This window comes from Vigna unguiculata, chromosome 5 (genome assembly GCF_037176805.1).
Source record: "Vigna unguiculata cultivar grain cowpea cultivar isolate G323 ecotype 2 chromosome 5, ASM3717680v1, whole genome shotgun sequence".
NCBI lineage: Eukaryota > Viridiplantae > Streptophyta > Magnoliopsida > Fabales > Fabaceae > Vigna > Vigna unguiculata.
The window spans coordinates 9903705-10047883 of record NC_140796.1 but is presented as its reverse complement, the minus strand read 5'-3'; the positions used below and the strand labels follow the sequence as shown (position 1 = coordinate 10047883).

General features: G+C 30.0%; 6 protein-coding genes, 1 non-coding gene and 2 pseudogenes across 11 annotated transcripts; 3 read left to right on the top strand and 6 right to left on the bottom strand.

Annotated features, from left to right (window-relative positions):
* Window positions 1–8394: 8394 nt before the first annotated feature.
* CPK13 (calcium-dependent protein kinase 13) lies at window positions 8395–17464 on the bottom strand. The gene is made up of 7 exons (XM_028072661.2): window positions 16556–17464; window positions 12372–12515; window positions 11910–12062; window positions 9720–9835; window positions 9470–9637; window positions 8964–9194; window positions 8395–8884 (listed from the first exon to the last, which is right to left on the bottom strand). Exons 1-7 carry the CDS (start codon window positions 17187–17189, stop codon window positions 8735–8737), a joined length of 1596 nt encoding a protein of 531 aa, XP_027928462.1. The 5' UTR covers window positions 17190–17464; the 3' UTR covers window positions 8395–8734.
* Window positions 17465–30043: 12579 nt separating this feature from the next.
* Window positions 30044–30871, top strand: LOC114184332 (putative CCR4-associated factor 1 homolog 11 pseudogene; annotated as a pseudogene).
* A 21934-nt stretch (window positions 30872–52805) lies between these two features.
* Window positions 52806–57903, top strand: LOC114185794 (trihelix transcription factor GT-3b-like). Of its 5 annotated transcripts, none has more exons than XR_014994743.1 (4): window positions 52806–53296; window positions 53720–54269; window positions 55467–55582; window positions 57664–57903. XR_014994743.1 is itself a non-coding variant. In XM_028073712.2 (3 exons), exons 1-2 carry the CDS (start codon window positions 52976–52978, stop codon window positions 54266–54268), a joined length of 870 nt encoding a protein of 289 aa, XP_027929513.1. In that variant the 5' UTR covers window positions 52806–52975; the 3' UTR covers window position 54269; window positions 55467–55910. The 5 variants fall into 5 exon arrangements, 2 of the variants coding, with proteins under 2 accessions (XP_027929513.1, XP_027929512.1); XR_003604897.2 differs by having other exon boundaries at window positions 52807–53296; window positions 53720–54337; window positions 55465–55582; XM_028073712.2 differs by lacking the exon at window positions 57664–57903 and having other exon boundaries at window positions 55467–55910.
* Window positions 57904–69695: 11792 nt separating this feature from the next.
* Window positions 69696–71149, bottom strand: LOC114186115 (uncharacterized). Its single transcript, XM_028074141.2, has 2 exons — window positions 70210–71149; window positions 69696–70078 (listed from the first exon to the last, which is right to left on the bottom strand). The coding sequence occupies exons 1-2, from the start codon at window positions 71090–71092 to the stop codon at window positions 69765–69767; spliced, it is 1197 nt and encodes a 398-aa protein (XP_027929942.1). The 5' UTR covers window positions 71093–71149; the 3' UTR covers window positions 69696–69764.
* A 2733-nt stretch (window positions 71150–73882) lies between these two features.
* LOC146886053 (uncharacterized) lies at window positions 73883–80925 on the bottom strand (annotated as a pseudogene).
* A 10062-nt stretch (window positions 80926–90987) lies between these two features.
* Window positions 90988–94123, bottom strand: LOC114185384 (omega-3 fatty acid desaturase, chloroplastic). Its single transcript, XM_028073080.2, has 8 exons — window positions 93176–94123; window positions 92963–93052; window positions 92581–92647; window positions 92390–92482; window positions 92101–92286; window positions 91926–92006; window positions 91530–91667; window positions 90988–91442 (listed from the first exon to the last, which is right to left on the bottom strand). The coding sequence occupies exons 1-8, from the start codon at window positions 93697–93699 to the stop codon at window positions 91257–91259; spliced, it is 1365 nt and encodes a 454-aa protein (XP_027928881.1). The 5' UTR covers window positions 93700–94123; the 3' UTR covers window positions 90988–91256.
* Window positions 94124–108620: 14497 nt separating this feature from the next.
* LOC114185329 (uncharacterized) lies at window positions 108621–118058 on the bottom strand. The gene is made up of 24 exons (XM_028072994.2): window positions 117864–118058; window positions 117606–117736; window positions 116696–116780; window positions 116504–116557; window positions 116077–116168; window positions 115839–115942; window positions 115449–115524; window positions 114048–114501; window positions 113173–113511; window positions 112878–113081; window positions 112674–112772; window positions 112511–112583; window positions 112217–112344; window positions 111836–112121; window positions 111503–111741; window positions 111292–111416; window positions 111034–111151; window positions 110803–110858; window positions 110607–110700; window positions 110332–110518; window positions 110159–110239; window positions 109972–110084; window positions 109833–109895; window positions 108621–109019 (listed from the first exon to the last, which is right to left on the bottom strand). The coding sequence occupies exons 1-24, from the start codon at window positions 117909–117911 to the stop codon at window positions 108912–108914; spliced, it is 3357 nt and encodes a 1118-aa protein (XP_027928795.2). The 5' UTR covers window positions 117912–118058; the 3' UTR covers window positions 108621–108911.
* Window positions 118059–118181: 123 nt separating this feature from the next.
* On the top strand, window positions 118182–118254 carry TRNAA-AGC (transfer RNA alanine (anticodon AGC)). Its single transcript has one exon. It is a non-coding gene; the product is annotated as a tRNA-Ala (tRNA).
* Window positions 118255–140749: 22495 nt separating this feature from the next.
* Window positions 140750–142525, bottom strand: LOC114185413 (protein ZW2-like). Its single transcript, XM_028073126.2, has one exon. It carries the CDS (start codon window positions 142107–142109, stop codon window positions 141192–141194), a length of 918 nt encoding a protein of 305 aa, XP_027928927.1. The 5' UTR covers window positions 142110–142525; the 3' UTR covers window positions 140750–141191.
* Window positions 142526–144179: the final 1654 nt, after the last annotated feature.

Sequence of the window (144179 nt, the reverse complement as noted above, 5' to 3'; positions counted from 1 at the left end):
GTGCTTTTAGTGGAATCTTAAAATTTATATATGTTGAAATCCATCTACTTTAACTTGGTTTATTTTAACAAAAAATTACTAACGTTGATGAAATATGTTACCTTTAAAAATAGGATTGGTGAAGAATGATGGAGATCTCATATCGATAAAAGAAAAGACAAATTTATAATATATAAGTGAACGTAAACCTTACTTTATAAACTAGTTTAATAACGTTGAGCTAGACTTAAAATCCACTTCTTAAGAGTTATGTGAAACCTATCCTAGTGAGATTTTTTCTTCATAAGGCCTATCATGTCACTCTTATCAAACTACTCATTAATGCCTCTCATACTCGAGATGTATATGCCTTGCATAAGAGGGGTATGTTAGTGGCTCCACATCGCATTACTACAAAATACATAATTTACATCGGTTATTTTTAAGCTATTACATCGATTACAGATCCGATGTAGATGTCATCGATGTAAAATGTCACAAATGTATTTCGTCGGTTATATACATAACCGATGTAATATTTGGATTCAATTTAAAGTTTTTATTACATCCATCTATTTTCTCCTCGAACAAACGCATACCATTTGAGTTGGGAACTTATGAAAATTTCATATCTAAACCTCTTCATCTTCAACTAAGCACTCCTCAACTTTAAATTATAATTTCAAACAGTGAAAAAATTCATCACTCTGATGCATTTTTTTTTGTTATTCTCATTCAAACAAGAGTAATTAGTACATTTCAGATCTAATTCTGATGAATCAATGCAAAGCAAACATCTTGTTCCCTAAATCTATGAAGCAATCACATTTGGAAGACATGAGGCGAGCCCTGGCTCAAGGTCGTCACAATGTTCTACCCCCAAACATGCCCTTGCTGCCACTACAAAATTAGGCTCCAAACATGTCGCCAAGTCCTTGGTTGGTACCTTTGTTTACACCATTAACAATTCCAATAATGAGTTCATTCTTATCTTTGACGTCGACAGAGCCAAGTCCATTCGATCAAGGAGTAGAGAACTTCAAAACAAGGCTAAGGTTGTTCCAATTACTCTTGATTAGGTGAATGGCCTACAGGAATGAGACTAGGAATAAATGAGAAGATGGATCGGAACTCACCTCGCTGTATGTCAAACTCAGAACTCCATCTAAAGACAAATCTAATGATTAAAGTTGGGGTGATGCAAGAAATCCCTCATTTGGAGATAGATCCAAACGACTCGAATCTCTCATTCTTCCTCTCCTTGAAGAAGTCCTTTCGGCTGCAAGAGCAAGCGGTAATGGAGGTGGAGGTCATGGAGGGCGCCAATCTCTTCCAAGAGCAAGTGATAACACATACAATGGTCACGGATGGCATCGATCACCTTCACGAGCAAGCGACAATAAAAATGGTGGTCATGAAGGACAACGGTCTCCTTAAAGAACAAGCAGTAGCAATGACGATGATTTCCTCACACACGAGCAACGATAACGACGTCGTGCTCTACTGGAACAGTGCACACGAGAGGTCAATCCTGGAGCGACGACGGCGTAGTAACGAATGAATGGATGACCTTGCAGCATAAACATTTTGGAGAGGAGAAAGCATTATGGAGAGGAGAGTGGGTGAGAAGCAAAAGAAACCTTAATGAGAGTGGGTCGCGAATGCTTGAAAATAAAGCCCATTACATCGATTAGTACATGAATCGATGTAATACATACCAAAATTATTATAGTTTTGCCACTGCTTCTCATATTACATCGGTGACAAAACAAATGATGTAAAATATTGATGTTAAAACTCAAGTTTGCACTAGTGTCGACTAAATATAATATCAAAGTTCGGTATAGTTGTTAGCTTTAGTTAGTTTGGTTTGGTTAGTTTAATTTCTTTTTTGTTCTCTTCTTTTTACTCTTCTACCCCTCGAGCCTTGTAATATACACAAATATAACTTTTGTACTCTTTCCATCTTCAATAAACATTTTTTCTTGTCTATGTTGTGCTACAACTTTGGCTTTGTTGTGTCATCGCTTTGCATGTACTATATTACCTTTTTGCTCCTACTATGTTGATATGGTATCACTAGGGATTTTTGGGTAAATTTGGCTTTCACTCTCCTTCTTTCATCTTCTTCCCTATGGCTACCACACCTCTCCCAATTATAGAAACCACAGCCAAGATCTACCCCATCCTTTGTTTCTCTATCATTCTAATGGCCTTGACCTCGTCCTAACCTCCCAATTTGTTGATCACAAAAATTACACCACTTGGAGTCATGCCATGCATGTGGATTTATGTGTGAAAAATAAACCCCCTTCGGTAGATGGAAGTCTCTCGCCACTTCTTTCCACTAATCTCATGTTTATTGTTTGACATCGTGCTAACAATGGATCACGAATCTTTCAGCCTCGCTGAAAATTACTGTCTCTCCAACAAGCATTTGAAAGTGTCAATAAGTTTTACACATAGCTTAAGTTAATTTGGGAAGAGATTTCAAGTTACAAACTTAATTTTCAGTGTTCTTGTGGAGCTCTTAAAAGTCTTCAAGCTCATATAGAGTTTGAATACGCTGTGTCACTTATAATAGTTCTTAATGGATCTTTCTCCCATATTCGCAGTTAGATTCTTATTTGCGACCTTCATCCATCTATTGGTAAAGTATCTCCCTTATCCTCCAAGAAGAGGCGCAACGTGAAATTATTGATCATTCTTCCTCTCAATCTCCTGGTGATTCTCTTGTTTTTTCAGTCAATTCTTCTCAAAGAATTTTTGATAATTCTAAAACTAAAAAATTCAAGAAATTTCAACCGAAGTATAGTAACTTCATGCTATGTTAATATATAAGGCGATTTTATAATATATAAATGAATATAAACATCAATTTATAATCCGATTTAGTAAGATCAAGTTAAACTTAAAGTCCATTTTTTAAAGAAGGAACGGTGGATTAAATATTAAATAGTATATATATATATATATATATATATATATATATATATATATATATATATATATATATATATATATATATATATATATATATATATATATAATGGTCGTATACATGTTGATGTATTTTTATATACAACTTGTATAACAATTTCTTACTATTACACGGATAAGAAAACATTTTAAATTGTAGATAAATTATTTGATTTTATAAATTGGTAAAATAAAAATGCAAATATATATACTTTTGATCAAAAAAATTTTGAGTTTTGAAATTTGTTCTTAACTAATCCCGAAATTGATTTTATGAAAGAAAGTGTTTTGGAAGAGACCATTAAATTTTGTAAAAGTAAGGTTAGAAATTCATATACGATTTGTTGACTTTCCATTCTCATCACCTTAAAAGCTTGAACTTCATGTGAGAAAAGATGTGGTGTGAAAGACTTGATAGTATTATATGCATGGGTCATGCAGTTTACAAAGGTGATTTTCGTGTGTTTACAGTCACTATATTTTATCAGGAAAAGATAAAGAAAACTATAGTCAACAGATTATATTTGAATACTAAAAATGAATTATGCATAAAGTTTATAAAAAGTATAGGTTAAAGTCTTAGACAAGCTTTGAAAAGGGAGGGAAAACACAAGAAGTGACTTTTGGGAAAACATAAGAATATGATTAATCAGCTGCTGAAATTATTTGGTTCCTTTCGGTAGTCAAAGTCAGATTAGCATTTATTGATGCAATATTTTAGTAAATATGTTTATAATGGTTTTAGGCACAACATTGGTTGATGAAGAATAAAAGGGTTTACTTTATAAGCTTCACATAATGTGTGGTAGTTTAAATCCCATTAAGATAAAGAGAATGAACTTTAGAGTGTATAAAAATATATTCTGTCATAAAAACGTGTATCACCAGAAAACAATCATATCAGTCACATTTGTTCTTCAGAATGGAAAAAAATGTGGAAATGTGAACGATTTGGTTTATCACAATATTTCATAGCATGTGCTGCTAACATAATTAATTAATTAATTAAAACATTAGAGTTTGATTGGGTTGATGGTTAATTAATTTAATATTTGGGTTATTGGAGTATGACCGAACTTGTGGTAGTCCGGGTGTAAAAGCTTGTTAAGATTAAAAGTGAGAATGTTAACTTACTATTTAATTGAACCCGTAAAAACGATTTGCTTTGATTTTATGAGAATAAAATACAACGGATAATTATATCGCCATGAACTTCAAAGTTAATTATTCGCCACAAATTTTGTTTTTGTTTAAAAGTGAAAGTGTCACAGTATCTCATACAAATTCAATTTAATAAAGATAGAACTCGAAGTTAATTTTGTCGTAAAGATAAAAAGTTTTATAAATTTCAACACATATTGAACTTTCAAGAAGGTTCATGCCATAGACATTTGTCTATGGTTAATGAAATTCACAAAATTAAAAAAAAAAATCATCAATTATTATGATATTTGTGCAGCATTCTCTGTCATGATATTAAACCATTAACATATCTATAATCTCAAAAATAATATAATTAAATATACAAAATATTGTCTATTTTAAAATTTAAAACACACGTCAAGTTTTATTTTTAAAGAATATCTTAAAGACTTAAAGAAGGAAGAAATATTTAAGTTGTCATTAATCTTAATTTCTAAACAATATAAAATTATTAAGTATAGTTAAGATAAATTTCGAGTCGAGAGTTAAGAAAATTTTCGTTTCTACGTATAACATCAATATTTTAACTTCAAATCCACTTATACTATTCATTAATTTTTGTTCTTTGGTTTATAACAAACTCTAAACAAGTTGAATCGGACATTGTGTTATTAAAATACTTCAGGCCACAATTTTTTTGTGTACATTAAGTATTTGATTCATTTACTATTTTTTCTTTATTATTATTTTTTTATTATTTGATTATGTATATCTATTATCATGTCATAAACATATGAAATCTAAGTGAATTTAAAATTTATATTAAATAAAAATAAGTTTATTGAGTAATATACAAGAAAAAAGTTTACAAGCTCGAGATGATGTCATATTTCTTTATATAGACCAACTTACAACGCATTAATATTAAATATATCCGATCAAACTTCTTAAAAAAAACAATTCAATTGTCATATCCAATTAATAATATGTAATCTAACAAAAAAAAAAAAATCAACATCCCTACGACCCATACCTAGTGGCGACATCATATCTTAATGCTCTTCAATTATACATCCTCTTAAGCTTAGGGGCAAGTATATCCCCATGATGTTGAGATTAAGTATGTCAATGAGGTGGTGTGAGATGAGTTTTATAATCTCATTCTTATTTCAAAATAAAGATTCATATTCATTCCAATACCTATGTTTAACAAGTATAAAATTTTGGTTAAAACACATATTTGATTACTATTTTCATTCAATTGTTTCAATTTCGTCCTAATATTTTTATTTTGTTTAATCAGGTCTCAATTTTTGTCAATTTTATCCAATTTGGTTCTTTTTTATTAACGTCATTGAAATAATTAATAGTTTGAAGAGTGACGGGACGTGTCACTTCATGGTTTTTTTGTTTTTTTTTCTTAAATTTTAAAAGAAGTTATTTCTTTTTTTTATTTTTGAAAAAAATATCCACATGTCAACCAAACAGCATGTCATGTGTCAAAGTCAATATTTTATATTCAATTTGGTATATTCGTTATATTCAATTCAGGGATCAAATGTTTATTTTAACCTAGAACTTTTGTCTCATCCTCATTTTTACCAGGTAACAATATACCCATACCCCGTGCTCATGCTTGCTCTTTTACGATTTCAATATCAATTAAATAATTAAAAAAAATCAAGAAAAATAAAATATTATATTATCAAATATTCAATATCAATAGAACGTCTTCAATGTCAAATATTTAGAATGATGATTGTATAAATTTTAAATTAGAATACCAAATAACAATTAGATAAAAATGGAATAATTGTATAAAATAATACACATAAATAAATTTCATAACAAACAAAACAACCATTAATTTTAAAAATGTTAATGAAACATTGTTGATAAAGTTACAAATACTTTTAAAAAATTATAAAGAAAACAAATATTCATGTTTAAAAATATTTCAAATGTCTCTTTACTTTCTTTCTCGAAACTATAATAACAATTTTTTCTTATACATTAATAAAGATTATAATACACTATTTAAAAGAAATCACTAATAATAATTTAGATTTATACATAAATATTTCATCTTTTCAACTTCAAGATAATGACATTAAATTATTATATTATAGTAAATAAAATATCTTTATACAATTGCAATGGTAAAATTATATTAATGAGGATGAGTTAAAAAAATAAAAGTAATTATATAAAAAATATTAAAACAATATTTAAATGATAGAAAAACAACAAACAAAAATATTAAAAAGTAAAAACAATCAAATGTGTGTTCTAAAAACAATTTCATACACCATATAATGAAATTACACAGAGAAAAGAAAATGTATAACTAAGTGTATAATAAGATAAAGTGTCTTGGAGATATAAAAAACTTTTTAGATATCAAAATAGCCGAACTGTTAATAATAAAAATTGTTTGAGCGAAACAATACTTTATTCAAATAACAAAAATTAAAGATAAAATAGAATAAAGAAGATAAATTTATTTTACATTACTTACTAAATTAAGGATTTACATGATTGAATACAAATTAAGAGCGTTTATTATGTAAAAAGTAATAAATAAAAATAATAAAAATAAAGTAGAAATAATTAATTATGAAATCTGAAATCTAAAATCTATTTGATTCAATGGAAATGATAATACACATCTTATCATAATTATAAAAAAATAATGTGAACCAATATTGTAATAAGAGAGGAAGTACATTAAAGATGTGGTTTGAGTCGATTATGTGGATATAGAACAAACATAAAATTAAAAAAGATGAAGGAAACATAGTGAAAGAAAGAAAAAAGTTACAAAATTAAATACCAAAAGGAAAAAAAAAGTCTTTTAAATTGATCAACGCTCTTGGTAATGTCAGAGTAACACAACAACGTGATTTCTTAAATATATTTCTGCTGTTGTAAAAACAAGGAAGATGCTGATATAAAATCAGTTTCTCTAAACTTAAAATAAATATTTTTCAAAAAAATAATTTATTCAAGAGTAGATAAAATTTGCTTATTAAAGTAAGTTTAAAACCTTCTATTTTTTTTTTAAAATAAACAAGACAAATACACGTATTAAGAAATTAAAATATGTTTATATCATTAAAAAAACACTTTTTAAATAAGAAAAAAAAACCGTCCACAGTTTATTGTTATGTGGTTATTTAGTGCTATTTAACGAAGCATGCCAAATTCTTTGCTTTGATAGTTCTTCTTGTAAATGTTCGCTCTGTTTTCTTTGTAAAGGCAAAAGGTGAGAATAAGATACGGAAAAATACGTATATCGAGCCTGTTTCCGGCTTTTACCATATCATATGATAGGAATAAATTACTTGAAGAAAAATATAATAGAGCGCAGGTGTTTTGGCACGTGTTTATTATAATAAAATAATGGTCATTATTATAATAGTTATTAAAATTTATACTGAAGTTATAAAAAGAATGTACATAAAAAAATAATTATAATTTTCTATTAATTTTACAATAAGAGCACTTTCAATTTTCTCGAAGTAAAAGAATGAGTATAAGAAAAACATACGAAGTTCGCATTATTAGTTATGATACATATACATTATAAATACATTAACAATGACATGTGATTAGAGTTTAGATAATCTTATATTTAAGCACATAGAAAATTGAAATTCAAATATAATAAAATCAAGAACATAAAAGATTATTATCGTTTACGGAGAAATTAAATGGATGATGTTTCTAAAATGTCGTAAGTTAATTTATTAGAATTTGTTTGCTCACTCGTTTAATTCAAAATAAATTCAAAATTGGAAAGACGTGTTCAAAGCCATGTGCAAAGGGGAAGCAAAATTAAAATGTGGATATGAAATACAATATTGTGATATTAAAATTAAATCTTTTAGGCCCATTACAGAGGTTATCGTTGGTATGGATGAAATACCTGAAGATCCATATGTTGAAGACTGAAATCTTTAGATAAGCCTCTCCTAATGAAGTCTAAGAACCCTAAACTCTGGAAAGATCTGAAAGAGGCAATAGTGTGCAAATGCATGTTTTAATGCATTCACAGAGCAGGTGTAACGATACAACAAAACCTGCGACTTGTACTTCTTAGCCACCCACAAATTCAACAGCAACGGTTCCATGTGTGCACATTTCCAGGATCAGAATATCTTACAGGTCATGCTACGAGACAAGAAAAATCAAATGTTGTCAGCATTCCGGAGTAAACAAATGTTTTTTGGCCATTGGCCATTATGAGGCAGTGGAAAGAGAGGGATAGAATGACCAAAAGAGAGTCCAGAATTGGAACTACAAGATATTCGCACTTTGATAAACATATTCTGACTGCACTAAACAGTTTTTGATTCAACATTGTCACACCAGAAGAGAAGCAGGAGTGGTTAAAACGAGTGGAATCATACATGTCACACCAGTGGCTCCAAGGTACCATGTTTTACACAAGTAACGAAGTGCGTGTATAATTGGCGTACCCAATCCTTCGTAACTCGCACAGCACCAAGTGGAAAGGAACCCTTCTAAAAGTGGAACCAAATAATCATCACAAAGAAGCCAAGTCCATATTGTAGGAGGAATATTACACTATTTGGAAAGCCAGATCGAATATAGCCAAACACTCAGACAACTACTCATTTCCTAAGTTTAAAGAACCGTCTTTCATCAACTTTAAGCTCAAGCTATTGAATCTCCCACGTGAATAATGCCTTGATGCCTTTCTCCAATCCGTTCCAGTTTTCATCATAGCAACAAATTCATCGTAGCTGATACGTCCATCCTGCAATTGTTCAACAATTTGAGGCTACTATTCCCTAATCAAGACTACTATATCTAAAGAAATAACTCCCAAATTTCACCTTATCTGTGTCTACTTCTTGGAAAATATCATTTGCGACATCTGTACAATCATCTGCTCCATCTTCCATCAAGGCATTCCGTAGCTCATCCGGTTCAATATATCCATTCCCATCTTTGTCAAAATAGGAGAAGGCCTTACGAAGATGATCGTCATTAGCCATCCTTTTTAAATGAAGGGAAACAGCAACAAATTCTCCGTAGTCTAGTGTTCCCTTACCATTACTACCTACCTGTTGTCCACATACAATGATTAAAATACAAAACAAGAGCAAGGTAAACTTCAAATATTTTACTTAGTACCTTCAAAATGAAACTGAACAAACCCAACCAAAATTATAATGGAAATTATATCACAATTGTACACCATGGATTTCAATTTACATTTGCATGTCGACATATCAACTTTTGTCGGCCAATTTATGATTATACCAAGTAACAAGTAACAATATTAGTGTTGTTCAGTCACAATAATTTAGAGGAACAAGGGGAAATTAACTATACTTACAGCTTCAATAAGCAACTGAATTTCAGACTCAGCAAGTTGAGACCCAAAGTTTCGAAATCCAGCTTTCAGTTCTTCTATGGAAACAATGCCATCATTATCATTATCCATCTTCTTGAACATATCTTTGATGTCTTCAACCTCTTCATTGGATAAGAAATCAGCAATGACCTGTTTTCAAATGTACAATCTTAGATCCAACATGCTATACAAGCAATAGCTTAAGTTATCACCAGAGATGCAGCGAACTAACCCTAAGGGCTTTTCTTTTGAATCTGTTCATCATTGAAAATTGCTTAAGCCTTGACTTGACAACATCTCCAAGTGGAACATTAGGAGCCTTCTTGGCATTTTGGAGCCAGGGATGCTCTGCAAGGCAAGAAAAAATAGATGAAATTTATTATCTGTTCTGAAAAGTCATCAACATAATTACAACAAGTAATGTTTATGTTGAAATTATGGGGTTAAGATATTAACAAAGATTGAATTGATATTATCTAAGATGCCAAACATGTTCTGATGGTAGAACAAATCAATGAAGGAGATGACCAAAATAAATAACAAAATTGAGAATTGCCAGAACGAGGACATAACACCCAAAGAACTGTCAGAAACACGTCAGAAAATTGCAAGGCTAAGCTGAGAAGGAAGCAGGAGTGATACCAATTAAGTAGCACCAAAACACTTGGGGAAACCAGCCTTAAAACTAGCCTTAAGGAGGGAGAATCCTGTGGTTAAAAAAACACTCCAGCATGCATCTCATACTACTTGATGAGGGACCTAAGCACCTCATTAACTAAGTTGATAGCTTTTATTGATGGCTCAGAACACTCCACCATGCATCTATATAAGCACCTCATTATACATCATAGCACCCCACTTAAGAGACAACATCTTGATGGCTCAGACTCTACAACATTTCAATCAACTTACTCATTGGTCAAAAACTTTCAGTAGTCAGAACTCTCCACAAGTAGTAGCCTATGCTGAAACATCTGACAACCAACTTTGATACCAACGGATGGGAACCTTAGGAGAACCACAACAAAAAAAGTAGCTATTGTAGTAGTACAGTCCATGGACTTATAAAACTCACACCAGAATCTCATACTTCAAATGAGGGACTCCAGGGTCTGTACCTTGCAATTGGATCCTAACACAAAGCTAGATGAACTTGCTAGAAGGAACAACACAGTAAAAGGGAGGGAAAATACAAGGGGATTGACAATTAACTTGAATAAAGAATCATGAAATGAAATTAGTACTGCACCAAACTTTAGGGACCTTGACAGTGGTGCTGACAGGGCAGTTCACGAAGGATGATACCATCTTAATACCATGTTTAAATTATAGGAGGTGTAAAGGGAGGAAGAGAGACAAAAGACAATATAGCACTGAAACGATATTAACTTAGATGTATGGCATTGCCATGTTCTTGATAGTTGATATATCCACAAAACTTAGGACAGTGCCCCATAATTATACTACCTTTCGTCCTATATATAAGAAACAAATGACAACAGTTTTTTTGTCCAACTTATAAGAAACAAATGACAATTTTTTTGTCGTACTTATAAGAAACAAGGGATCACTTCCAAATATATTAACTGCTAATTTCATTCTATAGCCTTGATTTATTGAAGAATCAATTAATGAGATATGCATTCATTTCCCAAGAGTGTGAATGCATTTATTTGGTTAATGACAAGACAAGTAACACCCATTGGTTGAAAAAAAATATCTATCTACAAAGAGTATCATTAAATATACTTGAACCGTTTGTTCCTATGAGTATTTTTGGGATACAATTTAAGCCAGGATATCATTGAAGAAAATTAACTAAGTTGACTACTTTTATTGATATTGATGAATTAGATATTTGTTTCTTATATATTACCTCTTGTAAATACATAAGAAACAAATACTAACTCATCAAGACCAATAAAATAATCAAGTTAGTTATTTTAATTAATAATATCATAAATTCAAATACCCACAAATTAAATGGTTTAAGTGCTTGATTACATTTAATAATACTGCTCATAATCTACAAGAGAAATTTTCAACCAATGGGTGTGACTTGTTTTGTTAATAACTCAATAAATGCATTCCTTCTCATGAGAAATGAGTGCATATCTCATTAATACACTCTAAAATAAATAAATTAAGGGTACAAATGAAAGTTAGCAATTAATACATTAAGAAATAGTCCCATGTTTCTTGCGAAAGGACCACAAAAATATCTTCATTTTTTTTATTATGTATAGGACCAGATGTAGCAGTTATTAAAAATTTAAAAGCTAGAAGGAGATAGTTTTCACCAATTTTTTTTCTTCACTGGATTTCATTAATCATACACGCTTAAACTTCTGGCATTTAAATCGAGATTTAAAAAAGGCTCTTAACAGTAATATGAAATGAACATGGAAGAAGATAAACATACCAAGCACTTGTTTAGCAGTTAATCGAAGCTTAGGGTCTGGTTCTAACATTTGCCTAACAAGACTTTTAGCACTTTCAGAAATACTTGGCCAAGGTTCCCTTTTGAAATCTATAAGCCCTCGAAGAATGGCCTGTGCAACTCCTTGCTCAGATTCTGCATAGAATCAACATACAGGATAGAAAATAAGAAGACTTTTTCTGAGCAAATGAAATAATAAAAAGAACCAAGCTCAAAAGCACAAAACTCATAATATGCTTGAACCCAAAGAAAGGGTCACTAGCAGATTTAAACCATGCCAGAGAAAAATAGTATGTTTCACAAACCAAAAGAAAAAGAGCAAAAAGTCTAAGCATGCAAGTATTAGCACATAATATGGAACAAACATGAATGTTTATAGGTGCTAATGCACATATTAAAAGAAGGCATACATAAAGAGCATTGTAAGAATATAACAATTTATACCAGCCCAAAACGGGGGAACACCACACAGTAAGATGTAGAGAATTACTCCTGCACTCCATATATCTATTTCTGGTCCATAATTCCGCTTGAGAACTTCTGGAGCCATATAATATGGACTTCCAACAATTTCAGAGAACCTCTCGCCTGGAAATTTTTGTATTACACACAATACATTATGGTAAATAAGTCAGATACCGCAAGAATGAAACAACATATGTATGTGTCTATTTGTTTGTGTGTGTGAGTGTGCGTGTGTGTGTAACATTGAAACATGAGTAGACAGCAATAAAATGTGCCATCTGATGGTAAACTGGCAATAAGTGATGGTGTGTGTTCAACCCTAACATTAATGTCTATACACTATAATGCAGCTGTATACAAACAGGCTGTGTTTCCTAAGAAAATAAGCCAACATTAAAGGGCGGCGCTAAGTTTGTTTTTTGCTTTCATTTACAACATGTCCCCATTACAATAACAAAGATAAGTTGGTTTCTTCTTGTACCCTGTTTTCAATCTTTTCTGAAGGAAACGGTCAACATCCTAAAACAATAGTGCAGTTAGATTCAATTTCATTCTTTTGCTTTAAAAAATTGTTTACAACATTACTTAGAAACAATTTTTAAAACAAAAATGATGTAAGAATGTGTTTAGGTTTTGGTGATGTATATAGTTTATTGAAATATCCACATTTGATATTATAATGAGTTAAGAATTTGTTAATGCCAATGTATTTCTGTAACACAAATTCATACCATCTGAAGTGTACCATTCACTTTAAAGGAGCTAAATCCCTTAAAATAATTGTTCAGAAACTAGCCATAAAAACATATTTATCTTCTTAGGAATTAGCATTATTTTAACACGTCAAATGAGACAACCATAGAATAGAGAGAAACGTCCAACATTTTCACCGACAATTGAACAAATTACAGAACATAATTACAAATTCAAAACAGTAAAATCAAAAGTTAATTACACTTCTTTTTGGAAATGTGAAAATGTAGGACAAAACCCTCTCCTAAACTTTGCTGGTGGACCTACAAAGATGAGTAAAGGAAGCAGCAGTGCATCACTACACAAATTCACACTCTGCTACAATGTGGCACCATAGTGTTTGCATAAAACCATGAGGGTACACATTGGGCAAAAAAAGGAAATGGAGGAAGCATGGAATGACATGGACCTCTTTCAACTGGAAGAGAAAATTTTTGTTGCAGATAAAAAGACAGTCAGAAGAGATAGGCTCTTTAATTTATAATATTATTTAAAGAAATGAAGCCAATCAACCCAATATTTGGTTGTTTAAGCATCTCCCTTCCAGAATTCTGAATTGCAATCTGAATGAACATAAGTTGGTATTATTGTCATACTAATGAAAAAATGAAAACAAGAAAACAAATCAGACACTCTCTTATTAACTGACTGCAACATGATCCACTACTTTGTGTCCAGTTGTTATCGCAGAGTGCAGAATCCTTAATGCCTAAAGAAAATCTTTCTTAAAGACTGACAAACAGCTAAGGTATAATTTGAGCCAAAATATGCCAAATGGACTTTGTATTACATGCCCTTTTCAAGTTTATAAGTTATAACTATCAAGAATAACAGGCTTATGGTTAGGGTAGGAGAGAAAGCAAGAAACAAAAGAATAACTATAACACTGAATATTATTGATAAGATGTAATGAGTTACACTAAAAGAACAACCTAATGTTCTATTTACATGACTAATTAGGTTAGGCTCCACAGTCTAACGAGCACTTACCTCAAGCTACTTCTTACTAAGCATTAAGCTTCATACAAGTAAAAACACATAAGCTAAAAACAAAGAGGAGCATCTGGTCTCTAAAACAAACATAGGGAAAGCAGTACGCCTCCCTAACCCCACAACACCACCAAAGCAAAAAACAGGAAAGCTCCTAGCGTCTCCATGCTACACATCTCAAGAAAATGAGATGATTTCTGGAGTCTTAGACCTTTTCATCAACAGATTCTCAACCTCCCAATTGATCTCTAAAATAGTGTCTACAATAGCATAAAAGAACCAGGGAAAGGGGGTCTTTAGGGTGCAAAGTCTTCAAAGTTCAAAATGCATACCCTTAACAAGCTAGACTACATAGTTACTCCAATCCTTCAACCAGTATAGTTCAACGTCAAACAGCTTAAAAAAATTCAAAGAAATACCAAATAGACAAAATAATCAAATAAAGAAAGAACGACCAAACATGCCAAAAGGGGCCAGAGCAGCAGTTCACCAACAGGCCAAATCTAGTCAGAACAAGACACTGAACACACACAGCCAGGCATAAGTGCATAGAAAGTCCCAAGGTCTTGCCACTCTTGCATTGCCAAAATTGACACCACTGGCCACGGAAATGCAGCCAGCAATGACATGTTTTCTTCTCGAACACTGATTGACACAACACCCTCATAAAACCTAAATATCCACAGAACTAGGAGAAAAGCCAAATCCGAGACAGAAAACAGGAAGTAAAATTGAATCTGAAATTAATACTAACTGAACTTGCAAGAGCTCCAGCCAATCACCATCTTCATAGCCAGCCATTACAGGCAGCCCCATCTACACACGTCCACCACACCACACACAAACACCACAAAATTAAGTATGTCCGAAAGTACACATTCTCCAGAGTCCACATGCGCTCAGATTCTGGGATATTGTCAGTCACATCACGGCAATACCCTACAGGATGGGTTCCAGTCAACAGAAAACAAAAACTTCTGCTCAGGATATGTAAAGATCTTACCCAGAGGTCATCGAGAAAACTATCGATTATCAATGAATTTATAAACACCACAGGCAGACAAGAATCGCCCATGCTCCAGTTTTCCAGCAGCAGTTAGTTGACAGAAGTGACTCTACTCTGATTTCTAAACAGATTCAACCAATAGCTATCTCTTCAAGAATAAATTCCAACTTAGAAACGGACGTGAGAATCTATGAGTACAACCAAGTTTGGTGAACTCAAAACAACAAAGAAGACCTCCTCATTCATAAAGAATGACACTGCTCTAATACCATGTTAAGAGATACGAAACAAGGGAGAGAGAGAGAGAGAGAAGAGAGAGAACCACCTAACAACACTGAATACGAAGTAATGTGGTACTCTAATACATAACCTAGAGCTCCTACTACTAATTACTTGTCCTAAAGTACTAGCCCAAGCCTACTACCAGTAACCTCAATATAATTTCAACAATAACCATCAAAACAGAACCAAAAGCACTTTGTTTGAACACAACCATACAACAGCCTCAGAAAAATACCACCTTAGTGTTAAGAGTACTTATTTCTTATCCAAATGAAGGGTGACAGCCCCCAGCATGGCTGCAATAAAGTCCGCACTTCAACCCACATGTGGCAATAGGGTTTAGAAGAAAGGGAGAATAAAAGGATTGACAAAGGGGACTAACGATGAAAAACTCATGGTCTAATCCAACACAAGCAAAGCAACTGCCAAGCTTGGCGTTAGCTGATCTATTATTCCCGCAACCGACTCCAAATTTTCAACATCATACATTAGATTGACCACTTATAAAGCGCCCTATCATCTTTCAATCAAAATCACATTGTTAAATCCAATAACCGTGAGAGCAAACATAAATAAAAAGGCACCATCATTAACATAGATGCCGTTCAGAGCTTGAGAGTTAAAAGCAGCATCGAAATTTAGGTGCCAACGAGCGTACCAACTAGACAACCATCTTTTTGTGCTGCAGGCGCAGAATGTAGTGTAGACAGTACAAAACCTAACTGTACCAACTTTAAGTACACTGAACAAGGTCCTTGATTGGATAAACTTCTCTATATATACTTAAAAATTGTAATAGAAAAAGAAATAAATTGATCTTATCCAGTAAGCTACAAGCAATTTATAATACTTAACTACTTTGTATAGCAGCTCTCTGGTTTAACATCTCCAAGAGCTTAAGTTTTCCTAACGAGACAAGTTTAATTCAATTTCTTTTATTTCTTCCCGTAGGAGTGTTTATATAGTAAATAATCCAAATTAAGCCTAGACACCATCACAGGCATCTGAAACACCAACACAGTCTTCCAAACAATAACCCCACCAATCAAGTTCAAACTCAACCATACCTTCCCATTCCAAACCAAACTTCCCCAATGCAGTCAATGAAATCCAAATTCACTCACGGCCGTACCTGGCTTGAAGAATATGGAAAGCCCGAAGTCAATAGCCTTGAGCGGCGAATTCTCCTTCTTGTTTGCAAACAAGAAATTCTCCGGTTTCAGGTCGCGGTGGATGACCCCGTGCTTGTGGCAGAGCTGCACGACCTCCACAATCGTCCTAGTGACAGCGGCAGCAGCTCGCTCGGTGTAGTGGCCGCGGGCAACGATCCGGTCGAAGAGCTCACCCCCCTCGCAGAGCTCCATGACGAGGTGAACGGCATTGTCGTCCTCACAGGCTTCGCGGAGTGACACGATGCTGGGGCTCTCCGGCAGGTGGCGCATGATGGCGACCTCGCGGCGGACGTCCTCGACGTCGACGGCGGTCCTGAGCTTCCGCTTGGAGATGCTTTTGCACGCGAGCAGCTCGCGCGTGTCACGGTCGATGCAGAGGTAAGTCACGCCGAACTCGCCGCGGCCGAGCTCGCGGTCCACGAGGTAGCGGTCCTCGATGTTCTCCTTGGGCACGCCGGCGAGGACCGTGATCGGCGCCTTCTGTTTGACAGCTTCAGCGCCGGAGCCGCGCTTGCCATGGTGGTCTGCGTTGGAGAAGCTCGATTTGACGTCCTCGCGGGCCACGGCGGCCGGGGATCTGCAGCAGTTTCCCATGGCAGGAGGAGCAGAGATCGCGGCGGAGGGGAGGGTTTGGGAGGAGACGGTCGACTAGGCGTGCTTCGTTTCACATCATAATGCCGAAACCCTAACCCTAGAATGTGATTTTGAAAAAGAAGGTATGATTGAAACGAAGGTGACGAAGAAGATGAAGAAGAAGACGAAGAGTATGAGTGTGAGAATGAGTGTTAGTGAGTAGCGAGTGAAGGGAAGATGGGTGTGTGAGGGTGTACGGTAACGGCTGGGGATGCGGTTTTTTAGGAGCCAGGAACCTCGGGTTTTCGCCATTTCATATATATAAATTATTTTATTCTTCTTTTTTCGTTTTCAATGAACTTTTACTTACTATTAAAATATCAACAGCTTAGAGTAATACTGAAATACTCTACTTAATAAACAAACATTTTCCGCTTTTGTGACTGCGAAAGTTAACTAGTAATGATAATAAATACAACTGTAAACAAAAAGAATTAATAAATACAACTGCAAAAGTGATTGTTTTTGTTTTTGTTTTTGTTTTTGTTTTTCTAAGCACTACCTTCCAAAACCAATCAACGTTATTTATTTCTCTAATAATCTGAAATAGTGAAATTTATGTATCAAATTAGTATTTTTCTAGTAGATATTCTTTACATATATAAACAACATTTAAGTTTTTGAACTGATGTTTAAAATTAAATGTCATAATTATTTGTCTTGAATAAAAAATTATTTTGATGCTTCAATAGATTGAAGCATATGGGAATATTAATTAAATGTTATCCAAGACTAAAATATTTTAATGATAATTTAGAATATAATCGTTCAACGGTTGTGTGGTACAATATTAATGCAAAGATATTAAATACTATTAAATAAAATATGAAGTTGAAATAAATATACGGTTGGTAAGAATTATAGTGTGCGCATGATAATAATTTCTTTTGATGGGGTTATATTTAGCTAGATCAAAACTAATTGTTCTTAAATGTCTGAATGAAGTAATTAATAGAAGTACTTTTATTTAATTGATAGTTTTGAATTTGTCTTAAATACGTAGTTATGTTAAGAAAGAGAAGTTTGTTACTTGTCACCTAGAATAATTATATTCAACTTAAATTAAAAACATTTCCAATGAAAAAAACTAATTTGGATTTTTAACACTTTTCAATGAACATTCTCTTACAGAAACAAAATAAGTGGTGGAGACAAAGGATTTTCAAAGTCCAGACACAAATGGTATAAATTATAACATACAATCCACTTCCCTAATCCATAAACTCATGCCACCTAATTTTTATTAATTTTCATATTAGCAAAATCTTTTGTAACAGTTAGATTGCAAAAAATTAAATTTATAAAAGTTAAATATATTTTTAATCATTAAAATTTGTATTTGTCTTATAATTTAGTCTATAAATTTTAAAAATAAATAATAAATCCAAAAAAAGTAACATTATTAATTTAAAAAAAATTATATTAATTTAATTTTAAAATTTAAATATTAAAATATATCAAAATTTAGAACTTGACAATTTTAAATTCAAAAAATTAAAAACATATTGAACTTTTTATTAAAAAACATTGCCCAACACACTATCTCTGTATTTGCATATATTAAATGTTTTCTTTTATCTAAACAAAATGATAGTATGATTCTTATTTTTTAACTTTCATCATTTATTTTCTGACATAACTTGGTGTGAATTATTGATTCTTAAAAAAAATAGTAATATATTAATTAGTCATGTTAAAAATAAAATATGAAAGTAAAAAATTTAGAATTGTAATATCGTTTTCTTTTTTTAGTGATATATCAAAAGTAAGTTTGAAGTATAAGGTAAATTTTGATGAAGCTTGGAGGGTTAATTCCAATTTGTTTGCGACCACATCTTGCAAAATAGTGCAAAGATCTGTTGAGGTATTTGTTTCTTGGTAAATGTTGCTACTTGATCCTACTTGTTGTTATATTTGGCAAACATGTGTACTATGTAGTTTTTCTAGTGGTGAAGAAGAAATCTTGTTATACGACAAAATTCAATAATTGAGATCATAGTTTAATCAAATAAAAAATGTTTCATGCACTCAATTAAAGAAAAGTTGCAGTGCTTCAAATTACCAGCAGACATGTTTATTGATGACTATTCAGAATGTGAATATGCAAACAACATTCTACCGTTTAAAAGAAAAAAAAAATTACTTTAGTGAAGATGTGCACACTTCCCTAAAATAAAGATGGTTTACTGTCCCAACCACTGGAAGCATCTCTTCAAAATGACTACAAATTTGTCACACACTTGTCTCTGTTTAAGACATAAAAATGAACATTGGAAATCTCACCTGGGTCCAATTCACACTGGTACATGCAATTATTTGGAAGAAAAAATTAAACTTTGTCAGTGAATATGGCTTATGAAAATATTCATTCCTTAAATACAACAATTTAAAAGGAACAGGTTAACTTTAAGATATAATTACTTACAATTGGATGAAAATATAAAAATGTAAGAGTCCGTATTGGTTTTCTTATATTGTCCTCTTCTGGATATTAAAAATTCATTCTGTTAATATTTTAAATAGTTTTTTAATATATTTAAAAATATCAAAATTAATGGTAATTAAAGTATTATACAATACAACAGAAAAATAGTACAACAAAATTCAATAAAAAATACAAATTTAAAAATATATTACTGTCAATATATCATTTATACTTCCTTAATAAACAAAACCAAATTAGTATTTATATGGCCTTCTATTATTTTTTGTTTACGGTTAAAGTTTATAAGTGAGTTTAAGATTAAAATATAAATTTTATATTGATTAAAAATGAAAAAATTGAGTATGATATAAAATATAAATATAAAGATTCATAAATTTATTATTTTAAAGTTTTGAATTTAAAATGACATTAATAATTCATGGTTAATGATATTTTGACTCATTTTTTTTATTTACTTTTAACCTACCATTATAATCACTCTTAGATCATCACATCACATTACTAAAAAAATCAAAATAAATAATTAAAGGGTGGTTAAAATGATAGGTTAAATGTGAGTTAAAAAAGGTGAGTCAAAATATCATTATCCTTTATTGATGTTGTGTTTTCTCCATAAATAATAATATTTTGACATATTTTTCTGACTCACTTTTAACTTACAACTCCAATCACCTTTTGATCATCACATCACACTATTAAAAAAATAAAAATAAATAATAAAAAGATGATTGGAGTTATAAGTTAGAAGTGGATCATTGAATCAAAATATGATGTGATCAATTTTCTCTTCGACCCTGAAATATAAAAGTACAAAACACGTAGAACATGAGATACAACAAAAGAACTGTTACATCAATATGCAAAATCTTGTGTAACATGCTAAAGCAATCATAGAAAGAGGAGATTAAAGAAAGGTTTGAGAAGAGAAGTGTGATTAAGCAATAGTTGAAGGGATTAGAGTGCAAAATTGAGGAAGAAAAAAAGATTGAGAAAAAGAAGAATAGAAGATGCCATGTGCCGTCTCTTTAATTTACAAACACATGAAACCAAAGGGACCTTCTTGTCTGTCTTCGTTCTGTGTTTGTTTGTGTGAAAGAGGAAGTGAGTGGGTCTTATTGGGCATCTCCACCAACCAGTTTTTCTCATTCTATTTCTGAAGTTGCTTGCATTGTTGGGGTGCTTCTTTTAGAAGCTCCACATAATTGTTGCAAAGCCTTGGATCACACCCAGCCTACCAAATTATGACTCATCCAAACCTTTTTTGTGACCAAACCTTATTATATTATTGGGTCCATTAATTGGGGAACAAGACTTATTATGCCTCATTTTGTATTCATTATCTTCTCATTGGAAGCAGAGAACAAAGACAGATATTTCCAAACAACTAAAACATACACGACAAACATCCACACAAGAACCCCAAATACACAAATCCTATTCACATTTTATGCTTTCTTCAATTTCACCATTCAAACAACCTTCTACTTTAATCAAAGCCTTCACAACTATGGAATGAAATATACATATATATATTTACTATACTATATATAACTGAAATCATGTCGGACAACATAGTATGTCACCATCTCGACCAGAGCTAATAAGGATTAGGCATTTCACCCAAAACTAATAAAGATCAAGCATAATTAATAAGAAGATTTAGACATAAACAAGATTAACGAAACCTTAAAAAAGCTCAAGAAAGTTAATCACCTAAACAACTGTCAGGTTTTACAAGGAGGGGATTTCACTGGGAAGAACAAACACCAATGAGATCTAAGTCTAACCACATAAGACACTGACACCACTCTCAACCTAAAACCTTAAGGCAATGGGTTTATGGGTCTTTATTCTTATATAGTGCTCCACTTTCTCATTTCTAGCCAATGTGGGACTTAGAATCACACTTGGATTCCTAACAACAACCTAGGTCCAATTAGGTAAAAGCCCACAAATCCATTATAAATAATAAATAATGATATTTTGACCCACTTTTAAATCACAACTACAATCACCCTTAAATTATCACATCACACTACTAAATAAAAAATCAAAATACTTAATTGAAGGATGATTGGGGTGATGAGTTAAAAGTGAGTCAAAATATCATTATCCATCAATAATATTATTCACAAGATAAATACTATGCATTTATTACAATATTTTATTATCATCTGACGCACATATCTAACTTGAGCATCAGAGTGTCTTTTACGTGAATACTTTATTTTGGATATTGAAAATATTTCGAATCTAGTACATTTCCGACTACGTAAAAGTAAAGTGGAGAAATCTCTTATAGATGATATATAAGAGAGTAGTGATTGGCATGAGAGTTATGCATCATTATAGCATACAGAAAAGTAGTCAAATTAGGGAACTTTTGCTTGTAAAAGTGCATTTGAGTAAGAGGTAGTGTAACTTAGCTTCTCATTTTGTTGAACCTTGGCATTTCGAGCTTGACATTTTCCATATGCAGAACTTTCCCTTTGAGTGTTGTCTCTGAAAACAGACATCACACATGATGAGTATATCGTAGAAAGTAGACAAATTTTTAATTTGGAAAGAAGGAAAAATGAGTAAGAAGTTGATTGAGTGGTCAAAATTAAATACTAATAGGAGCCAACTTTTGGCAACAACACTGCAGCTTTTGATTAAAATTGTTAAATTGTACTGGTTTTCCTTGGTGACTGGTTTAACACCTTTTTTAGCCAAACCAAAAAATCTTCAGTCACTTGTTTCGTTAGGCCATTTAGTAGGTGCTGAACATTTTGCTAAATTTGGGGACATATCCATAATATTTTTTCTTGGTGCAATGTGACCAAATAGTAAAAGTAAGAATTGTATTAATCAAGAATTATAGTTATGTGTTAGAAAGTGCTGTGTTTCTCTCAAGTACTGCAATGCCATCATTGTGTAAGTTATTTGCATTGTGGTAACTTCACTTCTAAACAATGATACTTATCATAGTAAAGAGTCAAAGTAGTGCTAGAATATTATCATTAGTCACATTCCTTACTTAAAAAGAAAGGCATAAATCAATGCTGTGATGAAACAAATGAATTAATGATTAGTGGCAGCAATTAAAGTTTATTTGTGGAAGAACAGAAGCCAAACCCTCCCTTTTAACTTGGTTGTTTCCAATGATAGAAAATAGAGAGACCAAGTATGGTGAAAAAGGTTCATTTGTCTGCTTTACCTAACTAACGTTTTTAAAGACTATTTGTTGGTTGAAAAACAACCAGAATAATAGAAAAGTAGATATAGGATATATAATGTTGTTGGTTAAACTGTGGAAAGAAGATAATTTTCACAGTATCACAGGCTCAAAGTCTTCTACATGCAAAACACATTGTTGGTTCCGAAAAGAAAATTTCATTTTTCAACACTACACAACCCATGTCAAAGTAAACAGTGCCTTCTTTAAATTCTTTAAGCTTGCTTTACATCTACTTAACTTTCAACATAGACAGTTTTTTTTTTTTGTTCAATGGAACTAGAATGCTTGTTCCTGAAAATATTTGTCTCATTATTCGATTTTGTTTATGTATCTATACTCTATGGTTGAATTACAAGCAAATGTAATATTAAATGCAAACATGGTGTCACTGTTTAAGTTAAAATAGGTTCCACTAATTTTTGATGGTCTTAATGGAGAATTTGATTACTAGGGTGGCAAAGTAGGTTAGCTAAGTTTGTCAAACTGGCATATATCTAAGATGAGATGGGCAAGTTGAGACAAGCAAGTTTGCTGGTTCACTTTTTCTTAATTAAAGATTAAAATAAAAAAAATATTTAAATTTTTATTTTATTTTTGTCAGGTTTATAAGGAAGGGTATCACAACACCAGAGCCTAACCACTTTTATTAGGATCATACTGCACTCGTCTGAGCCGGTATTAACCATAGGCTCTGATACTACTTGTCAGGTTTATAAGGAGGGGTATCACTGGAAAGAACAACACCAATGAGATCTGAGCCTAACCACATAAGATATTGACATCACTCTGAACCCAAAACCTTAAGGCAATGGGTTTATGGGTCTTTATTCTTATATAGTGCTCTACTTTCTCATTTCTGGTCAATGTGGGACTTAGAGTCACACTTAGATTCCTAACAATTTTATCTATTAAAAACATTAATAAATTATTAAAAAAATTTATAAGATTAAATATGATTTTAATATTTATATATCAAAATAAATTTAAAAATTAAAAAAAAATTGAAAATATATACACTATTCCGTCCACTTGTTCTTGATGAACTTGTTCTTGATGAGACAAATTAAAATTTTTAATTTTGTTTGAATGTAATATGTCAACCTAACCAGACTCATATTTAACGAATCAATATCGGATCAAGCCAAAATATAACGGTTCTTTTATTATTATGGTATAATTATACTTGATAATTACTAAAATGTCAATTTTAAAAGAGAATTACCGATATAGACAAGTTCTATCAGATTGTACGACTTCAAAAGAATAAGTCGTATGTTACGAGTACAACTTTACTAAGGGTGTGTTTCTTTGTGTAGATGGATATGGGGGAGAGTGTGAAGATGGATTTGTATAGATTTAGGTGGATGGATATTTGTGTTTTTTTGAGTGGATTTAGAGGGTAAAGTGAGTGGATTTGGAGATAATTTTTATGAAAGTTAGTGAAAGATTTGATTGATGTAATAGATAAAATTATATGTTAAAATAGATATATTTATTAAGTTACCATAATACCCTTGTGTAAAAAAAGATAATGATTTTGTAATTTGATGTTATAAAAATAATTATCATTAATTAATACGAATTTAAAAAAATATTAAAATTATATAAATTTTTAAATAAAAAAAAATTAACTTTTTATGAATGTAAAAAAAAGTTAAAAAAATTTAAAAAAAAGTCAAAAGAAGTTAAGGAAAACGAAAAAAAAAAAAAAATCAACGACACCGGTGTCGCCCTTTGTAGAAACAAGGCACCGGTTATCACTCCACTGAACACAACACCACACCGGTGTCACCGGTGCCATCCCCAACCCCAAAACACCTCACCACCACCGTGACAGAACACCTCACTCACCACCTTCACCTGTGCCATCCACTCACCACTCCAACACCGGCTGCCCCTGCAACACTGCCGACACCGTGCCCACACCGGTGCATTCACAAACTCCACGTTGCGAGGGCACCGGTGCCTCCCTCACCACCCTCACAACCAACCACCACTGCATTATCACCACTCACTCCAACACCACTCACTCCACCTCCAACACCACTCACTCCACCACCCCGCAAGACACCTCACAACCCTCCCGCAACACAACACCGGAGAGACCACCACACCCCCAAGGTAACTCACCTCTCACGATGCTTCACAAAACCTCTGCCTCACAAAACCAAACAGCGAACCCTTGCAGCAGTTCAAATTGTGTTGTGTGAAGCAGTTTAAATTGTGTTGTGGAGAAGAATCAAAATTCGGGAATCTTGCTTTGCTTCAGTAGCTTCAGGAATCTTTTCATCAAAGTACGAATATTGCACTGTACTGCATGTGAGCGGAGTCAAAAAACGAGGGCAAAATGGGGAAAGAACCCTCTTTACTTTGTAATCTGCTCATGAGAGGGTGGATCGAAAAACCAACACATCCCTTAAATCCGCTCTCCCTAATCGGTTTAAATCCATTCAATGGAACATACCACCATTCAAGAATCCGCGCTCTCTAATTCGTTTGAACAGTGCCATCCTCACAAACGAACAGACCCTAAGTCGTGCAGAGCAAATACACCTTCAGTCTGATAATAATATTAATAGAATGGAGTACTTTATTTTATTTATTAAAGAAAAAAAGTTGTATGGGAGTTGAACGACTTGGGACTGAAAGTCATAATTCTCATTTATGACTTATATAAATTGTGGTTGTGGTGTAAGACTCCTTTGAAATGAAGTCTACAAATTTAATGTTTTCTATTTTTTATTTTTTAGTTGAAATAATAAATTTAGTTTTATACTTAATAAGTTGTATTAAAATAACATAAAAGAAATAGTGGGAGACATATTATTAAAAAATTAAAGAAAGAAGGAAAAAATGTTAGATATGTGTAAGTCATGAGAGAAAGAAAAAAGGATAGGTAAAAAAAAATGCACAAAAAAAGTTTGGGTGAACAACAACTCAAAGAGAGATTGTTTGCTTCTTGATTTATTAGAACATTTGTTCAATATATAGAGTACAATGTCTCATCATATAGAGGGAAAAGTAAAAACCAAATAAAATATAATATTTGATAATAATAAAAGAGAATCAAATATATAATATCTCTATCAATATAAATAAAAGCAGGAGATATATAATATCTTTATCAAAAAATATTATTAGAGAGAAAGAAAAGAAATATTATGTGGGAAAATGATAAAATATATTATAAATGATGATATTAGTTTTAAAGTTCTACAATAAGGTGATGATTTGACTAATCTATGAATGGACAATTTCTTCTATTATGACCTTCATTTCTATAATAAGTACATTTTTTTTTTGCTTATGTAAAATTGGGTGGTCCATTTCATTATGGATACGATTGGTAGTAGGTCTTCCTGATTCCTTACGTCGCTTGTGGGGGTTAGATATGAAATTCAGTCTCGTATTTGTTGTGTACAACTCACATACGACTTTATTAAAATCACACTAAAGTCATACTTGCTGTGTATAATTTAGTAAAATCGTACTCATCACATATGACTTGTTTTTTTGAAATCATATAAGTCTGATACAACTTACCCATATTGGTAATTTTTTTAAAACAAATTACCCATTTAAGTAATTATCAAGTGTAAATTATACCATAATGGTAAAAAAACCAAATATGATGGACTAGTCCGTTTGAAACCCGTTACTAATACAATAAATTGAGTGTAGTGTTCTTGTCTAGCTAGTTAAGACCATGAATATTCCAATAATATTTGCCTACATTTTTTTAGATAAAAAATCATATGAAGTTCTTTTATTGGAATAGAGGTGGATAGAAATCCAGCCCAATTGTTATAACATAGCACCTCAATAATAAGAAATAAAGTGTTGCACTTGCACATGATGTTGAAATATTATTCCATAAAAAAAAACTGTCTAAGGCCCATATGTAGTCCAAGAAATTATAGATTTTTCTAAGGATAATGGTAAGGCTTTTTCACAAATAAATCGATGGATATTTTATATTTATAAAAAATAAACGGCTAACAACAGGCTTCTTGGCATATGTTTTTGCTATTATTGAGATTAACAAAGTATAAATATTTCAGTTAATGATTTAAAATTTTCACCGATTCAAATTTACAAATTCTTGGTTGTTAATGTAAGATCTCAGTTTTACTAATATTTTCTTTCCAACTCTATAATTTTTTATAAATTTCAATTGATGGTAAAATATGTGTCAAAAAGAATGCTATTAAAGTTCTTTTAACAGATTAAAAAAATTGATCCGTTGTTCTTATTGGTTCTTAATTGCAGCAAATATAAGATAGGTCCATTTTGATAAATATAATGTACTTACATATAGTGTAAAAAGCTAACAAAAATATACTTTTAGTCCATTACAAACTACTGTATGTATATGTGATGAATTTATTAATTTTATTATAGTCGTTATTTTCAATCTCTGATTAATAATATTTTTTATCTGTTAACAGTATAAAAAATAATATTCATCATAACATGTTTAATTATCTAACATTACTGAGGGAGTGTCTGATTAATTTTTTTTAGAAACAATTATTTATTTTATCATTTTTAAGAAAGAAAATAACAAGAAGTTCTTTCTCTTCAATTAATTGTTATTTATGCACGGATAGGATATGAGTATTGGATACAACACATATCTAATGCGTCAATACATTTATAACAATATATAAAGAGAATTTCTCTTTTGTGTCCATATTTCATAATATCAGTTTTACTCTTAATTATTTTAAAAAATAATTATTTTATAAATAATTTATTTTTAACCGTTAATCTAATTTTTTTTTATCTTAACTTATTATTTTAAAAACTTTTTTTTATACATATCTTTTGTTTTAATTATACATTTAACAATATTTTAAAAAATTATATATTTATTATTGATCTTAACTTAAATTTCTTAAAAATTAAAAAATACAAACACATACGCGTTTGTATCCTATACGTATGTGTGTTGCGTATGTGTGTTCGCTAGTATAAGTAAAGTGGAAGGTCTCACTATGGTCGTAGATTAAGTGTAACATAATCGGAGAAATTAAAGGAACAATCGAATGAAATTTTTGCAAGCTAATTATCATCATTAATATTAAGGAAAGAAAAAAAATGGAACAAATATATATTTATTTTGTATCCTATAGGAAAGAAAATATTCATAGTGAAAACTTATAAAAATATAACGTTTTTTAAATATATGATATAAAAGATTAAAACAAGATGGTATAAATTACATTATTCTTCGATGACAAAAAAAAAAGGCATATAAAATATTTTTAGTGCTTTAAATATTCAATCATATAAATAATGATACGAAGTTTCATTTTATTTAACTCTCTTATAAGATGTCCCTCAATTGAATGTACGACAGAAAGATTTAAAAACTTTTTAGGATTGACTTAATTAATGTTAACTTAAATAAATATAAATTTATTTATCCATATTAATTTTATTTGTCTTTAATATTTATTTTAATTAACATATATTACTTTTTTAAATTAAATAGATTTTATATGTTAATTTTACATTTAATATAATATTTATTTATCAAAAATAAATTACAATAACTTTACATTTTTTAAATTATTTTATAAAAAAATAAACTTTTGTATTTTCTTACAGTCAACTAACAGACGAAGAACCACAATTTTGGTTAACGTTACTGTTTGAAAACTAATTTTATATTTTCTTATAATAATGTTATATTTTAGTTTAAATTAAATAATTTTAATTTCAGTTTTATAAAATAAAATCATTGTTTCATAATTTTTTAAAATTTAAAAGTTACTATTTTTAATATATGTTATATATACGATATTATTTTTGTCCAAATATGATTGACACGATTAACATACTGTTTGATTTGGGGTGAGATGGAAAAAAAGAAGAGAGAAGCACAAAAGTAAAACTTGAAATTTTGAATTAAGAAAACTAAAATGGTAGTAGATATAATTAACGTGAAATAAAAAAATAAATAAAACTAATTATCTGACGTTGCTATTTATCAAAATGCCCTCATCAGATTAAGAAGGAATTTAAAATCATTCTGAAAAAAAAAAATTATGAATTAATCAATATATAATGGAAAAATAATTACAAAAAAAATAAAATTTGTTTAAAATCAAATATATCTATATCCCTTATCAAAACTATAAAAATAATGCAAATAGAGAAAAATATATATCTGAAGACAAATATATAAGTGTTTATATGATTTTGTTGACACATATCGTTATCAGTTATATATGTTTCTACTATACACTAAGTCTATACATATACGTGGCTTGTAATGAAAATTGAATTTAAAAATATGAAATGACATTTATTTATGCTTTTAAGAAGTTTATAGTCAAAATCAAGTGATTATAGATCACATGTTGATAATTATAGCATGTTCTCGTTCAAATTGTATTATGTAAATATGAGACTCTTATTTTTAGTTCTTTATTTTATCATATATAACTCGAAATTTTGGTTTTAATTTTAAGAATTTTCAAACTAGACAAAAATGGAGTATAAAATAGATAAAATACTTATATGCAATTGAAATATAATAATCTTGTAAAATAGATAAGTTATCTACTATTTAAGTATAACCATGTATAAAATATGAGATAAAGCTTTAGATTTTAAATATATATCATCTCAAAAAAAAAATTATCACCATTTAACTCGAACTATACTTTAAAATAAATAACATAACGTTATATATATATATATATATATATATATATATATATATATATATATATATATATATATATATATATATATATATATATATATAAAAGATGAAATTTATAAATAAATATCAAATAAAAGTATTTATGATATAAGATTAAATTGAAGTCTAATTATATTTTTATAAATCTTACAAACTTTAAAAGAATAAAATGTGATCTCATTTTAAGTATATTTAATATCGATGAGATCATTAATTGAAATGATTTATTCTTAGCATAAATCTATTAATATATTATATCGAGAATGTTATTTATAGAATAAGTTTGATTATAAGATTAGATTGCACAAATTAATTTTATCTTATCTTTTCTAATCAATTTATGATTTATTTGTATAATCCATCACTATAAAAGTGTGCAGTTGTAGTCCTATTTTATTACTTTTGGAAAGAGAGATAGGAAGAGAGATACTAAGATGACCATGTCATGTGATGCTGTGATGACACGATCAGTTTGGTCCTACAATCTCGAAGCAGAATTCGAGTTGATTCGTAGGGTGATTGGGTTATTTCCTTTCATCTCTATGGACATAGAATTTCCTGGTGTCATCTTTCAGTCGCATCCAACACTCCGACAACCACAAAATAACTATGCAGTGATGAAAGCCAATGTGGATTGTATGCATCTCATCCAAGTTGGATTGACCTTTTCAGACTATCACGGCAACCTTCCAACCTTTGGAACCTCCCATCACTTCATTTGGGAATTCAACTTCTGTGAGTTCGATGTCACGTGTCATCCTCATGCTCCTCACTCTGTCACCCTCCTCCAACGTCAAGGCATGGATTTTCATAAGAATCGAAACTTAGGAGTCAACATTGTGCAATTTGTTGAGCTCATGATGATCTCAGGACTCCTCTGCAATAGTCATATTCGCTGGATTACTTTTCACGGTGCTTATGATTTTGCCTACATGATCAAGGTATTGAACCATCGTTTTCTACACATGCAACCACTTCTACCTCCCAACTTGGGTGACTTTCTGTAACTCGTTAAATTCTTCTTTGGACAGGAAATATACGATGTTAAACATCTTGTGAGATTCTGTCCCAACCTTCATGGTTGTTTAGACAGAGTTAGTGAGTCTCTAGGTTTGGATAATAGTGCAAGAAAAAGTCATCACGCAGGGTCCGACAGTTTGGTCACTCTGCATGTTTTTAATGAGATTAAAAAACTCTATTTTCACACACAGAATGACTTGAAAAAATATGCAGGTGTTGTTTATGGTTTAGAGATGTTATGATACTAATGTTTTATAATATTTGTACTTCTCTTGCTTTTGTTATTTTCATGCAAGTGGAAAAATATATAAATTTGATAACAATTTAAGTATTTTTTATTTGATTATTTTTTAATTTAATATTTTTTTAAAATTCAAATATGGTTTAATTAGTGATTTAGTCTCGTACTTTGTTGGTTTGATTCATTTTGGTCATCTTATTATTTTTGGATTTAATTTAGGCATTCTATTTTTTAAAAATGTTTACTTTGGTCCTTTAATTGTTTAAAAAAGTTTAATTTAAAAAAAATCAATTTAATCCCTCTATTTAAAATTTTGATTCAATTTAGTTTCTCTATTTTTTAAAATGATATAATTATGTCATCTCCAATTTGAGACCAAATTAATAATTAAATTTAATTATAACTTATATATACATGCTAAAAAAATAGAATTTATACATTGAATCACTCCATCTAAATATAAATAAATTGAGTATTTAAATCGGGTGTAAAAAATAAAAGAATTTAAGTATTCAACACTTTTTTTTTTCTTTTTATAATTGACATTCTTTCGTTGAAAAATGAATTTGTTAAACAATGGAACACATGAAAGGATGACTATTCACTCATCTATCAGGCCAATTGACAATAAGGTAGTATAAATAATTCGTTTCTATGATGTCATTATTACACATATGGTTTTATGATACTTTTATCTAATGATTTTGACAACCACGTTTTTATTCATTGGGATCATATTCTCCATATTAGGTCCATCGATTGCAAATTTATTTTATTGGTTGGGGCTCCATAGTAATTACAGATAAAACTTATCTTTCAAACCAAACCTCATAAAACTAGAATTATTCTCGCATAGGATACACAACATCCTCAATTATTTTAATTGTTTACATACATTAAATAATGTGTATATTCAATTTTATTTTGACCCATTAATAGGATATCCCATACTTCAAAATCTCAGCATACTTGCTACAATAACGTACTTTGTTCACAGTAGGGGTGGGCAAAAAATTTAATTTTCTTGATTCAATTCACTTTTGTTCCAATTCATTCCATTTATAATCCATTTTATTAAAAATCTAATCCATTTAAAATCCATTTAATGGATATGGATTACAATCTAATTTACATTTTATATATCTTATGGATTGAATATCCATTTTATAAATCAAGAATTTTAAATATGGATAATCCAAAAAATCCAATCCAAATTTTCAATTAAAATTTTTAGTTAGGTTAGACTAAAAGTTGAGATGAACTATGCTAAATTCAGACTTGGATGGGCCTTGCTCGACGACCTATATGGATCGGACAGGCCCGACAACCATATTTGGATTGCCTGATGACCTTGACGTACCTGACGACCCAGACGGGCCCCACGATTCAAATGTGTCCGATTACCCGATTGGGCTCGACGATTTGGACCGGTCCGTCCGGGTCGTCTGGCCCGTCCGGGTCGTTGGGCTCATTCGGGTCGTCCGACCCGTTTGGGTCGTCCGACCCGTTCGGATTGTCCGGTCCGTTCGGGTCATCGGGTCCGTTTGGGTCGTCGGGCCCGTTTGGGTCGTCCGGATCGTCGGGTCCGTCCGGGTCGTCGGGTCCGTCCGGGTCGTCAATCCCATCCGAGTCATTCAGGCCTTAATGACACAAGTTTTAAGAAATTCAATTTAAATTTCTTTTATTAAAAATTGATTCTGGATTTTAAACTTGATCCAAATATTTGGATTGGATTTAAATCTTGATACAAATATTTGGATCTAGATTTTAAAAAAATCCAAACTACTTTTGCTAAAAAAATGGATTTAGGTCAAAAATCTAATCTAATTATTTGGATCTAAAATGGATGTGGATTGGATCATTAATTATCCGATCCATGCCCACCCCTAGTTCACACCAAACTATCTACATTAATGAAGTTATAATTATTTATTCAGTCTTTTATATTACATTATACATAGATTATAATCTCTTTTTTTTTCAGTTCTTCAAAATACAACAAATTATGGATGATATACAAAATTAAGGAGACTCATTGAAACTAAATTATAACTTTTTGAGTATAATTAATATATTCTCCGATGTTGTTATAGTTTAATACATTAATTCATTATAAAAAATAATATTCATATCCATTACAAGCAAGCTCAAGCACATCCTCAACATGGATCATTATTTGATCTCCCAATGAAGAATTAATTGAGCCACAATTACAAATTTGTAATTTAATGATTTCTTCTTCAAAACAATATATAAAGAGGATTCCTCTTTTTGTGTCCACATTTCATAATACCAATTTTACTTTTAATTATTTTAAAAATTAATTATTTTATAAATAATTTATTTTTAACCATTATTCTAAAAACCTTTTTTTGTCTTAAATCATTATTTTAAAAACTTTTTTTATACATATTTTTTTTTTTAATTTTACATTTAACAACTATTTTAAAAATTAATTATATATTTGTTATTAATCTTAACTTAAATTTCTTGAAAATTAAAAAATGCGAACACACAGATACAATAACGTCTGTGTGTTCGCTAGTTTAATTTAAAAATAATAGGATACGATACGTGATATATAAATATTAAAAATTTTACAATAATTCTTAAAAACATAACAAATATGTGATTGTTATTGTCTGAATCCAAAATAAAAGTATGTGTATTAAAGTTGTCAATATAAAAAATATAAATTATTGTCATCGTAAAAGTACCACTACAAGAAAATTTTTAAATAATGATCAATTTTAGTAACCATAAATATGTTAGAGACTAATTTCCTAATTAGAAATCAATGTAGAGATCAATTATTTTGGTAGCAAAAACCTTAGTAGCTAATATTATTGACCAATTTAGATACCAATTATTTTGATAGTCAAAACCTTGGTAGCTAATGTTAGTGACCGATTTAGAAACCAATTCATAATAAAAATTATTTTAATTATCAATTTAGAGAGAAATTATAATTTTTTGGAACTATTTTAGTTGTCAATAATTTTTAGTTTATAACTTGTTACCTAAATTGGTCATTATATAGTGACTAATTGTTTTTGTCATTAAAATTAATTATTATTCAAATATTTTCTTATAGTGTACTACTATTTTATAAATTAGATATTTCATTGATAAGTATCGATAAAGTATCGGATACGAATATGGATACGGATATATGTCGGACACAGATACGTAACTCAAGTTGAAGTATCAGTGCATTATTATAAATCGTTACCAAACAAATAAAAAGTGTGACTTTAACCTATTGCCCTTCTTCAATGAAAGGATAGTATGTTGCCATTTGAAAATTATGTGAACAATAATAGTTTAATCATGGTGTTGATGTTAGACATGTCAAAGTGAGCCAACCCGGCTCACACGGGTTGGCTCACCACGGGCCGGGTCAAAATACTAGTGAGCCCAACCCGGCTCACTTTAAGGTGAGCCAGATTTTTTGTAACCCGACTCAACCCACCACGAGTTGGTGGGTTAAGTGGGTTGGCTCACCAACCCACCTACAAAATTGATTTTTTTTTTCAAGTATTGAAATATTTCTAGTAATCATAACAATGTTTTCAACATCAAATTTGATAAAAGCAAAGATGTCATTTCCTCCTGAGAACCATAGTATTTACAGCTTGGACTGCCATATACACACAAACAAGCACTTTAAACTAACTAACTAAACATGTTCAAAAGTTGCTATTCATTTAGCCTCCAAATATTTCTTAGCCTGCATATGCAACACCATAACAGAGTGAATCCAATGCTACAATGACCTGCATAGATAATGAAAGGGTTGATTCAGATCACCTTGAATCAGATCACATCACTTATACACGTATACTCCAACTCAAAAGCATACAATTTTGCATATACTTAAAACAACAACAACATAATAATGCTCAGTATTCTGTTTAAATTACAATAGCAGAATAATTACTAACACAATTTAAATTCTAACAGGGAAGGTTATGCGACAAAGATTTAACCAATTACTAACACAATTTATGAAAAATAAACAGAAGCAACCAGTAGATTTTCGTGCTGCAAATTGAATCAACTGTCGTTGGCATGATTTGAAATGTTTGAATTTTGGAGATTGATGTTAAATTTGCCACTGAGATTGATGTGCAATTAATACTTCCCAATAGGCAAATGATTAATTGGTATGCATGAAATGGACTTATTCAGTATATGCAACATGTGGTAAGGCAGAAACTAATGCATAATGCTTCAACAATGGCCCCTGGACATATGCAGAATTTAGTATTTGTACAGAAACAATCACGGAGTCATGTTAACCTCAAATCAAATTACTCCTCAAATTCAGTATTTGTACGAACCAGAAAGATATGCTAACCTCAATCGCAACTTATTTGAGATGTAAACAGAGAAAGAAAGAAACATGAAAATGACGTCGCAGTACCGAGTGAGAGTGGCTAAGCAGAGGACCAGCAGGAGCAGAAGAAGCGTCGGCTCGACCACCACCGAACGGTCGGCACCAACGTCAACCACCACCGCCAAAGAACGACCGACGACCACCACCTCTATGCACCACCGCGACGGACAGGAGTTAGAGGGAAGGGAAGGGAACTGCGAGTGGGTCGAAATTGAAAATGAGAAGAGGATTAGGTTAGGGATTGCGTTTTTTCTCGACTCGACCACCACCGAACGGCCGGCACCAATGTCGACCACCGCCGCCAAAGAACGACCGACGACCACCACCCCTATGCACCACCGTGACGGACACCAGTGAAAGGGAAGGGAATTGCGTCTGTGTGGGTCAAAAATTAAAATGAGAAGAGAACTAGGTTGGGGATTGCGGCTCGACCACCACGGAACGGCCGACACCAACGTCAACCACCGCCGCCAAAGAACGATCACGACCACCACCTATGGCACCACCGCGACGGACACCAGTGAGAGGGAAGGGAACTGCGTCTGCGTGGGTCACAAATGAAAATGAGAAAGAAGTTAGGGATTGCGTTGCATTTTTCTGATTCTGAATGAAATATTAATTTTATTAAATTACATTTTTTTAATAAAGGTGGGTTGGTGGGTCAGCTCACCATAATCCGGCTCAAACCCACATAGCCCGCGGGTTAAGTGAGCTTAACCCGTTTTGACCCATTATCGCAAAAAAAAAAGTTCCCATTGACATCTCTAGTTGATGTTATAGCAGTATTCACACTAGATAGAAAAAAACAGTGTTCCATTGTCAAACTTTTCACATGTAAAAATGTGCTCATGTTGGAGAAGATGTACTTTTCTTTTCTTAGTTTCTAAAAATACACGCGTATAAAAACCCTAATATTATATAAAATTTTGCATGTGTGAAGATTTTATAAAGATATGCCCCATGTTAAGGCTTATCAGAAGGGTAATTTTGAAAGAACTTTAGTAATATATAATGTGAAAATATAAAAAGTGCTTCGTGGGAAGTTACAATTAATTTCAAAATTTGAGTAAGCTAACACCAAGAATTAAGAATATTCATGACATGGAACCTAAGTCAAAACCTAATATGAACAAATATTCTTTGTCCTCTGTCGCTTCTCACGGATTTGCGGTAACATTCATATCGGTCTTCCGTTTATTTGTATAATTATGTATCAATAATTAATATCACATAATTACATTGTTTAATTGGTATGTTGTGAAAAGACAAAGCATAAACATAACACATACTTTTGTTTTTCTTGGTTCCATGACATCTTATATACCTTATATATGTCACTTACGTTGTCTCATATCATTTTTATTGAAAACATTTATTTTCATATCCAAATTCTAACAAATATTAAATTTTTATCGCATTATTATTCTCATTGCGTAATGGGTATATTTTCGTACTCATATTAGTACTCGTTTTCTTACTGTTTCAATATTAATTAATTAATTTTTATAAAATAAAAAAAAATTAAGATAAGGAAAACATAACATTATTAAATATTTAATTTTAAGAGGATGATTGTTTTTTCGATATCAAATATTTACAAAGAAATTATAATTAAATATATTTCAAATTAGAATACCAAATAAAATTTCATGAGAACCAAAATATTTATTAAATTTGCAAATATTAATGGAACCTATTTTTTTTATGCATTAATCAGAGTTATAATACACCACTTAATCAAAATCATGCAAAAAAACAAATATTAAAATAGTTATAATAAAATTTTAACATAAATCTTGTATTTTTTGAACTTCAATATATGTTGGATGGTGATTAAGAAATTCATGACAATTACATTAAATTTTTATATTATAGTAAATAAAATTTATTTATAATATTATAATGACAAAATTACAGTATGATTGATAATGAATTAAAAAATAAAAAATAATTACATAAAATATATTAAAATAGTCTTTTACATGATAAAAATAAACAACAAATAAAAATATTAAAAAATTGAACTTTTTTAAATAATTATAAGACTAAATTGAACTAACAAATAATAAGGGGACCAAAATGAGTTAAACCAAAAAATTAAAAAACTAAATAAGTAATTATACTTATTAATTATTATTTCAATTATAAATTTTATTATGTAGTAGTTATACTCAAATTTTAACTAAGGTTAGGACACTTTAATTAATATTATATATGGCTATCAATTAAATCGATCAAATTAAAACTAAGGTTATTATTGTTTTTCTTCTAATTAATATTATAATTAACGTTAAAAATAAGGCTATAATTTTAGAACACTACAAACTAAAGAATAATTTAATTAAACTAAGTTGACCTATCTTATAGGATTGTAGTTATTTTATTTGGTTATATTAAAAATTTTAGAATCTTTTAATGAATACTTTTTTTTATATTTTCTCTTGTTTGTGACTTTTTATTACTTTTTGTGGTAATTTGAATGTAATTGACTCTAAGGTTGTTGAACTCTTCATAAATTGTGTTGTTTGATTTTTTGAAAAAATTTATTTCATTTGTTATGTTATCAAAATTTTGAATTATTTTTTTAATGTATAGTAAACTACTAAAAATTTATTTTGATATTATTAATGTATGTAATGTTTTAAACGATTAAATATATTTTAAATCACTAAGTTTTAACGCGAAATTAAAATACGTCGATGTCTGAAACATTGATGATTTTGATATTTAAATTTTAAAAGTGAATATATAGTCCTTCTTTAAATAACATAGGTCAAATTCTATTTGAATATTATAGCTCAAATTTATTGAATTATTTTGTATGAATAAAATATTTTAATCACTACAAACTATAAATATTCTATAACTTCGTAAATTTATAATTTCATAATATTATAATTTCAAACATTATAATTTTTTAATCTTATAATTTCGTAATTTTATTATTTTTGTAGTTTTATAATTTCATAATTATATAACTATATAATTATATAGTATATTTTTATAAATTTATAATGATTTAATTATAGAGTATAGAAATATTAAGTGTAAAATTAGATAATTATTAAAATAAAAAAATTATTAAATTTTTTATTTATTTTATATTTAATAATTTTATTGTTCTCTGATTATCTAATTTTATATTTTATAATTTAATTTTGTTATCTTCTAATATATATTTTTTAATTTTAATTTGCTTGAAGAATAATTTTCACTAAATACAATAAATCCCAATGAATAGCCTTGTCGTTAAAGTCTTTTGTAATAGTATTATGTGACATATTTAAGCATAATGACATTGCAAGTTACGAGACTTAATTGAAAAATTTTAAAATATTGAGGACAACACACAAATTTAATGAGGATTTAATTGAAAATTCCTAAAATTTATTAGAATTCAAAACATAGTTAAGTCAAATTTCTATTAATCTCATATTCTGAACAAAGTCATGTCAGACATCATTATGAATCTTAACATATCATATATGTTGACACTCCCAAAGTCCATTAATTATTTGTCATTACGTAAAAATTTATTTTATTAAAAAAATATAAAACATGAGGGATCACATCAAACCCATGATAAAAAAAATTACATTTCACGAAACAAAGACAAACTATACTTATTACAAAAAAAATTTAAATAAATACATGAAGTTAAAACATTAAACCACTTATATTATTCTCTATGAATCAAAGCTAAATTAGCTAACTTATCAGCACTTCCTTCACAAAAAAACATGAGAAAGTTTGAATTGCATATGCTTATAAAAATGCAAGCACCGACACCATCTCCTCCCTTAGGCTCCAAGCAACCACTCGTTGATCCAAAAGATTATGACAGACTACAAAACAATCCTTCTCCAAACAAAGTCTTTAAGAGTTCTCCCTCCTAGCATAAATCGTCCATATAAACTCAGTATAAATAGAAGTATGTACCCTTGAAAAAATTTAAAAAAAAAATAAAGTTATCCACATATTCACTATAACTTCCTCTAAAAGTATTGGCACATAAAACCAAACCAGAAGAATCCTTAACTACATCGTTAATATTCATCTTACCCAATTAGCATATGAAACTTGTTATATTATGTCCATAAATGAAACCACACTACCCTCCCCAATTTGAATATTCAAAAATGTCAGTACTAAAAAATTAGAGGTAATATTACTCATATGATTTTTAGATTTATTCTACGTCATACACACAATTGAAGCCTAAAATGTACTATGATTTTTCATCTTCAAATGATCCAGGTAATTGCACTAATGATAACCACTTTAAGAAAAAAAAAATACAAGAAAGACTTTTTAAACTGAACAACCAAATTCAAAGAAAAAAAGTACAAATCCCGAAAAACTTCTAAAAAATCAATTTTAGCCAGTGGAACCTCATCCAATTAAATCAAATTTCCTCAATCCACATGTTCCATATAAAAAAAAGTAAAACTTTTTTACAACGTTTGAGAAAACAAAGAAGTGTCATCTATAATCCGATCAGGTACAACTTCATTAACCATTAATGTGGAAGCCAACCTAACAACAATATTAATCTCATTCAAATTAGTATTTCCTTTTTTGAATGAAAGTTTCATTTTTAACCATGAGTAGTCGGTAACAATTAATCTTTCCACAAAGAACTGCAGATCATTTTGTAGTTTCGGAATCTGTCTGAGGATGTACATATAATAGCAATTGCCATAAATAATTTTTTTCGTGGACAACTTTGGACGCAGGAATGGAGAAGTAGAGGGAATGTAACTTGGTGAATTTGGCTTTTTCTCATCATTATTAACATTTATTTATACAACTTTACCTCTTTTTCTTTTTTTTATTTCTCTTCTCTATCTTTACACCAGTTCATATACAATGTGATCAGAAAAAAACTTCATCATTCATTAGTAATTTTGTTGTCGTACAAGGGCATGTGTGGTGTGGGGCTATGGATGTGGGCCCAATGGGTCATAGTCCATTTTGAAGTCAAGTGTCTTGGATTGGACCTTTGAACCCTTTTATCAATCCATGGGCCCACTGGCCCACCAAAAGGCTCCGTTCACACTTTCACTATTCGAGAGATGGTTTCTTTTCCACACTTTATTTCACATTCTCGTTCAGATATCTCATAATTAATATGTGTGTAGGATAATTATTAATTATTATCGTACCCAAAATAATGTAGAAGTAAAAGAAAAGGAAGAGAGATGAGAAATGAAAATGATGGGTGTATTTCATAATTAGCTGGCAGTTGTATCATTGTGAGGTACCATGTTAAATCCATATTATTCATCAAATTTTGCTATGCTTAAACTTTAAAAAGTTGCTTTGGACTTATCCACAACAATCTGTTATTACAGTTTTTTCACAATTGCCATATATTTTTAGCATATACAATGTAGATTATATTCTTTTTTTCCAAATTGAAATAATGGAGATTTAAATAAGCACGCCTTAAAATGGAGAGAAACCTGATCTAATCTAATATAATCTAACCTAAACTATGAAACTATGACAGTTCATAGAATTGGTTTCTCTTGCACGCATCAAATTCTCTGAAACAAAAACCTAGGTTAGAAGTGTGGTTGGTTCCAACTTAAACATTCATGAGAAAAATAGATATTATAAGCAAATAATTGTATGACGAGATGTTTAACGTAAATGAGAAGTATGCGTTTGTGTCTTTGTCTATCTCTTGTCTATTTCTTTGTGAGGTCTTTGATGTCCTTTTGATGGTACATCTCTGGTGTGTTGTAGAGTCTTAATTCTACAAAACTTTATCATAATGTTTGACCTTTTGGTGGTGTATTATTCCCTAAACTATCTCGTGCCTGTCGTTTTTGCATTTCAGTGTGAACATTGGTATTACTATTGGGGTATGTTCCAGACATTATTACACAGAGGTGTATGTGGTTGTTTAAACCCTAATAAGAAAATGCCAAATGTATGAGACTAACTAAGCAGAATATAATTGTATTCAATTTTTTCATTTTTACTTAACATAATTCATAACGATAATCAAAATCACATGGTTGAAAGATGATGGTATTCAATTTTTTCATTTTTATTTAATATCAAACTTAAAACGATAATGGAAATTACATAGTTGAGAATAGTTTTGGTAGCTTAGTTTGATATAACAGTCGAGTACGTGAGTTTTTAAACTCAATCAACATTTTTGTTTATCCATGCAATCAAAAGGTGGGGGTTTGGTAAGTTGCCACCCCAATGTTTTTGCCCATTTATTTATCTAACGAGTGAATTTGTTTTAATTTTTTTAATTTGTAAGAAATTTAAATATATTGAATTTGAATTTTTATTTGATATTATTCAATGTTTAAATATTTTGTTTGGATATATAGTTTAAATTATTTGATTTTGTTTTTTTTTATTTAAATAGAAATTTTCAATTGGTATTAAATACAAAAGAATATTGTTGAAATCCTATAAACATTAATAAAAAAAGTTAGCTACTAACGACAACAAAATTATTTTAGCCCTATTGAGAAAACATAAGTAGTAGGGATATGTCAAATAAAGTTGTATAGTATTGAAAAATGGATGAAAAATACTAAAAAAATAAAAAGCATACCTTAAATAATGGATTTTTGAAAAATACTAGACCCTAAATCCTCATTGGGGATTGGTCAATGCGTTCATTACCCCATATCCAATAACTTTCATTTTTAGAGCGCTCGCTCTCCATCCGACGTTCGTAACAAAAGTTGTGACTATTTGAAGTTTTTCACCGTTAAATCTTGACACTCTGAATTTGTCTCAATATTTCACATTTGAACACTCTACATTTGAATACAACCTAATAGAAGTTTTCACAAAAAAAAAAAAGCTATCAAAAATAGTTTTCTACCTATATTTAGTAAATTTTACAAAATCAGGATTAAGTTAAGCACAACCTTTAGGGCACATAAAAATGCAAAGTGAATGAAAACACCAAACTTTAATGCGAAAGGCAAGTGAGGAGAATGAAAGTTTGAGTCTAAACGAGCACTACGACAAGATGGAATAAAATGGATTGACACGAGTTTCTTTCGTGCAAACGAGAAAGAGAAAGATGAAAGCATTGGCGCTTCTGTTGAAATTTTAAAAGACAAGTTGACGTTAGACCCTTTCACAACAAACATTACTCTCAAATTTAATGTCGGCCTAAGGGCCAACAAACGTTAAATTATTTCAAACCCAAGATTATATAACGTTAAATTATTTCAAACCCAAAGTTATATAACGTTATTGAAAATTGCAAAGAATTAGTGGTTAAAAGTTTCAAATGGTCATAACTTTTGTCAAGAATTAGTGGTTAAAAGAATGAAAATTGTTAAAAACAGGGTAATGAACCTTAGACACAAGAATTTTAAACACACATGAGACTTTATGGATTTTTAAAAATTTTATTGTTAATGGTTTTTTTTTTCTTAATATTTCTCCTTGATTTTTCTATACCTTATAAATTTGTTTGATATATATATATATATATATATATATATATATATATATATATATATATATATATATATATATATATATATATATATATATATATATATATATATATATATATATATATATATATATATATATATATATATATATTAATTTTTCATATTTTCAGAGGACGTAAATTTTGACTTAAAATATAAAAACAAACAAACAACAAATTTACATTTATTGTCTTTGCAACGTATGTAAATTTATGTCTTTATATATGGACCAAACATAAATTTACATATGATATTTCTTATGTCTGAGTTGTAACAAACATAAAAAGTAAAAAATAGTATACATAAAAAGCATTTTTTTTAGTGAAATAAACCATATTTAAGTAGGAAATATGGAATGAGAAGAAACTTATACAACAAATTAACCGCTTGTCATAGTAATGGAAGAAAATAATGATGAAATCCTTTAACTTTTCTTTTCGGATATGAAATTTCAGTAAAAGATTGTGCCTCTTAGTTGGTTAGAAAAGTGTATGAAAGAATTTATGCCGAAGCTAACAAAATATAGCAGAAAAATAACTACAGCAGAAAGTTTAAAATAACTCGAAACTTTAATCTATGGGTCCATGCAAAATACAAAATATTTCTTGTATTGGAAGGAAACATAAACAAAAACAAATTCTGAACTAATTTAAAATATTCACCCCTTTTTCATGGCCTTCCAACTCACAATACACTGTGTTCTTTTTTTTATTGTGTGTGAAGAACAAAAATTAGGTGAAGTATCGAAGATTCTCTGTCAAAGAAAACCCTAAAGTAACATCGGTTAGTTAACAAATGAATACAATACAAGTTAAATCGTAAAATGTCTTCCTTTTCAACCATAATATATAAATCACAAAATGTCTTCTTTTTCAAGCTTAATAATATATAAATCATAAAATGTCAATGTCTCTTTTTGTTATCACCTTTCAATTTGACCTTTTTTCAATGTGCTTTATCTATTTACTCTTCTAAACAATAAGTTCACACGATCCACCACTGTACCATATTAAACTATTCTCACCACTAATACAAATGATGCAATGCATGTTCAGAATCTCGTACACCAAAACATATATATATATATAGTCCACTGTCTCTGTTCCACGTGGTTTAGGATTCTTACATACGACTCTTTCAATCTTCAAACCTAAGTTTCTGACGAACTCAGAAAACATGTTCGTTGTTGAAGCTATAAAAAATTAGATAGATGCATATATATGTTTCAAACTTTCCAACCATTGTGTCTCTAAATTTTCTTGTTCTTGGTTTTGCAGCAATGGTCCAAATTGAACGTAATGAAAAGAATGTTAGGAATGAAGGTGCGGGGAAAATTACGTAGAAGAGTGGGTCAATCACGTTGTAACCAGCAGGTCCTCGTCAAGACCAAAAATAAGACCAAACACCTCTTCGTCTCAATCTTATCCATACTTGTCTTTCCCGTGTAATGTACAGGAAACTTCAGCATCATCAATGCAACAAACAAACTTTTATTTTCAAACTATTGATGCACTTTACTTTTGCTTCCATTGTTTGTTTATGATGCTTTTCTTTGGCTGTAAAATCTTTAATCTAAGTTCACTCTTAATCAACTATAGATGATGTTTCATTTATTCATATATTTTTAAAGAATTTGAAACTTTATTTAAATAATTTATTAGAAATGGGTTTTAAACCTAATTCAACCCTACAAAACTGACTTGTAAGATGAGGTTTGTACCTCACTTATATACTATGAAATTGTCTTATCTCTAGTCGACGTGAGACTTCCAATACACCCCATCAGGCCGAAGTATATACATTTTGTGCGTGAGACTAAAAATTAATAGATGGTTCGTTAGCGACATGATAGCAGATGGAACAGAATGTCCAAAAAATCTTGCTAGGATAGGTTTTTTTTTTTTTAAACAATAGTTCTGATACCATATCAGATATGTATAAGCAATGAAAAGAAAAAATATTAACAAGAAGTATTTGATGAAAACAACTCAATGAAAGCTTGCTTCTTGATTTATTAGAACCTTATTCAATATATAGAGTATAATGTCCAATCATATAAAAGGAAAAGTAAAACCTAATAAAACAGAATATTTAATAATAATAAAAGAGAATCAAATATATGATATTTCTATCCATATAAATAATAACAGAAGATATATAATATCTTTATCAGAATTAGAATTTACGTATACCTGAATTCATGTTTTTCATTAATCATATCTAATAATAAGAATATTTAAAAAAATGTATGAATGGCTGTTGGTTGTAGATGTGAACCAGTTTAGGGATAGATTTTCACATGGAATGGTAGTATTTGATTATTTGTCAAAAGAATAAAATTTTATTGTTCCACTTGTATAAAAGTAATCCTCAATTTTGCATTCATAAAACTATATTTTTTTTTTCTTTTTACACTATTTTATATCCACAGTTTAAATCCAATGTTTTCTTTTGATCATTTATTCGATTTGGTGAGTTTGATCAAACTAATAGGTTCAATTAAAATATTTCAGTCAGATCAGATAGATCAACGTGAGGTTCAGATTTCTATTATATTAACTATAATTTTAAATAGTAATAAAATATTCTCAATCGCTTTTATTTAATAAAAAATATGTTTTAGGTATACTTAGTTTAAAAAAAACATATACATAGATCAATGTGTTAGTTTAAATACTAAACCTTGTAGATACAATAATATTAAATATATATATAGAGAGAGAGATTTTGTTCATAGAAAATTTATAAATCCACCTCAGAAATATTATAATGTCGTATTAGACCAATGAATTTATAAATATGTTATCGTCAAAGTTTGTTGCAAAGTATATAATTATACACATGTTTACAATGGTTTATTTTGAATAGTATTTTAATTGAACTATAACCGTAAAGGTTTAATCTATTTGTTTTTCACAATGTTTTATATTTAATTAGTTAAAGTGTACATAATGGATACGAATATAAGCTTTTAGATACCTAATAAATATAGATATAACAATTATTAAATTTATTTAAAAAACATTAAAATTATTATGCATGTGTGAATTCAAATACAAATAATAATTTCATATACTCATATGTTATTCAATACACATTCTATCCTCTTTGATCTCTCCTTTATAATAACCAACATGTTTTAAAAGTAAATAACATTCAAACACGTGACAATACCACTTAGAATGTTATAACATATAGATAACTTGCAAGAATATTGAATAATCTAAACATTGTCAATAACTTAAAATCCAATATATTTTCCAATCAATACTTAACATATAACAATTAATTTTAATCAACTTTTTCATAATTACATTTCTTTTTAAAATCATTTAAGAATATTTTTTTAATTTTGCATACAAAAATATATAATGTAAAAATTTCTTATTTTTTAAAATATTGGTTTTATGGTTGGATTCCAATTATGAATAACTTTTTAATTGACGGATTTTTAATAATTGGATTGAATTAAATTGGATTTTTAACAAAATTTTGTAATATAAACAGAAAAGAGTAATGACTTATATATTACGAAAATACATGGACATTGAATTTATTTATGAAAAACTATCATTGTTATTCAACATATAAACTAATTCGAGATCAATCATGTATGATAATAGCGAGACAAAACTTTTCTTCTAACTTCCTAATCTGATTACATTTTTACGAACTGTAATATAATTTATTTAAGGATTTTAATCAATTTTTAAGTTCTATATTCTAACTTTTCTTCTATTTTTAGCAATTTACTAAAAGTATGAAAAGGATATAAGAATTCTTTTTAAAACATACGGACCTTTTATTAAATTGTTAGAGAGACGAAATTAAGAACAAACCAATGAATATATAGATATTAGTTGCAATACCTAATATAGAAAATATAGTTGAAAGTAAACGAAGAATGAAATTTTTGAATAGTTCATAAATAGGTATAAAATAATTATTTTTTATTTTTAAAAAAACTATTTCTACAATTTAAAACTTATCATTCATCATTTTTACGATCAGTCTAAATCTTTTAAAAGACAACATAGAATAGATTAGGATAAATTTATCCAGATTTTAGTATAAGTTGAAGTTTTTGAAAAATCTTTTTTCTTGAGTTTGGAAGATTTTCAAGTTTTGGAGTTGTTTTCCTTGCTAAGCAAGCTATCAAGAGTAGGAGGCAAATAACTTGCATCTATTTAATTATTTGATTAAGATGATTTGGAATTGGTGTTGAATATTATGATTAAACAAACAGATTTATTGATAGATAAGTTAATTTATAATCACAAAAATTTCTCAATAAATAAATATTAGTGATAGACAAAAATTTACTAGAAGATATATTTGTCAGTAAATATTATAATTTGATTCTTTTTTTTCTTCACTTTATATTCTTCTTCTTTCTTTTTTTTTTCCTCTTTTCTTTAACCTCTCTTCTTCGGCTCCTTTTCCATTTCTAATCATGTTCTTGTTGTTGTCGTGACCTATATCACTATTCTTGTCACCTGGAGCTTCTCTTCCTATTCCTCTTTCTCCTCATCTTCTTCCTTTTTCTCATCATTCTCTTTTTATTTTCTCTTTTTTTCTTATTCTTTTTACTCATCTCCAATTAATTTATAACAAATATTTGTACAGATTTAACAGGAAAATTAACATTAATAACTAATAGAATTATTGGAAAATATTAAAAAAATATATTTACAAACGAATTTACCAACACATTTTAAAAAAGAATCAATTATCAATGAATTTACAAAAGCTCATTATTGATAAATTTACCGATGAATTTATAAAAATAAATCATTACCAACAAATTTTATCATGACATGATCAAAGCTAAAGCTAAAAGTAGAAACTTTTGTGTCTATTTTACTAACAAAAATCACCGATTAAAATATATGTAGATAATAGACAATATAAATCATCGACAAATTCATTATTGATAAACGTTTTCATTGATAATAAAATTATAATTTACTAACGGGTTTTACCGGTGAAAATATCCATCACAATTAAAATTTCAAAATTTGTCAATAAAACTAGTCCATAAATTTTCTTTTACGGACAATTTTTTTCTATCAATATAATTTTTCTAGTAATTGTGCTTTTCATATTGTGTCCTTTTGCCAACATATTTCTCGATAGATTTAAAAAAAATTGTTACAACGGATTTATCATATGTTTAAATGAAAAATCAGTTACAAATGGGTTAAAAAAATCAACTATCCATAAATTTACCAGCAAATTTTATCTTGAAACGGTCAAAACTCAAAATGAAAACATTTTCAAACATTTTACCGATAGAAAAATTATATATAATGAAAATTCTAATTGAGGAATTTTACCAATAGATCCAATGCCAGCGGATATTTCTATTTGTAATAAAAGTTCTAATATTTATCCATTATAAACGGATATTTCAAACTATAATTAAAAATTTAAATTAGTTTGTAAGATTTTGTCGATAATTTAATAATTTTTTGTTTATGTAATTGATTTGATATGTCTACAAATATAAAGTATTAGGCTTGTTAATTATGTGAACTACTTGTCTTATGTTAGGTTTAACTTATTTTAAGTGTTGGTTGGTCAAAGTTGAACTGAATTAGCATTTTTTCAATTTTGAACGGAAAATTATTTACCGTTAAACATGTTATTAAAATTGACGATTTTGAGTTATGCAACTTTAATGTGTTTGTCGTTGTTTTCTAAATTTTCATACATCTAGCTTTTAAGTTGGAGTGACCACTCAAGTGACATTCAAAGGATGCTCATCATTATATGGTTAAAGCATTGTCACTTAAGTGTAGGGATGATAAAAATATTAGTGTTCGTAGGTATTTGTGAATAAAATTTGCAGTGAATAATTAGTATTTATGGATAATAAATACTTACTTATAAACAAGTAGTGGATATCTTAATACCCGCTTATAAGTAGGTTGAGTGCGGGTATCATATTATTCATACTTGCGGTTACCGTTACCTGCAAAAACTTAAAATTAAAATTTAATTTATATTTTATTAAGTTAAATTTAATTAAAATTATATTTTATTAGATTAAATTTAATTAAATTTATATTTTTTTTCATAATTTTATATAAATTTTATTTAAATAAACTATAAAATATATATTTTAAAAATTTTGTACAAATTTCAATACAGGTTAATCTTTTACTCAGCCCACCTAGAATCCGTGGTGAGCCAGGTTGGTGAGTCAATCCATAAGTAAAGGGTCACACAAATATTTTTTATTAATTATGTTGGACTTTGTATTTGGGTTATGTTAGTTTTTTTTTTAGCCAACACATTGATAATTTGTATTTTTGCGATTTTAGTTTGTATTTGGAGTTTAGCATCATTTTGGATTGTAATGAAGTTTATTTAGGTTTTAATCAAAATTATAATTTATTTTGTTTAGACAGAAGAAAAAAATTGTATTTTTTTTAATTAAGCAAGTCAGTGAGTTAATCCGTTTCACCTATCAACCTGTGGTAGATCGAGACATGCTCAAATTTTTTTGACTTGTTAATAAATAATCGTGTTAAATTGATTTACTAAATAACTAATTCATAAGATATCGAATCGAATAGGTCTGATCATCCGTTTTAACAGTTTTAGTAATAAATACTTAATATGTGAGTTGTAAATAGTTCATGTTATCAAATCCCATAAATAAAAAATACTTAGGAATATGATTCTATACATATATCTCATTACATAAGTTTCCTCTTGAGGTGAGCACTACTCCAAGTTAAATTCACCAATAATATTTAATATCTTAAATATAATACTTTTAATAAAACAGAAGTACTAAAGTATATGCTCAAAAGTTGAAAATTGTGCATAAATAAATAATCTTATATGGTGCGAGAAGCTTCCAAATAGTAATGAGCCACGTCACGTGTTGATCTAAAAATCTTACAGGTGTTTTCACCAACTTTAACCTACACACGCAATTTTGACAATACTTCGTGGAACTGCAACGTGTCTTGTTTCTATTCGTCCAAAAGACGAGGTAGCTAATGTACTTCACCTCCTAGAAATTGTACCATGGTCTACGCCACAATTAATGCATTTTTTTATATTTATTTTACTGTTCATCTTTAATAATTTAGGTTTAAAAGTATCAAACACTAATATTTACGAAGGTACACAAGATTGGTTTATCAGAGTGAAGGGATAATTGTTGTAAACTTTTGTTTAATTTTTTAGATGAGTAACTTTAAATATCATGTATATTTTTTGTTTCGTTAAATATGTGCTCATCATTGAATATTTGGAGGAAAAGTTAAAGTAGAAAACAATTCAACGATAACGTATAAAACAGGTATATAAAAAAAAAAACAGTCAAACAAAGTGATTTACATTTACTTCTTGTAAAATTAATTCAATTTTAATTCTTTATAAATTTAAGTATTTTAATTTAAATTAATATTTATGTTTTTATTTATGGATATTTAAAACCGATATTTTTTGATTAAGTATCTGTAATTTAATTTTTTATTATGATCTTATCTCCATTTATTAAAAGATGTAATTAATTTTAATATTATTTTGTATTAATTACAAAATTTTACATATTAACATATTAAAACTAATAAACAAAACGATGAAATAAATAACGATCACAATATTCAATTAACGAAATAATTAAATTGTGAAAACTCGTTGAGAGATATAAAAATGTTACCAAAAACATTTAATAAAAATAATTAAAATATTCAAATTTATAAATATTTTAAAACTCAATTAAATTTATTTTATATATAAATATGAATAATTAAATCTGTTTCATATATAAATATGAATAGAAATCATCAAACATCAACCCATCGAGACAATAATGATTCAATGAAGCACTTAATTCGAAATAATTTGTTTCTTTTAGCTAACTATATAAAAGAACATCATTTGAATAGTGCTTTTGTTTTTTGACATTGTAAAACTGTTGTTAGAGAACTTTTAGGTCTTATAAATTGATTAAGCTAAGTGGATTAGGTTTTATAGACCATGAAATTGAACTCGTTCAAAACATTGACCTAAAGTAGCAACACATGAACCATCCATTTTATTTTAAAACCTTGCACCGATTCATTTATGTTCCTAGCTGACTCCTTTTTTGTGAATGCTGCGTCAAAATCAAAAGGCTAAAACGTTGAACCGAACCAGCGGTTTGAAGAAGACGGTCTAGAATAGCTGAACCGGTCATATTCCGGGAGAGGATGTGGACATGTGGATGGCTATGGTTGGTGTATAACAATATATAAATAAGATTTTCTTTTTTTTACACATTTTAAAATTTTAATTTTATCTTTTAAAATATAATTATTTATTAAATTTTTGAAAATTCACCGTTATTTTAAAAGTTTTTTATAAAATAGTCTATCTCTGCTTCTTTTTTTTCTCCTATTTATCAACCGTTATTCTCATCTTTTCTAATATATTTAACTTTATTTTTATTAAATATAATTTTATTTTATATATTAACTTATTAACATTATAATATTATCACCTACTAATATAATATCACATATATTTAAAAAATTATATATATACATACACTATCGCACTAGTGTTTACGTTAGTATTGTTGATGACATTGGAGGAAATAAATAAATAAATAATAATAATAAGTATGTAAGGTTTGTCCATTGATAATATTGCGTAGTCAAAAGTGTAGTTTTCCCGTCTTGGGTGTTGTTAGGTGAAAGGATATTTGAACTTAGTTAAAACTATGTTGGTTGTTAACCTAAATTCCTTTAAGTCACTTCACAAGAAGAGTTTTTTTATAGCTAGTTTTTTACTTCTTCTTTTTTGTAATTTTAAAGATTTTTTTTTAAGTGGATAAATAATTGATAAAATTATTTTAATGGTAACAAAATTGTATATAAACCTCGAATTGATAAAATGTCATGCTTTATTATATGAGTAATTATATATATAATATGGAAAGGATTACAAAAAATAGATTTAAGCTAAGGTTTGAGTTCAATGAAAACCTAATTCTTCTGCGTTTGTTTGCAAAATTTAACTATTTAATTTTGATTATATTAGATTGAAAAAGAATTAGGTTTAATTTGGATTCAAAGTTTAAAGATGGAAGAAAAGAGGGAGAGGAGAAGGAATAGTCTTTCACTTTAAACTGAAAGTTTAGGATTTTGGAAATCCATGCAGAAAAGTATGTATGATAAATTTGAGGTTACATCCTGGGTATTACAGTCGCCAACAAACCCTTTCTTTCTATGTCACCATCCCACGAGGGAAAAAAAAAGAACGCGCAGAAAGTTAAATAAAGCATTACACAAAACACAATAAAAGCAAAATAAAGAACCTTTAATATCATTTCTTTAAACATAATTAAATGTCTCATTGGACAACAATAATACAGTACCCGTTTTCAGCCATAGGCTTTTTTCTGCTCACAAATATAATATAATTATAAATTACAAAACAAATAAATAAATAGAATTTACAATTTATTTATATATAAAAGAAAAGAAAACTTGGTAAGCAAGTTGCGGAGGATTAATAAATATTAAATATGTATTAAATAAGGCTCGGGGAGTAATACTTTTGGTGTCAGCGTGACGAAAGTTTGACGCAATGGGAACGCAATAAAATAAAGAAAATTGAATATAAAGCGAAACAGAGACAAAGTTTCCGCGTAGAGAGATGAGTCTCATATGATTTAAATTAATAAAATATTAAAAAGAAAAAGAAGAAAATTTCAATTTTTAAAGCATGAGACAGATAAGACACACCTAATTAATCGATGAAACGCCAAATTTCTGTCTAATGTTTAATACCGTTATTAATTTAAATAATAATTGGGTAAAAGAATTTTTTATTAACCATTGTTGTTATTAGTTAGGAATAAAGAACAATATGGTTTTTTAATCTTTAAGATTTCGTCCTTGAAATAAAGTAACACTTTGGTTTGGACACCTAAGCTAAAGAAAATCTCTCTCTTTTTCTTTTTTTTTTCTCTTTTTTATTACGCGATTCACACCTGATGTTCACACCACACCTCAACCTACATATATATTCTCCTCATCTTTTTCTCTCTCATCTTTTGCTTCTCTCTCTCTCTATCCTCCATAACCAAAAACACACTCTTCAATAACTTTTCTCTACATCATTCAGAGCCACCTCTTCTTCTTCTTCTTCTTCTATATTGGATTTTTGAGTCTCTTTTTCTAGTTCTGGTTTTCGTTTTCAATTTTTCATGGAGGGTCATCATCTCCATCACCATCACCATCAGCGGCAGCAGCATCAGCAACAACATCATCATCAGCAACAGCATCACCACCCTCACAACATCACAACCAGTGCTAACGTGGATGCCACAGACAGATTCCCCCAATGGAGCATCCAAGAGACAAAAGAGTTCCTCGTGATCCGTGCGGAGCTGGATCAGACTTTCATGGAGACAAAGAGGAACAAACAGCTTTGGGAAGTCATCTCCAACCGGATGAAGGAAAAGGGTTTCCATAGAAGTGCAGAACAGTGCAAGTGCAAGTGGAAAAACCTCGTTACCCGCTATAAGGTATTTTTATACCATTCATCCATTCATATACATACATACATACATGTCATATTAATCACATCAACCCAAATAAAAACTCGTGCTCTTATATACGAATCGCATATCTTTGTCCTTTTCAATCCCACCCTTTCACGTTTTTAATTCTAATCAGTATCTGTTTCACGATTTTGATTAATACGCGTTCTCTGATCGGTGTCTGGTTTAAGACTGTCACTTGTTTATTATTTACGATTTTCCAGTGAACATATACATCTATATCAGTTGGGGGTTTTCAAGAATTTAATAGAATTTCTTTGAGTGATAGTTTGATTAACAAATGTATACTTTGATTAAAAAAATGTGGTTTTGATGCATACTATGATGTTTTGTTGAATGGGTTTTGTGTAGTGATAGTACTAGTTTTTTTGTTGTTGAGATTTAAAGGGGTGTGAAGCGATAGAGCCAGAGGCGATGAGGCAGCAATTCCCGTTCTACAACGAGGTTCAAGCGATTTTCGCGTCGAGGATGCAGAGAATGTTGTGGGCGGAAGCAGAAGGAGGAGGGTCGAAGAAGAAGGTGGTGCAGCTCTCGTCGGAGGAGGAGGAGGAGGGAAACGAAGAGAGTGAGGGAGATCAGAAGGGTAGCGTGATGAAAAAGAAGAAGAAGGGGAAGATGGTAATCGGAGGAGGGAGTGGTGGTAGTAATAACAGCAACATGGAGGGTTTGAAGGAGATGATGGAGGAGTTCATGAGGCAACAGATGCAGATGGAGGCACAGTGGATGGAGGCGTTTGAGGCAAGGGAGAACGAGAGGAGGATGAAGGAGATGGAGTGGAGGCAAACCATGGAGGCATTGGAGAATGAGAGGATGATGATGGACCAGAGATGGAGAGAGAGGGAAGAGCAACGAAGGATTAGGGAAGAACTTAGGGCTGAAAAAAGAGATGCTCTAATCACAGCACTTCTCAACAAGCTCAGAAGAGAAGAGATATAGTGTATACTACCTCTAACTATACCTTTTATTGTCTTTCTTCTTCCCTTCAACCAAAGATTAATTTAAGAGGTTTGTTCTTAGAACTCTCAGTTCATATAATCTTCCTCATTAATTTACATATCCATACTTTTATACTTTTCTTCTGGTTTCCTTTACCATCTTATCATGCTCTTCATTTCAATCACCCAAAGTAATGAAAACACTCAACAAGAAAAAAAAAATGGTTCTAGGATATTCTTCTTCTTGTTTTACTTGCAAATTGCCAAATAATTGTGTTACTTTTCTTCTGGCCATGCAATATCATTGAGAGAGGACCAATGTTGATCCCAAAATGATGCTTTCATAGAGATTCTATTCTTGTAGTAGGTGTAGATAGAGAGAGAAATATTATAATATATATATTTATGTATATGTATATATAATTTGCTGTTCCTAATAACTAACAACCGAAAACGGGAAAAAGATCCACAAAACATGTCACAAGATAACTCATCATAGTGTCTATCCATATATGTGGAGAAGCACAATATTTCAAGGTTTGCTTAAATGATTCACTGTACATAAAGTGATGTTTCATTCACTTTTGGTTACTATAAACAAAAAACCTTAAAAAGGTTTTTTATTATGTAGATTTATGTATGTGAATATATATGCGTGATGCCACTCTCCTTTGTTCATATCTGCATACATATTCACACAATTAATGGGTCTGAAGCTGAAGTAGGGTTTTGAATTAAGTGATGAATCGTGTTCATAAGAGTGTCGGTGCGAGCAATATACCCAGCCATGTGTCCCAGTTAGCTTTGAAAACGACGTTATGGTTCAGATTGATCTCAAAAATGAAGAGAGGTAGATATGTATGTATGTATGTATGATGATTGAATGATTATTGTGGCATCACCTCACATCATAGGTTGCTATATAGCAAGGTTGATCATATCATATATATGGGTGGTAGGATCAAAGTCTAGTGGTACTAGAGAGAAAAAAATAGAGTGAGATAATAGGAAATTGTACAAATATGTGGCGTGTGTGTGTAAGTTATGTAAACCTATTTCATTAGTTTTTCCAAAGGACTTGATTGTGTATTATTGATAGAACATATGCATAGAAAAATAAGTTTGAGCTGAATCATGATCATAATTTGTGTGTGAGATTTTGTATTGGTTATTGAGTAATTGAATTTTGCATGCAAGAGTTGATATGCCAAAAGGTTACTCATGAGATTGACCCTGTGCATGTGAGAGAGGTAGCACATCATGATGATGATGATGATGATGATGATCATGTTAGTATGCTGAATTTCAGGCTGAGGTATGAACTTATTATGACTTTAAAGTGGTGACATTCTTTAAGCCGTGTCTTCTGTGATGAGCTGATTTTTTTAATTAATAAAATAAGTTTAAAGTTAGGAAAAGGAAGATCACAGAGATCGGTGATAGAAAAGGAAGTGTTTGTTCAAAATACAAAAGCTAAGATTGCATGATAACTTTTTGTCTATAAATTTATGTGCTTGTGGTGTGTGTAGGGTATATGTTGTAGATATCTATGGATATCTTAAGACAAACTTTTTTGGTCGAGTTATTTTGTATTTCGCTTTTCTTCTCAATCACATGTGTAACTAAGTTAATTAGTCTTCAAACTTTATATTTTCATCGTTTTACAACTTTTTATGTGATCATATTTTGATTCTAGAGTTCAACCGGATTGTTAACCTATTTACACAACTTTCTTTATAAATGTTGATATAAAAAAGTTTGAAATAAAACTAATTTATTATAATCTTCATACCATATTATACATGAATAATTAAAGTTTGATATTAACTATCTTTTTGTAGTTATATATATATATATATATATATATATATATATATATATATATATATATTATATTTTATATGACTAACATAGTTATTCATATAAATTAAAGTTTGTAATATATATCTCAACAATTTTTTTACCATCCTTTGTGTATTCTCTGAATTCATCCATAAATATAGTAGACATTATTATCAACAAATAAAAAAACTGCTTTTATTAAACATTTCTTTGTAAAAAACAACTCTTTTATATCTCCACATCACAAAGTATATATTTATTGTAGTTATTGAAAAAAGTCTTTAACATTGAACTATACAAATCAATTTAGCAACATATTCTGATTTTTCTGAGATATATGTGGCAGTTTTTCCATCAATAAAGTGATGTTTTTTTAACAATTTTGTTTTAAAAATTAAACCGACAATCTATGAATAAGAAAAACGATGGACCTATTAGGGTAGATCGATTGGCTAGTAATTCATTTTTTTTATTATTTCAATGTGGACCACAATAATTAAATCAGCTAATTAAAATTTGTTTTATTAACTAATAAATAACGTTTTCTGCTGATCATTCCGTTATCAACTGTTCATGCTTAATTTTAATAAAGAAGTTATTTGAAATTACAAGTTTGAATGTGTCAATACCGTAATAAATCAGTTTTTTTTTCTATTTTGGTTTGATTTTATCATGAAAATGAAGAACATAAATTAAATAGAAAGAGCATGGATTTGTTTCTGGATTATGTGTCTCGTCTAGATCTGCCAGGTTTAACTTTAGTTTTGGAATTTGTGGGATATAATTATCCTTTTTTTTCTCTAATAATAACTATATTTCTGCTTATAGTAAAGTCCTTTTACTATAAATAAAAGCTTTTTTTCCCTATACAAGTAGTTTTATACTGAACAAGGTTTTACAGTGATTAAAGTTCAGCCAAAATTATTTCCCATGAGAGACGAACACACACATCTAAATAATGTATGAATAAAATTAATTTATGTTTACCATTGATTATATTTAATGAGATCGGTTTCTCATTTTTTAATTGTAACTTATATCAATCAAAAAATAACTTATATAAACTAATGTAATATTAAATTAATTAAATAAACAGAAGTTGAGAATATATAGAAAATGTAAACTAATTATACAAATTCTCATGCCTTCTAAATTAACAATAAAAAGACGTTACAGTCAGTTTTGTATGCGTTGTAAATGAAGGAAAATGAATTTGTCACAAAAATATTCTATTATTATTTTTACATCAATCTCTCTATTATTTATATATACGTCACGATATTATTTGATAAAACCCTTACGAAATTTCCAAATTAATGTATGCACGAAAGAAATATATAAAGAACATGCTAGGTTCAAATTGCACATACGATACCTACATATATATGCAAAAATTTATATTAAAAAAGAAAGACGAAAGAAACGTAGTGAATAAGTGTTTGAACCAATAATTCAGATGAAGAAAGTGGACAAGAAATTGTGAGTAAAACAATGATTTTGATTTATTCGAAATTGAGTTATTTTTTTGACATCCATTATTGGTGTTTGAAGCAGTGTTTGGATGCAAAAGAAGAATTGCGTTTGTGTGAGTGGCTTATATGGAATGAGATATTAGAGGAAAAGAATGTGTGGCAGTGTGCTACATGCGCACCGACACAAAAACAAACACATCCCTTCCAACACGCAAAAACGAACTTAATTACATTCACGACCACACTACTCATCATAACGTGTGTTATGTGATGTCTCTAATGTGGTGTGCCTAAGAACCTGTTCCTCTATTTTAATATTACTTCAAACTAAACGCGTTTCTGACATTTAACACTGTTACCAATGTATATTTATAAATTTATCACCGACTTCGTATCAAAACCAAAATTAAATCACTATTTTTTAACTCTTTTAATTAATTGGTTGAATTCAGTTCTTTATTTGTAAAAATCTATTTTCTATTCTTATTAGCTTTTAAGTTGGTCTTCATGTTGTAATAGTTTTTGTACGGCAAAAGTGTGAGTGTACAAACCAACGAGTTTTCAAAAGCTGTTTTTTTAGTATAATTAACATAATTTTAATATAAAATTTGACCAAAAAAAAAATCATTAATTTTTTTCGAGAAATTTAATAAAAATATTTAAGGTTTGATTGTGCACTGTTGGGACTTGGGAGGCACTTTAAATTGCTGACTTTTGGTTCAATTCGTTCCACAATTTCTTTCGTAGTATCAGCTATAACATGGAGGCTCCAAGTTCCAACATGCTACAAAATGTCTCTGTTTTTTTTTTTTTTTCCACAATTCATGGCTGGTTACAGTCAATAACCATTCACAGAGTCAATTAGAGAGGTGATGAAACTTGAATATTATGAGACAAGAGTCAACTCGAAGAACATGGGTTCCAAAGTTAAAAAAACTTTTACCGACATAGATAAGTTTAATAAATAATAAATTTAATTAAAATAAAAATAATTTCTAGAATAAAATTTATAGATTTAGTTAATAATATAATTTTGGTACTCAATATTTGATTCATTATAAATTTATATATATTTTTAACTCTATTAAGTTTTTATTTTGTAGAATGATTTAATATACTTTTTTTTATAGAAAATATCACGTATCAAAATCTTAATTTCTCTATTACATATCATAATTTGAGTTCTATTTAACAACTCCTATAATTTTAACACTAACACGTGATATTTTTAAATGATGTAAATATTAATTTAATAGAAAAGACGTATGAAATCTTTTTTATTTAAAATAAGAATTTGATTGAGTTTTTCTAAAACAACAATAAGGATTGTAAAAAAAGAATACATAAATCAAAATGAACGAAATATTTAAATTAAAGACTAAATTATTAATTAAATCAAATTTATGTATAGTTGTATATTGTAAACTTATCTTATTTTTAGTTTATGCTAGATCTCCAACAAACAAAGTATTTGGTAATAATTTGAATTTCTTCCTTATATTATCGTATTTTTTTAAATATAAATTCAATATTTTATATTAAAAATCTTATATGAATTAAAAATCAAAATTACGTTATAATATATAAATGAATATGGATAATATTTAAAGATGACTCTTCGAAAGGAGAAATAACCTAAAATCTTCTGCTAATATAATTTGATGATGATAATAGTTGGACCAACTTTAATGGTAATTGAATTTGTGTTTTTGGATGGAAGAATTAAGTTAAGCACATTAATTATTTGTCCTTTTCTTGTGTTTGTTCTTCCCACTGCTCTGTTATTTTGTGACTGTAATGATGAAACACTCGGCATTTATTGTCTGATTATGGTAAGCTTAATTAAATTAGCTAGAAACGTGTGAGATAGAGCTATGTTTTGTCCCAACTCATTGTGTAATCACTAAATAGATTGAAAAATTAAATTAAATTGGTCTTTGTCATGTGATACTTGATATAGGTTGGAGATCTTATTCCGTTTAGACATGATAGAAATCTAATATATACATAAGCAAATGGGTATGTTTCTCTAAATTTAAAATAAGTAAATAATAATATATAATTTATCTAAAAAAAAGAAAAAAAATGCATTTTAAAATAAATAAAAACATTACAGTAAACATTCGCTTAAATTTATACATATTCAAATTTACATTCCATCTATATATATATATATATATATATATATATATATATATTTATTTATTTATTTGGTGCATGATCCACATAGCTTTTCTCAAATGGACAAAAAAATATTTTTAGATTTTAAAAACATTTTGGAGGTGTAAAAAGAAATCGCAGATTTTTTTCTTGTATAGATAGACATGAGTACATAAAAGTGACTAACAATACTCAAATAAATCTGAAAAGAAATAGATATAAAAGAAAATAGAATTAGATTGGATTCCGCGAACAGATAATATTAAATAAATAAAATGATAAAATAAACAATAATGGTTGAATTTAAATGATATATTATAATTTTGTATATTATCTAACACAATCCAAAATCAAATAATAGATTATAATTTGTGTGAATATCTAACTTAAATCGAAAATTAAACTTTCATATTTATAAATTTATGAATATATAAATATATTTTAAATTTTAAATAACCTAAACAATCCACTCAAATTAACCTGTAACCCCAATAATATATATCGATCCTATACTACAGCAAAATAGTTAAATATAAAAAAAAAATAAAATGTTTAAATTATGAGATTAGAAGTTTCCATAATATCTTTGTTTTAATTTCTTTTCATTTAAAAAAATTTATAAATAGTGATCAATTTTAGTGATCGATAATTATTAGTAACTATAATAATCAATTTAGATATCAATTTATAAAATTAAAAATTTTTGTTACTAAAATAGTCACTATTATGAATAAAAAAATATAATTAATCACTAAATTGGTCTTTAAACTTAACTACCTAGGTTTTAGCTGCTAAAATGAATTGATTTCTGAATTAGAATCTAATTAATTAGTGACCAATTATAATTTTTTATTTATAATAGTGACTATTTTAATAATCAATAATTTTTAATTTTGTAAATTTATATATTAAATTGATCATTATAGTGACTAACTATTTTTAGTTTTCTAAAATTAGTTTATAATTAAAGATTTTTTTGTAGTATTTATTAGTCAACCTTTAATGAATTTCTCTAGTTTTAGACTTTAGTATTCTCGAAAAAAACTAAAAGTCTCAGATGATACACATTCGATTTCAATAATAAAAAATCAGTATGATTAAATTCCAAAACTTATATTTAATTTGTTCAAAATATAATATATTCAAAAACAACGAAATAAAAAATATTTATTAAATGTCATTTTAATAAATATAATCAACAAGAAAGAAGAGATAGAGAAAGAAAAAGTGAAAAAAAGAAGTAAAGAAGAAGAATCAATAGCGGTATTTATCAACAAATTTAAGAATATTTGTAATTATTGACAATTTTCATGATTTGTCAATAAAATTTATCGGTAATCATTTTACCAAAAGATTTTAATAACTTGTTAATAAATTTAAATCATCAACAAATTTTTGTTATTATCAAAGGATTGTGTTTGTCAGTAATATGCGATTTCCTTACTGTTATCTAACTATTAAGAACGATTTATTTATTGAATTGAAGTAATAATATATTATATTAAAAATTGTGTGAAATATGTTATGTAAAAGTGATTTTTAAAGAGTAATTAAGTTGTTCGTCTTCAAAGTGATTTTTTGGACTTGTTTTAGTATTGAATATGTATATTTTGTTTTAGAAGATTTAAAGGTAAGTTTGATTGAAAGACTATCTTATTTTGATTTTAAAACTAAGAGAGCTAAAATTTATTGATATGATTGTGAATATGTTTTGGTGAATTTTGCATAGTTATTAGATCTAATTGATGAGAATTTGCTCGACGAATCTTATAGAGAGATTCAAAATTAATCTCATACGAACTTCACCTAATGAATTTTTATTTCCCAGTAGATTTGATAAATTCTCAATGAATGACCCAATCAATATCAATTTGATAGCAATAAAATAATTTTTTCACTCGGCCAATTACATCTTACGAAACAAATATACATTTTTTTAAGATATGCTTGATTGGAGTTATATGATTTGAAATGATTAATTTACGTAGATAAATTGAACATGAATATTAGGATAAAATTATGTTAATTAGTGTATGTTATATCGGATTATCGTGGTCACACAACGGTAACAAATTTATGTTGTAACTTTTAATTTATTTGTGACAAAAATTTGAATTATAAATGTGACCATAATTATATATAAAAAACATAATATCTTTTTGTTTGAGAAATTTTTTTCATTTCACAAATATTTAAAATTTTATAATTACAAAAAATTGTAAAAGCAAATAAAAAATAGTTAGTTTGAATCAATTTGAATTTTATATTAAAATCTATTTTTTTATATTTAATTAGGATGACTTTTTAATATAAAAAAAAAATCAAACCATGAGACGTATAATATATCCTCGAAAAGTTTAGATTTATTTTATTTTTGTTAATATTTTTTTTTTCACGTTTGACCTTTTTTCTCTTTTAGCCCTGTTTTTTATTTATTTATTTTTTATGGTCTCTGTTTCTTTTGATTTGCAGTTCGGGTTGTTTCCTGGATACTGATATCATTGAACCAATATGTGGACTTTTTTCGAAGTAAGTGAAATATATTAGTGGGTTTAGGTAGAAGGGTTGACTATTCTAAAAATATTAAATTCACAATTCTTGCACTTATATATAACATGATCCTTCAACTTATTTATACGTGGGTAACATTTTGACCTTCTTCATCGATTTTCCATGATTATATGATAATATAGCATTTTATTTGTAATCAATATTGATGAAATATAGATATTGATGGTAACTGCGTTCTTCACTCTCCATGCATATAGTTCACACACTTTGTAACCCCTAATCGAGGGCACACTTAGAATGTCAAAGAAGATCGCAAGCATCTATTCACGGATAAATTCATAATGAGTAGAAAATTGATATTATAAATGAATATTTACAGATAATAGGTATGAGTAATTTTTATACTCATTTGTTAATAAGGCGGGTAAAAATATTATAATATTCGTATTTGTAGATACTCATATCCACTATACTCTAATTTAAATTAATTTTAATCATTATTAAAATATTAACACATTAATTTTTTGGTTATTTTTTATTAATTGGTTTTATAATACAATTTTTTTTCTTTGTAAATTGTCATTCAATATTATTTAAATGAGTTATTTGAACTTTGTTTAAAATTTATGAATGTTATATATTATATTTTATTTGAATTGAATTTTTTTTTAACTTCGATGCATACTTTAAATAATTTAATGTCACGTGTATAAACTAAATTTCATTTGACAAGTGATGAAAGGAACTATGATTGTGCTATATTCATAAAATGGTTTGTTTTTATGGGGAAGATTTGAAATTATTTGATAAAGCAAAAAGATTGTGTATAGATATACTTTAATAGAGCCCATTCATAGAAAAAAAGAACTACTTTATATATATCAACAATATTCTATATTAATTTGTCACGACATGTACAATCAAGTATATCATACATTTATAAAAATGTGTTGTTAAGGTAGGAACTTGGTAATAAGTGTATGGAAAAATCTTCAATAAAGAACATTATCGATTTTATTTCCAAAAGGCACCCTAATAATAAAGAAATAAGATAAAAATAAAGAACACAAGAATAGACCCAAAATCAAAGGAAAACCATGACCATCAAACAATAACATTATGTGAAAATTTGTACAACACATAAACTACCCTTTCATGCCCTTTGACGTATTAGAAAAGTCAAATACAAGTTTAAAATGTTTTTAATTGTGACAAGGAATACCATGGACTTAAAGATCATTATATAGTCGCTAACACTCACTCCCTCAATTATCCTAGGTGATGTGGAACTTGACGTATTATTTTCATCAGTCTAACATTCTTTATCCTAATTAAAATAAACACATCTTCATGGCCTATACCAGCAATCATACTCCACCATGAAGAGTATCACTTGAAATCAAATCGTCAAGAGAATTTTCACTTGGAACCAAACCATCCTATGAATTTCTACCTGTAATCAAACCATCCCAAGAATTTTCAAACACCCTACATCAATGCTAACCAATTTCCGTGTATAATCACTACACCCTTAGCTAATGTCCGTGCATAAATACCATACATCTTGCATCAATGCTAACCAATGTCCATACGTAATCCCTATCCTAACACTCACAATTTGCTCAACCAGATGTCACCACATGTCACGATTCCTCTACTTTCAAGTTCTACCAATCAGTAGATGTCAATGCTACAATCCTCCACTTACAGATTTGACCAACCATGAACTACCATGTTAGCATCTCTTCCTCAAGCAGGTCTGAAAAACACACAACCAATCTTCGTCTTCTTTGCACAGCCACCGCAGGACACCATAAACCACCAGACAACTAGTATAGGACACCACAAACCTCCGCACATTTTTCTTCACCGTCACACCAGTGTCCATGCAAACTCAGATATGCAAGTGAGCCACACGACCACCAACAATGACCTTCTCTGTAGATCCAATAGCATCTCACCACACGCAAACTCCATTATAGATCAATGCGACTCACAATCCTTGCATCTCCATGAACCCAACTGCAAATTTACTGCGCCAACACTATGCAGACAATGATCCTTCCATCAAATTTCTCATTACAACTTCAACAAACAATGATGATTTTCTAATAAGGAATTAATCTTTTTTAATGTGGAAGATCAAACTAAGTTGCAACCATAGAGCATACTGAGAAAAAATTCTACCAAACCATAGCTCTAATACCACTTATTGAAAAAAAAATGTATCTTCAATTAAGAATATTATGGTGTTTTCCCCAAAATTCATCATATTATCAGAAAAATAAGATAAAAAACAAGGAACACACGAATATAATGTGTAAACCCCAAAATCGAAGAAAAAACACAATCACCATGATAAAGAATCTTCAAGTGAGACAAATTTGAGGACAAATTCTCTTTAAGAAAGAGGGTACGATAGAAGTTTATTTCCTAAACTTTAAGTAATACGAATTTGAGGACAAATTCTTTTCAAGAAGGAGGGAATGATAGAGGACTATCCCAAGATTCCATACAAGAAGAACTTGAAGATAAACTTTTGGGTTTTCTTTTAGAAATTAGTTATGTTTAATGTTTTTGGGTTTTGAGCTTTCTTTTATAATTAGTTTATGCTTTTATGTTTTGGACTTGGGCCTTCTTGTAGGGTTTGCAGGTTTGCTTAAACTTATGTGCCTATAAATAAAGGTACTAAAAACTGATGTAGACACTTTTAGTCATATATTGAATTTGATTTCATTAAAGAGAGGGTTCTCTTTGTTCTTGGCTTAGGCCTCTTGTTCTTATCAAAGATTAACATCTTTGTGGCTAATCTTCACTTGACTTATTAATCTGCTAGATTGTGACGTCCTTCATCTCTGTCTTATTCCGCGTTCTTCTCTGATTTATTCGTGTCGTGCCTCTTGAGGATTCAAATTCAGAAACGATCATACTCTTTCTTGTATATGATCGTATCACACCAGAGAATAACACTATGTGAAAATTTGTCACAACACTCTATTACAAGAGTATAAAAAAAGTCAAATATAAGCTTATGATGTATTTGACTCAGACAAGGAACACTATGGACTTTGAGCGTATTATATAATCATTAACTCTCACTCTCTAACTTACTTATCCTAAGCGACGTGAGACTTGTTGAGACGTATTATTTTCATAAAAAAAAACAAAAATCTTATTGGAATGACATTCTCTTTGAAAAGAGATATAGATTATTAGTCTTTACAATTTCAAAGTCATTAATTAAAATTTATATAACAAATTTAACAGTATTAAACAAGATTGATTAATTTGTGAAGATAACTATCTCCGCAAAGGAGCAAATGCAGTGGAGATGATGCTGAGCTTCTGTAAAAAAAGACAAAAAAAAAAAAACTGATTGTATACTTGTTTTCAAAAGTATATATATCATCAACTCATATTGAAATTATAATTTAAAAAATATTTTTATTTATAATTAATGTATTATGTTTAAACTTTATTTTAATTTGATTTTATTTTATACATTGTAGACATCGCCCTTTTATAATCCTAGTAAATCCCAAATTAACACATAATTAAAATTTCAATTAAGATTTTAAAGATTTGACTCCAAAACAAATTGTAAGAAACCATTTTGGTGAAAATTCAAAGTTGAATCAATGCATCATCATTATAATGTAAAAATTTTCGGACAATATATAAAATTTAAACTTCATTTTCATTTTCAGTCTAATTTTCTATAACTAGTATTTTATTTATTTACAATGTATAAGAAAACTTTTATTTTTTATGACTAAAAATTTGATGAATACTATTTTAATATATATATATATATATATATATATATATATATATAAATTAATTAATTAATTAAAGAAAAATATATTTTTGAACCTACATAGATTTATAATAATTTATTTTAAATTGTAGAAATTCATTTTAAAAATAAAAAATGATAAATTAAAAGGAATAAAAATTTAAGAAAACAATCTTATTGAATCCTTTTAATTTTAGAATATTTTTAAATCCCATGTTACCAATACACTGAAGATTGGAAAATTATGACACGTTTAAGTTTATAGAACTGTTTGATTTTTTACTGGGCCTTAACCTCTTACGCCCTGCTAATTTTTGACAGTTTCTTCTTACACCCCCATCAAATTTCTTCCTCCACCCCCGATCATTCTGAATTTTATTTTTTGGAACGCACTAAATCAATTTTGAAAATATTTTTTCGGAAGATATTCACTAGACACTTTCCCACTCCTATTTCAATAAAAGTTTTTGAAACTGATTCAGTGTGTTTCGGAAAATAAAATTCGAAATAATGAAATATAGGGAAATTTTTTGAAAGGGTAGTACAGGAAGAAAGTGTCCTGATTTTTGTGTGTGGTTATTTTCCATTTATTCTGGAATGGAATTTTTGAAAAATGTTTGTTATATTGTGGAAAGTCCATTCGAAAATGAGTGAGGTAAGTTAAATATAATGATGTTCATGTGATTTTTCACCAAAGGAAAAAAAAATAGGGTGATATTTATGTGTTGGAATAGACCAAAAAACACGAAACATAATGAGGTAAGAGCAGAGCATAAAAATTAATAATGGTAAGAAATAAAAAGGGCAAAGATTTATTCTTTCTCTTTGTCTTTGCTCTTGTTGGGCCTATGTGCTCATCACGGAAAAAGTTTGCAACTTCATTTATTGAAATAGTTTTCACGAGAATATTTCTCAAGTAAAATTAATTTCACACATGAAATTGTCGCCAAAACTTGACAATAACTACAATCAGGGGCGGATTATAGTGTGCCTTGAGGGGCATGGCCCCTTCAAGATTTTTAAATTTTTATAACAAATATATCCCAAAATTTTTAAAATATTTTAAATTTTTAAAAAATATATATTATATTGATATGAAATTAAATTAGATAAATTTTTATTATTTTATAAAGTATAATATTTAATACTAATAAATAATAAAAAATAAAATTAAATATAATAAAGAAGAAAAAAAATTATTGAGATATTTTTTATGTTCCCTTTTATTGTCTTTTAAGTTTCTCACATTTGTTACTCATCTTTTACTTTTGCATGTATTTTTTAAAAGAAGTTAGATACAAATTTATTCTTTATGCTCTCATTTTTCATGTGTTCTGTTACATTTTTTAAGATAAAATAGGTAATTCTCTTTTATCTCTTCATAGTTAAATACTAGTTTAATAGGTTTAGTAATTTTTCATCTAATAAGGTTTTTTGTATATTTATTTTTTTAATGACTATAGAAGGAAAAATTATATATTATATATTTTTTCATAATATTTTTTAGTTTTGACTTGATGGTCATATATATTTCTTTTAGTAATCACGTCTCTTAATTTTTGATTAAATTTTTATAAATTATTTTTAGTCTTAAACTTTGTTATGTTAAATATGTATATTAATGAAAAATAAAATAATAGATTCATTTTCTTAAAGTGATAAAAAGGAAGATATTTCTCGAAACAAGACAGATTTACTTCTTTATATATTTTCAAACATGATACTAAGGATCCAATGGTTGAATTAGATGAATCATTTCTTAATATTTAAATAATGAATTATAGGTTGGGGTTTCATATTAATTCTTTGAAATTTATACCAGAAAAATGTTTTCAAATATAAAAGTATCCAATAAGTGAAATATATGAAATTAGGAAAACTTATTTAAATGAGTTTTATATCAATTACAACTCAAAAACTATCATTTTTCTAAAGAGAAACATGCAAGGAGATTTCAATACTCAATTATATATACTTATATTATATTAATGACAATAATTAAATATATAAATTTTGAGTATATTATTTTGGTTCCTTCAAACATTTTTGTCAAGATCTACCACTGACTACAATATTATAAAAAAGAACAAGTTACTTACAGATGTGGTTAGCTTGTTGTATGTGAAAGATACGTTTAACTAAGTTCAACTTTCTCATAAATTTAAATATTTTAGTTTAGGTATATATAATTTTTATGTATTTCAATTGAATTTTTATTGTTTAATTTCTATTAATTAAATTATCTAATTATTATCTTGTTTACATGTAACGAGGTTATATAATATATATAAAATAATATTAATGAAAAAATATTTTTATTGCTAAAATTTTGGATAACAAAGACCAATAAATTAATGGTGTTGTGAGTAAGGATGACAATTAGGGGTGAGCCAGGTGGACTAATTCTAAAAAAAGAAATAAGGGGCGGGCTAAGATATTGAATCCGTTAGTCCGCACAGATCTGCAAACCACGTGGGATCAAGACGGAGCGGGACAGGTTAGTCCTCTAATCCATTTACAAAATTAAATATTCTTCTTTTTCAATTCCAACACCATTCATCATGTTGTTTCTGTAAGTTATTATTATTATTACTATTATTATTATTACTATTATTATTATTATTATGTATAATCATTGTATATAAGATAATGATTTTAGTTCTCAAATGTGAAATATCTTTTTATGTATTTTTAGGTTAACAAATATGTACCTATTGTAAAGTGACATGTTACTATTGTACTTAACTATAATTTTCGTTGTTATTGTTTCTTGTATTTGATTAGTTAGACTAATTGGAATTATTTTAATAGGAAATGAATATCAATTATTATGAAAAAATAAAAGAGTTTTTATTTTGCTCATGACAAAATTTTTGTATTTTACTCATCACAAATACAAGTTAGCGCACCAACCCACTAGACATGGCAGGTGAATCCACAGGACGGGACAGACCAGAAAAATAAACTTATTTTTAATTATGGAACGGACCTACCCGACCCACACTTTGCAAATCAAAATGTAGGACAAACCAAAACTAGTCTGACATACCATCCGGCCATGGAAGAGAGAATCCTTTGGTCTCCGCAGGTGATAATACAAAAATCATCAGAAAACATGCAATTTTGATATCAACATGTTTTCAAGTAACAAAAGTCACAAATCGCAATATAATTTTATGTTTAATAAACATAAATATAAGATGACAAGACAAAATAACATCTCTTTTATATTTTTACATTGCCGACAAAAATAAACAATAAAAACTTATTCAAAAAATATACATTTTTGAATACTCAATAAATAAATAAATTAATTAATTAATAGCTACTCAACTAAAAATATTTAAATTTAGAAGGACACTAAAATTTTATTAAGGCAACTTTTAACAATTAGTAAATATTTATTTTATTCAAAGAATTATGGTTAAATAAAATAATGAATCCTGTAGATGAAGAAAAGCAGGTTGCAATAATCTCATTTTGTGGTTTCTAAGAAAAAATTGCATTAACACTAAACGTCTTAATCAACTTTATTAATTTTAATTTTCTGTGTTTTGAGTTTTATTTAACATTGAAAAAAAATCCAAAAACCTTTTATTGTTTTTTCTGGTCTTGACATTTGCTATTCAATAAATAACATTAAAAAATGTTGGTTTACTCCTGTTAGCATTTTCCAAAGTTATAGTTACACTCTACACATTAACATGACAAAATTATCAATGTGAAAGTTCCACAAGTTCATTGACAACCTGGTGTAGTAAAATGTCAAAAATTTTATGCTCATACTCCAAACAAATTTCCTCATAATTTTCACCCTCACACACGCCTTTTCTTGTGAAATCTGTTTCTCTGAAATCCTCTTCTGTAAACTTGCAAAGCTTCTTCCTTAATTCTGATAAACACTCTTTTTTTTGGTTGATGTCAGGGTAGGAACATTCTTTATCCTTGCTTCTTCTGTCTCCAACATCATCATCCAATAACAGTTCTGAAAATTCCCACTTTGTCTTTGCCTTTAAGTGGTTTCTGTAATCTACAATAACAAACGTACACACATCATTACATTAAAATATGTACATCACAACATCAATAGTATAAATCTTATTTTTTTCGATTCAAGTTTAACTTGAAAAGCAAGAACAAGGGTATTATTCAGAGACAAACCTGGAAAATCAGGTCCATAAAGAAATGAGAAGTCATAGTCATCTAGGACTGAGATTGCACTGGAATTCTCTGAGCTAAATTCACTCTCTATCTTCTCTTGTTTTCTTGTGTTCTTCAAACGTTTTGGTTCAGAGGGCACTTTCTTCTGCTTATTCGGCAATGTTGAGGTTGTTCTTAACCCACTAGGACCGCTACTACTACCACCTTTTCTTCCACTACCAGAAACTGGTGCCAAAGCTTTAGCTTGATTGCGATTTCGAACCTTGGAACCAAGAGGAACCACTCTAGGCTCATTCTCGAACTTTGAAAATTGCCTTCTCTTTATGAGGTTCCTCTCCTCTGCCACACCAACAATCTCCTTGTTCTTGCTTCCCTGCTTCTTTCTGTTTCTAGATTCTTCCAACCCCATTTCTTGAATCCTCGAAAGGGGTTCAATTTCGTGATCTTCACTCCCACTATCCCAGTAGAACACGACAAGGTCGTGGCTTTTGCTTTTGTGCTGAAACGGTGCAGGAACCTCTCTGAACGATGCTGAGGTTTTCACTTGGTGATGGTTATTGTTTTGGCTTGTGTCAAACTTGAGCAAGTAATCCACAAAGTTCACTGACCTACTTCTTGGAACTGAATCTGGGATGTTTGCGTTTGATACCAAGTTGGTACTTGGCAGAGAATCAAGCCCCATTAGCCTTGCCACAACTCCTGGTTTAGTTGCATTCACCATTGCATCATCACTGTTATGACCATGCACTGTTTCTGATGCATATGGTTTTGTGATGGGGTCAGAAAAAGGGTGCATTTGAGAAGTGTTTCCATTCTCAGCACAAAAGAGAAGTTGAAAGAAATCACAAAAGCAACCAGGTTTTGCATGAGTTGGTTTGGCCATAGAGAAGATGGTGATTGAAAGAATGGAGAGTGATTTATGGGAAGAGCGAGGGAGAGGGTGATTTATGATGAGAAAACTGTGGAGTGTGTGAAAGGATTTTTGAGTTCACATTAGATTGGAATGGTAGAAGATGTGAGGAAGATGCCTTAAAGGAGACAAATTAGTTTACCAAATTTATGAGTACCAATAAATTTTAGTGACTAAATTTCTATAGATGCCATTTTAGTTCTTAAAATGGTCAAACACAAATCATTTTAGTCTTTAATAATTGATTTGTGGTTCAAGAGGATGCTTGTAACATGGCTTGTACGAGACAAGAGAGGGACTGTAGGATTGAAATTTTGGCCACAGCGAGGAAATTGAACTTCCAAACTCACAATTTGTGTCGCCTAGTTTGACTATCCTTGACTAAGGGAGATTCCTTTAATTTTAGGATTAAATATTTTTATTTTTAATTATCATTAGAAAGTTAAATTAGTTTTTTTTTTTTAATTTTGGCAGAGAGACCCGTCTCTCATTATTTTAAAATACATAAATTTAATTATTTAAATTATTTTTTAAAAAATTATTTAACATTTTAAACGCGTTTATTAACTAATACCGAAATGAAAGATGTGTTAAATAATGTCGAACGATGTGAACAAATTCAAATTATATCATAAAACATCAAATAAACTTAATAAAATTTTGTTAAAAAGATTAAATTCACGTATTTCTAAAGTTAAAAGACTACTAAAATTTTTAAAAGAGATTAATTCTAATTTTCATTGAAAATTAAAAATAAAAAACATATTTATCTCTCTTAATTTTATGATGTTAGAAACCGAAGTAATTGATATTTAAGTATTTAAGTGTAATGTAGAGATTATTTTTATGCTACGTCTTGCTTAAATTTTTCACCTCATCAGAAAAATGAGAAATTCTATTTGTAGTTGGGAAAACGTACTTATCATGTTTAGTTTATTTATAAAAAAAAACACTATTAGGAAAAATATCTTATCCTTATTAATTCTTTCCACAGAATCATTCTTCAGTAAAAGTGAGAATCTAACTTGAGAAATAAAAGTGTTAGTAAAATAAAAACATAATGGTCTTATTATTAGATCATTTTATGCGTTAAAAAAAATTATGCAAAGAGATTATTTAAACCTCAAGTTTGTTAAAATAATATGATTAGAGTCACTGTTTTGTTTTAAAACTTAGAGTTCTGCAATACAATTAATTTTGAAAGACACGGTTAAGGAGAGAAAATATAATTAAATTGTTCATGATCTCAATTCTTAAATGATTAAAATTATTGGATATGTCTTAACAAATTTTTCAATCCAAATCTTAGAAGAATAAATATTTATCTTATGAATTACTTTTCCATTTTCCAGTTAAAATTAAGAGAATAAATTTTCCATTTTATCGAGGAATAAAGATTCATATTTGAAATATTTTTTCTATTCCCGTGAACAATATCAATATTTTGAGATAATATTATTGCTATCAATTATGACATCCAAATTATTTTCCAAACTACAAGAGGGACAAATTTTCAAATACAATAAATGTTCCTTAAAGTAAGTAGTACAAAAATCTAAAAAATCAATTAAAGAATGTGTATGTTGTCTTTTCTTTTCTTTTAAATATTAATGATAAATAGTGTATTCAGTAAACAAGTGACAATTTTTTATTAATTTAATTTTGTCAAGGGTTAAAGTAATTGAATATATATGTTTGTTTTTTAGTAGTTCTTACGTGTACTCATTAAAGCAATAATAATATTAATGTAATTAATTTTGAAGTAACCTTTATTATCTTTTTCTAAATTTAAAATCTTAAGAAATTCAATCAACATCAATTACATATTAATGATAATTTATATTTTACTAAATACATTTTTAAGTACCTCAATTATTAATAGAGTTTAAACAAAATTAACCGGGTTAAAATTTCTGTACTAAAAATTCCCAATCCCAACATATTTGTAATTTTAACTTTCTAAAAATATACAAATTTACTGAAATTTTCACCTCTCTCTTGTGAAAGAATTAACTTATTTTAAATAAAGTTCTGTGATTTATCAGAATAAACAATGCATCTGGTAAGAGATTGAGATTTTTTTTTTAAGAAAAGAATTCTAAAGGTTATAAAAAAAAGTTTAATTAGTCATATCGTACTCACTTTCGTTTGAATGTGTCAGTTTGATATCCATTTTTTAAAAAATGTCAATTGAGTTTCAACTTTTGAAAAGATGCCTCAATTAAGTCCTTTTCAGATAAAATTATTAATACCGTTAATGGTATTGATATTTAAAATGACTTACAAAGTTAAGTATTGATATTTATATCAAAATTTAATGGTAAAAGTCATGAATTAAGTTAACAGCTTTAATATTTTTTGTCTGGAGGGAACATGATTGAGACACTTTTTCAACCATTGGGATTCGATTGACACATTTTTTAAAATAAGTACCAAACTGACACATTTAAATAAAAGTGGACACCAAAATGACACATCTGAATAAAAATGTGTAACATCCGACTAATTAAAAAAATAAAAAAAACTTAAACAAGACAAGAGAGGTGTTGAAAACGGTAAGGTGTAATTAATCTTGGTCACACACATGGGTGTTGGGAAATGGTGATTGATGCATGTCCTACTACCTTCCTAAGTTTAATTCTTGTTTCCGCCATTTAAGACACAGCTGCCGAAGTTGCTGACTTCATTCAACGACCACAATTTCATGTTTTGGACATTGCCAACAGACACATTCATATTCATACCAGAATTGCACCCACTTTCTTAACTCATAATTGTCTTCTTCACCAATGCTGCCAAAGAAAACAAAAACAACGCTATTTATGTTTTTTTCTACTAAAGAATTTGCTAGAATTTTCATATCAACTAGAGATAAAGTTAATTTAGAGTATATATGTAAAGGATAATAATATTTGGACAACTAAATTTTAACAACTTTCTTTTACAACATGAAATGACATCTTTTAAGTGATTTTGAAATATAAAAAAAATAAAAAAATAGAAAATCACTTAGAAGATGACATTTGTAAGAAAAAGTTGTCAAAATTTAATTATCAAATAATCATTTTCCATCTGCGAGTGCAAACATCTTCTTATAAATTAAGTTTGTGAGATTGAGTTAGATTTAAAGTTAAATCTTAAGAAAATTGTCTATATAATAGATTGAAATAAATTTTATTTTCACAATTTTTTTATAATAATAACATCTGAAATCAACTAACAAAAATTATTAATCCGTTGTAAAATTAATATATATTAATTTCTATTTATTAATATTATTGTACTTTAGATCAACTAGTAAAACAATATTCTTTGTAATGAATACACTCTTACTTCTCAAGTTAGACAATTTTGCTACAAAAGAATTTGGCCCAAAACCAAGTCTTCTTTTGGGGTATTCTTTTGAAAATTCCGTGCGAATGTAAAGTTTTTATCTTGTGCATGTGTTTTTTGATGTATTATATGTAAACGTGTTGCTCACAAAATTACAATATAGTGTTCAAACTCAACTGGTAGGTCCTTTTCCGTCCTTGCATTATGCAAGAACATTTTTTTTTATTCTAACTTTTAATGCCGATGTTCGTACATCATAAAGTTTTCACATTCATTCTTTGTAAATTCTGAAGTACTCAATCATAAGTGTGTTAAATTTAATTTATCATTTTTTTTTCGAATGTTAGTAAATTGAGAATCGTTTGTTCTTTGTTCTTGCAGGGTATCAAATGGTAAAATATTTACGACCATGTGCTGGTTATATAGAGTAGAACAGTTATCTTGCTTTAGTGTAATCAATCCTCTATTATTATAATAATAAAATATGATTTATTTATTTGTTGCATATATTTCATTTTAGTGTATTTTCTATTATGAAAATAAATTATTTGAGAAACAATGAAAGATTATAATAATTCACTTTGCCTGCTCTCAGTTCAAAGGTACTTTGCTACATCACAAGTTTTACATTGAACAATAGAAAATGATAAAAATAAATGTTGTGATATTTTTATAAATAAGTATAATTGACAACTAAAAAAAATCATTTTATCCACCCACAAAATCAGTGACTAAAAGGATAAAATCAGTTGTAAACACTTCTAGTCACCGAATTAACCACCAACAATAAATGATTGTGAAAATTCTAGTAGCAAAATAGGTAGTTATCGATTTTCAAATTGGTTACTAAATAGTCATCAAAATTGTGGTTGCTAATTGGTCATTAAAAATTTGATCACCATCAAATTGGTTACTAAATAGTCATCAAAATTGTGGTTGTTAGTTGGTCACTTAAAATTTGATCACCATCAAGTGTTGAAGACCAATTTAGCGACCAAAATTTTGGTCCCTAATGCGATTGATAACAGGAACAAGTTTTAATTTAATAAAATAATTTACATTTGCTAATTTGGTCATAGATAGAAATAATTTTTAATTTAATTAAAATATTTATGCGTGGCTAAATCGGTGGCTATAACATTTGCTAAATCAACCTATTTATATTCATGTTTCTAACCTGCTTATAAATGTTGTATATTCAATTATACTAAATAACAATAAACTTTAATATATAATGTAGTAAACAGTAGTGTAATACATTGTCCAACATAAAACCAAAATGAAACTAGTTATAAATACATATACAAGTTTTAATGTCATGATACAATTAAACATAACTAATTCATGTAGACTACCATTACTAGGAGGACCAATGGGGTTTAACATAAGATTCTTAAACTAAATGTGTTGTAAAGTAAGTTCATGTGCTCTCCTTGTTGGTGTATCCGTTCCTTTCGTTGCTCATGGTCTTGCATCAACTACATCATTTCTTCTTGAAATGTCCTATTCTTAGCTTTCAATTCACCATTTCATTTTTGAATAGGTTCACACATTTCTTCTATTTGATGAACCATTAAAGCTTAATTGGTACTAGAGTGAGCACATGTAGAAGGAGTAAACTTTTTGTTCAACACACCAAGTCCATACACATTCCTCTTATTTCCACCTCCAACAACAAAGTATATTTCACTGTCAAAAATGGAGTTAATATGAAAGTTTTATGAAGAAGATCCTTCAGGTATTTGATGTTGTTGAGCTTTTTCTTGCGCTGTTTATCAAGATATGATAAAATTACCATTTTCTCAAAGTGAGCTGCAGTTAGGGATGGCAAAGCGGGCCAACCTGGCCCATTCTGGCCCGCCCCGCGTTTTGGCCCGCGAAATGCGGGTCTGGTTGCCCTGCCCCGTAGGTTCTGGCCCGCATATTTAAACAAACATAAATCAATCCCTGCCAATTAATCAAGTAATACTACATATCTGTTACAAGAATTAACAAGCAATGCTGATAACAAAATATAATTCCCTACCAACATAAACAAAATACAACCACATCATTCGAAATCAAAGCAACATAATCCTTAAGCAAAATACAACCAAATTAAACCAAATCAAAGCTCATAATCTTTAAGTTCAACCAACAAATTCAAAGCTCCTAATTAACAAAATACACAAGCTCATAATCCTTAAGTTCAACAAACAAATTCAAAGTTCCTAATTAACAAAGTACACAACTAAATATGGAAATCATTCTTCATCTTCTGTGTTAATAACATTGGATGCAACTTTGGATGAACCTTCATGTAGCACATTTTGGAAATTAATATCTTCTTACTCTTCTGCATACATTCAAACAAGACAATAAGTATTTGATATTGAATAAAAACAATAGATTGAAAAAATACAATAACAAAAATAATTACCCTCAACAAATTCATGCTTCCAACTAGAACTGCAGATAATTGCTTCCACATTCTCAGGCAAAAGTCGATTCTTATATTTGTTAAGGATCCGAGATCCAACACTAAATGAAGATTTAGATGCCACAGTGGTTATTGGAATGCTTAATACATCTCTAGCCATTAAAGATAGATAAAAAAAATCTTAGACTATTATTTTTCCACCATTATAAGACATTCATTTGCTCCAAAAAGTCAAATTCTAAAGTGGGTTCATCCAAATATATGTCAAGTTGTGTCCTTCCAGGTTTATTAGTTACTTGTTGCTGGCACTCTTTCAAGTCATATCATAATATTTGAAATTAGTCAAATGTATAACATAATAAACAATTACAACAAAAATAAAATTAAGTGAACTAAAAAGAATGATTCAAACAACTTACATCAAAAAGGCTATCAATGTGTGAGGATGAGGATTGTCCATGTTTGCACTTTTGAACATTTGATGATGTTGTCAAACCATTAGTATTTTATTCAGCAAATAGGTTGTACAAATTTCCCTTGATTTTTTCCACTTTTGACTCCCAAGTAAGTGGGTCACTCTTTTTAAAACAAAAAGATAATGTTTCCAATTTCATTCTTGGGTCTAAAATTGCCCCAAAAGCAAGCATAATGCTATATTCATCCCAATATTTTTGAAATTTGAGCATCATCAATTTTGCCATATTCTTAATTACTCCATCTCCATCATTTACATTTTCCATCAACATTCTTTGAATCTTTCATCCTTGTCAACCTCAATCTTGGTAAATACTAATTTCATCCTTGTCCATTCTAACTTCTCCAAACAATTTGGCAAAATAAAAAATATAATGCACTCAGCCATAAGATAACATAATATATAGTACACTCAACCATAACTTAAAAGTTTTAACTTTCTATGAACCAATTATTACAGTGCATGTCAATTGTAACTTTTTCTATTTTCCAATGGTTATTATTCTAGTTTCTTTTTCTTACTTTTTTTTCATTCTATTATAATTCATTTATGCTATCACCATGACAATTAATTATTAATCACATTGTACTATACATGACATTTGATAAGTATAACATATAACATAGAATGAAAAATAAATGCACGAATATTTGAAGGTGTAATATTGAATTATGTAGAACTTTAAAACTAAAAAGGATAAAAACAGTAGTAATCAAATATTTAAATATAAGATACATATTTTCTTTTTCTATATCTATCGATATTGTTAAATATAAACATCTAAACACCTAAACATGTGATGAATCCATCCTAAAACTAGCTATCAAGAAGAAAGAACAAACCACTTAAATACTCCATCAAGTATCTCATACTACCTTAATGTGGAACTTAAGCACCCCATACTGCAAATACTAATTTCAACCTACATTGGCTTCTTCTCACATCGTCATAAAAATTCACAATATACTACAAGGGAGAGAAAAAACTTCAGAATGTGGAAAGCTAAAACACCATACACAAGCCATAAATATACCAAAGGAGGAGACACAATCACACAAAAAAAGTTGTAGTAGTTAGTAGTAATATAGCACAACAGTAAATTAAACACACCATTTTTATTAATTGAGAATCTCGATTAAATCATGTTTTGATTCATAAAATCCAATCAATACCACAAAAAATTTCAGCATAATGCATAATTAATTCATTCTCTGTCGTCCATTTGATCAACATTAAATTCAATGGCACAAAACAGGGACCAAGTTGTAAAAGATGGGTCATATACATAACTTGAAAAGGAATTGATGCCTTCATTCGAGGAAGAGAGGAGGAAGGGTTGCTGGCTTCGACGGTGGAGGACACGTAGTGGGCTTCAATGGTGGAGGAGGCACCATTGGCTTAGACGATGGAGCAGTCGTTGTTAGCTTCGACAGGTGGAGGATGCATTGCTGCCTTCAACTGATGGAGGAAGCATTGCTGGGTGTTTGAAGAGTGAAGGAGTCGTTAGAGTTACGAAAGAAGGCGCCACTAGCTGTTTCTATTTCAGGGAGGCACTAGGTCTTACATTGTGTGTTTCACGAAGGGAAGAGAAAGAACGTGATTTTTTTGTGAGCACTCACACACCTGACCTGAGTACTACGCCAACCACTCTTTATTGCTCATTCATTATTTATTTTAATTTTATTAATGGGCTATCGGGCCAGCCCGACCTGTCCCGTCTTATGCCCGTGTGGGCTGCGGTTCAACATTCCAACTTGTCTCGCATTTTTTCCTACGGGCCAGCCCGCTTGGCCTGCCCTGAATTGCCATCCCTAGCTGCAGTAGTTATGGAACTACCAGAATATGTTGAAGCTCCCTTCTCTATAGCTCGATTTGCCTTGGCAATGACGCTCTTGTTTTGGATTTTTTTAGAACTCTAATGTAGGTCCAAGGTTGATTGAATATTTGGTGGAATCCAAGTCCCCTTGTCTTGATCAGTCTTAATTTTGTTCATTATATTTTGAAAAATATGTGAGCCTTTTGTATCAAAAATGGATCTTATGACTTGCTCTTGTTTTGGATCCTACCTATACTCTTTCTGCATGAAAAATTAGTTAGGAAACATAGTTGGATAACATAATGGTAATGTAACCATTATAGAAATTACCTTAAACTTTCCAAACCATCTATCTCGAAGGTCGATATGAACTTTCTTCCAATTGAGACTAGGTTCATCAAATTGTTGCTTGATGATGCATGGAATTATAGTAAAGGGACCATTTGTAGGTATAAAATTATGTACAAACAAATTGTCAAAATAATCACATATTAAAAAATACCAAATAAATTAAAATTTACTTACTCTTTTTTTTTTCAGCATGAAGCCATGACCTTTGATTAAGTGTTTGAACCTTACGCTCGAGTTATTGTATATAACAATCTTTCTTCTCTTTAGATCAAGGAGTTGATTACATTTTGCAAGTATTCTATTCACAATAACAACATCATAAATTATAATAAACTCAATCAAATTCAAAGCAATTCATAATTGATACTATCTGTAAATCAAACATGGAATGTAATAACCAAGGCAAATATTAAATATGGGTGAGGGATTAGCATTGGCAAGGGGAGAATTTAAATGAATTTATCACTACACTAGTTATAGAAAAATCAAAAAGAAAAACACCCTTTTAACTACCTTTTAATTCTAGTTTCCTCGTTATAACAATGACTTCTAACTTGTATTTCAAATTTCTATCTGAAAGTGACAACCAAAATAAAATTTTTGAACAGAGGTATCTCACATAATTATTAGGGGACCAACTTTTAGATCTAAAATAAATTATTCACTACACCATCAACACTAGTAACTTCATTCCTCAATTGCAATGCAAGTCCCCATCCAACTTTGTTAGATCAGGAAGATTACACTTCCTATGCATTTTTACATACATCATTCTACTAACATGAATACCGAAGTCAAACATGGTTATAAAATAAATATGACATTAGTGTAAAAACATGATTTTATGACGAATTATTATACCAATTATAATCCACCCAACATAATAAGTGACATAGTCCCAATTTCATAAATATGATAAGACTTTTTATACCAATTAGACTAAGAATCGATATAGAAAGTTGACGCGATGATATTCCTATAATTAAGTATAAGACTTTCTATACTGGTATAGAAAGTTGGCATTGTGACATTCTGATAAATAAGTACTAGTTAGACCTAGAACTAGTATAGAAAGTGCAATTGAGCAAGGGACTAAACTGTAACCCCTTTCACCACATATCATTCCATTTGTTTTCTCCAATCCCTCAATCCCCCTTTCTGATTTTCACTAATCTTCTTCGTCTCATTTCCAAATTCCAACAAACAAAGATTGGTGGGCTCCAACCACCAATGACGTCCACCGCAACTATCTCTACCAAACTCTCATCACTACACCATAAGTCCAACTCTGTCGCAATAAGGATTAATGCTCCCCTACCATCACTGTTGAACCCTCACCGGACCTGCTCCTCTGTGTTTGTGTCTACCCTTCTCCATGTAGTCTTTCCCCACCTCACAATGGAAGCCACCATGGTTGGGTGTTGATTTCAACTAAGGGAGACTGAACTAGACATCCTCTTAACACCCAATTATCTTGAGAGAGGAGGCACGAAGTAGGAATGACTAATTAACCAACACACTGTTAAAAAGAGTTATGAGTGATGCCATAGATGATTGCTTGAAAATTTAACACAAAGGAAAAGATAGAACAAAAACATACATCATAGAAAGAAAAGAGTGACCGTGGTAATGGTATAGCAAAACAGGGGTGCTGGGAATGAAAAAAAACTTGTATAAGTGATAGAAAGAAACCCCAACACAGAGTTGCGGTTCAAAAGGGACAAACAAGATGCGGTTCAAACACTGGCGACAAAAAGGGTAGGTGATGGAACAAAAGTTGTCACGTAAAAGGAAAGTGATGACCAAGGTAGGGTTTGGCACCAAATGTTGGAGCAAGTGTGACACAAAAAGGGACTTGGATGCAAACTAAAAATCATTTAATTTGAGAGCAAGTTGAAAACAATGGAGGCAAGTGCTGAAAATAATTTAGCCACTAAAATGCACTCAATCGCTAATTGGCCATCAAACATTATTCAATCACTAATCTTTTAATCAAGGCGTAAATTGGACTCATGTTTAGCCACCGAAACACAATCAATCACTATTTAGCCACGAAAACAAATTTGGTTACTTATAAACTATTTTATTCTATGGCTAATTCGATGGCTAAAATGAACAATTTATTTTAATTTTCATAGCCACCAATTTAGCGATAGATATTTTGCAACTAATATTTTTGATTGCTATTTCAATTGTTATAGCAAGTAATATCACTAACAAGTCATTCAGTTAGTGTTTCAGTGACTAATTTGAGACTGATATAAATTGATGATTATTTCAGTCACAATTTACATCTTATTATTTCATTGGCTAAATAACTTTTCTCTTGTGATACTTTACGTAAACCTTCAAAAACGTTAAACCAAATTATGTTAAGGCATTGTGTTTCTTCTTCTTTGTTTCTGCTTCTACAGTGCGATTATCTCCCTTTTCATTTTTTTTCTTTGGCGGTAGTTTTTTCTGTACATGTCTGTGGAGATTTTAAAGTTCAATTTTATGATTTGAATTGGTTACTATGAGTATTTTGTGGTGGTAGTATTTTTCTCTGTTTGCATTGGAATATCAGTGAATCCAAGTTATTGAAGTGTTCTAAATCTCAAATTTTTAGATTATACATATAATATTGTTTGATTTATAGCTTCCATAGTATTTTAAGATTGATAAATAATATAGGCTTAAATACCTTTTTGATCCCCATTTTCGTAGTATTTGTTGCAGATGATCCTCATTTTGACAGAATGTTTAAAATGGTCCTCATTTTTATCGAATGTTTAAAATGATCCTCATTTTCGCAATTCGTGTTTTATTTGGTCCTTTTCTGTAACGCCGTTTAAATCATTAACAGAGCATTGTACAGGTGACACAATTTGTATTAGGGTGTGTTACGTGTACTGTACATATGTCTAATTAACGTTAATTTTTTCAATTTAGTGGAAATTTTGTAATTAGGGAAATTTCTTCATCTTCGTCTTTCTTGAGCTCGGATTTGTAGAGGAAACAACTAATACTTGCCCTTTCATCATTGGATTGCAGTTGCGCTCTTCATTTCAATTTTCCAATTAATCATCATCAACGAGGTAAGTAGGTTTAGGGTTTTCTAGGTTGTGTTTGCTCGTGGGTTAGGGTTTTTGTAATTCTATTTTGGGGTTTGTTTGTCCATCCACCACATAAGAGGATCTTACCAGAAAGACCCAAGAAAAAAAGAAGGTTGGAAGAGTGGGAGTTGAGGAAGGATAACACACAAATCAGCAAAGGAGGTCATAGAAAAAAATGTAGCATATGCCATCAGATTGGACATAACATGAACAATTGCCCAGATAAGCATGTGGATGAGCAGACTGCAACACCTGCTAAGACTGCACCAAATGCCCAAATTGTTGAGAATGCTCCAACTGCTGAAACTGCTAAGAATGCACCAACTGATGTAAAATTCATTACTGATGTATTGCATTTTGACTTTCCTTAAACTTAGTTAAATTTCACTTTTGCCAAACATTGATATAGTGCATTTTGATGAGGATGAATTAATGTTATGAATTTAACTTCTTTCAGACTTAGATCAATTTAATTTTTCTCAAGCTTAGATCAATCTCACTTACTTCAATGCTCAGATTAAGATGTCATTTTGAACATGTTGGGACTAATATCAACATAATCAAACTAATTCATTTCTTCATTTAACAATAGTACAAAACAGTTTGGACTTTAAAAGATTACACACAATAACAGTACGAATAATATAATAACAACACAGGTGAACCCTATTACTAATTGCAGCCTCTTCTCAGCAACCTCCAATGACTTCTCCAAATCATTAATCTACCTCATTTGTGTCATGATGATGACATCCTTTTCATCAACACCACCATTTGAAAAAGTTGTAGCCCACATTATTGGAACCACCACTCTGTAAATCAATAAACCAAAAATTAAAACCAATTTATTATTAACACAAAAATAAAAACAGATTGTACCCAAAATTTTCTACCAATATTCTTTGGAGTTCTTGCCATCCTCAAAGCTGTCATCTCTCTGCAGCTACAAATCGGGGTTAATCCATTTCTCGTTGAACCACCAACAGTGCACGAAGTGAAGTGATACAACACGGTTGCCTCCAACGATTACAACCAGAGGTAAAGGAAGAAGATTGAGACCGTAACATACCTATATAATAGGATTGCAGGAAGAAGAACCAATTGGGAATGGAGGAACAAGATTGCCAAAACTCACCAATTGCCCAAACATTCCTTACCAAAACCCTAGCTCACTTATTTATGCCCAAATATCTAATTATCACACATGTACAGTTCACGTAACACACCCTAATACAAATCGTGCCACTTGTACAATGTTCTGTTAATGATTTAAACGACGTTACAGAAAATGACCGAATAAAACACGAATTGCGAAAATGGGGACCATTTTAAACATTCGGTGAAAATGAGGATCATTTTAAACATTCTGTCAAAATGAAGATCATCCGCAACAAACACTATGAAAATGAGGACCAAAAAAGTATTTAAGCCAATATTATACATATAATATTGTTTGATTTATAGCTTCCATAGTATTTTAAGATTGATAAATAATATATAATGATGGTTGAAATTTAATTAAAGTTGCAGTAAATGTTTCTTTTTTTTTCACTAGTAGAAAATCAATTTTTGGATATTGATCAACCAACATAGAATGTTTTATATTATACGATTAGTTCGTCTTCTTTGACTTTTAGGCCACAAATGATCAATGTTTTTTACTTTCTCTTCTCTAATGATGTGAGTTTGTCTGTGACTTTATAGCAATGCTCCAATCATCTCTCTCCTTCTCCCTCTACTTCGTTTTGCATCTTAGAACTTTATTTCACTGGTGTGTTTCTTTTTACAAGTTTCCATTTTACTGTTAAACTTCAATTCATGATTGATTTTGAAAATTTCAGTCATAAAGCAATGCATAAATTTGTCCATACAAAACGTTGATGGTTGATATTTAAATTTTGAGGAAAAAAAATCAAAATTAAAGAAGACTCTTTCAATTATTTTAGGAATTTTAAAATCTTCAAATTGTAAGGATTAAATTATCTTATTCACTTTGAGTAAATCTTTTAAATTGTTTAAAATTAAAAAGACTAAATTACTATATATTATTATTTAGCCACATTTTTGTTGGAATTGACATCTTGAACATAGAATTAAACACAACTTCATCGAATTTGATAAGATAATATTTACGCATACTATTATATTGCAGTTTGATAACATATTTAATGAATATGAGATTTCAAATATACGTTATATTTGAATAACTATATATACTTTGAAGATAAAATTGTTTTTAAATAGTATTTTATTATAATTTACAAAATTATGATATTATATATTTAAATAATTTATTTTATGAAATATTAGTATTATTTTATTAACGCATGTTGGATTATGGTTAAGTTAAAGTATTAAACCTTAAATTGGTGGCCTGATGATTTCAATAAGCAATCTGATTTAAAAGTATCGCTTTAAACATACTTCTAGTTTAATACTATTTAAATTTGTTTTATTAATAATATATAATTTTCAATCATTTTTACATAAGCTTTACAAACTAAAGTAAATTTAGACATTTTAAAATTTAAAACGTTTAAATACTTATATTTTGCCATCCTTAAAATAATTTAAGTTAAATTAATTTTACACAGTATTTTTATTTTGTAAATGTGTGTTTTGATTCGATAAGAAGATAATTGGCTCAAATAGTTAATATTTTATCGGAAAAAAAAATACATTATGCTTTATTCATACTTAAGAAAAAGATTAAAAGAAGAAAAAAAAGTTGAATAAAACACCTCTTTACTCTAATATTTCCGTTTTATTTAGATAACTCATTATACAAATCATATTTATCTATTGGGTTAAATATTTAAATATGTTTTTTTTCCTCAAGTTGTAGTAAAATTTAGAATTAGTCCATTTTTAAAATTTTTGACCAATTTAGATCTTCATCTTTATAGATGCACGGATTTAGTTATTTTAACCAAATTTTTGTTAAGTTTATCTGACATTTCAAGCGCATTTCGTTATAATATTTGAATTGTATACACTTTTTGACATATTTTTGTTTCAATGTTAACTCAAATATTATCATAAAACACGTTGAAACGTCAAATAAACTTGACAAAATTTGGTTAAAATAACTAAATTTACTTATTTATAAAATTTGAGAACTAAATTAGACTAAAATTTTAAAGAGAGACTAATTTCAATTTTGATTGAAAGTTAAGAGACCAAACATGTATTTAACCTTATCTATTTATATAAATACTCATTAAATTTTAGTCTAAATATATACCGGGATGAATCTAAGAAGGTTTGAAGTACCTTAAAACCTAATTTATTAAAGAACTTTATGGGATAAGTTAATTTAAGATATTAGAATGTCAATTTTCATTTTTTTAATTTCCTAATAAGACGACGGCGTTTGTGAAGGTCAACGAAGATATGTGGTCATCATCTTTTACCTTAGTATTTTAGTCGTTAAACTCATGCTATTGATTAAGCATTAATTAAAAAGAAGTGGATATTAAAAAACTGAAATTAAGAATGCATGCATATTAAATTATATTTGATTTCTTAGCATTGTGTTCAAGTTTTTTGTTAAACATCAACACTAACATCACTATTTTACTATTTTTCTTCTTTTGAATGCCATTTTTTAAATTGAATTGAACAAGTTATCCATCTATCTGTCTAATTCCCATTCACACGTAATCCACCAAGAATTAAATATGGAATTTAATCCTTAATGGCTGCTTCTAATCTTCTACCTACACATTACTTCATTGCTTTTACATATTTTAAATATGATTAATAAAATTGACTAATTTTTTTTTATGTAAAGTTCGGTTTATTATACTTATATTATTTGAGTACACGAAAATATAAATATTAGTAGTTCGACTTTTTAAGTTCCGGGTATATAAAAAAATTGTTAAATATGTTTTCGATTTTTAATGTTTGATCTAAAATTAAATTTTTTTTTTTCAGTTCAAAATTTTAGCATATTTTGTCTTCAAATTTTAAAAATGAATAAATCTAATTTTTTTAATTCAATTATATTAATTATTTATATATATATAAATGTATTTTTAAAAAGTACGATGTGTCAAAATTTTATACAAAAATAAATTTTACTTTTGCTTCAAAATTTAATTATTAAAAATATATTTAATCCAAATTAAAATTTGTAGATAATTCTAAACCATTTATTTATTTCTTTAATATATGCTCCTAAAACTGTCTTCCAAAATCACGGCACCATATAATTAGTTGGAAAATAATTATTCATGTTCGTCACTTTAATTAAATGTGTTACGCACTTCAAACCAATTAATTAATAAGTACAGTGTAGATCTTTATTATAAAAGGTACATATGCTATAACTTATAAATTATGATAAAGTATTAATTAATGACACGTTTTCTGATTACTTTAATTTCTTATATTCATATAAGTAATACATTTTTTTTGGTTAACTCGGCGTATTTCAATTTGGAATTAAGGACTAATTTTTTAAATACTTTCTGGTTATATTTTTTTTATTAACTTGAGAAATCTTCGATAGAATTTTTTTAAGTTTCTTCTCTTTTTTATTTATTTTTTAAATATTCAAGTAGCCTTCTTCATAATATTTTTAAGAAATACATACTCAGTTTTATTCTGATAGCAACAAATTTAAGAAAATTGTAAGCATGATCGACCCAAAAGTAAAACTAGTGAAACACTTTTAGGCCTCCAAAAAAAAAGTTCTAAAAAAAATTTACTACTAATATTTTTTATCAAATTAATTAAAATATTATATTTAAGAAAGAAGCATCAAAAATAATTTTACTATTAATATACATTTACTAAATTAATTATAAAATTCTGTTTAAAAAAATCCTAAAAACTAATATTTTATTACTAATATATAACTCTATTAAATTAATTATAAGTTTATTGTGAGAATAAAATTTAATTAAATTATTATTCGTGTCTATTAAGTTTTATTGGTATTAAAAAGGATATTTGATGAGTTAAAATCTTTTTTTAGTAAATTTTGATTTTGTTTACGAAAAAGACAATGATTAGTTATCTTTATTCTATTATAATTAATCTTGATTCTATTTTCTTCTTTTATCTCTATGTGACTTATGTTATCTCTCCTTACTTGCTTATATTCTATAGTCCTTTTTTAGGTTATGGTTTTGGCATATTACATTTCTTGAAACTCATCTTGTTTGGGTGTATCAATCTTTTCATCCTCATTTCTGATTATAATGTTTTTTCTTTCTAATTGTGTTGATGTTGTTTTTATTCTGTTTGTTGGATTTGTATTAGAATTAAAAATGTGTTTCTTTTGTCCAGTTTTATTTTTCGGTACTTCTAGATTTACAGGTTTATCAAGAGTTTTTTTTTTGTATATATCTTGATGAGGAATTGAAACTTTTCTACAAAACTATTAATTAGATTAAGGTTTAGTCTTTTGTTGGTGGAATAGATTAATTAGAGCATAATTCAAAGTTGAGTTTTTATAAAAAGATAATTTAATTTTAGGGAAAAAAATATTTACTATCGAGTTGAGAAAAACAATAATTTTTTTAAAATTATTTTTATTAATGATTAATCTTAAAATAAATTCTACAGGTTTGTGAGAAAGTTCAGACTTGAAAGAGAGAAAGAGACTTGAAACTTCAAAACACTACAAGTCTACTATCAAGTTTACTTTCCTAACAGTCTGAATCAAGATTTTTTGTTTTAACTCATTCATTTCATCTTTAGTAATGTTTTATATATTATAATTTTTTTATTTTATATAAAAATATGTAGATATGTCAACTAGAAAATTTGAATCAGGCTATTTAAAAATCTAGAAAAAGAAAAGAGACTTTAATTGCATGACAAAAATAAACTATGAATAAATTTATAAAAATAGATAAAAAAAATGAATTAAAAAATACATGTTGGTGCTCTTTGAATGAAAGAGATAATAATAATAATAATAATAATAATAGATATAGGTGAAACCAACTATAGAGAAACAGAAGTAGTTAGTGATGAGATAATTATCATTCTCTTAAACCCATGATAACAAGGAGGAGATTCAGATATTAGATGTTGATTCTACTCTTTATAAAAATATATATGATTCAAGCTAATGGAAGAATATTGATACAAAGTTGAGAGATTTATTTGTATAAAAAGTTCTATTAAAATCAATGATGTAGATTTTTCTAAGAACATATATTCTAGGCACTTTTCTTTATCAAATTATATTCAAAGGCATAATTTTTGTTGCATAAAAAAAAAATTCAAAAACTAAATTTTAAATAAAAAATTTTATTTTTTAAGTTTGCTTTAAGTTTCTCGATTATAATTATAAGCAAGTTATATTCTTGATATTTTTATATAATTGTCTTTTGGATAATTTTTACTTATAAACTTGTTTAGATGTACTTGATATTTTTTTTTTCTGAAGAGTTGAAAGATCATAGTTTACCATTTTTTAAATAACAAATTTATTAAAGATGTATTCCTTTTCAAGCTGAAAAACTCATTGAGAAAGAAAATTAAATTTATATTTTTTTCGCCCACTGAATGTGTTTCGCTTGTTGGTTGGTAATATGTCTATGTTATCATTGAGTGGTGCATAGTGTTAGAATAGAACAATGAAACATGTGAATTTTGAACCATAAACTAAAAAAAAAAAATAGTATTTAAAGAAGAAATGTGCAGATAAATTACTCTAAGTTTTGACTTTTAAGTAAAGTGAAGCTATTAGATATATTAGAATAAATAAATAAATTTATTTATTTATTTATTTATAATAAATTTTTATTTTAAAAATATTCAAATCTAATATAAAATAAGTATAAAGAACTTTATATAAGGATTGTGAACCATTCAATTTTGAAGTGGAACAAACATAAAAGAAAATGGATGATAACATGAAAATTATTGACAATAATGTGTGATTGAAAAATCCATGCTATTATTTGGCTTCTTCCTCGTAGGAACCTAGGCTCAAAATTTAAATTATGCTAATGAAAAACGTGACAAGTTTATTCAGCTTTACTTTTACAATGATTGGAACAATTTCTATATTTGATTTCTAATCTTAGAAACTGTTTCTTTTCTTTAGATTCTAAGATGTTAATGTTTGGTTAAAGATAATTTTTTTCCTATAATGATTTTATCTCGTAAAAGATATCTATGGTTTGTAAAAAGAAAAACATTTTATTACAATAATATATAAATCAAATTAATTAGGCCAAGTGATGACATTTCATATTAAATTTAATATGAAAGTGATACTTTTAATCTATAACAATATATAAAAATATATTATTTTTTATGTCTATATTTCGTTTTTTTAATTTTATCTTTAACTATTATTTTATAAATAATTTATTTTTATATTATTCTAAAAATATTTTTTATCTTTAAAAGTTATTTAAAAAAATTGTATACATATTTTATTTTTATAATTTTACATTTAACAACTATTTTAAAAATTAATTATATATTTTTTATTAATTTTAACTTAAATTTTTATAAAAATTAAAAAATGTGAACTAATTTATATAAATCAGATACCAAATCATTTTTAATTAATAGAACTGTGTATATATTATTTATTTGAAAGATCTTCTAACCTAATAATGATATTTGACAAAATTACATAATCTATTTGGAAGTTATTGAACGATATAATAATTATAGTGTGTTTTAATCTCTTTATTTATTAATAATATTGGTCTAACAATGTCATCAAGCTTTAAACTAGTTATTAATTATTCTTAATTTTTTGTATAAACTATATTAATTTTATATTATTCAATTTGAGAATTTATCTAAAAATTATTAGTAAATTGCATACCTATACACATGTCTGAATCCAAGAAAGTTATATCAATCTAAATTTAAATTTTGATTTAAATCAATCCATCTATATGGGTAGTGGTGTAAAGTAATTACTTTTTTTTAGTGTTTCCACTTATGTGACAATTGAAAATGATTGATTTCTTTCGCACCATTCCATAAATTTAAATTTGGTCATAATTGATTATCCATTTATTATACAATTTGGAATATTTTGACGAGAGTACATTGATATGCAAAACTCATAGCCAAATTTAAGATCCATGGAATCATATAGAAGATATCAAACATATAAATTACAATGCTCTTTGCAAAAGGAGTTTTAAGATTGTAAAAAGGTTAAAAACTAGATATAGGATTAATTCTCTTCTCACATTCACATGACATCTAAAATTAGGATTTCTCAGTGAATCTCAACATAAGGAAAAAGAAAATGTATTAAAAATTCCAACCTTCTTTGCCAATCTTGAAAATCCACTTCTTAATAATGAAAATTGGAACTAAAAATTATAAGGCTTTTTAATAAATCTGTAAAAAATAGCATAGAGGAGTGTAATTAAGCCATAATTTAATCATAATCCTAGGTATGACTTCACTATATATATCATATAATCAATTTATACAGAGAATTCACTATTCAAAAGGATAAACTACATTCAACCTAAACACTCTATGAAGCAGTTACAATGAAATTGCATGATCCATCCATCTCTTTATTAAATGAAGGATTCATCTGAGTAAGTGCAGTAACTTGAAGAGAAACTCAATACAATTTGACAACCTTAAGAACTGCATATAAGTCTCTCTTGTCTATATATAGAAAAGAATTTAAAACTTCACTCTGATTTGGCTGAACCATTAATCTGAGAGTCAGTTTGATAGTACACAACATCTCCTGTGTCACTAACAAAATGGTCAGTCTTCAAGCTCCTTATTAAGTCCCCAAGAAGGTGAAAAGGAAGAGGAGCTGATTTCTTTGGCTCTTTATAATATTCTCCAAACACTGGCTTAGCTGCCTCAGTCTGCAAGACAACAAAACACAACATTCAAACTCAACATCTCAAGTAAATCACTATCCATTCTTTGAACAAAGGTAGAGAGACACTCACAGCCTCAACCAAGTGATAGTGTGGAATTTGAGGAAATAGGTGATGAATGACATGAGTTCCAATGTCATGGTGAATGTTATTGAGCCATCCATAATCACGATCAATAGTAGTTAGACCACCTCTAAGGTAGCTCCATTCCTGTTCAACATGAAGGAGGATAAACATGTGAACTAAATTGTATTATGAAAAACATTTGCAGAGTGAACAGTGCATGCATTGATAATTTCATTTAATCACAGGTCATATCAGTAATAATCTGTGATTGATTGAAAATATTACTTTTTTACACTGACAATTACAAGAATTAAGCTGATAAGCATAACAAAAACATGCCAATACTCGAGTAGTAGACCAGTCACTTTCATAGGAAAGAAAGACTCAAAAGAATAAAGGTACCTTTCCACGATACCAAGGTAATTTGTCTTCATGGCCATGATGGTGCAAATAAGTCACCAAATCCAACCACATAACGAATAACTACAGATCCCAGAAAAGTCAAATGAGAACTTCATTCATTATTGACTCAAAAACGAAAGATCATGGAAATGATGGAAAGGGGGAAGAAATTCACCACATAGGGAACACCATAAAGCTTAAGCAGTTGAATTGGACCCATTACGAACCCCAATCCAACAAGCAATCCCAACATAGCAGCCCAAGAAGCTGTGGATGTAAGAACATCTTTTCTTTCATTTGGAAGAAACAAATCACTGCTAGGGTCAAAGTGAGAACCAGTCTTCCCAGGACTCCTCTGCCACTGGATTCAAACATTAACAGCCACCATGTCAATTCTTCTATCAAGACATTAAGAATAATTAATGATCAAATTATGGTCAAACCATGTAGGTACAACAACTTACAAGGTAAACAGGATATGCAAGCAGTGGAAAAGGGGCAGTGAATCTTAACATACGTGTTGCAGTGTCCAAGCTCCTGAACACTCTTTCAGACAACTGCAAGATTATTAACACATCAGAAATTTTGATCAAGGGAAAATAACATGAAGCCAAATGGTATCTCTTAAAAACAAGAACAGTGAGTATCATCTCACCGGGTGCCAAGATTCATCATTTTCAACATGGCCATGATTTTGGTGATGAGTCCTGTGACTTATTCTCCTGTATAAAATATCAGTTTCAAACATAAATTTAAAGCTATAAGTAAATAAAAAATATTATAAATATGCTTTTATCCCTCAAAATTCAGTTTTTTTTTTTCTCTACCAAACTTTAATGCTTTTAGTCTCCCTGTATCAAAAGTAACGTGCTTATAGCCCCTGGTGGATTAAAAACATGTTTTTCCCGAGTGATGAGACTAAAAACGTACTAAATTTTTATAGGAAATAAAACCAAATTTACAGTTATTTTGGAAGATATGAACATATTTAACTCTAAAATTAAAAAAAGCTATTCCATCAAAAAGCATCAGCATACCATCCGTGATATGGTACTAGAATTGAAGAATGTAGCAGATGCCCAACAACACTGTTCAATTTGGGGTCGTTTGAAAAGCTTCCATGACCACTGAAACACCCAAAACAGGAAGAAAATTCATCAAGTCAAAATTATATAACCCAACTTAGCACCCCCAAAATACAGCTTCATCCAAATTAGGCAAAAAATGAAGAAAAGAAAAATAGTTATTACCAGTCATGACCAAGAACAAACAGAGCCCAAAACATTGTGCCTTGAGCAGCCCAATAGAGAGGCCAGACCAACCAGTTATTGAGATATGCAGCACCAGCAGCCAATCCTAAGACAACAATGACATCCCTCACCACATAGCTCATGGACTTCCAAGGGTCCTTCACCCAGCAATGCTTTGGAATAGCAGCCCTAATATCAGCCAAGTTGAATGGTGGTGCAGCACCAGGGTCAAATTCTGGACGCTTCTCATGATCAACCCCATTAGTCCCATTCATTAAATCAACAACATTAGTTTGGTCCTCCTCTTCGGTGGAAGGCACCCTCAAAGGGGTACTCACTTTCAACCCCCAATTTCTATCCCTAAGGTTACATCTCAAGGGTTGAAACTTAAGATCAGCAACACTCTTGTTTGTGTCCGAAAATCCAACCTTGGAGGAGCTGGACAAAACAGCCCCAGTTCTGGGTCTTGGAAACACATGAGCAAGAGGCTTCATGCCACATTCTGATAATACCCAAGTCGCCATAGGACTCAAGATTGAAGCTTCAAAAAAGGGTTTATAGGGTGAGGTTCCTGGTGTATGCAGGAACTAAAATAGAAAAATCCCCAGACAGACGAGAGACAAAGAAGAACACAAAAGATGAGAACCAGAAGGAGAACAGAAAAATTGCCAACAGAAGAAAAATTTCTACTGCTAAAATACTAAAATATTTGGTCATACAATACTTGAAAAGATGAACTTGCTTGCTAAATTCAATATTATTAACAAACACTTGGGGTGCTGCTAAGTTGTCTTTCAACCTCCAACAACAACCACACAGAATTTCAACCCTCTGATTCTCTCACGTCCTCAAGCTTTGCTCTGAGGCTTTGAAGAATAAAAGGCCAAAAGGGTGTTGAAAGGAGGCTAAAAGACGGTATCTTAGTTCCTTGATGATGAATGGGGGAATCGGAGGTGGAACTTAAATATAACAGGGTGAAGCAGAAAAAGGGGTTCGTGGATTTTGCGGGGGCAATTTAGTCATTCGCAACTTTTTTATGTGTTTTGTGTGCAGAGACCGATGCAATCCGTGTTTACTTTTACCAAAACGATTCTCCAAAAGTAAAGCCTTTCATTCTTGCCGTATATTTGACCTATTATATTGATATCATATTTTATGTCCCTCGTTTTTATTATTGTTTAACAGGGGAATATATCTTAGCAAGTGGGATCTCTAATCATATATATATTTTTAACGAATAAATATATAAATATATAGTATACAAGACAATAAAATATAAAAATAATAACCATAATATAAGCTTTTCATGCAATTGGATACGATAAGCAAGAAAAAAAAAAGTGTAGGATAAGATTGCATTATATTATATTTCATAGTTTGTTGCACCGTTATCTTATTCTTTATCTTGTTGGCGTGCAAACGATTGAGAAATAATAACCAAAAAAAAAATTCATATATATAATATTATGTAAAAATGAATATGTAATATATTTTTTATTCTTCGTATTATATTATATCTTTATATAGAATAATTTTGAGAAGTAAATTTAAACTATATTATTGATTGAAATGTAAAATTAAATAGTTATTAATAAATTATTTTTAAAAGAAAGTATTTTAATAACTATACTATAATTTCGTAAGTATCGTGAATTTAGAAAACTAAATAAATGCTAAAATATAATTTTCTATTGTTTAGTTAAATTATAATTTTAAAGTTTGTAAAATAATTTTAAAATGAAGTTATATTATGTTATTTTTTTAATTACATCCTAGTATTATTATTATTGTTTGATTTTATTATCTCATATACACAATATGTTATTCTATTAAGTTTATATTATATTCTATTTTAATCATTAAAGAAGATTTACTTTTATTTATAAAACTCTATATATATATATATATATATATATATATATATATATATATATATATATATATATATGTGTGTGTGTGTGTGTGTGTGTGTGTGTGTATTCAAGGAATTTTTTGGGAAAAAAAATCTAATATATGAGACATTTAGATTCAATTATTTATGAATTGAAAAGGTCTAACCAAATATTTAATTTGATTATTGTAAAAAGAGGTACAAATGAAAATAAATTAGGGAAGAGTAAATATATGTTTGTTGAAGTGAAATTGAAGGCTAGAAAAGAAGATTGATTAGTGTAGAAAGCAGTGAGTTTTAATAAGGTGATTTGTAACGGTATATTATTCTCTACTTGTGTTCTTATTTATGTTGTTTCTTTATCATTGAAGTTGCAAATAATGAATTATATATAATTCGTTATACATAAATAATATTACGACTATGATTTCTTGATTCTCATCTTTCATTTTTTTTAAAAAAAAATAATTTGGTGTTAGTTATTAATTAATGTATTATTTTTTTTTTGAAATAATTAATATCATACTAAATCAAAATCATGTCAGAAATTAGGAAATAAAAGTTTATAATAAAAAATTATGAGTCAAATTATAATTTTTCTTGTACATAATTAATTTGATTGATCTATTTGAATTTTAGAATTGAACTTGAGACTCATTTAAGAGAATAAATCCTAAAATTTGTTATATTACTCCACGACATCTACTATCCATTATTTCTAATAATAGTTATATTTCTAATTTAATCATCTTTTCAGTTTTTTCTAGAATAGAATCATACATAAATCATAATTAATCATATAAACCATCTCTTATCTTATTTATTATACATAAATCAATCGAAATATAAAACATATTTTATTTGATTTTAAACAGTGATATGTTGTGTTTGTTTTTGTTTGATTTGATGGTACAAAGCAAAAAGGTTACTGTATTTGGAATGAGAAGCAGTTTTGTTTGGTTCATGGGTCGGTGGTGTGTTATCATATTCGTGTACCAGTGTGAAACCTAATTTCCTCAGACCAACATCCACGTGCCACACGTGACATTATTGTTATTGTTTACACTTTTATTATCTTCATTTTATAAACATTGGACGGAAATAAAACATATTTGTTAATTATTGTTATTTGCATTTCATAAATATTGGTCGGAATCAAATCCTATGCCTGAAATCGTGTTTATGTTCCACTTTATTAGGAAATGTGTCATTGCAAATTTCTTGTCCAAAATAGTACATTTATCACGTTTTGGAAAATACTATTAGTATTTTTAGACGATTTGTTAAGGAAATATAAAAAAACATTTATTATACCTATGAATAAAGTAATTTCTGTTTTAGTAACGTGACTCTTAATAAAATGATGTTTATTCAGTAGTTACTGAGATTCTATATAAGATATATAAGATTAGGCTTTATTTGTATTTTACTTCTTCAGAAAATGGATTGTTTTTAAATGAAAAAATTGCAAATATGAATTAACCAACATTTAAATAAAAAACCATGAAAATTAAAAATTAAAGTTTTAAAATGTAAAAATTGAACGAATCTGGTTTAGAACATAAAGAACTTTTATTTTATTTTTAACACCCAATGAAATTCAAATCTCATTTAAACCCACCAAAAATTCGTTAATATTAGTTTTTTTTTTTTTTTAATTTGGGTTGGACTTATACTTTACTAACTCCAGTGGACGGTGAACGTGTCATGGTGTGCTATGTTTGTAGCACTCTTATACTTTCTCATTGTACATGCTATTTTTAAAATTTCACATTTTACCACATTTTTAGTTCTTATAATTGGGATTATCATTCTTTTTATTTTGTTTAATTTTATCGATATTTTTTATTATTACGTTTTAGATAATTAAGATTTTTATTTATCAAATCGAGAAATAAAATATTTTATTTTTATTTGTGAAGATATTGTTTCATATAAGTAAAAATAATTCAAGATAGAAGAAATCTAAAAAACATAAGTTATTAATAAATTGAGTTACTTCAATTACAAAAATTAAATATATGGGAATCATTGAATATTGAAAAATATCTCAACAAAATTGGTTGTCATAAGATTTGTTTACTTTACAAAACGGAAAATGATACTTTAACCTATTTATTTTAACTCTTTATTAACCTTTTGACGTGTCACTCTGAAGTGATATTTTAAAATTCAATTTCTATTTTTTAACCCGATGTGATGTGACCCTTTGATTGAGTGTTGGAGTGAAAAAAGGGATGAATGTATCTGCGTGTGAAGAATGGATAGCGGTAGCGGTAGTGAAGCCGTTTATGTGAGAAAGAAATTTATAACAAAAGCAATCCACTTTTCAACTAATTCTACAAAACCGTTGTAACACCCCATTTAATTAAGTACGCGAAATTAATGGAAGCGTTACAAGAAAGATAACATAAAGGCGCGGTCTGGGGGTTTTAAACTCAACTCCATACAATCCATGGCACACCACGATGCCCAAGAGAAAACAAGATGAAAAGTTAACCAAGGTACATAAATCTATGAACGAACAATTACGTGGGTCGCAGCCCTAGATAAACTCATACGAAAATATAAACTAGTCCACGCGGACTATGCAGCGGAATCTCCATCCCTTGTTGCCCACAGGTGTTCCTCGCATCTGCTCCCATCAACAAGTTGATGATCATCGCAAAAGAGAGTACCACACAGCAGATCACACAACAAAGAAAGTAGGGTAAGCTAGAGCACAAAAGAGTTCATCCATTAAATTAGATATAATTCCACAATACCATACATCCAAATCAACCAAGCATGTTATGACTGTTCAGGCAATACACTACGACACGACTCGACTCATCCGGATACATATAACCATGGTCGGATTCAGCGGATACTTGCACTTGTGGTGGATACCTTTGCTCACCCCCGAGCTATGTGTTACAAGTGTTTCAATGAATCAATTTCCCTCACCACAAGGTTAGCCCTTAATGAATTTCAGGCCTCCTGCTACTCTCACCATAGGAGTCAGTCCTGCTACTCTCACCATAGGAGTCAGTCCGCTCTAAGTGAGACTAACTGACCCCTTAGAGTGTCAGGATGCAATTCTTACCTTGAATCCTTACCTAGTTATACAGATGGGGCACCACCATGGGCACCCACTAACAGAGGTCATGGAATTACGTCCCGACCACTGAAGCGCAACCCTGAAAGTCTCACCTAGAGACCCCAAGGAATTATGCACTGACATAGACAAAATATGATCACACAGTCAAATAGTATTCACCATGCAAGGATATAACCAGTATGTCAACCTTTAAAGCCAATCTTTTCACATTCCAGGTCCAACTCATTCCAACTCATCATAATCCATCCATGCACATAGGACCTTACTCATCTCGTTATCATGCCACTTTAATAATACCCATCTCATTTAGTTCACATGCCAACTTTCATACCAAACCCATCATCTACAATTCATGATTCATGCTAAGCATACATAATATTTCATTATATACATATTTCTCATGATAACATTCATACCCAAACCAATACCAATCATCCAAGGACAAACAAGCACTCAAACAGCGTACTGCCTCGCCCAACCCCTCGCTCAGGCGAGACGTGCTCGCTCAGGCGAGCCCCCTTCGCCTAAGCGAGGGCTCGAAAGAGCATCCAGAAACCAACGCGGGATCTCGCTTAGGCGAGACCCCTCTTGCCTGGGCGAGATGTTCGCTCGCTCAAAAATTGAGCGGGTCGCCTGGGCGACCTTTCGTGCAAACGGGTTTGGGCGAGTCCCTGTTCATCTCGCCTAGGCGAGACTGGCTCGCTTGGGCGAGATTAGCAGGTCTCGCCACTGTTTTCCTACAACAGTTACCCACACCAGCTCAACCCACATATATTCATACATTCACAGCTTATCACAACATCATACCAGCCACATAACTTCAAAACAACAGTTTCATAACAAGACAGAAACAAAACACAAGAGTGAGCTAGAGCTTCCCTACCTGGAAATGGGTTTGTACGGGACTTCGACACTGAAACAAGGAGCACAACAGCTCTAGAACCCGACTCGCAAACTGGAACAACGGGTAAAACGAGTTAATACAGAGTTTCCCACTACGACTACGAAACTATACTAGACAGAGGTGATAGGGAGAAGAAGTACTTACGTGAGCAGAACAATGGCCAAGCTAAACGTGAATCTGAAGAACGTTGGAACCCTAGCAGAAGACGGCAGCAACAACAACTCTAGGAAATGGGGTTTCTGTTTTACGAAAAGTGAGCTTATGTTAGGGTTTGGGGTGGATTAGGTCTGTTTTCCCTTTCTGGGCCAGCCCTAAGGCCCACTGGTTAAGGCAACCCTAAGAAAAAGGGACAGAATGGAAAGCGGGCCTTACAACCGTACTTATATTAATTGTCTTCTTATATAACAATAAGTCCCTTTTTCTACTTTGGATTTTGGACATACAAACCTAGCTATGGAAATATTGTTTACTTTGACATATGGAAATTGATAATTCAAAAGGGGAATTGTTTTTATTTAATTGAACTTATTAATTTCACCCTTCATCCAACAAATGCAATCAATTTTTTAAACTAATTTTCCACATAACTATAATTATATTAACTGCCTTTTTATGTAACAGTAAGTGTCTCTTTATGGCTTAGATTTTTGCACGCAAACCTCGCTATGGAATTAAGAATTACTTTCACAATACAAAATTTTTAGTTGTAAATATCAATTTACTTTCACACCACAACGACTCCTATTCAACTCCTGAAAAAAAAAATTTATAATGTACCTTACCATTGGGCAAACACAAAAAAAAAACACAAACATGAATACACACGCACAATGTAGTTAAAAAACCCAATTTCTTTTCATTCAAAAGCCCTGGCACGGTCAAGAACACCGTCTTTAGCGTAGACGAACAACGATAAAGCAATGTCCATTTGTTCGGTTGGGAAAACGGCAGGAAGATGGACGAAAATAATATATGTCAACTTCGCTGGATGGAAAAAGTTTCTAAAAATTTCTTAAAGTTTTTTAAAATTTCTTTCTCACATAAATTGCTTCACTACTGTTGTCCATTTTCCACACGCAAGCGTCCATGCCTTTCTCCACTCCAACACTCAATCGAAGGGTCACATCACACCGGGTTAAAAAATAGAAATTGAATTTTAAAATAAAATGAAGGAGTTAAAGTATGATTTCCCTTTCAAAAATTAAGTACTAATTTCATACCTAATCCAATTTGAGCAACCTTGCACGGTTCCTATAAATAGGAGGTTTGACAGTTAGAAAGACGCACTCTTCGAGCATAGGAAACTTAGGAAACTTACTATAAGAGAGATAACGCAAAAACTCATTCTGGAGGCCGGAGACATTCATGTGTATTCTTTTATAAAGTTTAGAATGTATAGAAGTATCTGATTCCCTAATTCATGGGGTTGGATAATGTATCTTAACTCTTTATGATTTTTACTATTCAATATATTTTGGTTGGACATAATGTATCTTAACTCTTTATGATCTTTACTATTCAATATATTTCTTTTACATCATTGTTGTGTTCTATTCTTACTCTTAACTACATAATTTTTGTTTGCAAATTTGGTAATACCAGCGGATTGAAAAGTAGTTTATGAAACTTATTTAAAATTGAACAACTAATAAATTTCAATACGTTAGACGTATGTGAAACAATTAGTCATTCATTATTCCAAATTCAATTACACATTTGCCTCGAAATTTGTCTCTCGGTTTTTTTTTACACATTTGCCTAGTAAAAAATTCAATTAATCCAAAGCCAACACATTATTCATAGGGTTGATATACATTTTTTTCAAAAATTCAAACCAATTTTGGATTTTATATTACCTCAAATTCGATCCAAAGTTATTCATAAATAACCCCTTATATGAATATATTTCGCAAAAAAAAAAAAAATGGGAATGATACATGAACAAAGACCATGTAGTTGTAAGAGTTATGCTTACCATTACAATTTCACATTTTTTAAGTTATTTTTAAAAACTTAAAATGAAACTATATATATTAGTATGCTTTTAATACTTAGCACAAAAACTTAAAGATAACTTTTAAAGAAAATTGAAGATTATTTTATTTTAGTTTTTAAAATTATACTTAGCACAATAAAAAATATCAGTCATGATATTGATAATTTAGCCCTAATGCTTACAAGAAATGAATGTGGTCAAGCAGCAATCACAAACAAAATATCTACAAAATATAAACTCAACCTAAAGAGTTGTTAATATAAATAATCAGATTACAAGTCATATGTGGCATTTTTATTAATTTATTATTTCCATTTCCTATTTATGTTTTAAATCAAATTTGATGAAAAATGCTCCCATACTTATATTTTTTTATGACAAATCAATTTCACTCTTTTAAAAGTGTTTTCCTCCATATTTCTCTTCTAGATAAAAATAGATTTGAACAGATGTTAACTATTTTACTTTCATACCCTTTATATATAATTATTAATCATAATATACTATAAATAATTTGTTTACTATTATTATTTTATTATATATAATAATAATTAAACATATTTATAAATAATTAATAATACATATTATAATTAATAATATATCTATTAATATTATATATATAATTATTAATATAATACATGCATAATAATAATATTTATTATTAATTATATATAGATATATATAATAATTAAAATATTATTGAAAATATAATGCTTAATAATATATAAAATAATTATTATTATTAATAGTATATGTATGTAATAATTAAAAAAATTATATATATATATATATATATTCGTATTTTAAATTGTAATTATTTATTTTAAAATTTTATTTAATTTTTTATAAATTTTTTAAATTCATATTTTTTAATTTTAATTTTTTTATCACATCAAATTACAAAATTATTATATTTTTTTTTCATAAAGGGTGTTTTGGTAAATTTCAAATTCTATCTATTTTCACACTTTATTTTATCTATCACATCAATCAAATCTCTCTCTAACTTTCATAAAACTTATCTTCAAATCCACTTGCTTTACCTTCTAAATTCACTCAAAAAACACACATATCCATTCATTCAAATCCACACAAATCCATCTTCACACTCTCTCTCAAATTCATCCACACAAAGGAACATAACCTTAGGAAGAAAAACTTTTTTTCAAAATACTTCTAATTAAACAAATTGTAAAATATGTTGTTTTCTTAAACAGCACGGACTCCTAATATTCACTTCTTTCAATGTTAATATCAAAATAAATTAAACTAGAATCTTTAGAGATCGAGCGCTTACTACTCGATTAAAAGTTATAGCTATTAGTTAAGGCGCAATTATTTTTACCTAAGAATGTAACAACCCAAACACTATAATTCGATTGTGACTCAATCCGCTTGATCTCTGCCACCGAACAATTGATGTCACTTACAATAAGAACACTGTTACCAAAATTCCCAGTGACTTTTTATTTTTCTTTTCATCCTAAACATCCAAATCTAACTATCTCAATTGAAACATAACCCGTGCTTAACAACAAAATGTACTAAAAAGCAAAAATGAACAAGTTGATGGATATAGATTTTTATCTCAAGTGAAAGAATTTACACAAACAAAAGGACTCAGTTGCAAAAGAAGTTTCAAGATAAAGTTAAATTCCCTAGAAAGACATGTCAAAGGAGAAATTGCAGCAATTTAGACATATCAAGAAACTCACCTTATGCATGGAAGCTTTCTTCATTGGGAAGGGTTCTTTTTCTATTTGGTGTTACTTTATGCAACTCTTCATTTGGAAGCTTATTTTTGTTTTGTTATTATAATAATAAATTTTCAATTTTACGTTTTCCTTTTCTCCTAAAATAAATTCGTATAAATCTTCATAATTGTTATATCTTTAGCCACTACACCGTACCCTAAGTTATCATATCCTTAATAAACTTTTTTGCTGATAGCATTTTTCAATCATGCATTTATCCTATAATAATATAACATAATAATATAACAGAACTTTCAAATAAACTATAAATTTAGACGTGGATAGAAACTTGAGTATTAACATATTATTTTTAATAGTAAATGCTTTTAATTATTGAATCGTGTATTTAATTCCATTTCAAACATTTGTTGAATATTTGAAAAAAATTAAAAATATTTGAATAGATGATGTACCATAGGACTTATCAACATTCCCAGCTAGGCAGCACAGGGATAAGGGGTTGAAGACCGTCTGCTACAGGCGGACTATCCAACGGTTGGGGTGTAAAGTTTTGAACTTTGTTGATGTGGCAATTTTTCTAGAGTGATTTTAGGGAGCCTACAACCAAACGACCCTGAGGGCAAGCGGCTGAAGGCCACCCGCTATGACAAGTCGGCCAGGTGTCATGTAACTGAAAATCACATTCAAATCCCTCTTAATGTAAACACTGACGACACCGGCCATGACTTGCCATTCTCATCCAACTATTTGGGTGCAAGTACATGACCGATTGGAGAGCGAACGCTCAATAGCGTCAGTCGAGCGGACCAAAAAGGTAGAATCTGTATTTAAAGTAAAACAAGTCAGTAATCTAATCAAGTTTAAAAAACAATTGGGCTGTGATTAAGAAAACCACAGCCTATATAAAAAACTATAAATATGAGTTCAAGGTAAGTTTGGTAAAGACTTTTATTTCGCATTTATTACAACATTAATTGCATACCCCGAACGAACTTGAAGTGATCTTAGCATCAGAGCCTAATTGACATGTACCCGATCAACCGAACGGGAGAAAGGAAAAGCAAACCGAAGAGGAGGAAAGGAGAAACTATAACGAAAAAAGGGAGATTAAATAAAGGAGTTCAAGTGAGTATTTTAAACTGAGTCCTTATACCCGAAACAGATGACAAAAGAGATATATTATTTGGATGAATATGTTTAATATATGATGAATTCTCATTTATCTTTTAAATATAAGATGGAAAATTGTTTCATTGAGTTTTATCTTTCCCGATGTCAAACATAAAATAAATAATGAAATAAAAATATATTAAAAAAAATTACTTTTAATTTTTAAAAATTGTTAGCTATAATATTTGATAATAACAAAAAAAAAAACTCACGATAAAACAAATTCAATTTTTTTTGTTAGAAATATTATATATCTCATGGTTTTAATTCTATTGATGTATTGATGGATATATAATATATTTCATTCTCTTTTATTATTATCAAATATTAAGTTTTACTCTCTTTTTTATATTATAGGATATTGCATTTCATATATTGAACAAATTTTTAATATATCAATATGAAAAATATGAAAGTTCTCATTAAATTGTTCATCAAACACTTCTTGTGAGTATTTGTGGATTTTTTTTTTCTCATGTCTTATGCATATCTAACATTGCTAGGTATAGATAATAGTTATTTTTTGATCGTAAATTGAATGGTAAGATCGCCGTCGATCACCATAATTTTATTTTTGAAATACGACTCAAAAGTAATAAAAAAAAAGAAAAATATTTTAATCGTTTTAAACTTTGAATTGTAAGCAATACATATATGAATTAATATATAAATCAATTCATACAAACCTTATATCTTTTACCCATGTTTCCAAAATCGACTGAAGATAAGTATTGTTAAACGTGATGAACCTTATCAACAAACTAATCATTTATGTATTAAATGACGCTAGTCATATTATTTATTTATTATTTTCTTTTTCTTTCACAGCTTCATGTTTATCTTGTAAAGTCTCTTAAAGCATTGGGTTTTCACTCTATTATAATCTTAATTGCGATAAATTATATTCTAGAATTTTAAAATATTGTTTATAAGTTTTCCTTAATAAAAAGAGTATAAATGTTATAATAAAGTTATTCTGCCTTTATCATTATTATGTATATCATATTATAAAATGGAAACACACTTCATCAGTTTGATAATCTCAAACAAAGGTATAGTAATTTGAACTCATGTCCCCTTTTTTACTAAATAACTTTCCCATAATAGATTTTAGGATGTTATAATAAGTAAGTTGGAAATTGTCCATATACATTTATTAACTTAGGGTAAGTGTTGTAAACTACAAATTATTTAAATAAAAATATCACCAGTATTATCCTAGCAGTTAGGAGAGATTATCTTTTGAATTGTTTTTATTAATTTCAGTGTATTTGTATTTATTTGAAAGATTTCGATTGTTACAAAATGGTGAAACTATCATTTATATGATTGTTATTAATAAAATATATATTTGTTTTGTTTTCTTACATAATTCCGGTACAATCGACCTATTAAATAATAAAACTTTAAAATACAGAAATAAAAACAACACTAAAATAAATCAACTCAAGCCAATAATACATCTTATATAAAACTGCAGGATTTACATAAATCCAATATATTCCTCTACTAGAATCACATGTATACAAAATCTTATCTCTAAACCAAACATGGTTAAGGTTGTGAGAAAACATCGGGGGAAACCAAACTTTGAACATGCTCAATAGGATGGATCCAACATAAGTTCTTAACCATATTTCTAAAACTCACTCTCTTATCTCTCATGTTATAAATTATTATTTGGTTCACACGATCTATATTAATTAAATATTTAACGATCACGATGTGACGATCCTTCTCAGTCATGCACAAAGGTATCAAAAAGTCATATTGCATGTCATTAATTCCAAAATCAAGAAGAAATATGTTCAACAATAGAGTCCAAGATCTTTGATTCCTGAACTCCTTCATCTGCCATATGCTTAGATGTTTTGTCTTTCGGTTATGAATAAAAAGACTTAAATAACCATTCAAAACCCCGACCAATGGAGCTTCATTAGAATGGAGCCCTTCGATAAAGCAAATATCTCCCACGACCACTCCATTAAGTTCGTGCGGAAGTAACAACTGTGTGTATGTCTCGGTCTCAAGATCAAGCGACACAATCACCAGTTCATCAAATGAAATACGAGGATTAAGAAGGTCACGACCGATCGATTTCGGCGCGCCTAACCAGTTAAGAGTGTTGTTTAGGTATATTCCGACCATTGTCCAAGGAGGTTGGGCAGGAAAATCTTGAATCTCTCTCCAACCACGCTTCTCATCCAGGCTACAAATTAAAGATCTAAAAGGACCAACTCTGGAAATCACATGACCAAATATCGCTACCACTCTGTAACTATGCCTCGAATTATCATAACCGTATCCTAACATAATAAGGATTTCTTCCTTCGGATGTTTTAAGGTAGAGTACGGGTACATAAGTTCTTTTTTGGTGGTTGGGTTCCATAAGTGAAAAGTGTTTGGTCCCTTGTTGTACCGTTCGGTCAAACAGACCAAGCCGTTGCATGAACCAAGAATCTGATAGTTACACTTAAGCTTATTTCCACGGATCATATTAACAACAAACAAAGAAGAATTGATCCGTGAGGGTACAACCTCCCAACAATTTTTATATTCATTTGAGTAATATTTTAACAAGAAATTAGGGCTTTTACATGAGTTTTGAAGATGCATTGTCGCCAAACATGGATCCAATATGAGAGATTGAAAGTATTTGCTCATGCACATGAATCGTATAAGAGATTTTACCGGAAGTATTGACAGAATTTCCAGCAATATACCTTTACACAACACATCTTCCCACGACATTTTGCCTTCACTAATTTTTTTTAAACCTGAAAGTAAAACATAATATCATAACATCAGACATAATTTACAGAAGGACACTGGTATTTTGATACTACTCTTTTTTTAGTAGTATTTGACATTACCTTTATTATTATATATTTTCTCTTTCTTTTAAAAATATAAGTTAATTTTTGTTAAAACTATTTTATTTTTATACAAATTGTCAAATGGTCGTCAAATGGGTAAAACAACCTTTTTTCTTTATAAAATAGAAATCTTTTCCCAAATTTTACATTTTTGGAAAAATTTTAGTATATATATATCTACCACTGTCTTGAAAATTTATATCTATTTCCTCTTATTAAAATTAAAATAATTTTAATAAACAAATATGTTTGATAAATTATCACTATTCAAATAACAATCACATATCACATGTACAAATAAAATAATAAAATATTAAAAAAAAAATAGAAGGTGTATAGAGTATTCTAGCATTTCTCCTTCATAGTTTGGATTTAAAGCTATAATTTAGAACGTTTTTTGAACAAAAAAATAAGAAAATTTTTATCAAACATACATATGAGTCAAGGGATTATTACCTTTATCTTTCTTTTCCACTGCGAGAATCTTCTATGACCAATTGCGAAGAACAGCAGAAAGGGCTAAATCAAATAGTAAACAAATAAGGAAAAAACTCAAACTATTTTTTCTTAATTGTGTAGTGTGTTAATATGTGAGGTGAAACTTCTTATATATAGAGGATCAAGGCCTTAACTCTCAATCAAGTTGAAAACAAATATAAGTATATTTTATCTAATCAAATATGGCTCTAACAAACTGTATCATATCAAAATCTAATTTAATCATTTATATCTTTTTTCATGCAACTTTTTGTGATTACTTTGTTATTAATTCTTAATAAAATATTCTTGTTACAGGATTAAATGTATACTGGTACACTTTCTATTTATAAATAAAATAAAAATAATTCTTAACTAAAAATAAACGCTAAAAATATTCTCATGTTTATTATCCTTACAAATTTATTCATTTATGGTTGTTTTCAAAAGATTTTTTTTACCTGATATTTGTTAAAAAAAAAAGGTAAAATACACTTTTTAACTTAATATTACGTAATCAGATTATCCGTTTAAAGAGATAAATTATGATAATTAAAATTATACTCCTTTATATAACAAAGTTAGCATCTTGTTGTTACAGAGTCCAAGTTCTATTTTTTCCTTTGAATTTGGAAGGAATAACCGTTAAGATTTTATCAATTTTGTTAGATTGTTGAGAAAAAAATGTCTTTTTCCTAAAGCAACAGTTGCAAACATATTAACCATATCAAGTCACCAGCAGCACACATTAAAACTGAACCCAAATCATGAACGGATAAAACCCACAGTGAATTATGTGTAAAATATTTTGAACAAAACTGTTTCAAACTGATTTAAGAAAATCCAAAAACAATCTTTATCAAACTATTTTATGAAAACGGTTCGATTAACAGAACAGATTTCATAAATTAGTTCATTTAATTTGGCTATAAATTCTTTGAAAAAACCAAATCAAAACAGACCACTTTTCATAAAATGATTCACTTCAATTATTTGAAAAGAAAGAAACATTGTTTTATGCAGCCCTAACTTTGTAAAGATTCATTATGCAGCAATATCACAAGTGCATTCTGAATAGACATGCCATTGGGAAAGATAATCATTACAAATTTGTTTTAGGACAAAAAGGAACATTATTCTTTTGATATTAATTAATCTTAATATACCAATTTTGACTAAACAATTTTTTTTTTCACAGAATTTGCAACATGTTACATCATGCTCTACCATAAGATCCCAATCTTTTTTCAGTCATTTACATTTTCCAACAAAGATGACTTAATAAAAAATAAAAAAAACTAAGCACATGTTACATATTTTATAAAACTTTCAAAAGGGCAATTTTTTTTTTCTCGTTACATTCTTTATATCTATGAATATTACACAGTAGGAAACTGATATGATTCAAATATCTCAAATGAAAACAAATAATGACATACTTGTAGTAATAATAAAGAATCGCTGACCACTATTTGGCTTGCCTTTATACTCAACAAACTCTGCAGATGTTATGTGTTTTCCATTTGCTAATTCTATGCCATGAAACAAAATTAACGCCAACAGCCACAAATATATACAAGAAAATAAATATATACAATTTTTTTTTTCTATATTTGCCACCATTTCCTCCTTTCCATGGTCTTCACAAGCTCATTAGCTAATGATGCAAAGTCTTCAGCTCCACTTTGCAGTTCAGCAGTGCGTTGGCTGATTCTCTGAATCAAATTGAACAGTAAAACTTCATTTTAGCAGAGTTTATGAATCATGATAACGATGCTTCAAGCATAAGAAATTGGTTACCCCTTTGGACTAAAGACTAGAGAGTGAAGAAACATGTTTATATTAACAAGGTTTAATATGTTTTTAGTTTCTAAATTTAGAAACAAAATTGGAATTTTTCTTATCTCAAATTTTGATACAGTTTGTTACTTAACTAGATATAATCTTTCTAACCCAACTGCATGAAACTTTTTTGACATGATTAAACTATGATCGACCTATTTACACTATTTGACATGTACTAGCTCAAATGTTAGTCCAAGACACCGGTTAACATGTAAAGAAAAGTTAAAGTTGTTGAATTAAAAGAATAATTCATTTTTAAACATTGATGACCAAAATGTATTAAAGTCTTAGACAAGGATAAATTATAATTTCATGTCCAAGTTTAGGGATTAAAAGATATTTAATCCATTTAACAATTATACTTGAAAAATAGACAAACAGCAACTTCAATGTAAAACGTGAAAAAAATGGTTGGCTTAAAAATGTTTAGTCTTTGAAAATATGACTATCTTTTTGTATTCTACAACTTTTAGTCCCCAAAAGTTACAAAAATCATGGTTTTAGTCCTACTAAGGGATTAAAACCATATAGTTTTTTCTTACAAAAAGATCGTTTTTTGTTAAATATATTTTGAGGACAAAAATCAAAGAGAGTGCTTCCATGTTTATGTTGAAGAACTGACAGCAACAGAATTTGATCGCAAGTTATGTAAGTTAGCATGATGAGATGAGATAATTTTCTACCTCTAATTTTTCCTGCCTCTCCATAAGCTTGTTTCTTGCTTGGGCAGCAGCTGAAGAAGCATCCTGAAAACAGATATTGATTAATATATTTAACTCATTGATACCAATAGTGTAAAAAGACAGAGAGGATTAGCGTTACCCCAGTTTTTCTATAAGCAGCCATAATTTCTTCAGGTGTTCTAAGTCTTGGCTTAACATCATCCTTATTGGTGCCACCTTCAAATAATTTCTCCCTATCTCGTAGTAACTTATCTGCATGCAGAAGGAAGAAACTGTTACTAATCTTTGTAGTAATAAATATGATGCATGTTCTGAAAGTGATTTACCTTTTTGCTTGCTTTTAACATCAGGAGATGAGGTAGAACTCTTAGTTATTGGCGGGTTGGGCTCATCTATTTCAATATCATCTGTGCCAAAATACACAATAGTTGGAGGTTTTGCTTTTGACAATTCAAACATATGAAACCCAAAACACACCAAGTTAAAGAAAAATGTAAACCTATATCAAGTTCCACTTTATTATCTGCGATATCCACTGTTGGAAGGGGATCAGGTAACAGGGGCTTAAAGAAAATGTCTTCCAAATTCCCATAATTGGAGGCTGGACTTTTAGTCACATCTGTTTGAGAGGGTTTTCCTCCTTTAAGTCCTTTGACAATGCCCCCTAGAATCCCTGGCACCATGGTCTGCACCAAAATGATTAAGCTGATTAAAAAACTTGTTAACGGTGTGAACATTAGGATCCAAAATAAGACAAATCAAAGAACCTCAAACCTGTTTCTTCTTCTGATTTGTAGAGAATCTAAAGGCAGCATCAGCCGCGGCTGCAAGAACTTTGTCATGAAGACAAGGAAGATGCTCCAGATTACTAAAGCAGAATAGAAATGTTAGTCATCTTTTTTTTCCTTATTATTACAGTTTAACCAAAAGTCCACAATGCTATTGCTTCAGTACAAGATAACAAAGATACCTGAATTCACTTTCGCCGGCCAGTAGTGAGATTAATGCCAATTCAGAACCATTAGCCTGTAAGTTATGAATATAAGAAGGGTGCTTTGAAGACCAAAAGTTGCAGGCTTTAAATTTGACTCGAATGCTTCCACCTCAGTACTCAAATATGTTTTACAGTAACCACTAAAAAAATAGGGTGCAAAAATAGATGAAATTCTTGACAATTTGAAAGTTCTAGAAAGAATTGTACCAGCATTATGTGTCCATAATCATCAGAACACATGGTTTTATCCATATTCACTTTATAATTCCATCTTAAAAGCGACAATAAAGAGCTTTCTGCAACCAAATCCAAATCTGGCAAAGACCTGTCCAAAGATGAGGAAAATAATCCAATAATTTATCATTTCAAAGAAAATTTGTTTTGCTAGAATCCACATTGTCTTATTTAAAATACTCCCCAACTCTTCAGAAACAGAAGAAAGAACAAAAATTCTAGAACTTTAACCTGATTTCAAATGCTCCGGTCTGAAGCAATGATAGAAGCCCACAAACTTTATCATCTTTCTTTAAGATAGAAGTCCAGTAAGAAGATTTAGAATGTTTCACTTTATGAATTGGTTTCTTATGTCCCTGTAAAGAATTATCATAAAAGTCAAATTCATTTGCGTACAGACTTGATGTAAATGCAAATGTGAAGTGATAATGAACTATAGAACCTCTATCAAAGATTTTGCTGAGAACAAGCGCAATGAATTCTCGCAGCATAGCAGAACAAGTGGATCCAACATTAAATCTCCAGAATGTGAGGCTTCTGCAGAGGAAAGATCAGCCTCTGATGAATTTACCCTAGCCGATAAGGGTTGTTCCTGCTCATCAGGGCTATTATCAGCAGTATTCTTCGACTGTCCATTCTGCGGCTTGTCATTTGATGCTTCAGAGGTTGAGATGCTACCCTCTGAGGTAAAAAAATCTGTCAGAATTTTCAATGATATTTCAAGTGCATTAAAACTGAAAATATGCTTTGTGTTCTTCATGAAATTTGTACTTGCCTATAACATACATTGAAATTGCAGTTGATTCCTTCACATGTAATGGTCGGCTAGAGATCATTTTGCCACTATTACCATCAACTATGTTAATTATTGAATCTTGGGATAACACAAATAGTATTTCTTCAAGAGAGTTGCCTGCAGCTGTATCTGATTGCTTTAAGTTCACATAACTCTGAAAACATACTTCTTGTTTCCAAACCAATGAAATAATGGGAGAGGTAGAGCCAGGTGCACCATCAATCAAGAACAAAACTGAAAATGAAGTCATATTACAGACTGCAACCTGGAAAGAAGCAATTTACCAAGATGTATCAATTGACAGACCTCCCACTATCCTAAAAGGCAATGAGAATTAACAAACAGTCAGATAATACCCACACGACCACTTGAAAACCCAATAGCAAGTCTGGTTCCAGAATTTGCGAATGATAATGCTTGTACTGAAGAATCCAGAAGAGAAAAAACAGCACTACAACGAGATTCTTTTCCTTGTGGAACATCATGAACTGCAAAATATATTTCACAAATCATGATACAATGAGTCAAGGCCTAACAGTTTCTTTTTTTCTGCATAGATATCTTTGGAACACAAGAAACATGTGAGGGGGGCAGGGTTAAAACTCAAACAAAGAAGATGGACTTCTAATATGGTGACAGATATCTAGGGATCACCTTCACTTTTTGATTGTGTGACAAAATGGAAATTTTGTCTACTGGAGTGGACTTTGAGGTCATAAATGCAAACCTATTAAAGTCGTCACAGTAAAAGAATTCAGCACAGAAAAAAATATTGTATTATGTAAAATAGATTGACATATTAAGAAAGATATCTGACAAGACCACATTCATTGCCCACGGCCAACAGCAAGGAAACAGAGCAGAAGTCCAATTTTGTCACTGGAGCATCTGAACCAGCCACTTTTGTACCATTCACCTACCAAACAAGATAATTGTGACAAAAAATAAACTATATGAGGAGATCTAAGGACATTGTTTTCTTTGAATTTATTTCGGGACAAAGTAGTTGCGGAATGCTTACCTCTCCCTCTATCTTGCAAATATAAGATAAGACTGCATGTGTAGCATCACACAAAAGGACTGATCCATTAGAATAACCCACAAAATAAACACACTCAACCTCAGCACCTTTTGTTGTGGACAACTGACTGGGAACACCACCAGTCAAGGGCCAATCTGAAGGTGCAGATCCAGGCCTCAAGCCAGTTCTCAAAGCTGAAGCAACCTAAGATAAATGAAATAAGTAGATGAAAAAAATAAAAGAAACAAAGATTAGCTGAAAGGAGTGACAAATTACAGGCAGACAAAAAAGTTACCTCAGTGAGAACTTTTGATGAATTTGACTTACTGGGCAACCTGATAAGTTTTGCAACAGTCAAAGATGGATCAGCCATAGGTACTAGCACTGGAAATTCCACAGCAGGAACAGATGGTGTCCTTTTCTGCTGAGATGTCAATGTGGACAGGCTATCACTATTATACAAATGTAGTTGTCCAGGGTTTGTTAGCACAAAAACTTCATCTTTGCTGTTCAGCCCCTTTGTTCCAGGACTAGGCAGTAAAGTCAAGTCTGCAAAAGAACCACTAAGTGTAAGGTCTGCACGATTAGTGCATCTTACAGACTCCATCCCAGATGACCATTCAAGAGTTAAAACCTGTAATAGAGGCATTCTAAAGTTTAGGGGGAACATTACACACATGCTAAGAAAACATTTGAACAAGAAGAAACGCTAGCCATCAGGCAATGGTAACAAGTGACTAGAAATCCGACAACAATGTAACATCATATTTGTTCAATATAAACCAGGGCTTAAACCTTACCATTTAAACTAACAGAAGATATGGGAAGAAAATAATGAAAAAATATCAGACGATAAGCCCACATTAAATATCAAGGTCTTTTAAAAGTTTATAAAGCCACAATGGTGTTCAACCAGGTTTACAACATCATAAGGAATTTTCCATTATTTTTTATATCCTGCAAGTCCAGGTAAAATACTTCTTCAATACACTTCAGATTTTAGGAATGATGAAACGTTCAAGAATGTTTCAATCACAACCTTGGATCAATTTTGAAAGTACCACATGCTTGATAACTGGTATAATTTATCATAATTCAGAAGCAATTGCCAATAAAACTAATAGAAATCAATTTAAAATAAAATGATAAACAGATAAACAAGTAACTTACTGTCAGAACTTCTTCAGATCCAATTTCGTCACCACCATAGACAAACAACTGTCCAGCACTATCACTTTGGGATTTATAGCTGTCAGACCATTGTAAGACAATGACCGGGAGTCTCCTTTCTGCAGTCGAAAGTTGCAGCTTAATAACATTTTTAGAAGAAGTTTGTTGACCTTTAGAAGGTGCCGCTGATGACAAGTTCCAAAGAAGGATATCTCCGTCTAAGTATCCCACAGCAAGAATAGACCCAGTGGAAGATGCCCAGCAAAGAGCAGTTATCTCTTTGTCTACCAGATTTTGTTCTGTAACATTGGCTGGAAGATTAGCCCCTGTTTCAGTAGAAGGGCTACCATCCTCATCCTTCAATTGGAGATCTTTTCCACCACCAAGGAACACAATTCGAGCTTCAGAAACATCCCAAAGAATAAGCAACCCATCCTCAAATGCAATCAAGATTCTACAAAAAATAAAAGAATTCATTCTTCATCAAATTGAAAATGTAACTTCTTTTACTCAACATGGAATATTAGATTTTAGACAATCACCCTTAAAAGGTAGCTATTAAAAGGGAATATCAAATACTTAAATACTTCACAAAACATCTTATACTAGTTATTTTGGGACTTAGACACTCCATAATACCCAATAATCATTACATTGCCCTAAGAGTTTATCACTTCACTCAACTTCTCCAGTGGTCAAAATCCTCCCCACTTCAAATCTCTCTGTAGGCAGCTCCTTTCCAAGACATCAACAAGGTTTGATATTAACTGATAAGCATCCAAACACTTGGAGGACCCACTTAAACTTTTAAGGTGGGAGAACCAAACACTTAAATACTCCACTGAGCATCTCATACTATTCAATGTGGGACTTAGGCATCCCACAATATTCAAATCCCTATGAAATAATCAATAATTCTTCACAAGCAAACAATCCCAATTCATACAGATCAGGACAAGAGTCACACAACTGTATCAAATACTGATGGAAGCATTTTCTGTCTTGAAATATGTTCACCCATCATTTCAGTCACAGTTCAAAGATTTAGCTACATATATGATATAGAATACATACACATGAAATCATGCAGTGTTGCCTCTAAGAATATATACTACTATGACAAAATACACAAACTGCTTAGGAGGATGGCTCTGCATTTTTCAACAAATGTTTGAAGTAATTTCGAAAATCTGAGAAATGATTTGAAATGATAAAGACAGTGAGAATTAAAAAAATGAATGTTAAACTACAAAGTTAAACTCTAATTTTACAGCATCCTATTTTTCAATTGGCATTGTTAGAGTAAATCAATAAGTAGCTGTCAAGTGAAAATTCCAATTTATAAATTTGACATAAAAAGATGCAAGGCTAAAATGTTGTATGAACTATTTATTATCTTGCCTGTTCCCAGATGAAGAAGGTTGTAAGAGAATTCCAATGATTGGTTGTACACTGGGATCTGGAAAGCCTGCAGCTTCTGTCAAAGAGAATAAAACAATGACAACGAACAGTTCTTAAATCAAAGGGAATAAAATAAGCTTAAATGCTGGAAGACAGAGGTATGAATCAACTCAGGATATTTGAATATAGTGGTTAAGTAAGATAAATATTGCAATGTGACATAGAATTGTATATCTTAGTGCTGACCGTATTTTCCTTATCAAATGGGTCAATGATCATTTTCCTTCAATTTTTTTCATTTTATTTCCATTTGTTACCAAATAAGTCCATCAGTATTATCCATCAATCATCAAAACAAAAACCAAAAAACTAAAAATGAAAATAAAATACCCCTTAGAAACTTTGCAGACAAATTATGTGATGACTTCAAAAGTTGTCCTTCCTCAGCTTCAAACTTTATCACAGAAAATAAACCATGCTGATCCCCAACATAACTGAACATTATAACAAGTAACGTTACGAGTCAAGTGCCATGTAAATGTAATCACAGCCATTTGCAGCTAGCTACTACTAAGAGCAAGAGCAAAAGTGTAGAGATTTACTGCATATAAGTTTTTAATAAACATACATGAAATGTGAACCGCTGACTACAGAAAAAGCAGTAATATCGGACTCCCATTGTAAAGAACAAACAAGGCTCCGGCTCTCAAGATTCCAAACCTGCCAAAATCATAAGAAAAATACAAAAATGACATTCTAAGCCTTAACTATAATAAGCAAGGAACTCTAAGTCAATCACTTCACTGATTCAGACCATAACTTGACATGCTAAAATGCTTGATAATGAAAAATCACACACCTTACTTTCCATTCTACAATTAATGATGAGTGGTAAGAAAAGAAACTAGAAAAGGAAAGCAACCACATAAGTCAGAGACATCAATTATAGGTGTTAAGGACTGATGAAAACCACAATACTTAGCCTATTTAGGGGGAAAGTTGTTAGAAAAAATGTATCAACACAAGCAGATAGTGAAATGTAGAAAAAAAATTACCTGGATGTCATTGTCATTTAAGACCCCAACTAAATGCCCCTGGTTTTGCAGGAACTGCGAGTGCCAAAAGAATCAAAGGATCAATATGCTATTTACATGAGCTTAGCTAGCAAAAAAAATGACAATTTTGCACCATAGAAAATCCAACAAGATCTAACTGCATGTCAATTTGAGAAGTTCAATGACACTTACCTCCAAGTATTTGTAAGGCAATTGCTTAGGAGAAACCAAAAGTCCTTCTATATTATCACCACCTATCACCTTAAGTCTTCCATCCCTGCCATTAAACTACCTGATATAAGCAATCAAACACTCACATCCTATAATGACATCCATTTGCCAGCTATGATTAAATCATGGTATATGACTGGTGTCAAGTCATGATAACATTTTGAAGAATCATGCATTGCCCATTATGATAAAAGTCATCTCATCCCACATTTTCTGGCTAAACATGTACAAGAATTATGTCAGTTAGATTTTCTCTAATCAGAATGACCGTTTCTTGTTCTTATTATCATTATGCACACTTTAACTGGAAAAACAAAAATAAATGTCAATATAAAAAGCGAATTTAGGCATTACATCACCCGTCCTCCCGCAGACCCTAACAAAGAACTGATCATCTTTTCAAGGATAGTTTGAAAAACCCACAGAGATTTTTTCATCCTAAATTTCAGAATTCACTTTGACCAAAAAAAAAAATTGTCTCATGCATGGGAACAGTTCAGAATGCAATTCCTAAACCACGATAGAATAAATGAAAAAGACAAAAGATCAACTTTATGTTACTTATCACAGATAATTAGAATAACCAAGATCAAACTATTCTAAAATGTTCAATCCACTAACCCTTTTAACCCCTCCCCCCATTACTAAACAACTAAGTACCATTAATATTATTTTTTTTTTTCTTATATCAACCACTTGTATCCTCTACCAGAGATAATCCTTCTATTTGGGTAAGGTAGGACCATTCTTAGACGATAAATGGAAACTTATTTAACATTATCGTAACTCAATGGTACAGTACAATACCCAATTAATAAAAAAAACAGCAATCAACAGCAAAATCAGAGACTGAGAGAGAGAGAGAACTGACAAAGTCCCAATAGCCAAGAGTCGCTGAATGGGGTCAAAGGCGAGAACTGAAGCAGTGGATGGAATGCCATAGTGAAACACAATTCTGGGATCCAACTCATTTCCCTGTAAACCACCATGCCGCAACTTATGCTGAACCAAAACCAACCAACCCCAGAAAAAACAAAATCACAACATGGAAGAGTAAAGGAAACCCGGAAGAAGAAAATAAAAGTTAGATGAGAAAGAAAGCATCTTTATATTCGAGTTTTTAATTTACGTTGGAATGGTGCAGCAGAGCCTTGTCAAACAACTTCTTGGCAAACATAGTTGCCGATGATGCTGTTCTTCTTCTTGTTGAGCTTAGGTTGTCTTCTACAGCTTGATTTCCTTCGTTGAACTGATGATCATTCCAATGCTTCGTATTTTTCTCCTTCGATCAAAAATCAAAACTTTTACTTTTTATAAAAATAAATTCTTTAGCTCATCTGCTGGTCATTGGTCAATGGAAAAGTTGTTTCACACCTTCTCTAAATTTTGTTAGTCAAAACGTTCACATATACAATATCACTATATTGTAAAGCATAAAATTTCAAATGGGGATGTAGCTCAGATGGTAGAGCGCTCGCTTAGCATGCGAGAGGTACGGGGATCGATACCCCGCATCTCCAAATTTTTAAGATTTTTATATTTCTAATTTAATTTTTAATTAATTTTAAACTTTTGTCATCTTCTTTTATAATTGGTTAAATATTTTAATTTTCACAGACATAAGCTGTCAGAATTTTGTTTTGTTGGTAAACATAATGGTTACAATGTTTTGAAATGTGCGAGAGGTACGGGTTCGATACCGCATCTTCAAAAATTGTTTTTTATATTTCTAATTCTAATTTTTAATTAATTTTAAATTCTTGTCATTTTCTTTTATCGTGGGTCAACTGTTTTAATTTTCATAGACATAAGCTGTCAGAATTTTATTTGGTTGGTAAGTATAATGGTTACAATGTTTTGAAATATAATTTTAAAATAATAGTAAAATAAGTATTATAAATAGTATAATAGTTAAAATCATTTGGTTGGGTTGTGTTGAATATGAATTTTATATATGTAACAATTTTTCAAGTTAGTTTTCTATTTAAAATCAGTCCTTGTGATATAAAATGTTATTATATTTTATTCAGGTATATTGAAATTTTTTCATCTAACTTGTATGAATATGTCATTTAATGTGTTGATTTATCTTGTTTGCATATATCATTCAATTATTTCTGGAATTGAACCTTTAAAGCCTAGTAATTCAATTTAGTTTTAGTAGAACTACTTGAAAAATGTTGTTACTAAAAATGTGATGATACAATTTAAAATGTGAAAGTTTGTAACCATATCTAAAATAAGAGGGCAAATCTCTAAACAAAAGGTTGTATATAAAATATTATAATTATAAAGTCTTCTAAAAAGTATGTGGAGATAACAATATAGAAAATGTATGGTACAAAATCAAAATGACTTCAACTAAAAGTACAACATTATATAAATAATTCAAGTATATTTTAGTTATGACAAATATTGGATACCAATGAAAAGTTTATATAGGTAAAAACTCATTAAAATAGTATAAATAGAAGAATATTTTAAAATATTAGTATATTCCTTCATTATTTCATGTATAACTTAATTGACTTAAACATTATACACTTTCACTAACTAACTTATATTCTAATAAAGAGAACATGGTGATCTTATAAGACATGAGAGATCATGTTTATCAAAGAAGGAAACATTCTAAAGTAGGGGTAGAAGTCCACTAAATCTATAAAATGTGGCTTTTGTAAAAATATTTCACACACTTAAAAGTTTAAAAGTTTCAAACTTGTAACTGCAAGGTTTTATGATCATTACTACTTTCAATTCAAAACTTTAAACTATTGAATTTATGTTGTATTTACCATTATCATAAGGTTCAAACTTACAACTACAAGATTTTATGACAACTACTATTTTCAATCAAAAATTGTAAAACATTAAGTTTGTTATATTGTTACTTTTATCGATTATCTAAGATTATAAATTTATGGATATTTTTTTATATGGTGTTTAATTTTATTATTTATACTCAAATAAGATATTTAAACTCGCACTTGAATTATTTCCTACAATCCTAACCATTTTTTGTATGTTTATTAATACTCTCCATTTTTTCCTTTGATGATAAAGTGTTAAACATAAAGCTTTTTAGGAGTGTCCTCTTTAATTTTATTTCATGACCTTGTACTCATATCTCCTCCGACTTGGGGGGTCTTTACCACTTTTATGGCGAGTGAAGTGATGGAACCTTGTCTATCACCTAAAAAATGTGTTGTTAGTCTTTACATGCATTTGTTCTTATTAAAAAAAAATTTGTCTTCCATCGACGTCAAAAAATGATACTTAATTGTGTAAGATTGTTAATACCACTTGAACTCCTTCTAGATTTTATTTCTATTTATTTTCTTTCTTCTCTTTTCTTTTTCATAGTTATGTGTGTAATGAGGCTGATATGGACTTTAAGTCTGGTTGGCTTTCAAGGACTTACTATACTTAATTATTTTATAAACCTAATTAAAAATCATGAGGGTAAAAAACAAGAGCTAGAATCATCTAGCACAATGAGGAAACAAAGTTTGTAATAATATAAAAAAAAAACTAAAAATATATTGGTAGATAACTCTAAATTCAGTTCTAGTAACAAATTGTAGAACTAAAAAATGTAAGAAAATAATTAAATTGTGTTTCGTACTATACATGACTGTGATCATCTTGGTCAACTTAAACATGGTTGGGCTCATCTGGGACAAAGAATTTCATCCTACAAATGAATATGGATTATATTAGCCCAACTTAGCTTACATCATGCCAAATCCTAAGAATATAAATTATTGAAAGAAGATTTCAACTTATTGGTGAAATTTGTTAAAAATTAACATTAAAGCTAGAGTTAAAACTGTTTGATAAATATTATCCCTACTCCTAAGAGTAAATGGTATCAATGTTTATTTTACCAAAATCATTATTAAAAAATTGTATCCTATCTTCAATTAAAATTATAAAATCAAGTTTGGAGTTGTTCAAACTCAAAAGAAGCATTACACATTAAAAAAATAGTTAACCAAATTAATCAATATTGTTAAAAAGGAGAAGAAGAATTACATGAGTTCATGATCGTTGTCATTGGCACATTTAAATAAATGTTAATCTTCTAATGTATTACATAACTGCATCGGTAACAAAATTGGATATTTAGCTGTATAAAATATTAACCGAAAAAAAAGATAGATAGGGTTAAGTTATCCCAAGTCGGCCCTAACAAATTTGATAAATAACTCCGATTAGAAAAACACTTACAAAAATCTGCAAAAGTGTTAGAAATATAAAAAATAAATAATGTAGGTTTTAAAAACGGTAAATGATATAAATAAAGAAAAACAAATAAGTAAAAGTAGGTTGATTTTTCATCCTTCTACGGTTAGATTCTTTATTGACTTCGTATGATTATCATTCATTTAATTTATAAACAAATACTTTTAATTAATTAAATAAGTTTCAATTAACTTGTTAAGACTCTCATTCATTTCAAACATATGTAACTGATATTTTAATTATACTTCATTCATTTCAAATGTCTATATTAAAATAATAATTTCTATTAAGCAAATGACTATTCAAGTTTGAATTAACTAAACAAATCATAAATTAGTTTATCTAGTTTCTCCAATGTTTCAAGCATCTATAAAAAGTATTAATACTTAAATTGTTCCAAACATATACAAGTTGAACTCTTTTACACTACAAGTGTTCCAAACATATACATGTGAAAATTTACTTTTTATTTACACGAAATATTATTATAATTAAGTAAACTGATGAGAATTTTAATTAAAGATTAAGATTGAATTATAAAAAAAATGTTCTAAGTCAATCCTAAAAGTAGAAATCAGAACTAAAAAAGAATAAACGAAAATAATCTATATTGGATAAAATAAAAGAACAACACATTTACTATACATAACCTCAAAACTAATTATGAAAGTATAAGAGAATTAATCAAAAGAGCTTAGTCTTTCATGTGGAAGACCACTTGAAACATGAAAGGAAGTGGTGATGGATGGATAAGGTAATCAATCAATGAGGAAAGTTGCAATGAGACTCACCTTTATAGTAGTTTTGGATGATCAATTATGTTGCTCAAAAATGCAAAGCTTGGACTTTGCTTAATTAATTCAAAGAAACCACTTCAGTTGCTTATATGAAAACATCTCACAAAATAGGCTTTAAGTTGACAAATTTTCTACCGTTTATGCAAATACTATCTAGAGATTTAAGGTACTAAACACCACTTTTAAGTTTGAACAATTCAATATTATCTCCAATGTTATCTTGTGTCAAAAAGTCCTTCGAATCTCACATAAGATATAAATGAAATCAACAACTTTCGTGTGAAGAAAATCTAACTCAATAGATATCCTAAAAGCCCCTCAACACGTCAGACAATATGTGTAGACTAGGTCCTCCAAATGATACATGTTATACAAAATCATGAACGAGTTTCAATAAATGAGCTCATTAGACAAATGCAATAGATGAGTCCACTAAACGAGTCACCTAGATGGTCCATTAACAACTCACTTAGAAGAGTCCTGGTAGACGAGTCCATAAGATGATTTCATCATACGCTTCATATTGGACGTGTTTATTTAGATGATACACCTAATAAATGATATCATCAGTTGATTATTTGGGAAACCCTAAAGTAAAAGAGTCTAACAATGTACTGGCTAGACGATTTCAATAACAAACCACCTAAATGATTTGCCTTTTATCATCTTCTCTACAATTTAGTCGTGCTTACATCATCTATAAAGCATTAGATGATCCAACATTGTATCATCTATAAACGACTTATGAGCTTACTACATTTTTAAACAACATGGTAGATTCGTCATAATCGTAAAGAAAATGAGGAGAAAAAAAGAATAGGTTTAGAAAGATGGTGACCTCTATAAAAATGAAATTTGATAAATTGATAATTCTATTTATAAATTTGACTCTTATTAATAAAGTAATCAAACTTCATTTTTAAAAGACACTTTTACTCTTGACCATTTTCTAGGTTTTTACATTTTTATTATCCATTCTACTTACCTTCTTTAAGCAACACACTTGTTTGAATATATAAAGAATTAACTTTTCATTAAGATATGCTTCCAATTAATAGATCATGAAATAAATGATAATTGTAATAAGATGAATTATGTAATGTAACATCTCATTAATAGCTTTTAGACTACTAAATAAAGCATTATATAATGATAACACAAAGCAAATAGCATGGAAGTTAATATAAATTCTTGTATAGTCATCCAGAACTGAGTAATAACAATTCTATATGTACAAGACTACTAGGAGGGAAAATAGATAGGTTCTAACCATGAATTACAAAACACCTATCTATAAGCGCCACTGGGCACTACTGTTATGCCCTACTACCAACACCATGTGAAATCTCCTCACCTGCAGCTTCCTCTACTCACACATTTAAGTGATCATTGCAAAGAATAAACCAAAAGAACAAACGAACACAAAACACATAGGGTAAGCTAATAATGATTAAGAAAAGTTCAATTAGAGCAAAAACGCAATAAGTTTTTTTATCACAAATTCATATAGAAACATTCCAACACACACCCCAGTCGACTCTAAACTCGATTATCCAGATATATGCAAGTGACATCGAACCTTTTGGTTGCTTGCACCGGTGTATGATTCCCAAACTCTGCAGAGTTTGGTCTCAAGGGGTTATCACCCAATCATCACACCAGGTAAGTCTCCTTCTCACCAAGGACTTGATCGAGTCCAGTGGCTAAGACCTCCTGCTACTCCTTACGACATAACTCATTATACTCTACGTGAGTCAAAACTGAGTCCTTATGTCCTTGCATACACTACCTCATCCACACTTAGAATTTCTCCATGAAACTCTTCCATAATTCACATAAAGTAGACTCACATTCACCAAATCTCATACAGGGTATATTAATATAGACATAGAATCCATTTCCTATCATTTAATGTATTGAAACAAGTCAAAACAATAATCACATAAAACCTGGCAACTCAATGCTCAGCGTCAAGTTCCAACGCTAAACGCCATTTGCCTTGCAATTTCTACAGCTTAGTCTCAGATCCAATGCTTAGCATCAGCATTTAAATTTCCTTCCAGACCTGTAGAGGTCCCAACATTGGGGCACTGCTCAGTCGACACTCAGCGCCATTCGTCTCGCATTTTTTAGCGCCCAAGCACCACTAAGGCGACGCTTAGCGCTGATCCTCTCACATTTTTCAGTGCTCAGCGTTGGTTCCGAGGCTTAGCATCACACCAGTAAAACAACACATGTTTGGTTTCTTGAGAAATCTGCTACTTGTTTTCATGACTCTAATTGTCACATCTATTGCAGGTTTATTTGGTTCCAAAATAGTTCTTAAACTAAGGAAGATGATACCAATTAGAGTTATGACTCAAGTATCCATTTCTCTCAATTCAAACTCAATTCATACAATGCATTCACATCTCAACTAATACAAAGCATCAATCAGTTCCCAATCTCACAGCAATCAAGCAGTCAATTCTAATTACACACAATTACATCCACTGAACTCTTTAAATACAATCAATTATTAGCTTCCCTTACATGTGATTGACTCGCACGATTACGTCGTAACCTAAAATCCTCTTCTACTACCGATGCTCACAATTCAACCTAGAATTAGCAGAAACACGATCAGGGAACATCATTAGAGCCCCTGATCAACATCAGGAGAGATTTTTATAAGATACTCCAACCTCACATGCGATACAAATAATATCACATGTAAGGTTTTTAAGAGAAGACCGAGAAAAGAGAATAATTATTACTTACTCGATTCAAGGTTCTGATCGGACAGACTTGAAGATCTCGCCGTAGTGATCACTCTGACGGTCTTTGATCTTCAAAAAGGCGAGAGTATAGTGAGAGATTTTAGAGAGAAATCAGAGAACGAAGTTTTAAAGAGCTAGTATTTTCTAAATAATGAATTTTTTTTTATGAAATTTCTATTTATATATAAGCAATTTATTTATTAAAATAATTCTATGATCTCTTTATTTTAAATATAGTCATTCTTTTAGTATGATTTTCTAGGTTATCACATGTAACAAGTCAAGCATATAAATGCAAGATTTATACCGAATAAATAAAAGAAAGAAAATTCAATCATAATGCTAATGCTAAGTGCATATATTGAGAAAATATATTTTATTATATTTAAATAAATTCTTGTTGTAGATCAGAATTAATTTTATCGTAATTAAAATTTTCTTTTAATGAAGAGAACACAATACTTAGATATGTAACGACTAATATTCAATATTTTCTTTAAAGTAATATAGGTTTAAAAACATTAGAGAAATACAATTACAAAATAAATTAAAGAATAAAAATAACAGATAATTATTTTTTAAATAATTTCATTAGTATTTCTAGATAAATTTGTTAAAAAAAATCATTATATATATAAAAAAATGTAGCATTATTTTTTTAGGCTTACATTTTTAGTAGATTGTTCTTAACATTCAAAAATATATTCAAAGAAAACAAAACCCAATTTAAAAATTTTAATAACTGTTTTTAAAATTCTAAATCATTTTTTACATCAAATAATAAAAAAAGTTTTAGGAAATACCTTTTAGAAGTTGAAAGAAAATAACAGTAAAATAATTAATTTTATGTTTTCTTATATGCAAATATGTGCATATATATATATATATATATAAATATTTGTAAGAATTTTATTTTTTTTCTTCTTTATACAAGAAAATAAATATTAACCATCACATTTAGGAAATAAATAAACACATGAATAAATGATTGACTAATTAAATGAGATCCTCAATCTCATTGCTCTACAGGCAAACACATATCATAACAGTAAAATTAATAATGTTTAATAATCATACTTTATATTTATTTCAATTATTAATGTGTTCAAAATTAAATTCTACATACAAGGAAGATAAAATAATTAATTCAATTCAGATATTGATGTCTAAGCATCCGACACGTGCGATTGCGATGATAGATTCACATGATGAAGCTGCGAACTACTTCTCAGTTTCCCTTATCAATTTCCTTTTCATTTATGTTTCTACAGACAAATTTCTTTCGCCCAAACATCTCAATTTCAGTTTGGGGAGTTGCGCTTCTATGAAGAACTCGTTCCAAGGTATTTTCTATCCCAATATCCCTATTTTCCTTTTGGTTTGATTTTGTGATCCACATAACAATGCATAATACATTCACATAATATGATTTAAAATGTTGTCGCACTTTGTCTCTAATCATCAATATGCTTTTATTTGGTTTCTTTATCACAGAAAATGTGAATTAGATGGTGCCTTTGTATTTAATTTGCCAGCAATCTGTTTCTGTGACATTTTCACATGCCACTCCAGTCTCTAATCTTCTTCACTGTGATGATTAAAATTAATTGATATTAGCATTAATTGACATTTGACATTATTACTATAATCATGACATCATTCAACTTTTAATTGATGTTTTTGCCATTATTACTATTTATTATTTTTAAAATAATTTTAACCAGATATGATCTGAGATGAATATTGTTCTGGAATTCAGCTTAGGATTATTTTTATTATGGTGACTTGTTGAAACAGGAGGAACACACCCTCTGGAACAAAGTGAGAGAATGTGGAGAAGAAAAAATTGCTTCCATAATGACCAAGGCATGTTTCTCCACCTTTGCTTATTGTTCTTAAGGGCCGAAAAGAGAATAATTGACAAAACTCAAGTGTCATTCTTTAGAAGTTTCTAGGACATGTTTGAATAACCTTTTTGGATGTACTTTCAGGTGTTGAACATAATTTTGAATGGATGGTATTTCTTTTGTCTCTCTGACAGATGAACTTTTGGAATGGGTGTATAGATTATCCAAACATGTAATTAGTATTATTTTTTAATCAGTATTATTTTTTTTATAATACATACAATAAAAGTTTGCATAGATGAACATAGATTACTTGGATACAAAATTAATTTTATGAGAAAATAACAAAAGATATTTCAAAACTGCATTCAAGTCTTTTCTTTAAAACATGTCTATAAAGGTGATCCGACTATAACTATATGAGTAAATATACAATTTATTTGGTTTCTACTCTAAAAGTGGTGTTACTTTGATAAATGAAAGTTTTATGCATACAATTTGTTTGGTTGAAGTGTAACCAGTCTGTCCTAATTTATTTACCTTACAAACATTTAACTTATGAGTATGGAAAATTTCCAAGACCAAGTAACAGTGCTAGAGACGAAATTGTATATAGTTAACATTGAAAAATCCATTTAACTTTCAAAAAGTGAAATTAAAAGCTTTTCTTGTGTATTTATTATCATAGGACCAAATTGATGACTGCTGTATTTTCATATGACCAAGTTAGTGTTTGTTCTGGGTTTTATAGGATGAGGAGTGGAGGGTATTATATATAGTATGAAAAGATTCTGCAACGACGTTATTCTATGTTATTCTTTTCTAATGTCATAATTTTTATTTGTATTGGGAAGAGGTTGAATTCCCATTTCATGTTATCTTAGCAAGCTCGCTCTGATTCTCAGGGTTATGTTGTCCTGGTCTTTCCATAACCGAAAGTGCTGCTACCGTAGCAGAAGTTGCTATTGTTGATGCAAGCTGTTCAACTTTCTCTTTGGTTCATTCTTCCTTGGCAATTCTTACTATTGGTAAAACTAAATCTCTGTCTGGTAACCATTTTGCTGATAGTTTACTCATAGTTCCTGAAATTTGACATATTTGATTAACCAATAAGTATAGCATTGTGTGGGTCTGAAGCTCAGGAGCAAAAGTATACCTTCTTTAGCTCAAATGAAAACAATAGCATGTTGGGTAAGTTACCTTCCTTGGATTTGAATGATTTGTATCATTTTGCTAAAGTACTCTTTTAGGAGGTTGTTTTTCTTATCATTAGGCTTTGACTGAACCTGATTATGGAACTGATACCAGTTTTTTGAGGACCACAGCAACAAAAGTCCAATGCCCATGCGTCTTATCTTCCAGTTGCATTTGACTCAATTGCCTTTTTAATAAGACATTTTACTGTGCTCAATCGTTCCCATGTTTCAATAGTGTATTCCTTCCTTGCACTGAAAATATCAGGTGGAAGGTGGTTGGATCTTGATGGTCAAGAGCGATGAATAGGAAACAGTACATTTGCTGATCTGTTGGTTATCTGGGCTTGGAATACCATAACCAATAAAATCAATGGGTATGCAATAGGTGTACGTAGTCCCATTATTGTTCAATCCTTATATCTATCTTTGCTAGGAATACCATAACCAATCAAATAAATGGATATGCAATAGGTGTATTTAGTCCCGTTATTGTTAAATGCTTATATCTAAGATGCCTAGTGTAAAAATAAATGGTAGATAGTTTTATAAAAATAAAAATAAGTTATCTATGTAACCTATCCAAATCTCTTCTTTTAAAGTAGTTTTTTAAGCTAAGTGGAAAAATATCATAGCTCTCTATTTTGCTTTTGCACTAGATCTTGCCATTACATTTTGCTTCTTGCTTGTCTAAGAAATCAACTTCTCACGATAAAGACAATATTCCAAAGTGGATCTCCTATCAGGAGAGTTTGCCCGATTTGCATTTGAATATCTCACAGCCCGAGTATGATTACTGTGTTCATGTAACAAACCTCATAGGGCTCCTTTAATGGACTTTAGAATGTGAAATGATCACATTCAATTGTCCTACACATGGAGAATTAAAAAACTAATTTATCACATTGATCACAAAGAAAATGACATGATGAGTAACCGGGAGGAATTCAATTTCCAAACCAATCACCTATACCTCTCAAAATTTGAAAGTAACTCTCCCAGGCTTGGTAGAAGCTTAACAATAGGATCCATAGGTGTGTCAAGGGGCTTGAAATTCATTAGTTTAGCTTCTTTTAAAATATCCAATACATACTTTTTTTTGGGAAATTACAATTCCATTGTTGGATTGTACTACCTCAATTCCCAAGTATTTAAGTTCGCCAAAGTCTTTAACCTGAAATGATGACAAAGGTGTTATGTTATATGTAAAATACCATAGCAATCTCTACATGAACATACATAATTAGGTAAATACTAACCCCTGGTGACTATAAATTAAAAAATGATTAGCTTTACTCCAAGTCATATCAAATTGTTGAAGTACTACACTAAATCTACTAAAACATGCCCTAAGAGACTGTTTTGAGACATTATAAAGATTTGTGGAGATGATATACCAAGTCGAAAGACTCTCCATGAGCCACAAAACTAGGAGGTTTCTCCATATAAATTGTTTGTAGACAATCACCATGTAGGATTACACTTTTAACACTAAAATGATAGAAGGGTCAACATTGAAGAGTAGCCATGACTAAAAATAATTCGATGGAAGCCATCTTGGTGACCAAAGATAAGATGTCACGATATGGTGAGAACTGAAGGGAGACTTGCTTGGGTTGGAAGATCTTTCTATTAAAGCTCCAGGGAAGAACTCTTGAATGAATTTTTAGAATAATTCTTTAAAGGATTGTTGGATGAAATGTAATCTTGAATTTTGAATAAGCCATGACTTTTGCTTCGCTCAAACTCCATGATATAAAAAAGTTAGTGATTCGCTGCTTCTAATCTAGCCCACAAGGTAAGAATAATGAATGCTAGGAACTGGGAAGAACCGTGCGCCACTTATGTCTATGAGATAATTAAGTATGGAGAATTACCACTTGTGACCTAACTCATAACATATGAAACCTCAAGAGAGAAAAGTCTCTACTTCCTGAATTTTGATTAACTACCAAGGCTTCACATAAGAGATAAGCTAAAAATTGTCGCTCTAGGATAAGCAAAGGAGGGAGTGACTCACCACTTAAGATGTTTCCAAGTGTCTACATTTGAGATTTATATTCTTTTACCTCTTGAATTAAACAAACAAGAGATTGTTAGAATTAAGCAAACTAACAAAAATTTCAATAAAAGATGTGAACTAAATTATCAACAAGGATTAAAAAACAATTTCAATAACAAAAATTAAAATTCAAAAAAACAGACTATACAAGCACAATTGTTACAAAAATAGATGTTTAAACTTGTTTAGCACAAAACCTCATAATTCATTATGAACTCAACTCACTAAAAAATAAACTCATAAAGGTTTAGCCTTCCTTGCAGATGACAAGAGAAAGAATTACAATAGAGAAAATAAATAAATCTAGCATGTGACTAAGCATCGATCAAAGAAGCGTGATTGGTGATTGCTGATGATGATTATTCTCTTCATCTGTCAACTCTTTATGTAGCCCTTGATGAATAATCTTTGCAATTCTAAATCAGTAAATACTTGATTCTACAAAATCTGCAATATCAAGCACATATATTCATGTTTTTGGCATATGATGCTGTATAAGGAAAGTTTTGATAATATATTCAAAACGTATTTGGTTCTTTTCAACTTAAGAAAATAATCAAACAATATCTAGAACACAATTAGAGAATAATCGATTGTTTTTGTATTTGAATTCTGCATACTTCTTAAATAAAATCCTTCAATTCAAATTAGCATATCAAATCTCTGTTGACGTGTTTAGATATTCACTAGACCGTCTATCACAACTTAGCAAACTAGACTCTATGTGATTTCACTTATTCCTCAATTGCACAACGCATATGTTAGAATGTTCAAAGAACATGTGTATATTCAAACTTAAAATTCATTTATCATAAAAAATTCAGCACATAGATGACCATCAAAATCGCCTAATGAAATTTAACGAACTAGACCTTTTGAAGAGATTCTTCTTATTGGATCGCCTTGTGTTTATCAAGACTTAAAAATTAATTTTTATCATTGATTTCAATTGAAGCTTAGATAATACTAAGTAGACAAATTTCATTTGAAACAATGACTTTAGTCTCAAATAAACTCCAAGAAAGCGAATATTAAATATTTTAAATAAAAGTAAAAATGTAGTCATTATTCTCCTAAATGAGTAGCTAATTGAGCTAACACATGTAAAACTGTTTAAGTACTTCTTTTTCCTTCCACCATCTGAGATGCTTTTAAAGGAAAAAATCATGATGGAGCACAAACTCCAAAATACCTCAGATGCATGGCGATTGACCTTAACGATGTCACTCAACAAACTTGGGATCAGAACATTGGCGTCCACCGTAGAACTGATAACAAGGTTTCAAGACGAACCATCAGTTCTTTAAGCCCTCGATTGGGGATGATCCATCATTCCCCTTAGACCTTGACTAAGGGCATATATGTTCTTACCACGCTCAATAATCTTACATTACTTAGAAGTCAAGACCAAAAACAGTTTAAATACTACTTCCACCTTTCGAGGTGACGAAGCTCTACGCTCCAAAGCCGACAATACCTCGAATGCTTGGTGATAGAGGCTAACAATGACAATCGATGGAGTTGGGATCAAAACAAGTGTTAAGTGGATAGGGATCAAACGAAGGTTATGTGTGAGAGAGACTCATTATTGAAAACATTGCAACAAATACAGAAAGAGTGAAGAATAAAAATTATTGTGATTTTTGCGTACCCACTAGAATGCAAATTTCGAAATTGCAACTAATTCGTTCATTATTAAATCGAGATGATTTTTTGGACAGTAGACTTGTAAAAGGGTGACTGTGTTCGTTTTCAAAGGTTGGATTGCTGATTGGAAGTATGGAGAGTAAGAAAGGTAGTTTGCATTAACAAATAAATTTTTAGGTTTTATCTTCCTTTTTATTTGTGAGCATTGGTGTTTGGTTTGCTTTGGTTGATATATGTATTGTTTATGACTTGTGGTTTTAACCATTACATGGAGGGGTTTTCCACATTACAAAGATTTGTCTCATGTACTCTTGTTCATCTTGTTGTGCTCTATTTTCATCCGTGCTCCACCTAAATTCTTGCAAGTTAAGATAATTTTATTCCATTGCTTATTGCTCTATTATTGAGTCGTTATTTTGATACATTTTCGGTGAGTGAGATTAAAACTCTTTGATTTAAGTTTTTTTGTCTTGAATGGTGAAAACACATACAAAACTGACTTAATGAAACAAATTATTTGTAGAAAGGAAAAAATGAAAGACTCGATTTTGTAAGATTGAGTTAAACAAAGTTCACTTTTCAAAATGATATAAGAGTCATTTGAATTCTATTTTAGCTAGATTTGTTAATTGTTGGGCCTATTATGCTATCTATATTGGAAATGAGTTAGATATAACAATGAGAGGATGCCATAAATCTAAAAGCAATAATTTCTGAAATTCATTTTGATACCCATAACTGTGTGTTCTTCGGGAAGCAAGGATTCAACTAGGCTATAGATACATTGAGTTACATAGAGATGGGCTAGGCCCATATAGTAAGATATACATAACACCTATGAATAAAGGATAATGATATTTCAACAAAAGTTTTTGACAAGTATTTGACAAAGGTGATGTGGCAGCGATTTTTTTTAAATTTTAATTACGAAATGGTTAGTTCACACGTGCAGCGGAAAGAGAAACCAAAATGAAATTAAATATCAGTTAGACAGAGAAAGTGAAGAGAGAAAAGGGGGAAAGTGAGGCAGGGGGTTGCGAAGTGAGAAAGTGAAGAGAGAAAAGGGGGAAAGTGAGCCCGCCGAAGTTTGTGGTTCAGTGAAAGTGAGATTCCGGCAACCATTTCGCCGGGGGGGGGGGGTGTAGGATAGTTATCAGTGAAAGCGAGAAAGATAGAGAGCAAGAGAGATAAAGCGAGAACGAGAATGAAAGAGTGATCGGAGTTAAGCATTGCAAATTAGTGGTGGATAATTGCAGTCATTGACGCCGTTTGGGTGGGTTACCAGAGGCAAGTCGTAGAAGAAGTCATCGACGACAAGGAATTTATCATCCCGAGCGTACACAACTGTATAAACAGCTGACGCCGATGTGGGTAGTAAGGACGCTGTATGTGGGGAGTTGAAGCAAAGTTTTTTGAACAAAACTGCAGGACAAACCAATAAACCTAATTAAAATGTGGTAATTGTAAGCAATATATGTCTGACTGAATCGAATATTATTGATGTATTTACTAAATTTAAAATCATTGTATTGGGTTTTTTTTGCAGCTTTCTTAGTAAAGTTTGCCCAAACTCCCTAAACATATATGCATAACTCCCCACATCTGCGTGACATGTTTTACACATGATTGTGGAGTTTAAAAAGCACAAAATTCAGTGAAAGTAGTGTTAATTGGAGGTCTGGACTTCGTCAATAATTTGCATAATTGTTTATGCTCCAATAAGGAGATTTAAATAAAGTTGTGTACAATATGCAAGCAGTACTGATTAAGTTGAACTCCACTCCCCAAGTAGTTGCACTTAACTCCCCACTTACCATTACAGGTTTGAATTTGGCCTCTAGTAAGTCTACACTCCCACCAAATTACTTGAATTGGGATTGGATAATGGAAAGGAATATTTGTTGGGCTAAATCAAACACAAATGATGTGTTTACACATTATATTAATTGTGTTCGCTTTTTCTGCAATTTTGTTAAAAAAGTTTGCCTTTACTCCCCACATATGTATGCATAAGTCCCCATATCTGCGTCAAATATTTTTTACCGGTTTGTGTAGTTGAAAAAGCACAAAATTTAGCGAATGCAATGTTAATTGGTGTACTGGACTTCGTGATTGACTTCGTCATTGAGTTACATCATGGCCATTACTCGAATAAGGCGATTTAGGAAGAGTTTTTATTCAACGTGGAAGCAGTATTGAAAAAGTCCGACTGTACTCCCCACATAGGAGCGAGTAACTCCCCTTTTTTGTAACAGGTTTTTACTTAGGGTCCTCTGAGGCTACACTCCCACTAAATTAATTGAATTGGAATTGGGTTATGCAAACGAATATGTTTCTTAACGAATGAAATACGAATAACGTATTTACCAAATTTTAAATAAGTTTATTGGTTTGTCTTGCAGCTTTGTTCAAAAAACTTCGGTGCAACTCCCCACAAACAGCGTCCTTACTACCCACATCTGCGTGAGCTGTTTATAAAATTGTGTGCACATATTAAATCCACATACTTCACTTAATTCAAATTTAATTGGTCCATTAGACTTCGTGATTGAGTTACTTGATGGTCAATGCTCGAAAAATGCGACTTAAGAATAGTGTTAGTTCAATGTTGAAGCAGTATTGCAAAAGTTCATGTGTACTCCCCACATAGTTGTGAGTTACTCCCCGCTTTTCTATCACGTTTATAGTTGGGGTTCTGTGAGGGTACACTCCCATTAAATTAATTGAATTAGAATTGGGTTATGCATACGAATATTTTTCTTAAGTCATGAAATAAGAATAATGTATTTACCACATTTTAATTAGGTTTATTGGTTTGTCCTGCAGTTTTGTTCAAAAAAATTTGCTTCAACTCCCCACATACAGTGTCCTTACTCCCCACATCGGCGTCAGCTGTTTATACAGTTGTGTGCACATATTAAATCCACATACTTCCGTTAATTCAATTTTAATTGGTCCATTAGACCTCGTGATTGAGTTACTTGATGGTCAATGGTCGAAAAAGGCGACTTAAGAATAGTGTTTATTCAATGTTGAAGCAGTATTGCAAAAGTTCATGTGTACTCCCCACATAGTTGCGAGTTACTCCCCGCTTTTCTATCAGGTTTATACTTAGGGTCTTGTGAGGCTACTACTCCCACTTAATTATTTGAATTGGAATTGGGTTATGCATACAAATATTTTTCTTAAGTAATGAAATAAGAATAACGTATTTACCACATTTTAATTAGGTTTATTGGTTTGTCCTGCAGTTTTGTTCAAAAAAATTTGCTTCAACTCCCCACATACAGTGTCCTTACTCCCCACATCGGCGTCAGCTGTTTATACAGTTGTGTGCACATATTAAATCCACATACTTCCGTTAATTCAATTTTAATTGGTCCATTAGACCTCGTGATTGAGTTACTTGATGGTCAATGGTCGAAAAAGGCGACTTAAGAATAGTGTTTATTCAATGTTGAAGCAGTATTGCAAAAGTTCATGTGTACTCCCCACATAGTTGCGAGTTACTCCTCGCTTTTCTATCAGGTTTATACTTAGGGTCTTGTGAGGCTACTACTCCCACTTAATTATTTGAATTGGAATTGGGTTATGCATACAAATATTTTTCTTAAGTAATGAAATAAGAATAACGTATTTACCACATTTTAATTAGGTTTATTGGTTTGTCTTGCAGTTTTGTTCAAAAAACTTTGCTCAACCCACATACAGCGTCTTTACTACCCATATCGGCGTCAACTGTTTATACAGTTGTGTACGCTCGGGATGACGAATTCCTTGTCGTCGACGACTTCTTCTACGACCCGCCTCTGGTAACCCACCCAAACGGTGTCAATGACTGCAATTATCCACCACTAATCTGCAATGCTTAACTCCGATCACTCTCTCATTCTCGTTCTCGCTTTATCTCTCTTGCTCTCTATCTTTCATGCTTTCATTGATAACTATCCTCCATCCCCCCCCCTCCCCGGCGAAATGGTTGCCGGAATCTCACTTTCACTAAACCACAAACTCCGACGGACTCACTTTCCCCATTTTCTCTCTTCACTTTCTCACTTCGCAACTCCCTGCCTCACTTTCCCCCTTTTCTCTCTTCACTTTCTCTCTCTAACTTACATTTAATTTCATTTTGGTTTCTCTTTCCGCTGCACATGTGAACTAACCATTTCGTAATTAAAATTTAAAAAAAATCGCTGCCACGTCACCTTTATCAAATACTTGTCAAAAACTTTTGTTGAAATATCATTATCCATGAATAAACTATTATCATTCTATCTCATAATCTAAAGGTCATGGAGATCCAAACATGAATGAAATTTCATGGATGAAAGTCTTAGCCCCGCACCCCGTAAAGAAACATAAAAGAGGAGTACCAATGCAAATATTAACATCACTAGCACCATACAAAGAGAAGAATATAAGAAAACTTTGCAATGAGACATTGAGGGTTTTAGATTATTTTTCAAATACATATTCTCTCATGCTTTATGTTTCTTGTTGTTCGCGTCCACCAGTTTTACACGTACTCTTTTTGTTATCTTTTGTTGAGAATATTACTTAATATCTTTTTTTTTTATTTAAATTAGTTTTTAGAAAATATTTCAGTTTTAGAGATATGTGTCAGTTTTAGAAATTTGTTATTATTTTAGATTAGGAGTGAGATATTCTAAATATTTTATACTTGATATTTGTTATATTTTGCTCTATATATAGAGTATATTAATAAAATACAAAAACATGTTCCTCCGTATAACATATCACATATATATCTTATATCTCTCATATTATCAAAAGCCCTAAAAATCCCAACAACTGGTATCAAGAGCCATTGTTCTTATTGCCGATAGAATGGAAGGAAATATGTCACACGTCGCTATTCCACTCTTTGATGGTGAAAGCTATGATCTATGGGCGGTAAGGATGCAAACATATCTAGAGGGGCTAGATCTATGGGAATTTGTGGAGGAAGATGATGTTCCCTTGTCTGAAAATCCCACCGCGACTCAAATGAAAGTGCATAAAGAAAAGAAAACGAGAAAGGCAAAGGCAAAATCATGCTTGTTCGCAGGTGTTTCACAAATGATTATGACCAGGATCATGACTCTAAAGTCTCCCAAAGAAATCTGGGAATACTTGAAAGCAGAATATGAAGGGAACGAGAAGATTCGAGGCATGAAAGTTTTGAACTTGATAAGGGAGTTCGAGATGCAAAGAATGAAAGAGTCGGAAACAATTAAAGAATACTCAAACAAATTGTTGGGTATTGCCAACAAGATAAAATTGTTGGGAAAGGAGTTTTCAGATTCCAGACTCGTTGAGAAAATTCTGGTGACGGTTCCGGAAAGATATGAGGCATCTATTGCTTCCTTAGAAAACACAAAAGATTTGTCTACAATTACCTTTACAGAGGTGATACATGCCTTACAAGCACAAGAACAACGAAGATTGATGAGAGAAGGTCATGAGGCGGTTGAAGGTAATTTAAATTACACGAAAGATAATGCTCTCATAGTCAAGAAAAATAGAAGGAGCAAATACAACAACACACAGGTTTTTCCATCTTGTCCCCATTGCAAGAGAAAAGGTCATCAACTCAATTGGTGTTGGTGGAGGCCAGATGTCAAATGTCACAAATGCGGTCAATTGGGACATGTGGAAAAGGTATGCAAATCTAAAGATTCTCAAGAAGATGTTCAAATTATGGAGAATAAATCAGATGAGGATAAATCAGAGGAGGATCTACTTGTTGCAACATCATGTGTCACAACCAACCAATCTTCAAAAGATTGGATTATAGATAGTGGTTGCACAAACCATATGACTCATGATAGAGAAATTTTCAAGGAGCTGAATAAATCAAATATTTCCAAGGTAAGAATTGGGAATGGAGAACAACTTGATGTGAAAGGTACAGGAACAGTTTCAATTAAAACTCATTCAGGTATCAAATTAATTTTTGATGTCTTATATGTTCCTGAGATTACCCAAAATTTGTTAAGTGTTGCTCAATTGTTAGAGAAAGGTTATAAGGTCTCCTTTGAAAATAAAGTATGTGTGATCAAAAATACTAACAACATAGAGGTATTCAAAGTCCACATGAAAGACAAAAGATTTGCGCTGGATTTTATGAAGGAGGAATTTGCTACAAATGAAGTGAGTATAAAAGAAAGATCAAAATCAGAAGATAAATATCTCTGGAAGAAAGTAGATGTCCAATTGAAGAAAGTAGATGGAGGTTCACATTTTAATATTCACAAAAGGTCCAATGCCACTCCAATGAAATCCACACCGAACAAAGAAAAAGAAGATGATGCTGATATAAGAAGATATATGAAAGATGATGCCAAATTGAAGAAAGATGTGATGCCATGGAAGAAGGAGAAAAACAAATATTGCAAGCACAAAAAGAGGAGAAAATCAAGCATGAAAAGATGGAGAATCAAATCTGAAGATATAAAATAAACAGATATTAAGCAAGGAGGAATGTTGAGAATATTACTTAATATCTTTTTTTTTTATTTAAATTAGTTTTTAGAAAATATTTCAGTTTTAGAGATGTGTCAGTTTTAGAAATTTGTTATTATTTTAGATTAGGAGTGAGATATTCTAAATATTTTATACTTGATATTTGTTATATTTTGCTCTATATATAGAGTATATCAATAAAATACAAAAACATGTTCCTCCGTGTAACATATCACATATATATCTTATATCTCTCATATTATCAAAAGCCCTAAAAATCCCAACAGGTTTATAGTCATAGTCATGGTATAGTTATGGTCATGGTCATGGCATAGTTATGGTCATGGTCATTGGGAGATTGTGGTTTCATATGGTTATATGACATAGTCTTACACATATAAGACCTTAGACACCACTTTTACACCAAAACCTTAAGACAATGTTGTTATGAGTCTTTATTCTTATATAGTGTTTAACTTTGTCTTTTCTATCCAATGTGGGACTTTTTGACTCACACTTGGACTATTCCCAACAAAACCATATATGAAAAAATATAAACCTATCAGTGGTATCAGAGCCGATGGTTTGGAGTGACTAACCGCATAACCATAACCATGCCCTATAACCATAACCCATATATGTGAAAAAATATAATATATAAACCTATCACCTTTTTTCTGGTACCCGTTATTTCAGATATGTTGTCAAAAAGGCTGCGGCAGGCTTAACAGTGATAAAAATGGAGAATAAAATTTGACTTAGGATTGTACAAAATGGAGACGGAGTTTTGAGGGAAGTCTTTGTCCCTGACGATGACAGAATATAAAGAGTAAATTCTTTTCGGGACACAAACAAGGTAAAATTATCATGATATAATTGTCTCTGCTGTTATTTCAAGAACATGATTTCATCATTTAATACATAACTAAATGATGGTATATGTTTTTGTTGTTTACAAAACTTCTATTACCTGAGGAAGCAGTACAGCATTGGTCAATCTTGGGTTCTGTGTCCTTTTGTAACTCCGTGGTTGTAATCTTATATTTTGTCTATTAATTTACGTATTGATTATTTGTTTTAGTTGTCTCAAAAACAGGTACTTGCTGTTTCACTAGTCATGGTTTCTTGGCAACCTTTTGGTTTATCAATTGGAATCTATGATATGTCACAGGTAGTCTTAGATAGCATGCTAGTATACTTCAACAAAAGCTTTCACCACAAAAGTGCAAAAAGTAATTCTAAAGTGCATTGTGTGTGCAACAAAATCTTTGCTAGGTGCCTCATGGAGAGGAAACAGTTTGGAGTACCATTAACAGCTTCCAAAATCAGTCAACAAAAACTTGTTCAAATGCTAGGGAGCATTCAAGCAATGAATGATTCTTGTTGGTTGGCGTCTGTGCAAGTAGTATGATAGTGGTAAAATGACTCCAGGTCATGCTAGCTTGGGAAGGTATATCTGAACCACCTCAGCTCACAAAATAGAAGAAAATATCACCAAGTAAACAAAAAATTTCTGCAAGCTACTTTGTTGTGTTCTTAGTTAGGTTATAGATAACTGATAGTAAATTGTCAATCATCTTTCAGTCTTGGATTTCCCTGAGGGCAAGAGAAACAGCTGCCTCGTGGAGAGAATTGCTTGTGGTGGCAAAGGAATTTTGGCTGATTTTCTAATGGCAAAGGTTCTCATGCTTAATTTCCTGCTTGAAATTTATTTTTTGAACCTCCTATTGGATTTAGATTAAAATGGGGTAGTTTGGAAATGGGTTTTTGGCACATATATTTCTATTTCTTCACCAAAAAATTATTGAGGCTAAAGAATCAGCTTCTCTTAAAAACTAAAATGATCTTGTACACTTATTTTTTGTAAAAACTCTAACATCTAACTAATTCAAAAGCTAAGCTTTATAAGTTAATTTAATTTATAAAAAAATCAATTCATTTTATCTTCTTTAAATACTAAAGAGAAAAGAATTATCCTAACATAACCTTGAACAATGAATGTACAATAAGTGGGTTTTTTGGATGGAGACGGAAATGGAAGGCCAATTAGACATGAGGATGATCTGTTTCCTTGATTTATATTTTGTTTTACACAAATACCAAGGTCTCTAAATCATACCTCATGCTAATGGCTGCCGTTGTCCACGATGTCAGACTTCATTCATGCAAAAACTGCATCTCCATATCATGACATTTTTACACAAAGTATTCAAGTCCCTCATCACACCACAAAGAACTCTCTGATAGTCGTTGTTTTAGTTGATTTTTTAGTGAAAGCTTTACTAGCTGGTTGTCCATTATTAAACATAAACACGAGCTTGCAAAATACAATTACTACTAGACATCCTATTGGTACTTTTTTATTGGGACTGAAACTTTAATTAAGCCTAGTTCGGGTCATTCTGTTCTCAGACATGTTTTCTGCTTTTCTTAAATTTTGTAGGCATTCTCTGACTTAGAACTTATGTACACGTTCGAAGGCACATATGACATAAACACCTTGGTCACAGGCAGGGAAATTACTGGTTTTGCCAGCTTTAAGCCGGCTGCTCAAAAAAGTAGGGCTGTGAAAGTGTAAAATCTTTTCCTTTATGGATTATTATACTTAATTGGTTTATGTATTTATAATAAACTAACAATGCACAAGCATTCAATAATTATAAAAAATGTTTGTGTGGATAACAAAACAGGGTAATGAAAAATAGTTATTTTGGAATATTATTCCAGTACTCATCCACTCTTTTTTCTTTTGTTTGGGGGATCGTTATGAATAATGGGCTGCAGGATTACCTGTTCTTCACTTGGGATAGGGAGTAGATTCTGAATGTTTGAAACTTCCGCTTTTGCATCTCCAGTTTCTTAATGTTTGAAACTGCTGCTTAAGCGTTAGACATTGTCGCGCTCTTGCTGTGTGAACAAACCCCGTTTGATGGGGACAGAACCAAAAAGGTCCCCTTAGGGAGAAACCTACTTTGGTGCAATGTCAAAGTGCATGGAATATTTAAAAAGTAATTTTCGGGGTTTCACATTTTATTCAACCATGTTCATCTCTGAAAAAAAGGACTTAGTACACAAAGAAAAACAAAAAGGAAAACAAACAACCCTTAGGTTTCTACTATATTCATTTTAGGTAAATATAGCAGCAACCAATCTACAGTGCTTACCTCTGCCAGAGGTACTGATGAACATAAACTGATGCTCATAAGCTGATGCTTTAGCATCTACCTAAAGCATGCACTGCATGACCTTATTTTGTTCATCATTATTCGACGCTCATAAAAGAAACTCCAGGTAGAGAGGAACAGAATTACAGGCATACATCTATCATGATAGATGCTACAATGCTAATGCCTATGCATCTATCCCTTAACTCAAAACAGTTGCCAGAAACAGAGAAAAAGAAACCCCTTACATAAAAACCTTCAACTTGTCATTTTTTATTTCATTCTTCGTCTCCATTCTGGGCATCCTTGTCCGAACCCCAAGACCTGACCTTGATCTGAAGCTCAGCCGCAGAAGCCATGAATTTGACAATCTGACCAGGTCTCAGTATCTTCAAAATCTTCAGAGCTGTGTCTGTCCTCAGAGCATCTGCATTTGCGACCAGATTCTCCAATTTCTCTTTGAAAGTGTTGGGGACCGAACCTTGGTCTGTCACGGGGGACCCGTTGATACACAATCTGCCCTGGTTTCTGGCCATTTCCACCAGCGGGGGATCGCCCACACTCTCTTGAAGCTTGGCCAAGTCATCATTGAAAGTTCTCTCCTTCATTTTGGTCTCTTGTTTCAGCTGGCTCAACTTCTCTTTTTGGTCTTGTGTCAAGTCCCCCAAAGCTGTGTTCACAATCTGAAAAGCCACTCCAGGTTTGAACCCCCCAACCCAAAGAAAGGATTGTTCTAATGAACTAAACCATGGTGGTGAGAAAATAAGAAAAATATCGTGGTGTGCGATCTTTGATTTCTCTTCGAAGTATTGACCATAGTGGCAAATGACCCTGTCGATCAAGGGCCTTACATCTACTCTCCTCCCCTCCTGATATTGTTGATGAGCTGAGAGAAGCTCACCAAGGAAGTCATTTTGGCGCACCATCCAGCCTTGGAGAAAGGCCTCAAATGAAGCGGCATTTACATCAGCCATCTTTGTATTCAAGGGTGAGTGATACAGAGAGAGGGAGGATAATGGAGAATATATATAGTTGGCGTTGGTGGTAGTGGAGGTGCTTAAAACATGTGCTTTGACGTGATTCTTGTTAAAATGGGGTTCTTGCAATTGGTTATGGGAAGTTATTGGCTTGCTTAGGGCGGAAGCATTGCTGTGATGGTACTTAGAAGGGAAGATTAAGGGCAAAAACAGAGTCATTTGAAGCTAAACAGAGTGAGGGATATTAAGTTAAGGAAACAGATAGTAGAAAGAATAGTATTGGGACTGGTTTCGGTGATATTTGTCGCCACATGCTTGGTTTTGGAGGCAGGTGTTAATGCTAAAGAGGTGTGGTAAAACATGGTGGGGGATTTTGGTGAGTTGTGGGGTTGGTTGTTCCTGTGAAGGTGCTCAATTATGGTGAGTGTGTTGGTATTTGGGATTTGGGTTTTGGATTCATACTTGGTGTGGGATTAATCAATTGACATGGTGACACAGCAAAGGCCATGCTACCTTAAGGTGCCGTCTTAGTTTACACTATTGGTTTCATGACAAGTAAGACAGAGAAGTGCAGCAATGAAGCCAAGTAAGATAGTAAAGTGACACAGATTTTTGATCTGGCATGCTGTGAGGTGAGTACACATATTTTGCAACTACAGCACTACCTAAGTCAGAAATTTCACTTTATGAAAATAGGCAAATAGAGACTATTAAAAGCAATAGAAAGGTATGGTTACTTCTTGAAAGAGAACTACGGTTTCAAGATAAACCTAATTGTTAATAAATTAGCAAAAGGTTTACCAATATAGCTCTTGTCTTTCAAATTCACCCTTTTTTTCTGCAGGTTATTATTAAAATACAATTTAATCATAACGGACTAAATTGCATTTAATCATACATGTTTTAAACCAAAAATAATGCGAAAATAGAAGCTACTTTTACAGACTTTTTTTCTAAAGTTTATTAACATTTAGGGGTAACTTGAAACTGTCGTTCACTTTTAGTAACCAGATAAACCATTTACCATTAGATGGTAACAAGATGAATGGTCAATTTAACCTTTAAATATGTAAACTGGTGATAATTTAGTTATTGAAAGAAAGAAACAGAAATAAACGTATGATAGTCCCTAAATATGTAAATCTTGGATCTAGTCCCTAAAATTTACAATTTAATGTCAATTTGATCCTAAATAGAATACAATTCAGATACATTGGTCCATTAAATTTTATTAGCATAGATTATAAATACATCCACTTAATTTTATTTATATATATATATTATATATATATATATATATATATATATATTATAATTTGGTTATATATATTGTAGATGTGAATCCTCTCACATTAAACTATAATTTCAGGTAAAAACAGTTGCCTCTTATGCATTCAATTAAGAAATCAATTTTTTCTTTCATTCAAATTCTATAACACTTCACATTTAGAACCTAGTTGGCTGTTTTCTTGTAGATGTTAGAACGGCTAATATTGTAAAGAGTAAATGGTCATTTTCTCCCTTGAATGTGTAAATTGGATAATTGAGATCAAGAACGGAAATTCTAATTTAATCCATAATCCATCAATAAATAAAAAAGCAAGAATTACATCCTGTCATGAAGTTTTTCTCGGTCCATTTTTTCATTAATGTTTAAGGACCAATTTAAAGTTGTAAAATTTAGAGACTAATTTTTTATTAAGTTATAAAGTAAAATTTAATTATAGTACTTTTCAAAACTTCGAGAAATAAATAAGAATTTTTATCAAATCATCACCGATTTACATATTGAGAAACTACAATAGTCATTTTTCATGTTCTAAAATATAATTTTACATCGTTATGACCCCATAAGTTGGCATGCATGTTAGTTCTGCATTTTGTTGATCCACAAAGTGTGTTGACATATATGTTAATGCACATCATTTAACCTGCCCTAAAGTATAATTTCACATCATTATGACTCCTACAGTTGTCATGCATGTTAGTTCTGCTTCTGCATTTTGTCAAATCAGTGTCTTTTGACATGTATGTTAATGCACATTAGTAGAACCACTTGTACTGTTTTTGATAAATACGCTTTGTTATCACAGTTTCATATTAATATCACATCACTTTTATTCAAACTTTCATTCGGATAACTTCACATTACTAGCTATTTTATTTCTGTGGCGGTAACACAGGAAAATAGTTAATGGACTCTGTTGTTTGTTACTTAAAACTAAGTTTTATAATGGTAAAAACTTTGCATATTGCCAACACTAACACTACGCTCCTTTATTACAAGGA

Coding starts and splice junctions, on each gene's coding strand:
- CPK13 (XM_028072661.2), bottom strand. CDS start 17,189: ATGGGAAACTGCTGCAGATCCCCGGCCGCCGTGGCCCGCGAGGACGTC. Junction 9,836..11,909: donor AACTGCTAAACAAGTGCTTG/GTATGTTTATCT, acceptor CTTGCCTTGCAG/AGCATCCCTGGCTCCAAAAT. Junction 9,638..9,719: donor TCAAAAGAAAAGCCCTTAGG/GTTAGTTCGCTG, acceptor ATTTGAAAACAG/GTCATTGCTGATTTCTTATC.
- LOC114185794 (XM_028073712.2), top strand. CDS start 52,976: ATGGAGGGTCATCATCTCCATCACCATCACCATCAGCGGCAGCAGCAT. Junction 53,297..53,719: donor ACCTCGTTACCCGCTATAAG/GTATTTTTATAC, acceptor TGAGATTTAAAG/GGGTGTGAAGCGATAGAGCC.
- LOC114186115 (XM_028074141.2), bottom strand. CDS start 71,092: ATGGCCAAACCAACTCATGCAAAACCTGGTTGCTTTTGTGATTTCTTT. Junction 70,079..70,209: donor TTATGGACCTGATTTTCCAG/GTTTGTCTCTGA, acceptor TTGTTATTGTAG/ATTACAGAAACCACTTAAAG.
- LOC114185384 (XM_028073080.2), bottom strand. CDS start 93,699: ATGGCGACTTGGGTATTATCAGAATGTGGCATGAAGCCTCTTGCTCAT. Junction 93,053..93,175: donor TTTGTTCTTGGTCATGACTG/GTAATAACTATT, acceptor TGGGTGTTTCAG/TGGTCATGGAAGCTTTTCAA. Junction 91,668..91,925: donor TACCTTGGTATCGTGGAAAG/GTACCTTTATTC, acceptor CATGTTGAACAG/GAATGGAGCTACCTTAGAGG.
- LOC114185329 (XM_028072994.2), bottom strand. CDS start 117,911: ATGTTTGCCAAGAAGTTGTTTGACAAGGCTCTGCTGCACCATTCCAAC. Junction 112,773..112,877: donor TTTGCAAGATAGAGGGAGAG/GTAAGCATTCCG, acceptor CTTGTTTGGTAG/GTGAATGGTACAAAAGTGGC. Junction 110,085..110,158: donor TGTTAAAAGCAAGCAAAAAG/GTAAATCACTTT, acceptor TTCTGCATGCAG/ATAAGTTACTACGAGATAGG.
- LOC114185413 (XM_028073126.2), bottom strand. CDS start 142,109: ATGACTCTGTTTTTGCCCTTAATCTTCCCTTCTAAGTACCATCACAGC.